Raw genomic sequence first — 144,179 nt, forward strand, 5'->3', positions numbered from 1 at the left:
GATTTAAAATGTAATTTGACAAACAGTACATTCTTTCTTCCAGTTCTATACGTCAATGAAGCATTATTGATTCGAAGTAAAGCGTTGTATTCATAGTTTGTGTCTTTTGTAAATACGCCATCAAAACGTTTCGACAGTGGGGTGGGCAGTGCTTGCAGGAGGATGATTCTGGGATAGTGAGAGTCGGTGACGGCAAGACGAAAACACGGGAAGAGAGGAAAAAGTGGTTGGAAAATAACATTTAAAATTAAAAAAGTTATTGTGAGCACAAACCAAACATAAGAGTGGATAGGAATATGGAGGAGGGAAATGGAGACAAGAAAAAGAATCAGTTAAAAAGATGTAGAGAAAACAGGAGAGGTAGTTTGAAAGTGAGATTGAAGATGAAATCCAGGGGAGTAGGGGGAGTGATGGGAATAATGGTAAAGAATATGTGGTTATCATGAAAGCAGTAGATAAAGAAAATCCGATAGGAGAATTAAATCTGATTAAAATTGTAAAATGGATTAAAAATGGGATTGGAAACACTGAAAAGGCAAAGAAGATGCAGGGAGGGGACCTGTTGGTAGTGTGTGAAATGGAAGCTCAAATGAAAAATGATTGGATTTAAAAACGTTAGACAAAATAAAAATAAGATGCCAGTTACCTAAAAGTAAACGAACAGCTAAAGGGGTGATTTATGGAGCGCCACAAGACATTTCAGAGCAAGAAATCTAAAATGAAATGAAAAAGGAAAAAGTAAGTGAAGTGAACAGATTTAAATTAAAAGGGATGGTGGTATGATAAGTACAGGTACTATCTTGTTAACTTTTGAGGGAGAAAACATCCCTAGCAGGATGTTCATGGTATTTCAATCATTTATGGTAAAACAGTATATTCCAGCACCGTTAAGATGTTTTAAGTGTGTAAAAGTCAGTTGAGATACCCAAATTGCAATTAAGATAGTGTCTAAAATCATTGAGGTAGGGAGAAAACAGGAAAAGAAATGGAAGTACGGGTGACTGAAGAAGTAAAGGGAGAAATAATTGTTCGGGTGAAAGAGGAATTAAAAATGGAAAGTATTGTAGTTATGGACAGGGCAGATTCTCTTGCATTCATGGTAGAAGTTGTAAACTGTTCATCTCAAACTACAAAAAGGACAGAGAAAATTAGAATAGTAGTGAAGGCAGCTGAAAGACATTTGAAATTTAGTGAAATCAGACCAGATTTGTTAAATGGGAAAAAGAATGATTAGATTGGTGTTTTTAATTGTACAATGGAATGCACATAGTTTAATTGCGCATGGTCAGGAGTTTAAAAAATACATCTACTCCTTTCCGGAGAAACCAGATATAATTTGTGTGCAAGAAATATGGTTAAAAAAACAATTGGATTTTGGAATTCCTGGCTATGTGAGTACTAGGAAGGACAGGGAAGAAGGAAATGGGGGTGGAGTCTGTATATTTATAAAGGAAGGTATTAGGTATTGCAAGGGGTAATACAATGTATGCAATTGGAAGGTATTATAGTAGATATGGCAGTAAATAACGGTAAAATGAGGGGAGTAAACATATATAATCCATGCAAGATCAATGATTTAGAAGAATTAAAGATGTTTGTGAAAATGGAGCATAAATTACCGATTGTAGTATGCGACGATCTAAATGTACATAATGACGTGGGGTAGTGATAAAAGAGAATTATAGAATAATGTATTGATGTGAGTTGTTTAGTGATACTTACTAATGGGGAAGCAACAAGGATGGATGCGTATACAGGTAAGATGAGCAATGTTGATATTTCGTTATGTTCTCCAAGTATAGCAGGAAAGTGTGAATGGGAAGTGAATGAGTATTCATATGGGAGTGATCATTTTCCAATGGGAATTAGCATAGAAGGAATGCATATTGAGGATAGAAGAGAAAGCAGTGATAGATGGAATTTTAAAAAAGCAAACTGGGAGCTGTACACATTTTAATGTGAGGTTATTTATGAGTTGCTTGTTTCAAGTGATGTGAATGAGTTCTGTGAAAAGGTGACTGAAACAATTATTAAAGTGGCAAATGAGACAATCCAAATTAGGAAACCTAGGAATGGAGTCGGAATCCTGTGCCATGGTGGAGCAAGGATGCAGTAAAGGATAGGAATAGGGCTCTGGGTAAAGTTAAAAATAGTAGAAACTTTGAAGACTTGATGGAGTATAAAAAGAAGGCCATGGCGCAAAGAATCATAAAAAGGGGGAAAAAATAAGTTGGAGAAAGTGGTGTAGTAAAATAAATGATAAAACTTCAGTGGGGGATTGTGGCAAAGTGCCCGCCACTATGTGTATTTTGTGTTCTCTGTTGTGTGTTTAATTTTGGTGTATAGTCATTGGTACACGGGATATAAACGGGTCTGTGTAACACGAGTGTGTAAAATGTATATTTTTATTTAGGCATGAGGATTGCACAGCACTTCACGCGCAAGTAAAAAGTAGTAATATGTGAGCACGAGGAATTGCACTTTATTAATTCACGTGCAGCTGTACTGTGACTCCAATTGAATGATTGACTAGCAGTCGAGTCTCGGTACAGCTGCATAAAAGCAACATGTTTTTACATACTCTGGGTTGTGTGTTCGGTGAGTGGAGAACGGGATTTGAGACAGAGGTAATAACGTAAAGTAAAGAAGTAAAATATCTGCTCACCTTGGTTGTCTGTGTAATTCGTTTTGTTTGTCTTTTTGTTTTGGCGACGAGTGCCGTGTCCTGTATTTTTGTTTGTACAACCTTTTTATTTACTGTTCTGTTCACTCATTAAATGCTGAGCGAGACCTTTCGTCCAGCTCCACCAAACTGCACCTCTCTTGTGTTTATTTCCTGGCTCTGGTCTGACGCCACCCACTCCGGCCATCTTTGTGACACGGATATGTGGAGATAAGTTCAATGTATGAATGGTTTAAAAAATTGTAATAAATAGATCCCAACATTGAAAGGGGATAAAGAATATATAGAGGATGATGAAAAGGCACAGGTATTGGTGGAGGCGTTTGCAAAGGTTAGTAGTAGAGAAAATTGGGATGAGGATTTTAAAGGGAGAAGGATAGAATTTCTAAGGGAAAAAAGACGGAAGAAAAAAAGGAAGGAAGAATACTGCACCAGGGAAGGATCGAATTTTTTATGTGATAGCAAAAATGTCAGACAAATGTTTGATGATATTATTAGAATTATTTAACTTAATATGGAAGATAGATAGTATCCCTAATAGTTGGAAGCATGCAGTAGTGATTCCTATAGGTAAATCAGGAAAGGATAGATCAAATCCTAACCCATATAGGCCAATTTCTTTGACATCTAATTTTGGGAAGATAATGGAAAGAATGATAAATTATAGGGCATTATATTTTTCAGAAAAAGAAAAATTGTTGGCAAAAATGCAAGGGGGTTTTAGAAGTAATAGATGGACCAGATCTTAAAATTGGTGACGGAAATTCAAAAGGGATTTGTTAATAACGAGTATACGACAGCAGTGTTTCTAGACATCGAGAAGGCATATGATATGATATGGAGCAAGGAGTCTTGGTTAAAATGTATAATTTAGGGATAGTAGGGAAAATGTTTAGATGGTTTAAATTTTTTTTGGAAAATACAGGTTAGAATTAGAAAATGTTTATCAGAAGCAGTGGAAATTGAAAATGGAGTTCCTCAAGGAAGTGTTGTGAGTCTGCTTATTTTTAATAGTATGATAAATGACTTGCCAAAATCTGTTCAAGAGAAGGATATTTGAATGCTTGCAGATGACTGTGTGGTTTGGAGTAGACATAGGAATTTAAAAAGTGGCATTAATGTGTTAAATGGGAAATTGGAGGAAATACATCTATAGGCAAAGAAATGGGGAGTTAACTTCTCAAAATCAAAAACAGAAGGGGTTATTTTTGCTCATAAGAAGAAAACTGAAGACATTAGTATTGAGTTTGATGGGATGAGGTTAAAGGTACTACTGTGTTTAAATTCTTAGGGGTGTTGCTGGATGAAAAGTTAAAATGGACTCAGCAGACAGATAAAATAAAAAGGATGAACCTGTTGAGAAGTATGAAAACTCTGTTAATGATCTATAGAGCTCTGATCAGGCCTATACTGGATTATGGATGTATGGTGTATGAGGAAGCAGCTGGTAAGGAGCGGGGGAAATTGGATGTGGTACAAGCCAGAACTCTGAGAATATGCAGTGGAGCGCTGTGTTCATCAACAGTTGCTGCATTGCAAGTAGTTACTGTGGAAATGCCACTCTTTCTAAGAAGGAAGATGCTGAGAATTAGGTACTGGGCCAAGATAATGAATGGAGGAGAGGGACATCCTGTTAATAGGATTTTTGAGCCCTGCTGGGAGTATGAGGGATTGATGAGGAAAAAAAGAATTTAAGAAGATGTTGAGGAGCAGGTAACATTGAGGAGCAGGTAACATTGATAGATTGTATAGGAAAGGTGAGATTAGGTGAGATTAAAAAATATAATTAGTGTAATTAGTCCATGGTGTCTTGAAAAGCCAGTGATTGATCTGTACCTAGATAAAGAAAAGGAGGAAAGAAGGGTTTTCTGTGAAATGGCAGGGAAATGGGTGAACTGTGTGCATGGGAAAATTATTGTAAGATTTTTACAGATCTATCTAAAACTACAGATAATGGTAGGGTTGGAGCAGCGTATTATATACCAGAATTTGAGATGGGGAACTGTGCATCAGAATTTGAGATGGGGAACTGTGCATCAGTATTAGGTCCTCTGCTATTCCTAATCTACATTAATGATTTAGATTCTGGTATAGTAAGCAAACTTGTTAAATTTGCAGACGACACTAAAGTAGGAGGAGTGGCAAACACTGTTGCAGCAGCAAAGGTCATTCAAAATGATCTAGACAAGATTCAGAACTGGGCAGACACATGGCAAATGACATTTAATAGAGAAAAGTGTAAGGTACTGCACGCAGGAAATAAAAATGTACATTATAAATATCATATGGGAGATATTGAAATTGGAGAAGGAATCTATGAAAAAGACCTAGGAGTTTTTGTTGACTCAGAAATGTCTTCATCTAGACAATGTGGGGAAGCTATAAAAAAGGCTAACAAGATGCTCGGATACATTGTGAAAAGTGTTGAATTTAAATCAAGGGAAGTAATGTTAAAACTGTACAATGCACTAGTAAGACCTCATCTTGAATATTGTGTTCAGTTCTGGTCACCTCGCTATAAAAAAGATATTGCTGCTCTAGAAAGAGTGCAAAGAAGAGCGACCAGAATTATTCCGGGCTTAAAAGGCATGTCATATGCAGACAGGCTAAAAGAATTGAATCTGTTCAGTCTTGAACAAAGAAGACTACGTGGCGACCTAATTCAAGCATTCAAAATTCTAAAAGGTATTGACAGTGTCGACCCAAGGGACTTTTTCAGCCTGAAAAAAGAAACAAGGACCAGGGGTCACAAATGGAGTTTAGAAAAAGGGGCATTCAGAACAGAAAATAGGAGACACTTTTTTACACAGAGAATTGTGAGGGTCTGGAATCAACTCCCCAGTAATGTTGTTGAAGCTGACACCCTGGGATCCTTCAAGAAGCTGCTTGATGAGATTTTGGGATCAATAAGCTACTAACAACCAAACGAGCAAGATGGGCCGAATGGCCTCCTCTCATTTGTAAACTTTCTTATGTTCTTATGCATTACAGATAATGTGTCAATTATGGCGGCTGAATTAATAAGGATTATTTTGGCATGACACTGGATTATAGAGGTTAGGGTAGAGAGGGCAGTCATTTTTTTAGATTCGTTATCAGGGCTTCAGGCAATTAAGAACGAAGGGAAAGTGGATAGAAGGGGTTTAGTACAGGAAGTAATTTATCTAGTGTCAGATTGTGTGTTTTTAGGATTGTATGTGGTTTTTGTGTGGATTCCAGCACATATAGGAATAGAGGGTAATGAGAGAACGGATAAGTTAGCACAAATGGCAGTGAAGAAAGTGTGTATGGGTATGGATGTGCATTATGCCTTAAGGGAGTTTTATCAAATAATAAAAACAATAATTGTTAAATGAATGGCAGAATATGTGGGATAGGAAAAGAAAAGGGCGAAAATTATATAATCACAAAGTCAGTACGAGGGAAGGATGGTATGGATGGAATAGACGGGAAGAAGTACATTTAATAAGGCTGTTTATAGGACATTCAACTTTAAATGAACATTTATATAGAATTGGAGCGCATGAGAATTGGTTATGTATGCAGTGTGGGGGTATTAAAACTGTGGAACATATGATGGTTGAATGTGAGATTAGTGTTAGGGGAAGAGTTTAGGGCTTTAAAGGTGCAATAAATGTGTACCTACGACACGATCCGCAAGATTTTACTCCTTGAGCGCCTGGAACTCAGAGGATCCGTAGAACTGCTGGCGTTTGTGTCACGTGATGTATTGCTTCATGCGAACCAACTGAACCTTTGATTCACAACACTGTTTGCTTCGAGTGGTTTGATACGTCGAAGCGGGTGAGGCTTTGTACCCATCATTATTTCAGACTCGTATTGGTTGACCAGCGGCATAATCCAAACGTCCTCTCTGCTTTTGAGTTCGCTGCCCTGAGGCACTGCGCTAACCTCTGACCTGGGAGACGTCTGTGTTTGTGCAAGCTGCCTTCGTGTCGCTTTGGTGCTTTGATGTCGGGGGCCGGTTCGGTTCGGGTTCTGGTCGATATGGATGGGGTCCTGGCAGATTTCGAGGGCGCACTGTTGCGAAAATACCGTGAACGCTACCCAGGAGAACCTTTCATTGAGCTGAGCGAAAGAAGAGGCTTCCTGGCCCGGGATCAATACAGACAGATCAGTCCGGAGCTGGAGGTAAGGAAACTAAACTAAAACGTACCCTACTTTTTACTTTCAATATTGTAGTACTATAACTGTGTGTCGCGATCTATAGTAGGTCGCATTTGTAATAAAAAATATAATTCCCTTTGCTGTTTATCCAATAAACAGGCTGTAGCAGGGCGTTAGAAAGAAAGCCCTGCTGTTTTAAATATATTGTTTTTTTAATTTTTAGAACGGGGTTCCCCCCCTCTGCCTGTGTCTCGTGGTGTTTTGTATTTTTGTATTCTGATTTGTGTACTTGTAAATATGACAGCGAGAGTCGTGTTGTTTTGTTATTGTTTTGTACTGTTGGGTAGTAGGAGACTGGTGGAGAATGTGACCGAGGGATTAATAAATAATTGGTAGTACTTAACCCCTCGGGCACTAATATAAAATATTGCAGCTCTCGGCACTCGGGGTCAATTGCAACGAACTTTCAGAGTTAGTACGGAGGTGCGTACAATCTCAGGATCATCCCTAACTGCGTACTAACTTAATACCAGTTGCAACGAAAAAAAGAAGCAGAACAAAGTTGGGGACTAGCTGATCTTTAATACGGTACTAAAGATTATGGTTTGTTTTGGTGTGTTTCCAAACGAACTGAAGAGGGCCGGGTGAGAGTGTCTCAGTCACTTCAAGTCATACAAAGAGCATTTCAAGTGGAGCGAAGCGATCAAAAAAAAAAAAAAAGTGCCAAGTTAGAAGTAAGAATTGTGTGAATGTTGGGCCCCAGCACCTTTCCAATTGTGCCTATTTGCTTGATGCTTGACAAGGTTGGCCTAATTGCTTCTAATTTGGGGTTTTGTGTTTTTGATATCACCACTTTAAACGGCTGTTACGTTTTTCTAACTTGTTTTGTTACATTGTTTTTGTTATAGATATCCCTTCTGTTTTTTACTTGATCAAATAATGAATAAAGTGAGTGAATGATATTCAAGAATGTGCAGGGTAAATAGACGAGAGTAATAAGAGAAAAGAAAATATTTGAAAGTAAAATAATGGTAGAAGAGACTTTGACAATATTGAAAGTGTAAATCTTGTATTGTTTCCAAGTTTTGTAAAATCCCCGCTTTGTTAAAAAAAAAACATGAATACAGCGAGCAAAATAACAATTTCACAAGTGCTGTATTTACATATATTAAAGTATAAATCCATACTGCAATACGCTAGACATGAAACAGAGTATGATAGTAGAGGGTAATGTGAAGTACTGTCAATTTCAAAATGGCTTTTTGGTCACGTGGTTTGGTGGCCACATTGATAATTAAAAAACAACTTTTATGACCCATAACATAAGAACATAAGAAAGTTTTTGTAAGAAAGTTTTTTCTTTTTAAAAACTAACACTATTGACTATTTTCGCTGAAATACTAATATATTAAAAAGCGGGACAAAGGATATCCCACATATTCTGCCATTCATTTAACAATTATTGTTTTTATTATTTGATAAAACTCCCTTAAGGCATAATGCACATCCATACCCATACACACTTTCTTCACTGCCATTTGTGCTAACTTATCCGTTCTCTCATTACCCTCTATTCCTATATGTGCTGGAATCCACACAAAAACCACATACAATCCTAAAAACACACAATCTGACACTAGATAAATTACTTCCTGTACTAAACCCCTTCTATCCACTTTCCCTTCGTTCTTAATTGCCTGAAGCCCTGATAACGAATCTAAAAAAATGACTGCCCTCTCTACCCTAACCTCTATAATCCAGTGTCATGCCAAAATAATCCTTATTAATTCAGCCGCCATAATTGACACATTATCTGTAATGCATAAGAACATAAGAACATAAGAAAGTTTACAAATGAGAGGAGGCCATTCGGCCCATCTTGCTCGTTTGGTTGTTAGTAGCTTATTGATCCCAAAATCTCATCAAGCAGCTTCTTGAAGGATCCCAGGGTGTCAGCTTCAACAACATTACTGGGGAGTTGATTCCAGACCCTCACAATTCTCTGTGTAAAAAAGTGTCTCCTATTTTCTGTTCTGAATGCCCCTTTTTCTAAACTCCATTTGTGACCCCTGGTCCTTGTTTCTTTTTTCAGGCTGAAAAAGTCCCTTGGGTCGACACTGTCAATACCTTTTAGAATTTTGAATGCTTGAATTAGGTCGCCACGTAGTCTTCTTTGTTCAAGACTGAACAGATTCAATTCTTTTAGCCTGTCTGCATATGACATGCCTTTTAAGCCCGGAATAATTCTGGTCGCTCTTCTTTGCACTCTTTCTAGAGCAGCAATATCTTTTTTATAGCGAGGTGACCAGAACTGCACACAATATTCAAGATGAGGTCTTACAAGTGCATTGTACAGTTTTAACATTACTTCCCTTGATTTAAATTCAACACTTTTCACAATGTATCCGAGCATCTTGTTAGCCTTTTTTATAGCTTCCCCACATTGTCTAGATGAAGACATTTCTGAGTCAACAAAAACTCCTAGGTCTTTTTCATAGATTCCTTCTCCAATTTCAATATCTCCCATATGATATTTATAATGTACATTTTTATTTCCTGCGTGCAGTACCTTACACTTTTCTCTATTAAATGTCATTTGCCATGTGTCTGCCCAGTTCTGAATCTTGTCTAGATCATTTTGAATGACCTTTGCTGCTGCAACAGTGTTTGCCACTCCTCCTACTTTTGTGTCGTCTGCAAATTTAACAAGTTTGCTTACTATACCAGAATCTAAATCATTAATGTAGATTAGGAATAGCAGAGGACCTAATACTGATCCCTGTGGTACACCGCTGGTTACCACACTCCATTCTGAGGTTTTTCCTCTAATCAGTACTTTCTGTTTTCTACATGTTAACCACTCCCTAATCCATGTACATGTGTTTCCTTGAATCCCAACTGCGTTCAGTTTGAGAATTAATCTTTTGTGCGGGACTTTGTCAAAAGCTTTCTGGAAATCTAAATAAACCATGTCATATGCTTTGCAATTATCCATTATCGATGTTGCATCCTCAAAAAAATCAAGCAAGTTAGTTAGGCACGATCTCCCTTTCCTAAAACCAGTTGACTGTCTCCCAGTACCCTGTTACCATATAGGTAATTTTCCATTTTGGATCTTATTATAGTTTCCATAAGTTCGCATATAATAGAAGTCAGGCTTACTGGTCTGTAGTTACCTGGTTCAGTTTTGTTTCCCTTTTTGTGGATCGGTATTACGTTTGCAATTTTCCAGTCTGTCGGTACCACCCCTGTGTCAAGAGACTGCTGCATGATCTTGGTTAGCGGTTTGTAAATTACTTCTTTCATTTCTTTGAGTACTACTGGGAGGATCTCGTCCGGCCCAGGGGATTTGTTTATTTTAAGAGCTCCTAGTCCCTTTAACACTTCTGCCCCTAACAGAACAGTGCTATTCAAAGATCTTGTCTGGAACAGCAATGTTGATCGGCACCAAAAATTGTAACGTTTGTTCAGGACAAGGTCCTTTCTAAGTTTTGTAAAATCCCTGTGCGACAGGCTGGCGAGTGGATAGAGTCTCAGAGACAGACTGCAGTTCAAAAAAATAATGTTTTTATTATAAATTAAACACAAAAAATAAAAGGGCACAAGGGCCAAAACAAAGGGATTTAAACAAAAAGCAAAACTTACAAAAACTAAGGTTTCCAGGCTGGGCGATGCCTTCACTGGATTCAAAAAAATCTGCGGCGACGGCGGCCCGGCTCCCTCTAGTGGCGGAGGCCCAGCTCCCTCTAGTGGCGGGGGAGGCGACGGCGGCAGCGGAACCTCGGGAGGCCTAGGAAACAAAAAGGAGACACCAGCAGCCCCAGGCTATCCAAATGTGGCATCCTTGGGCCATAGCTCCTCCCCACTGGGCTCTGGGAGCGGCAGCTCCTCCCCACTGGGCTCTGGGAGCGGCAGCTCCTCCCCACTGGGCTCTGGGAGCGGCAGCTCCTCCCCACTGGGCTCTGGGAGCGGCACCTACTGCCAGGTAAGTAACCACCATGAGGGCAACCTCTGGGAAGGACACCTGGTGGTGTTGTTCCTCCCACTTTTCCCACCTCTCCCCATCTCGACGCCACAGCGTGTTGATAACTGTGGGGAGATCATGGACAAGGTCTGCCTCAGGGTGCATCAACCAGTCCCAGATCTCCTGGGACGGTGGTGAAGGTGGTCGTGCTGGAGGTAGTGGGGTGGCTCCTGATGCCCGGGATAAACACTGCACCTCTTCCTGGGCCTGATTGTAGGAGCATCCTGCCCAGTTGTGGCTGTCCTCCTCACAACGGCCACACCAGTTTGCCGGTGGCACGTCTGGGCAGGACCGCCAGTGGTGGTCCTCCTTCCCGCACCAGGAACACCAGGGGAAGAGGCTGGCCAGGTCCTCCAGCAGTGGCTGCAGCAGCTTACATTTCTTCAGCTGCTGCCTTTCCTGCCTTTGCCGCTGTCTGCTCTTCTTTCCCATTTAAAAAAAAAAAAAAAAAAAACACTGCAGTACTGCTCTGAGCCTCATGGAGGCGCTATGTCCCACCTCTGACACCAAATGTGACAGGCTGGTGAGTGGATAGAGGCCCAGAGACAGACTGCAGTTCAAAAAAATAATGTTTTTATTATAAATTAACACAAAAAATAAAAAGGCACAAGGGCCAAAACAAAAAGAAAGACTAAAAGCAAAACTTAAAAAATTAAGGTTTCCAGGCTGGGCGATGCCTTCACTGGATTTAAAAAAAAAAAACCCACCAACCTGCTTCCTCCTCCTAATGGGAAGCAGAGGCCTCCTTTTATGTCAGGTGGCTGGGCGCTGATTGATCATTAATTAAGCTAATCATATAATCAACCCCAGCCACCTGAACACAGTGAACCCAGGCAGGTAGGGGAATTTAACCCCATCCCTGCCAATTTCTAAAGGGCAGAGCTGTGCTCTGCCACACCCTGCTTTTTTTGTTAAAAAACATGGATGCAGCAAGCAAAATAACAATTTAATGAGGGCTATATTTACATATATTAAAGTATAAATCCATACTACAATACACTAGAGGCATGAAACTGCGTAAGATAGTAGAGGGTAATGTGAAGTACTGTCGATTTCAAAATGGTGTGTTTTGGTCACGTGGTTTGGTGGCCATATTGATAATTGAAAAATGACTTATGACCCATAACAAGAACAGTGTTGCACGTATGCTTTTCAATGTTGGTACAGTTGTGTGGCCCATAATAAAGTAGTAGCCGCTAAAATCGAAAGCAGATTGGTCACCTGGTTTGGCAGACATATTGGAATTAACGTTTAAATTTTATCTCTTAAGGAGTGCCGATATGGTCAAAGTTATAATGGAACACATATAGGAAGTAATATGTGCTTTATAAAAAAAAGTCGTTACTCATGACTTTTGACCTCTGCCAAGGGTCAAAAATGAACATTTCTGGCAAAAAAGACTAAGGAGTGCAGATATGGGAATCATTTTATATTGATAACGTATGGGAAGTCATACGTGCGCTATAAAAAAACTATAACCCATAACCTTTGACCTCTTCTAAGGTTCAAAATCCACAAATTGGCCTGTAGCTCCTCAGCTGTATCTAACACAAATCAGTGCACCTAGTCTTCAGCGTAAGATTATGGTCTGTATACGATACAACTTAAGTAGCCCATTAACTAATTATAGGAAACGTAGCGAGCTGTATTAGCGATTATTTGTGATGATTGAACCATGTTTTCTTGGAAGCCTTTATAGTTGCTAGCAGCTCTATATTAGCCAAAGGCTGGGAAGCATATTATTGTTAATTATTTTTTTTTCTTCCCAAAACTTTAAACTGCTGCTGCTTCGAGGCTGTGTGACTGATCAGGTTCTGACTTGGCAGGTAACAAGCTGGATAAATTGGCTGTCAGATGCTGAAAAATTTTTGCTGCTGCATCCTTGCAATTGGCGCCATAACGCATTTTTTGATAAAAACTTTCAAAATCTTCTTCTTGGGAACTGGTGAAGCAATTGATCTGAAACTTGGCATATATCATCAGCATCCAAACCCGCATCAAGTTTGCGAAGCAAAAGTTGCTGTGATAAATTTTAATGTCAGAATGGCTGCCACAAATCTTATCGAAATGCACCCCTAACAACAAACTGCTGCTGTTTGAAAACCGTTTGACCTACAAACTCCAAACTTGGTAGTTATCGTCCCAGTAACAATGGAACACACATACGTGAAAATGGTGATGTTTTATCAAACAAGATGTCCGCCACTTATATGTTTACATTTGAAATTTAAACCTGCGTCAGTTGACAAACGATATACTTGACTAACTCCAAACTTCACAAGCATCTTCCCTGATACTGTATCAGTACAACTGACTTTTAAAAAATTGTGTTGACCAGAAACGAAAATGGCCGTTTCACGCATTTTTTTTTTTTAGAAACCTTTCGAAATCTTCTTCTTGGGAACCGGTGAAGCGATTGATCTGACACTTGGCATATATCATCAGCATCCAAACCCGCATCAAGTTTGCGAAGCAGAAGTTTCTGCGATAAATTTTAATTAAAAAATGGCTGCCACAAATCTTATCGAAATGCGCCCTTAACAGCAAACTGCTGCTGTTTGAAAACCGTTTAACCAACTAACTCCAAACGTGGTAGTTATTGTCCCAGTAACAATGGAACACACATATGTCAAAATGGTTATGTCATAATGCCTCAGTTGACAAACGGTTTACTTGACTAACTCGAAACTTCACAAGCATCATCCTTGACGCTGTAGCAATACAACTCACTTTTAAGAAACTTGCATTAAACAAGATGGCTGCCTGATGCATTTTTGAAAAAAAAAAAAAAAAAAACTTTCAAAATCTTCTTCTGTGGAACAGTTGAAGTTGCTGATTTTAAACTTGGCACATTGAGAACTAAACACGCTTAGATGGGTACTGATACTGGGGCTTGGAAGCCGTAAAAACTGCCTGGCAGTTCTAGTCCTCCTTGTTATAAGGGTGTGTGACAAGGTCTTGCTCGTGTCACACGTGTGGTCGCCGCTGTTCCAAGCATACAGAGAGACAGACGTGGTGTTGTAGAAAACGCCGGCACAGGCGCGCAGGTTTTATTCACAAAACAAACAGAAAACGAAAGTAAAATAAAGGTGGTTATGTGACATTACCAGCTATGGTAACGCACAGAGGACTAGTACATCACGCTGTACAAAAAGTGCAAAATAAAACACAGTACAACAAACTATAAATCAAAATGTGCCGTGAAAACGGCAGGCCTTGCAGCAGCCCCGATCGCAGCGATCACCATGCTTTTATACTGACTGTAAAGCATTCAATCTCTTGATAAAAGACCATGTCCATGTCCTTTGCATTTCTTGGCCATGGTTTGACTTCAATGAGTACATAATTTGCATGCCCCCATTTTCCAGTAGCACCCACAGCAAGAAAATACACACAGTGTCCTGAAGTAACACCCTGTCCTTGGTGTACGATAATGGAAGATAACTGGTCATTCCTGTTGTCCACAGTAATTTTCAGCAAAAACTACTCAAGCCTCTGAATGGATGTGTAACTGCAAGTGTTCTCTTAGAAGATTGAGGCTTTTGCTGTTCCTGAACATTGGTGATGGCTCGGTGAATGAAATGCACTCGATCTTTTACCTGTGTCCCTTGTGCATGTTGGTCTCCTTCAGGCTTATCAACTTGGGGCAATAAATCTCTCTCAGCCTATTGTACTCTTCAACTGCAGTTTGAGGTGCCTAAATGCAGATGTGGTCAAAAAGTTGATAAGGTGGACACCGCTTAAGGATGTAACTCTGGAAAGTGCAATGAAACTTTGGCCATAGGAGGAAATGGAGTTACCAAGATCCATCATAACTGTTTTTAGAGTCTTTACCCTGGCATTTGTGAATGGTGATTGCATGAGCACCAATGACTGGTAAGTGCTCTCAAATAATGTAGACTCTGTCCATGATTTCAATCTTTGTGCGTAAACATTCAAAGGTATGGGTGACTCCATAATTAAATGAGATGGTTAAGGTTTTGACCATACTTATGTTTTCCAGATAGTAGGAAACAGCTTGAAGCTTCCCTATTGCCCCATTGATGAGACTAGTGGCAATGTCAATGTTCTTGCGAAGCACCAGTATGTAGCCTATTTTGACTCGTATGGTAGTTTCCAGTCCAGCTGTATGACTGCAGTCACCCTTGTAGGCGTTGCATTTTTGTCTGCACATTTCTCTGGAAGTTACAAAGGCAGCCCACAGTCCATAAGATGAATGTTATCTTCATGCATATGATCAAGCACGGCAGTCTGGATCTGTTATAGGCATTTACAGCAGTTTACAGGTTGAGCCTTCGGGATGAAATAGCTAGGTGGCTGTTTTTTTTTTTTTTTTTTTTTTTTTTTTTTTAATTAGCAGTGGGAGAAAACCACTTCAGCAAGTACAGTAGAAACTGCCAGAACTGACGGAGGCCGTATCTGCTATAGATACTAATGAGAGCAAAACAAATACAAAAGAAAAACAAGGGAAACACAGATCTTTTCTAGAAAGCTGGGAGTCTTTGTATAAATGGATTTTATATTTTTAAACTCTGCAATAACCGTTCTGCTTGCAAAGCTTCCACACGGTCATTCCTCAGAACAGGTGATTTATTTGCACTGTGCAGAGTCTTATTTTCTCCCATTGGTGCTTGAGCCCCACAGCATTAACGGAATCTCTGCCTGTGCACCTATTATCAATGATTAAAGCCTGGTTTTCAAACAAACTGATTATCGCTTACCAGTATTGTATTGGTATAAGAAAAGTAATTTCAGCTTTCAATCTCTTAAAATATGCTGAAAATAATGTAAACACCACCAAGCAACAGACAGCGAGTCCCAAGCTTTAAACATGTTACTGTTTATAAATAAGAACTCAACTTTATTATGAATATTGTGTTATTATGTTTTAAGCAACATACTATGATAGTATTCATTATGGTAATTTTGGTTTATTAGTTTTAAAATGTTTAGAAAAACGTGACCTATTGTTTGACTTTGTTAGTACAACCGGCCCCCCATTGCTAACTACATCTTCAGTCGGGGTCATAACGAAGTATAAATCTCCACATTTTTGTAAAATGATTTTACACTTATTTCTAAAGATGCAACGCATTTCAGTAAATTCAAATGATAAACTTCACATCCCACGCAGAGGGAGAACATAAACGGAAAACACCATTAAGTGGGGTTGGCATTGCAAGGGAGATGACGGGAGGTTTCACAGTTCCGATCAAGTGAGTTTTCTAACCATTATTTGTGAATGCTTATTCACCATTGCTACACCCTGTTAGAAAATTGACTTCCCTGCATTTGTTTTATTGTTCATCGTTGAATCATAAAATCACAATTTACAAGATTAAATACGCTGCTATACTCCCTTTGGGCTCGCCATAATAAGGTCACATGACTGTGATACTGCACGCCGATTGGCTCAGTGGATATGTCGGATTTTGATAAATTAGAAGCCTGGCGTATAGCGAGTTATGGAAGGAAACGATCATTTGAGTTGTATTTAACGTGATGTATATAATGTTTTGAGGACAAATGACACTGAACATCAGAAAGTAGGTTCTGTGAGATGAATGATCCTACGTTTAGCACAGTTTTGGCGCAAATAGCGTGTAGGGGTGTCAGGATATGAGCATTTTCTCATACGGTTATTTTGTGTTATTATCATGATAATTGCGATTTAACTCAAATTATGTTTTAAAATTATGAACGGTCGTAAACCCCCTCGCTATGTAAAAACTACTGCTATAACCAGCAAATACTGCTCAGGAGGACATCGTTTTCCTGGCTTATCATTTTAAAAGTACTGTGCAGAGCAGCTAAACACAATTGGCAGCAAAATAAAAAGCAGGAGACCCATTTTGTTCAACAGTACAGAGCTAATTAAAAATAGTTAATATGGTCAAGGTTTATCAGTGCTTGTGTTTGAGTTATTTATTTTTAAAAAGGAAGTCCAAAATGCAAACTGTTCATGACGTTACTAATTTGTGACTGTATTTAATCAAATACGTCTTGAACTAAAATGTTTGAAAACACTAATATTTAGTTGAAACAAAAAAAAAACGGATTCAAGGATATACAGCGAATAACATATTAATTTAAATATCCGATAGTCAAAGTTATGTTCAAGTACACTGCACAGAAAGATAACGTTGAAAAGAATTATAACCGCTAAAACATAAAATAATTAAACACATTTCAACTGTTATTAATACTTCCTTTACTTTTAAACTGTTCATACTTTGTTCCTTACCGATGCTGCTTCTTATAAAGCGATCGGTGGTGATCTCTTAAATGCACATATTTTTTGTGTTGCTGCTCTTGCAGAGAACAATAACTCTGCATATTTTACAAATTGGACCCGCCTCTTCAACATTTTAATTGTCGTCATTTTTTAAAAAAAAATTTTTTAAACCAAAATAATCCCATATTACTGATTTCAGTCGTTTTTAGAGGGTACAGCTGGTTTGTTTCTAAACTGTCTGTCATCTTGTAGTGCAGTGCGCACCGTAAACGCACACGTGATTCAAACACAACCGATCTTACACAGAGTGCTGGGTCACGTAACGCCACCAATCACAGCATTAGAAAAGTAGATAAAAGTTTCTACACCGGAAAAGAGTATGCAGGACTAAGTATACAGTATGGTACTGCCAGATCACTTAAAAAAATTCAATCACTACAATTTGAACTTATTTGTATAAACAATTTAGTGTTACAAATTATGAGTTGAGGTTGACAAATCATAACTATAAATAATTATCGCGATATTGAAAAATACTGACGATACAATAATTGCCAGAATTTTTATCACGATTATCTTTGTATCATCATATTGCAACACCTCTAATAACGTATATCGCGTTTTGCATCTAAACTCTTCATAGATGGATAGATGGATGGAGCTGCATTTGTGCCATATAAAAATGTGAGAAATGTCATGTGTGTGCCGTTATACAGTTCTACGGTTATGCAGCATACAGCGCTGTGAACACAGTTTATATTTTCTGCACTCTGAAATTAAGGATAGTTCATACACTAGTACAGCAAGGGTGGTGCGTTAGCCCCATCGACTCACTCATGTGTTCGTGGGTTGCTTTGAGCTCCCTATGAGATATACGGATACAAATAAGCCCCGTATGAAGCTAATTTGTTACGAATCATATGCAAGTTTGAAATGTATATGTTCTCAGTACCAAACAATGAGAAAGTGTCTTCGAATTCAATTAGATAACTTTGTAACACCTCCCTGTCTGTGCCAATATTCTCTTTACTGTTAAACTTGTATGACATCAAGTGTGTTATTCTATTTATTATTTATTAAACTTAACCCCATTATTTTGATTATTAAGTGGCTTACTTAATATAAAAGTCGAGGAGTTAACAACCAGTAAACAATTTATTTGTCTGTGTGTGTTTTGGTTCACTTGGTTACATTCAATGAGACATAAACCCATAAAATCCCACTAACCTATTCAGTGCACTGATATCCACAGTAAGCCTTATACGTATATACGTGTCAATTGCTGTGGATGAACGCATCAGCCAAATCAATTAATATGGCGTGTATTTTTCTAGCTTGATATTTCTTAATTTATTTATACATTTATAATACTATAGCGAGCATGAGAATTATTGGAGACACACACAAAGGATCTCAAATTTTAATGCAGTTTATTTTGCGTCTAACAACAAATCAGCACCATCCACGTAGGTACAGACAGCCCTTCCCCACCATAGAGCACTACTCTGCATCTCAAGGTGACATCCACACATTACACAAATAACACCGGAAGGGAAATAACAGTTACAGGGTAATGCATTTAACAATATTGGAACTTGACAATAACTAATAATAAAACACAATGATAATAATTCATCTTCCCCCTACCATATTTCTCACTCATAGTATCTTCTGCTACAGATTAATCTATGTAGAAAGCAGGCTCTGAATACGGCACCCCATTCGCCAACAGATGGCAACATAGTGTCAGTCCAGCAGTCCCGTCAGTACTCTACGTGTGTTGAAGATCAGCGGTTGTTTGTTCTTGACTTTTCCTAAATAAATATATTAAATATCCTGATGGCGTTTGAAAATCAGAATCGGAAAAAATATAAAAAAAAAGTTATAAGAACTTATACATAGAACCGCCAAAAGTAGTCATTATGACGGCGTGTTACAATACATGCATCTGTCAATATAACCTACAATACGCTATGTTGTATATGTATACAAGCCCGTTTGTTATCTCTACCTCTGCTGAGTTTACAGCAGTATGTATTTGAATAAAATATTGCTCTTGAAGTTTAGATATGTGTTATCCAAATCTCTATTATAATCCTATCAATTCCTTGGAGAGTTGCCGTCTGTCTGTCTACGTGAGCATATAGTCTGCTGTCTTATAATATTACTATTACAATCATTTTTTGAGAAATCTTGATATTTTTGCATTTTGATTTGAGAGCAACTACAAATATATTTGCATTGGCAGCAGAAATTTGTAACAACTTCACTGAAAACAGCATTGCCAGTTTCAAGCTAAATGTAAACCAATATGTTCGAAAACATGAATCAAGAATTGATTAGCAGTTTACTACGCATGTGGACTGGCAGAGCTATACTGGTGTTCTTTTCTGAAAGGAGACTAATATTGCAGATAGCAGACTGTTTGGTTCAAATTGCATGTACTGCTAACAATTGATAGAGACGTTGCGTCTACAAGCTTCTTGCCCAACATTGACTGCAAGCTAACGAGATAACAATGCTGTGGACCAGAAGGGGCAAGGCTCAAAGACTTCAGAGAGATCAAAAGAGATAATGCCACTGGGATCAAAGGGTCTCAAGAAGATAATAAAAGCCAGATGTGTGGACCTTTTGGTCACCAGGGAGCTGAAGAATGGGTCTTCAGAGGTCGTCACACTAGACTACACACACAGACACACACACACACAATAAATTAACAGAATAATGTGTTGTACCTTGGCCATTGGTTAAGTGTCAGAGAAAGGGGAGGTGGACCATCTATACAGAAGGGTATTTAATGTCATGCAAACGTTGTAATGATGAGTATTCTGTTTGTCCTGTACCTGGGACCAGACTCCCTGCATATTTCAATAAACCTAACAACTGATTGAAGAAAAGGACTCTCTGCATTTTCTTGAATCTACTTAATCACCATCATTATTTCACAATACATGGGCAAGTAGCTGTTTCCGACAAAAGCACGGTGTCAGTGGACACAATACGCTTCAAACAAGCCTGACAAATTTGGGATCAAGTTTTGGCTGGCAGCTGACCATACCCCTTACCTGTGCAAAGATGAAACTCGTCCAGCTGGTCAGAGATGGGGTGGCAATGTGATACTTAGGCTGATGTTACCAATGACAATTTTTATTTCACTGTAATTAGAAAAACAGTTGGAACAGTAAAGAAAGCGAGAAGGGGGGGGGAGCACTACATTCTACCAAACAGGAAACCAGACATTTTCAAACAGGAAATACAGCATTTCTAGAATCCTGCAAAAAACATTGTTTTCAGCAAAAGCTGATCAGGCATGAATGTAAGCTTAAAATTAATGCATTTCAACAACTGCCAAGTGGCGCAGCAGGCTAAGGCCATGTGCTCTTCAGGCATGTCATGTTGCACATTCAAGCCACAGTGATTTTTTAAATTAATTAATTAATTAATTTGTTTTCTGCACTATGTGCTGTTTTAAAACACAAGTACATAGTTTAACATAAATAGTGTGGATATCAAACTGATTGCGTTCCCTGGTTTTATTTTGACGTTGACCGACATGTGGAATCACATGATTGGTAGTTGTCCAGTTATTTAGCTTTTCTGTTTGAATAGTTGCTACACACTCTTAAAGTAAACGGAAGAAGGAGAATAACAGTTTTACCTTAATTTGACGACTTATATCTTATTGTGTAAAACAGGTATTTACGTTTTTTTTTTTTCTCCACATTTGATGTAAGAAAGTTTCAGACTTTTGGTAGTGGTACAGATGGTAATTATAAGTGATTTAGTTTTACCACTGCAACATGGTGAAAACAACTAAACTCTTGGAGCTGTATAAAGACTCACGTTAGTTTCAAGCAAGTTTTTCTAACTTGTATGAGGATCTACCGTTCCTCTCAATATGCATTTGTTAAATATGTATGAAAGCAAATTATATCATACGCAATAAAATACAAATGTTTCTTCCATAACTTCAAACACTCAAAAGTACAAATTTGGAACTACACATTGTCCCTGACTTTAGTGTGTGTAATTCAGGCTCTTAACTAATTAAGCATACAGGATGTCAGATTTGTGTAAATGCTTGAGTAGAAGTCAATCTAGATCTGAGCCTTAGTGCTGGTGAACCCTTAACAGAGCACTGCATGGTGAGCAGAAACCTGGACTCAGTCATTTTAGTGAGTTGTGTATCAGGTGTAAAAAATTCAGAACCAGAAAGACATTCACAAAAAAGGCACAACATGTTAAAAAATGTAACAGACTTTATTTTCTGTATTCTTCACAATAAAACAAGTTCATGATCAGATTGCATATTTCCATTGTAAAGTGCTGTCCAGGACTTAATGAGTAAGCAGTAGTGAAAAAAAAAAAAAAAGCTATGCTGTATGTCAGCTTTGGTAAAAAGCCCACTCACCATGTCAAGGTCCTGACCTATGGAGTGGGGTGTTAGTAACAGGTTCAACAGAACTTTAAAATGCCTTCTCACATAACCCACAAAAAATGACAATACCAATTTATAGTGACATATGTTATCAGTAAATCATATGGACTGTTTTTTATAGTATGTCATTGTCTAATATCAGTTAATAGGAATAGAAATCAAATTTCAAATTGAAGCATTGCATGTACTGTCTGAAACCATGTAGAATGTTAAGTTGTTTAATACTTTAGAATTACATCTACTGTACTTTATCATGTTACACACCTTATTTGGGACAATTTAACTCAAATACAGTGAATCAGCACCTCCCCAGCTGGTTCACAATAACTACATTAAACTATGTGGGTGTTATAACTGATATCCAATTTACTTTTGATATCCCTGCCCCGGAAATACTCAAGTCAGGCAATAATTCAGTAGCTCAGAAACTAAGACTACCGTACCAATTAATGAAAGATTAGAAATAATCAAATTTAAGTGCTGAAGCAGCTACAATATTTCTCCAAATCAACAGGTCTCAATGCAGAATCAGGGTCTGCTGGGAAAACAAAAAATATTGAAAATAAGTTTGTGCGCTCATCAAAAAAATACTGACGGTATTGACTGAGCCATATTACCAATAGCTCTAAATTATGGCAGTGTTGCTTGATAGGCATTACCAGATTTTAGTAATAGTATAATATACCAAGCTAGAATGCTTAGTCTACAATAAAAAAAAACATATACTGTAAAAAAACAAAATAATAAATCTGTTACACCTGTACTTACCATACTTACCCATGTGTGTAACTCTGCAACTGGAGCACATATACTCCTCCATACTTATGAGGTCACCTGGCCGTAGATCTTTGCACTGGCCATGGAACCATTCACCACACCTCCTGCATTCCACCATCAGCTCCAGTGCAATAGTATCGCTTAGAAGTATCGCTTTCCGTATTGTTTTAATGTCACGAAACTCATTCCAGCGCTACGTGAATATAACCACAGGATTAGTACTGGGTTAGTACACTGCTTTCAGTTCGTTGCGGTTGACCATCTGGGTGGGAGTTCAGAGGAGGAACAAGAGCGAGCGGAAAAAGGGAACAAAATTAAACTAAAATAAAAAAATAAAAAAAACTAAGGACAGTGAAGGCACTTTTTTTTAGTACTGTACATATACAAACCACAAGCTTTCGAGATCAGGTCACCTGCTGCAACACAACAGTTGGTCATGTGTACCTGGGGGTTTGGAATTGACTTCAGAGTGTCTGGTAGACTGCCCTGATGGGGCTGCATGCTGTGTTAATGGAGAGCTCACTGAGAACAGTCTCCAGTTTGTTGAGGCTTCAGTTGTTGCGGGACAAGAAATAAAGTGTAAACAAAAAGCAGAACATTTAAGGGACTTGTTTTTATTATTCTTAATGTGTTTGTTACAAGAGCTTCATGTGTTCCTGTGGTTAGTGTGATTAGTGTGCATGTTGAGGTGTTCCCGTGGTTAGTGTGCATGTTGAGGTGTTCCCGTGGTTAGTGTGCATGTTGAGGTGTTCCCGTGGTTAGTGTGCATGTTGAGGTGTTCCCGTGGTTAGTGTGCATGTTGAGGTGTTCCCCTGGTTAGTGTGCATGTTGAGGTGTTCCCCTGGTTAGTGTGCATGTTGAGGTGTTCCCGTGGTTAGTGTGCATGTTGAGGTGTTCCCCTGGTTAGTGTGCATGTTGAGGTGTTCCCGTGGTTAGTGTGCATGTTCAGGTGTTCCCGTGGTTAGTGTGCATGTTCAGGTGTTGTGTGGTGGCCTTGGTTTGTGTACAGTACATCATGTAGTTGTCACTGTCCTGAATTGCTAAAGTCCTTTTGTTGTTTTCCAGCCCAAGCTGTTGAGTGTCTATGAGTCTCCGGGCTTCTTCCTGGAGCTTAAGCCAATCCCAGGAGCCATTGAAGCCATGAAGGAGATGAGCAACTTGAGAAAGTGAGAGAGAGATCAACACAGACAGCATAACTAGCAGATCTGAGACAGTGAGGAAACATGCAGATATTCTATGTACACTGTGGTAACATGACAGACAGCACTCGCCCAGAGGCAGACCTGTAGTTTTAAAGCTTTTCTGCTCACTTTTATTAACACAAATAAAACAAAACAAAAACCTAACTCCTTAGTGCTAACTAAACTTTTAACCATCAACTGGACGGCTAAAGCATTTATCAGTTACAAAAACAAGTTCCACACAGTGCACATCATATTCACCGTGTCTTTCTCTAGGTCTCTTCACAAGTATTACCCAGGCTTCGCACACACCATTTGGTCTGGTTTTATACCTGCCTGCTTAATTACAGGCAGGTGTTCCTCATTCCATTAGAGGCAGGTGTTTCCCACCCTGACTCTAATTCTAAGGTTGAGTGACTTGCTCAGGGTCACACACACAGCGAGTCAGTGGCTGAGCTGGGATTGAACCCAGAACCTCCTGGTAACAAGCCCATTTCTTTAACCACTGGACTATTAAGGAGGCAGTTCAGGAGGAGCTGCATGTCGGTAGTTCAAACAATACTGCCACCTATACATGTTTTCTATTTCCTATTTCCAAGTTTAATCAAGAAATGGCAGTTACTATCTGATTGTGTCTGACTTATCTGAGCAGCCTGTATCCCTGTCACTAACACCGGTAAAGGTAGGAAACAATAGAGAGAATGACAACTGACAGACTGAGCTCAAGGTTCTGTCTAGAGATTGCTGCGAAGAGGCCATAAACGGGGTTTGAAATTAATTAGCGTCGAAGCAGTCTGTTGACAATGAAAGTAAAGATCAGCCAGGTAAAAAAAATCCCTGAATTCATAGATTTAATATAAAAAAATCTACACATTTTATTGCTATATATTTGGTATAAAATTGGGGAAATGAGTGATTGTCTGATTTAATTGATGACTTTTGTATGCCACACTTGCAATTAATTAAAAATAGTAAGAAAGAGGAAAACAGCGCCACACATTGTAAAATGTATGAGATTTTTTAGAAGTTGTTTTAAGATGTCTAATTAAAGCACAAAGTGGTCTAACATTTTCACATGAGCGTCTATTGTTTCTGTATCACTGTATCAATTTACAGACCAAAATTTAAATTCTGGGATGCTTGGCAAGGACATTCATTCGAGAAAGCTATTGAGAGTATCATAGTGTTGTATATAGGGAGGAGCCTGTCCTTCTGTGTGTACTTAAATATGTCACATTGGCATTTTTACAAGACTGAATACACCATGGTCATCCACACGTTCAGCTGTATTGTTTGCTGTGTACGCTGCTGTAGTGCTGTGTATTGAAAGCGCAGTTGTATTGTTTGCTGTGTACGCTGCTGTAGTGCTGTGTATTGAAAGCGCAGTTGTATTGTTTGCTATATACGCTGCTGTGTATTGAAAGCTCAGTTGCAGTGTTTGCTGTAGTGCTGTGTATTGAAAGCTAGGTTGCATTGTCTGCTGTAGTGCTGTGTATTGAATGTGTGCTACTCTGATTGTAAATCCATCTGTCATTCTCTCTTCCTGTCCAGCACAGAGGTGTTTCTCTGCACCAGCCCGATCCAGCAATATGAACACTGTGTCCGGGAGAAGGTAATACAGAGGGTCTGCTTTTCTTTGTGTCTTAAAATGAGTACTAACAAGACATTTCAATGCATCTCGCCCTCTGCTGGGGGGGGTTTGGTGCCTGTGTGTAGGTTAGTAATTGTTAAACTTGGTGAGGACATTCTTCAGCATAAGTATCTAAATCTGGGGATCTGCCAGCCTGGCTGTGTCACATTTTCTTACACACACACATCTTATAATGTAGCGCCTTTCCTGTTGGCTACTATGATGCTGTGTGGGGCTACCAGAGACTAAGCAAGGGATGTATTTTAACGCTGTAGCGTCTGTTTTTTTAATATATACAGGAGCCAAACTTTCTGACCCTTTAAAATCAAACAAGCAATCGGCGAGACTAGGTAAACTCTTAATGGGCTTCAGGTTGCCAATATAAACGTCCTCTAACTAATCACGGGCGGCTCTACCGTTGCCCTGTAAATTTGAAAAATGTTCAGACCTTTTCAGAGTTTAGACCTGTTCTACGACAGTTGTTTGTTTCCATGCTGCTGGACCCATGCACCTTTGTCCCAGTTGCAAAGAGAAACAGACTGCCTGTGAGGGCTGAGTGTTTATTAGCTCCAGCTCAAGCGCTTCTCCAATCAGGCTAGTCCTGATTGCATTCTGCTGGTCTACAAACCATTACCAAAATGTCAAGAGAGCTGTGTTGCATAGAACCACCAAGTTGCAGACCAGCTGCCCCCAGAGGTCAAGTGGTACTGCATCTAACTACCACCATGCCTGCGGGAATAAGGCCCTATCCAGCCATAGGCTGAAATATCTACCCTCAGCCACCCTGTTGCGCTATATATATATATATATATATATATATATATATATATATATATATATATATATATATATACACATACATACAGTTGGTTTTATGTTGGGAAATATTTAAGAAAAATAAAAAACTGAAATATCTTTCTTGCATAAGTATTCAACCCCCACACATTAATATTTGGTAGAGCCACCTTTCGCTGCAATAACAGCTTTAAGTCTTTTGGGGTAAGTATGTACCAGCTTTGTAGGTAGGACACTGTAGGACATTCACCTTTTTGTTCTTGAGCCACTCCAGTGTTGCTTTGGCCTTGTGCTTGGGATCATTGTCCTGCTGAAAGGTGAATTTCCTCCCAGGCTTCAGTTTTTTTAGCAGACTGAAGCAGATTTTCTTGCAGTATTTTCCTGTATTTTGCTCCATCCATTCTTCTTTCAATTTTAACAAGATGCCCAGTCCCTGATGATGAGAAGCGTCCTCACAGCATGATGTTGCCACCACCGTACTTCACTGTAGGGATGGTGTGTCTTGAAGCATGGGCAGTGTTAGGTTTGCGCCACACATAGCGCTTTGAGTTTTGGCCAAAAAACTCTATCTTGGTCTCATCTGACCACAAAACCTTTTCCAACATCGCAGCTGGGTCACTCTCGTGCTCGTGTGTGTGTGTGTGTGTGTGTGTGTGTGTGTGTGTGTGTGTGTGTGTGTGTGTGTGTGTATGTATATATATATATATATATATATATATATATATATATATATATATATATATATATATATATATATATATATGTGTGTGTGTATGTAATTATATATATATATAAAATGCCTCCAATTGTGATGAAACATAAGTCCAGCTGCATCCACAATAACCCCATGAAGTGATCATCATGTTTGAAAGTCATGGTTAGTACTCTTCACCAGGGACACTGATCATACCTTTGAGTTGCATGTTAGGAAGAACAAAATACAGTAAAATCTCTACGGCAACCAAATGATTTGTCTAGAGTCTGATGTGTTGTAAAATGTCATTTTTATTTTTACAACCAGTTTTTGTGGGTGGAAAAGCACCTTGGTGCAAAGTTTGTGCAGCAGCTGATTTTAACGCGGGACAAGACCATCGTGTGCGCTGATCTGCTGATTGACGACAAGGATAGTATCAAGGGTGAGTCTGCAGTGGGGATTCAGAATTTTTGCTCCGGTCACAAGATCTCAATGATGAACTGAAGCAGGTACAGCACACTGTCCTTGGTGCTCTTGAAGTGTGAGAGACAAGGGCATGTACAGTGTGCTATGATGAGAGCTTCCCCTTCCTGTGTTTAGTCTGCTTACTAAACGTGGAGCAGTTTTTGATTAAGCAGCTTATTTATTTGCCTCAGTATTAGATATAATGTGGAGTACAGTTTAGCATTGCTTGAGTTTGTTCCTTTGTTGTATTTTCTTGTGTAATTTTTAAAAGTATATACATTTCTACCTTTTGAATTGTACAGTGTAGTTTACTGTGCGATTAAAGAGTAACGTATGTGTATAGTTATTTAAAGCTTAAAAAAAGTATGTTGATAAGTAATGCAAGTTAAAATAAAGTAGGTGGTAAAATAAAGAAACTTAAAGTCCTTTGATTCGGTCATCGTTTGTATTACATTATGCAGGCGACACTTCTCACAAGCACATGAGTGTTCTAAGATCCGAAACTTATACAGTTTGCACATAGCAATCAGACCCCCCTTCATACTCTCCTGGCTGCAGACTGTAACTCGTCTAGCCTTTGCAGATTATGTTACTTTTTATAGTTGTGAGTTAAGGGGTTTTGTCTATTTTCCTTTGAAGATTTAAATATGGGATCGTAATGTCTAGCCAAAGATGTCGCTTCCCTAAGAACATGGAATACAGTGCAATCACCTTTCAAGTTGTCATAAAATAGAGTAGACTAAAGCTTTCCTGCCATCTGACTGTTTCACTTAATATTGAAGCCAAATTGCCTTCATACTAGTTGTCTATATAACCTAGCTAATTTTTTAACTATCCAGTTTATCTAGAGTATATGTTTATCTAACAATGCGTATTTTATGTAACGCACTGCAAGATACATACTGCCCCCCCATTTGAAAGACTTCTAGCTAAGTTTCTTTTAGTATTTCTATATCCCCCAGCCAGTGTAGCAGTAGTCTGGTTTTGTGGATATATTGTGATTAAATGTTAATTCTGGTAACGCAAGTATTCTATAAAACGATCACTGGCAGCGGTAGATTTTCACGCTTATTTGGAGTTGCTGTGACAGTCCACACTGATGGCCTGTCTTGTGTTGATCCTGCAGGGGTGCAGGCCTCACCCAGTTGGGAGCACATCCTGTTCACCTGCTGTCACAACCAGCACCTGCATCTCCAGCCCCCCCAGCGCAGACTGCAGTCCTGGGCCGATGACTGGAGAGCCATCCTAGACAGCAAGAGGAGGCCAAATTAAGAGTAAAGCCACTGAGAGGAGCCACTGGAAACATCAGCACCCAGCACTGAGGAGAGAGACAGAGAGGAGCCACTGGAAACATCAGCACCCAGCACTGAGGAGAGAGACAGAGAGGAGCCACTGGAAACATCAGCACCCAGCACTCAGGAGAGAGACAGAGAGGAGCCACTGGTTAGGTATATGCTACAGGCAGGACAGAGAGGGGTCTCACAAAAGGAAATAACTTTACACTCAGGGAAAAGGGGGGGTGGGACTTGTATTTATCACATCTTTCCTCCACACAGAGCTGAAGCATAGAGTAAAAGACAGGTACAGCAAATTGTCACTTTGGAAATAAGATGCGATTACGTCCTCAAGAAACTAGAGATTCTCAGAGTAACCATCTCAGTGTCATTGGCATACTGGTTTTCTTACTATTTTTTTGTGTTTGCAATCATGGGTTCTGTTGCTGCAATATTGCATTTGAATATTTTTCTTTAAAAGCAGACTTTGAGCTTCCAGCTAAGAGTGAACGCAAGCTATGGATCCCATAAGCACTCAGTGATTGCAAGCACCATACACTAGTAAAGGAGATGTGACACTGACACTAACTAAAACACTAACTGAAACACACACAGACACTGGAACACATACAGCGAAATGCAGACACACACACACACTGAAACTCTGACAAAAACACAGACAGTGACACTTATTCTTTGATTCTTTTTTTAGATTAGCGCTCCAGGGTCCTCTCTTAATTGTGCGACATGTTTGCATAAAACTGTGTAACACAAAATGAAATGGTCTCTATTGACACTTGAGTGGAGTATATTTAAACAACACAGCAAATGTCTTTTTTTCATGTGAAGTCACTCACTGTTTGTTTTAAAATGCATTCAGATTGGTTGATCCAGGATTTATTAATGCACTATTTAAGCTTCTTCATCAATACAGATAGAGGTACAGCGCTGTTAAATGGCCATTATACATTATTCATATTTAATGTTTATTAATGCATGGGTTTTTATGTTCAAATGCTCTGTAAAAATGTAACCAATACATTGAATATTCTTTCATTTTGAATTTGCTGGAAAACGAGAGTTTAATTTGTACCATATTACATTTGCTAGGAATTTAAATCTGCCAAAAAGGGTCCCCATATTATACACAGCTTCATAGAGATTTATTATCGTGGCACACAAGTGAATTACGCAAAAAACAGAACATTTTATTGATCATTTAAATTGACATGACAGGTAAGATTATCGTACTTACAAAGGCCAGTTTGTACAGTCAGGTAACATGGCTCATGAAAACAATACCTTGAGTACACAAACCAACTATAGACCTTTACTCAACATCCTGGTTATACTGCTGCAAGCAGGAAAATGTGTCTCTGATCCTTCCACTGCAATCAGGAGACTGGCAGTAAAGTCTGCACTGCAATGGGGAGACTGGCAGTAAAGTCTTACACTCCAAGGCAGATTTTGTTTGTTACCCGACACAACCCCTTTACTAACCAGTCCTCTAAGCTTGCAGAACTGGGGTCCCCGTGTCTCTGTCTCTCTGCTCTAGTCACTGGGCAGAGGGATCCCCAGTGCACTGTGCTCCTGCAGGCTCCGGGCTCTCTCCAGCTGCTCAGGGCTGCAGTAATCCTGCAGGAAGACTTCAGCCAGGTTGCTGAGACGCTTGTTTTCGGAGAGGGAGAAGCGCAGCATACACTCCACCACCGGGGGTGCTGTGATCTGGGAGCGGGCAGCGGGTGTGACCAGGTACATGAGTGCAGTGATGGCAGACAGGACTGTCTCCTCACGAGGGCTCGACAGGCAGCCAGTCACCAACTCTACCCCTCGGTTCTGGAGGATGTAGGCCTTGTTCACTTTGTCCAGGCACAGGTTGCACAGTCCCCCTGCAAAACAGAAGAGTATAAGGAACAAGAATGGTAATAACATACATCCCCAGCTACCACTGGAAATACAAAGTTAGAGGTTTCAGTGTCTTTAAAAAAAAAAAAAAAAAAAGACAGTAGTTTACAACTTCTTGTTCTCCAGGAAACAGAAATTAATGATTATGTTAAAGACTAATGTGCATCCAGAGCAACTGCTGCAAGGACAGAGCTAGCAGTGCCAAGTTTACTCCCGGCACAGACTATAAAATCTTAATATATTGTTACCGCCTGCCTGTCTAGCACGATCGGCTTACCCTGCACGAGTCTCACAGATCGTCTGAGGGTAGCTGGAGACCAAAGGCCTACTTTATTCAGCAGCAGGAAATTATGCACCGACTCAACCAGTTTAAATGGAATGAATAGTGTGGTTTATTAGCAGAATAAAATACAAATACAGAGGCTGTAGTTAGCATGGCTAATCAGTGTTTGAAACCAGCTTATACTGGTTTTTGCCCCTGGTGTACTGTGCATGCTGTGACGGGTATGTCTGATTGAGGCTGGCTGAACTCTGTGTTGCGACTGGTCTCTCCAGGTGAGGCTGGCTGTACTCAGTGTTGTGATGTGGTCTGTCCGGATGAGGCTGGCTGAACTCAGTGCTGTGATTGGTCTGTCCAGGCGAGGCTGGCTGCACTCACCCATGCCGTACTCCACCAGGCTCTCCTGGTCCTCAGTCAGCATGTCAAGGAAGAGGTCTGGGACCTGCAGCCGTCGCAGGTGCTCATAGTTGGCCGGGTCGTACGAGAAGTTCGCCAGATTCGCCAGCACCTGCTCCTTCGCCTCTGAGGAAACAAAGAAACAGACTGGCAGCCAATACTATAACAACAAAACAAGGAACCGACCAAAACACGTTACCTGCTCCTCTCTGCAAGTCATTAACAAAATGTGCTTTATCACCTTTATTACCTAGAGCATATGCTTTGCCCTTCCATTAGTGCTATACAGGGCCCAATAATTTACATTAAACACAATTGGGAATAACTTATGGGCAGTTCATTGTGGATGTTTAAAATGAGTTAGTATTCACAGACCCCGATTACCACTAACTGTTACCTAAATTAACAAGACTAGTGCCAACGGGGTCTGTGAAAGTGGAGTGAATCTTTAGTGAGCTACCCAACAGATTCTGTAGATATCATATCTTTATACAACTGGCCCTTTTATTCTAAACCTCTGTGATGTACAATACATATTATGTGGCAAGTACTTTTAGGAGTAAATGTGAATCCTGGTCGTAATTGCAGAGAGGAGAAAGATCATGCTACCTTTGCAGAGAGAGGAGAGAGGTCATGCTACTTTGGCAGAGAGAGGAGAAAGGTCATGCTACCTTGGCAGTCAGTGTCCTGGAACTCCGTGACGAGGGCCTGCAGATACTCAAACCTGTCCGACCCCTGGGAACCACTGCCACCTCTCCTCGGAAACATCGACGCGGCTACGTCACCAAGCAAAAACGACAGTGTGCATGTCCTTTCAGTGTGAATGGCCTGTTTCTCTAGCAACACAAACACGTATATTGCTTTGCTATTTGTAAACAATGTGATTTTCTTTTAAATTATCTTTTACAAAATTCAACAACATGGCAAATGAGAAGGAATTTATATACTTTTTTTTTTCCTATGCACCTGTGCTTTTTCTTGACTCGTTGCTTTGCACAAATTGAGAAGGAGTGTAGCATTCTGTGGTCTGTGGTCCGGAGCACTTCAGCTGTCACTTATGTTCCGATTTCACAGTTTCCTTTTCATTTTCTGTATTTGCAATTATGTTATTTTACAAATGTGTATGTTACAGTAATACATGCCAGTGTTAAGGTTTATAATAATAAGTACCGGGGTGTGACAGGATGAGGAGTGGTGACCTCAGGCCAGATGCAGTAACTAAAAACACACAGGCAAGTACTGCAGTCCAAAAGACGGGTGGTGCATCATTTATACACAACCAAAAATAAATAAAATATCTGAACAAAAACAAAACACTTTGCTCATAGAGCACAAAAGAAAAGGTTTGAACCAAAACAAATCATGAACACAAAATAATAATAAGATCCTAGGTCAGGCTGGGCAGTTGCAGTCACTGTTCCATGAATCTGTTATTTTAACTTGCTCTCCTTCACAGGCACAGGCACTCTCCTCTGTACACCCACCCGGAGTGCAGAGCTGCAGGTTTAAATGCAGGTGACCATCTCCTGATTTAACAACAAATTAATCACTTCATTAACTTGGCAGATGGCCACGAGGTTTTTTAAATTATTCCTGGCAGAGGACAAGCGGCTGCCTTGCCTCTGCCGGAACACACGCAAACAAAAACAATAACAAAACAGCGCGGCGCTTCGCCGTCCTATATAAATACACACGGCTTTCAGCGTCATTAATAAATAATATGAATATATCATAATAGACAAATACAAAATAACCTGAGGGCGGAGGGGGAGACCCCGTTCTAAAAATAAACAAACAATACTGTACAGGTCTCCTCGCCCTATTACAAAGGTACTACGTCGCCGTTCATTGCGCTTAGTGGTCCGGACCACTGCCGATGTACTGATTTCAGACAAAAACACTTTAAAAACATTTACAAATCTATTTTAAAAAAAGGTAAATAACAAAATAACAATCCGCGTATATATTATTCCCCAAATACTTATAGTAATAAAAAATGCCAGTGTAGGCTGTAAATGTATAATAATCTACTGAGGGGCTTTTGCTGCCCTTTGCTGCTGAGTGGTCCAGACCAGATCACTGCCACTCGTCATCCTGTCACACCCCTGTACTTGTTATTATAAACCTGAACACTGGCATGTATAACTGTAACATACCGTAGCGTGCACGGGGAACAGCAGCAGGGCTGGTAGGTGACGTAATCACTTACAAAGACAGCCCGATATACGCTCCTTGCAAAGCGGTATCGGTGCTGTTCTTGCCTTTAGTGCGAGAGACAGGTCCCGGGTTTGCGCTCGCCCTCCGTCTGTGTGTCGATTGCCTTTCCATGTGTGAACTGTGATCACTACAATACGTATTTGTAAAATAACAAAATTGCAACAAAAAAATGAAAAGGAAACTGAACTCGGCACATAACAGTGACAGCTGGAGTGGTCCTGACTGAAAACAGTACAGCGGCAGTGGTTCGGACCACTCCAACGAAAAGCAACGTAGCCCCCTGTACTTATTATTATAAACCTTAACACGGGCCTGTATTACTGTAATATACGTATTTGTAAAATAACATAATTGCAAATAAAGAAAATGAAAAGGAAACTGTGAAATCGGAACATAACAGTGACAGCTGGAGTGTCCGAGTGGTCACAGGCCACAGAATGCTACCCCTTCTGCACAAATTGTTTAGAAAGTGACCATTTGAGCACCAGTAATCAGATTTGATGGACTCCTCGGTTTTTCTATAAACTAGACTTACCGTGAGGTAACCACCAGCAACTGATTTACTATTCCGTCTTTAAGCCCTCCATTCGCTGTATGAGTGCCTGTTTCTGTATAGCGATGATTACAGACTGCAGCCTTTGTGAATACGTTTTCAATTCCGTTCCATTGCTTAAGTGCTCCGTCAGGAAGTGATAAAACAACACAAATAATCATTCCAGGCGATAGACATTATTACTCAATTAGAAAGAAAGATTCTTATATCACTGTAACTGAAGATGGTCCGATATTGTTCTGACAGTAATTAATCTTGGTTGGTATAATATGTGAAAGGCGCGTGATAATTGTAATCACATCTGCAAATGAACCGCTGTTTCAGTGGGGTTAATTTAAAGTGAGGGCCAGGAAGCTGTGGGATGGGAGTAATTGGAGGTCAGAGAGAAAGTTTTGCATGCCCTGCTAGAGCTTTGCACCGAGTCCACGGAGCCTGTCTTCGGAAGCGCTACTGCTCGGGTCTGCCCTGTCATGAAACAGAGTCGGCTATCTGCCGCCAAGCGGTTCGGAAAGCCAGTGCTTTTCGGTACGATCCTCGTTGGACTGGCGTCAGCTTTCTTAAACAGGTGGGCAGTGGGGATTTGGGACTGGACAGCGGTAATCATTAAATATGCAAGGTCTCGCTATTTACCGCAGAAAAAAATCAAACAAAAGAACCCGCAAACAGAATAAACCAAAATACAGTAAAATACAACTAATATATAATTATACCAGAAAGAAGAACAACATGTACTGGCAAAACAACCAAAGGAGGTGTTTTTGTGATGTTTTGGTAGGTCTCTTGCCGGTCCAGTATATCTGTCCGACATTGTCAACTTAGAGTTACTTGTATGATGTTTCCACACACACACACACACACACACACACACACACACACACACACACACACACACACACACACACACACACACACACACACACACACACACACACACACACACACACACACACACACACACACACACACACACACACACACACACACACACACACACACACACACACACACACACACACAAAAAAAAACAGTGCATTAACATTACAGTTTTGTATTTCATTGAAAGCAAATGTTAGATGTACATGTTTAGCCTGTGATGAAATAAAATATGTTGGAGAGACTGGAGCAACTTTATATAAAATAATTCAGAGCCACCTTTAATTAATTAGAAATAAAGAAATGAATGAACCAGTAGTACAGCACTTCAGCAGTCAAGGACATGACATAAATTATGTAAAGTTTGTTGTATTACAACAGCTAAAATTAGAAATGCAACTGACTCAACAGAAAAGAATGAACCATTAATTCCAATAAATATATAACATTTAAATAAACAAAATACATTCAAAAGTTGTAAATACTGATGCGCTGGGGAGGCCAAATCAAGGCTGATCCTCAGAACCAGCATTGCATGATAATATAAATATAAGTTTATATAAACTAATGTTAATTTGGAATTAATACAGATTGAAAGATAGAAGAAAAAATGATGTCACAATATGTAGAACACCATTACATCATGTAAGAATAAATCATGGATTTGAATATAAACAATAACAAATCATTATCATGCCATCAAAAACCTATAAATACCTCCAGTGTTTTGATTCAAACACATTCTCCCTTAAGATATGTACAATGTATCGAAACGTTGGGCAGCTGGCTCTTTGAGCTAATATATATATGTGTGTGTAATTAGAGACAACATTTAAAAAAATGAGTGAATAGGCAATATTTTTTATTCAATGAAAAATACAAACCAATTGATATAACTTAACCACATCACAATGAGCTATAGAACACAATAACCAAACAATAAATGTAATAATAAAGCAGCATTGCATAATGAAACATGCTCCATTGAATTTAGGGGATTAAGATATGAGTGGTCGGAAGACGTGCTCGCTGCATTATGTACATCCTAATGGTGAAGTCGCCATAATTCCTTTCACCCGTAATTTGGATGTGTATGTGTGCTTTTTGTCTGCGTCCGCTGGTCTGGTTTTCTGGCAACCTGTACCGTCTTCGGGATCTCTAACTTGCCCTCCAAAGATATAACAGTTTTTTGCAACGTGATATTCTTGCTTTCATAAAGTTCTGAAAAGCTTGGTCGTGCTGCTCTGCCGTCTTTGTAACCCAGACAGCCTCAGACACGTGTTTACCAAAGTATTTGAAAGCAACATAATTTCCGTGCCATGAAGTGCCCGACGCACATCCATATACTGAAGTTTCACAATAGTGTAGAGTTTGTCGATAAGGTTGGGTAATTTCTGCTGTTTCCAGCCACAATGTGCTTCATAGACTCTCAAATATTATTCGTCCATTTGTCTGGGAGCCATGCTTTTGTCTGTCATGGGTTATAATGTTCTTTTGCATACTGATTGGTGAAGAATGACAGAGTATCTCTCCCGTACATCAGTTTTAGATCCAGTTTCTTCTTTTCAAAATCATAGGAGTCTTTGGATTTCACTAGTGCATCCATATTCTTCCTAGCCTTTACATATTACACACAATGAGGACTACTCCACATGTTTATAACAGTTTGTATGTCGTCAGCATTGTTCCTGTTGCTTCCCTGTGGTCTGCTTTTCTTCTGTACTTTGAGCTTTTATTATGGATTTCGTGTTCCTGGGTGCATTGAATTAATCATCCAAACACAAAGTCTGTGTAAAGTTGCTGTGGTTGTGTGGAATGGACCCCTTCTGCTACGGCGAGTAGAACTTCAGGATCAGTTCGAACATATTCAGCTGTAGTCCTCGTGGCATTACCATGTTGTGCTGCATGATCTGGAAATGTCCCAAGATATTCCTAAACAGCTGTGTCTCCACTTTCGATCCAACTCGCATGCTTTTGATAGCATTGTACTCGCTTGAGCTTGCTGTAAAATCAGCACAAAGTCACAATTTCTGTAGGCAGATGTTGTGGTTCCAGTGGTAACCACTCTTTGTTTTTCAGTTTACAATACTTCCCATTATGTGTGTTTACAGTGAACAGGAACCTATCCAGTAACACATAGTAAGTCTTCGTTGTTATTGAACTATTACTATCCCATACACCACAGTCATCAGGGAACCCACTCCGTTTGCATTTTGTCTTCTCATGTTGTCTCGGTTGTCCACCAAAAAGTAATAGTCTTCTTTACGTCCTTTCGGCACAGCCTTCAAGGTAGTTTCCAGAGAAGGCACAGAAAGAAATTCATAGATTTTTTTTCACAGGCAAGAAACGATCATTCAGACTGTTGTCACTGGCAAGTGCTGGCTGGGGAGTTGCATCACTAGCGCCTCTTACTGGTGTACTGGTGTTTGGCAATTCAGATACACTCATTTGTGTGGGCGTACTAAGGCTTAAGTATGTGATGTCATAAAGAGAGTCTGTAATAAGAACAAAATGTGTTTACATAAGTGTAAAATAATATTAGATAATACATATTAACAGAGATGTTATTCAGTTAAAATATTGATTAAATAATTTACATATATAAACCACAAAAGTGGTTTAAAGGGTTATCCTGATAACTTCCAGGTTTAATTGTGAAAGTCAGGCGCTATAATTAAAAGAAGGGCTTTTCGTGGGGAGAGGGTGTTATGATATGCAGAGCTATAAGGAAAGTGTACCTTGCATTTAGGAAGTTGCTGCCAGACATGGTCCAGTGAAGCAGAACAAGGAGGCATATTTAATGTTTTGTCCATATAAATAAGGCAAAAACATTTATATACTACATATTTTAAATTTTTCATTATTATTTTTGCATTATTATAATTTGTCATGTTTTCATTATTAATACATTTTTGACTTTTATATAGGGTTTCCCAACATGATTGATGCGGTGGATTGAAGTAAAAATAGTACTGTCTATATATTCTTTAGGATATTATGTCTGTAAACTATAACCATACATAATTACCTATTAATCAAAATACAGCGGGATATAAATAAAAAAAAAAAAATAGTGTAAGTAATTCAATCTGGTGAGTTGTGCTTGAGTGCTCAGGATATGACTGTATACTTATCCATTAACGGCAACAGCTACAGTTTGCCAGGCTGCCACCCTGGCTTTATTGGCAGTAGCTGTGTTTTTTTTGTTTTTTTTTAATGTTATCATACGTTTAACATTATCATACGTTGAAACTAAAATTTGTTGCTCGGAAGCAGTAAAAAAAAAAAAAAAAAAAAAAAAACCTTGCCCTTTCATTCTTCTCCGTTTTTTCAGATGACGGTTAATAAAGGACAATACCACGACAGCACAATTGGTTCCACGCACATAGATAGAAACATTAACCTGGCTTGAGTTATCTAGATTAATTTAAACTCAGTCTATGTTCTTGCAACAGAGATAGCCTGCTAATATGCCCCTGTTGTAGGCAATAGGCCCCCGTTGTAGAATTTGACCTTGGTACATTATTTCCAGTCAGTAATGTAGGCAGGGCAGAAGGGGTAATTATGATGTAATCCCCAAAGAGTGACTCTGTATATGTATCAACCCCAAAATATGCAACTCTGTGTATGTATCAAGCCCAAAGAGCGACTCTGTGTGTGTGTGTCTAGGTTTTTTCATAATTGACAATGTTTTACGTCGTATACTTTTCTGTAAATACTGAAAACTTGTTACAATATACAAAACTAATGTTCAAGAAAGGCAATGTTCAAGAAAATTGAAAATTGTCTCTCAATTTTGGATTCCTCAGAATAACCACCCTTTGCCTTAATAACAGCCTCACAAACACGAGGCATTCGGTTAACAAGTTTCAGTAGGAAATCACCTGACATGTCTTCCCAGCTCTTCTGCAGCAATTGCCAGAGATGTAGGGCACTTGTGGGTAGCTTTGCTTTGACTCTTCTGTCCAGTTCATCCCATACAAGTTCTATGGGATTGAGGTCTGGAGACTGGGCAGGCCACGTCATTAGATTGAGTTGTCCTTCACTTTCCTTCTTCTCCAGATAGTTCTTGCACAACTTTGAGGTGTGTTTCAGGTCATTATCTTGCTGAAGAATGAAGGACTGCCCAACTAGCCGTAATCCTGATGGAATGGCATGCCTCTGAAGTATGCTATGATAGCCATGCTGGTTGAGCTTGTCATGGACTTGGTAAAGATCACCAACTGTGGGAACCACACATGCAGAACTCATGCACTCACCCTCTCTGCGTCTTACAGATACTCATCGGTTGGACCCATATATTTCAAATTTTGACTCATCTGTCCATAAGACCGGTACCGCTCCTCAAACGTCCAGTTTCTGTGTTTTTTGGCCCATGCAAGTCTTACTCTTATTCTGCACTCTTAACAATGGTTTCTTTGCAGCAATTCTTCCAGTTAGGCCAGCTTCACACAATCTCCACTGAACAGTTGATGTTGAAACATCTGTACTTCAAGTAGCATTTAGCTGAGCTTGTATTTGAGGGGCAGTTAATCGCTGGTTTCGCAGACTTGTGACTCAAATGAACTTGTCCAGTTTCTTCAAATCGTTTGATGGTCTTGGCCACAGCAGTTACAGACACTTGCAAAGTTCTTGTGATTTGTCTTAAAGATTGACCTTCATTTCTTAAAGTAATTACAGACTGTCTTTTTTCATTGCTTAACTGAGCATATTTTGCCATTTTCTGCTCCCTTACATTCAGGAATGACAAACTTGTGCCTATGCTACCTATATTTATAGTAATCATGGACCCTCACCTGTTAACAATAATTGGTGACAAAAGGTTAATTAGGTAACCTGTTAGTTAACAGACACTTTTATACTTAGGCCAGTGTTCTAATACAGTGTTATACACATTTCAGACTTTTAACTGACTTGGGCTTCAGACTGAAATCCCCTTGCTTTGGGTGACCATATCATTGAAATTGACAAGATTTACATTTTCATTTAAAAATTACATTTTTGAATGCAATTCACTTATGATTGTCGGCTTATATAAGTACACGCATCATATAATGAAATAAGTGTTTATAGACAAATTTATACAGTTAAAAGCAGAGATAATCATGAAAAACCTAGTTTTAAGCAGGTGTACTCAAACTTTTGACTGGTACTGTGTGTGTGTGTGTGTATATATATGTGTGTATGTATATATATATATATATATATATATATATATATATATATATATAATTTTACAACAAATGTAAAAGGTTTGCCTAGATTTGTTTGGTAAGTTCTGAAGCGGAGGACGCATGCTTTGGAGTTGATACACAGACTCAGAGTCGCTCTCTGGGGTTGATACACAGACACAGTCGCTCTTTAGGCTCATGGATTCGACTGGGCTTCCTGGCAGCACAACCTTTTTGAAATGTGAAAAATAGCTTTTTGTATTTCTATAGTGTGGTACAGTGTATATAAATGATATAAATCTACAAAAATCCTAATGTGTCATAGTTAGGAAAATATAAGAAATGAATGTAGTAATCAGTGATTGAAACATGGTGAAAATATAAATATAATTACATTTTCAGCTACTGGTTTCCTCCTTGCTCTTCTTTTTCTTGGAGGAGATTAAATGACTTCTCCACAGTGTTGATAGTTCCATATGGATGTATAGTATTTTTTTGTAGCTAATATAAGCCCTATTATTATTATTATTATTATTATTTTGGCTGAAGCCTTTATGCAGGGTGACTTAGTTTTTCAAGCATTTAAATACAATGTTCTGTGCAGCATTGCAGTGAGTATCAATCGATGCATCACCAGAACGAATTGCCTGAAAAGTATAGAAAATGGCTATTATTCCCCACAAACTTTGCTTTTGTGACCAGGATAGTGATATTTCAAAATATCACTATTTCCAATGGGAAAATGGGCAAATGTGTGTCTTTTCGTTCACATAAAGTCAGAAAAAAACAACATATGAATCCAAATTAACATGTATTTATACTAAAGTAATACAAAAATGACTACAAAAGATTTAGAAGTGAGTAGTTTTAAGATTTACGATTATACTGTATTTACAGTAAATAGTGATATTTTGAAATATCACTGTCCTGATCACAAAAGCAAAGTTTGTGGGGAATAATAGCCATTTTCTATACTTTTCAGGCATAAGCAATTAGGAAATAACACTTACTACCCAGGAACAAAAATTGTGTTACACAGTGTAATTCAAGGCAGAGAATAAGCTCTGTAGTATTATACTAATAACATAAACAATTGTGTACATAATCTGCTAGAATGGCATTCATCTATGATATTGTAACAAAGAGGTAGCAGAGACAGTGGGAGTTGAACCGTGGCCATCTTGGAAATCAGCAATCTTACTTCTATGACTACCAGAATTTTACAGCTGTCAATATCACTATACCAGTAGCAGTCAGTGTCAGAACTAGTGTTCACTACTTCTACATTAAAGTAGTCCTCTTTTGGGGCTTGTTGAATATTATCTGGATTTTTGCACTGACCGTCTTGGTCTGTCAATAAAAAAAAAAAAAAAAAAAGTTGTCAGTACATGCATGACCAGTTTGTTACTTAAATGCATATGTCGGTAATTAGTTAATCATTCTTACCTAACCATAACTTATTACCTTGTATATGAACGTTTGTAAAATGCATTGTATTTGAATATGGTAAACCTTGTAAGTCGCCTTGGATAACAGCATCAGCCAAATTATTATTAATAATAATAATAATAATAATAATAATAATAATAATAATAATAATAATAATAATAATAATAATAATAATAAATAACATTAAATTTTAGTTTTGGAAGGTGACAGTGTCTTAGGACTGACTGCCTGCACTGATCTTTAGTGTTAGTGTTGCAAAGAGGCTGGTGGTCAGTCATAAACTTCATTGCATCCTGTTGTCTTTGAGAAGGAGAGTCACAAAGTGGTTTGGGATCCATGTCTTTCTGACAGAATGAAGGGTCGTACTGGTCCACATGATGTATAGTGGAGGACTAGGCTGCGTGGATCTTTGTGGGTAGAATGAGGCATAACAAATGCATACATCTGTCTAGCATGTCATTTACAGATGGGTACACAGATACATTCTTGTGTGTGATAACTGTAGATGCAAATTGCATAGTCCAGGCTGATGAATAGCATCCACAGCGCACTCCAAGCAGGCATCATCATAATCTGGAGAGACCAATCCCGGTCCTCTGTAATTGATTTGCATATTCTGAGCCATGGTCAACCATCTGCAGGCAGGTCCTGACTAGTTCAGAGGACAAGGATTATTTTCCTATTAGTTCAATGGAAAGAGCATTAAACAAGCAGTTTCCATCACCTTTCACGCACACTGGTCTTCTCTCACCTGCTCCTCATAGTTGTTGCAGAAGCAATGGGAAACCTCATTGGTTGGAATGAGGTCTGCAAATACCTCTTCTGTTGGTGGCAGGATGAGTTTGTGATTCCTCAGGAAGAAAGCTTCAACTGGATGGCTTCTTGCAACACTGACAGTCCATCTTTGGTCGCTGCCCCAAGAAGTTGGAGTGAAGCAGAGAAATCAAAACTCCTGCCCGTCCTGGTACAGGATGAGCATGCATACTCTGGCTCCAGGGACCCTAGCACTGTGAACTGCGTACTAGCCAGGGTCTTGCATCGGCTGGCTGCAAAATGCAGACCAGTCCTCGGTTTCTGTGGCAAACCCTACAAGGATTAGTGACATGCATTTGACGCATTATTACACTAGACATACGCGATTTGCAGGCCAAGGCAAGTGAGGCGAGTTCTGGAACCATGGTAACCCACCGTCTAGCAGTTCCTGTGAAGGGCGTTGTCATGCTAATCATTGCACTGCAGAAATGCTGCTTGATTCAGTAAATGCCGACAAGAAGAACCTCGTATATGCCATCTATATCCCCCCAAGTTAAAATACGATGCTCTCAGTTGATCATTTTTTGTGTGGCATGGAGAGAGCATATTTACATGTTTAAGGCTTCTATTCTACAAAATGCTATTGTATGTATCTTAATTTATCTGAAGCACTTTCAGATAGCTACTTTGGCCATGAAAAGCGATATTCAAAATAAATATTTAGCAATATGTAAATTAATGTTTGTAGTTGCTTTCCATACACACACACACACACATACATATATATATATATTTTTGAGTTTTTTTTTTTTTTTTTTTTTTTTTTTTTTATATATATATATAAAAAAAGTTAGTTTTTTGCGGTAGTGATAAACTTTTTTTTGTGGGACCACATACACACTCCCTGCACAACACATTAACAATTTTACTGCTTTGAACCGAACTCAGCGTGCCCGTCTTTGATGTGTGTATAACTATACGTTTTTGTGTTTTTTACTGGTGCATGTTAGGATTTTCAGTGTATATAGCATTCGGGAATATGGTAACTGTAATAAATGTAATTAGATATGGGAATCAAATCATACACAGCCCTGCTGGAAATGACAGAAGCTGATGATCTAGTGTCCAGCAAGTACTGGGCATTGAAACATACTGATGAATGCCACTGCTGACTATCCAGCAGGCACTGTCTGGATAAAACCCATCACATGTTTAGCAATTAGATGAATGTAGAATATACATGTGTGTTTTATGATTGTTTTATGAAGCTGGTTCTAATTGATATTACTTGAATATTGTTGTATTATATACACACGCACACTGATACACGCTGACACTGACGCACACTGACACACACACCCACACACACAGCTACACTGACATACACACACGCACACTGATACACGCTGACACTGACACACACACCCACACACACAGCTACACTGACATACACATACACACACTGACGCACAAGAAGTCTGTGTTAATATATCTTCACCTGGTTTCAGAAGCTAATCTTCAGTTCAAGATGCATGCCACAGACATATTTATGTATCACTGGCTAGATTGGCCGCAGTCTTTTATATTAATAAATGTCAGCCACATCTAGTGCACAGTGGTCTATTGCTAGAATTACAGCAGGACACTTATATCTAACTTAGCTGTTCACTAGATGGTGCTGGCTCTTACTCCTGTAAGCAATGCTAATATCGCCAAATCAGCACAAGGATCTGGTCACTTGTCAGAAGCACCAGCACTGTGTAGTGACTCCAGTCCTGTCTATTTCTGCAGACACAAATTCTTTCCAGATGTAGATGAGGTGCGTGCTCGAGAACGTGCCGAGTACAACGAGAAGCTTCTGGATGTTGTGGAGCGGCGGCAGAGGCAGATGGATCAGCTGGCACAGAAGAAGCCTCCTTCAGGGTGACCAGGCAGTGCAGCTGGCAGACGAGGCCCCAGTTTACTTTCCTTGGAAGTTGCCTTCTGTTTAAGACCGTGGCAGCATTGTGTTTTTTTTTTTTTTTTAATATATTTTTTGTTTATATATAAAAGGACACTGTGTGTGTGTGTGCTAATAAAATTGACTAATTCCAAGTACAAGCTTAGCACTTGACAAGCTTAGCATTTAATGAGACTAAAAAGAGAAAGGAAATGGGTATTGTTCCAAAACAGAAGTTGTATTCTTTAAAGAAATGTCTGTTCAGTTAAGGTGAGGAACACTACAAACTGGAATCATGAAGAAGCCTGGCTCATAACAGTAGGGTTTTAATCTTGGCATTTTGTTCGAGTCTGAGCATGTAATGGAGTGGACATGCAGGGCAAACCCATGTCGGTAAATGCTTGTAATTAGTATTGATTTGGGACACTAAACTAGGACTGCCGTGGACTGCTAGGTTAGGATCTCCACATTATTACTCAAAATAGCTTTGTTGTGCATGTTGGAATGTGCTGAATAAGCAAACGGCACTAGTTTTATTACACATTCTGGGGAAGTTTAAAGATTGTCAGCCTATGGCGTTTAGAAAAAAAAAAAGTTTTCATTGTATATTTACACCAGCAGGTGGCACCTTTGTTTTTTTTCCCAGCCTGTTGTGGGATCACGCTGTCGGAACAGCAACAGCAAGCCTGCTCTGCAATTCCAATAAAGGAAGAGTGCTGGGACAGATATTTGGATATTCATTACAAACATGTTTTGAAATCGATTTAGTGGTACATGTGCTGTCCTTATTGGTTCATATAACAGCATTTATAAATGAATGTATTGGAAAGTGTCATGAAAAGAAACCAAATGCATAAATGAAGTCTGAAATAAACCACACATTCTACAGTACAGCAGAATTTCTGCCCTTTCTTTGATGGGCCATTTTATGGGGCACCAGGTTCATTTTACTGAAATATGGTACGATTCTATAATTTTGAGTTTCAGCTAATGCATCAGCTGTATAATTTAGTGCCACACTATATACAGTATGATTCTCATAAAAAAAATAACACTCGTCAAATACCGAGGCGGCTTGAATACAGTGGGTGAAATTGAATGTTGATTCCTCTGTTGATTCCTGTGTGCCTTTCCTCCGTGTGCTGCCACTACAGTCCAGCACTATGACTAAGAGGCTACTGATATAAAAGAAACACCTGAGAGGCTGGACAAAATAAAAGAAACACTTGCCACAACAGTGTCTACATTTTAATTTAATTAAACAGGTCATGTGGAAACTATTAAAATACTTTCTATAGTATATATATTAAAAATACTAAAACATGAATATATTTAAAAACAATTGTTTCTTTAAATCACAAAACTGTCTAAATAAACAAAGCAACTTTGACATTCATGTATAGGAGATCTGTAGTAAAATCACGATGTGAAGCAGAGTTTTCAATAAAACCTAATCACAAGATGATCAGTTAAAACTGAGTTTTATACTTGTCAAATAAATATTTTTTATTATTAGTTGGTAATTTAGCAGATGATTTTATCCAAACTGACTTCCAGAGACCAGGGGGCGACCTGTGCATCACAACTGCTATGCAGAGTCACTTATGAAGCTCAGGGTCACACACAGTGAGTCAGTGGCTGAGCCAGGGAATTCACTGGCTTATTTTTTGGGGTTATCCAAAGGTGATGCAATCTAGAGTGATACTTGAGTACTGTAAAATGTTCTTATAATATCCAGGGGCTGTCACTCCAACCGTGCTGAGAAGTAGTTATTTTAAAAAGCCAATGAAACACATACAGTACATCAAACTGAATAATAACACAGTGCTGCTGAACAGGACTTGCATGCTATAACCCTATTGACTCAAAAATACAGACTCGTATTCTAACAGGAATGTGAAGCCTCTGACACCATCCCAGCCAATCGGACAGCAGAACAATCCATACAGACATACAGTACTGAAGACAGTAAATCCCTTCACGTGCTTGGGACAGCAGAACAATCCATACAGACAGACAGTACTGAAGACAGTAAATCGATTCACGTGCTTGGGACAGTTGGTTGTTGTTGTGGGTGATAGTCGAACGGGAACACCCTCCGATTTGGGCGCTATTGTCTGGAGAGTAACTTTCCCAGGAGTGCTACAAGCTTTAAAATCATGTGCAATTTAACACTCCACAAGCAAAACGATCTCTGACCTCATTTATTGGCATCAGAAGCTACAGTTTGTAAACAGATTTATAAAAGCCTGAAGCAATAAGAGCTCCACAGTGTGGTTAACCACTGAGGGTTGAGTTTTTGATTGACAGCAGAGATTTGTATTGAAACACGTGTACATGTGGAAGTCAATAGGAAAGCTTTGGCCCCAGTGTCAGAGATATTACCTGTAGAATTCTCCAGAGTGAATAATAGAGATTTTTTATGTTCAAACTGCAGTCATGAGACTAAAGTGATGCATCAGGGTAAAGGGATCCCAGATACACACCTCCATGGAACAACTACATTTCATCAACATATTGCTTACATTGTTATTCATCCCTCAACCTCCCAACCCAGGCTTTGTAACTGCTGCCTGTCAAATGCATTAGAGCCCAAGCTGGCTTGCAACATGGAGCCCCTGCGATCTATACTCTGTATTTACCTCCATTGCAGAGCAGTTTGAGTCACTCCAGGTTGTACTAAGAACATGAAGTCCCACGAGGCAAAGGCAAAGCCTCTGGTTTAGGTAATGAAGCCCACAGTGAAAATGGAACAGCTGAGACAGCTCTACAGGGTTACAACCTGTCGAATTCTGCACCCAATCTTGGATTTTAGAAATCCTTTTCTTTGGTATTACTGAAATGACAAGATGTCAGGAATTTCAGCAATTGTTTTGAACTGATCATAATGCAATGTACAAACGAGGGGAGACCATTCAGCCCATCAATGCTCGTCTGAACCCTAGTACAGTGAAACCTGTCTAATCCTGTCCCTCTGCACACCAGCATTCTGTAGAATTCACACCAAATCCCTATTGAAATGAATGGGTCTTGTCTGTCTAAAACCAATGTTAATCTGACATGTGATTTCTTTTTTCAAAGTTTAAAACTAGCATTTAAAAAATCCAAACAAAAGCAAGATGTTGTGTATGTACTCACGTGTCCCGCTAGCTCCATTCTGAATTATGCAGTTACTGAACCACAAATATAATGTCTACACTTCATCACAACAGCTAGCTCTGGATAGAAAAATTGCACTTATCAAAAGGGCTGACTGTTTACCAAAACCAACACAAAAAGTTCCACCATTGCAAGGGAAACCATTTCAGACATTCTGAAAATTATGCCAAATGAAAAGAAACAGAGACCCTGAGTGCCAGCTGGATCACGCATGCAGGTATGAACACACCTGTTTAAACAGGCTCTTAACAGGTACACAATTTATTGAGGCATTGTTGTGTTTAAAGTTTACAATAACTCTGTCATCCAGAACTGTCCAGGCACAATATGCTTCTTTCAACTTCTTTCAATCTTTCTTCAAGGCTCATTCCTGTAAGCCTTGCTGGGATTAGTCTGGTTGCGCTTTGTTCGACTCTCTCCAGGGTCACAATGTCCCTTTGGTGCTGAGGTGGCCAGAACTGGCCAGAGTACTCCAGTTGTGTCTCACCAGTGCATTATACAGTCTCTTCGTAGCAACTCTGGATTTGTACTTCTCATCACAGCATGAATACGTGAGTTTACTATTAGAAGCTGTTCCTGCAGCTGTATTTACAGTTTTCTGGTTGCTCTTGAGTTTCGGTAATACATCTAAATGAGTGAGTTACTGAACCTGGCTCTGCAATGGGAGTTGTACTTATAAGAACAATTAAGGCATGGTATGGAAGCTACCATGGGAGGGAGGAATATAATATTTAAAAAAGTTCTAGGCACTGAAGAAAGCTAAAAGAAGCTGTGACACGGATACAGAAAATCTGGAAGAATCCCACCAGTGATGTAATTCACATAAGTGCGCAACAAGCAAAAGATTCTCACAGATGCAGGAGATTTCTCAGGAATGCTCAATCATAAATTCTCATAGAAAATGTTTAAGGAACTATACTAAGTAGACAAGCCCTGCTCAGCAGTCGATGAAACAGGGTCTCTGTACTCGGTGCTGGTATTGCACATTCCCTGCAATGAGACACTGTGAAGCAATCCCTGGATGGAGCATGGGCTGGACTGTGAAACTCTAAACTGTACTGTGAAAGACGTCAGTGATCCTGATGATCTACAGTACAATGAAAATGATCCTGTCAAATTAGGCACGACTAAAACTCTGTGGACTGAGCGGCAGGGAGGGGTGAGCCCCTGAGAATGGGGTGTGGGAGTTGCAGCCTATCAGACGGTGGTGATGTACTCTGAGATGCTCCTCTGCCCTGCTCTGCTCCCCGGTGTGATCCCAGTGTACTGGCAGTCCAGGGAGAGGGGGGCAGCGTGTTTTGGGGGATCCCTGGTCTTTCCTTCGTCCCGTTCCAGCAGGTTGAAGGCTACACCCATGAAGAGCGCAGAGGAAACCACGGCGCAGCAGCACGCATAGAAAACATACTTGTATTCCTGAGTGGTGTCCACAAGGAGGCCTGAAACAGAGAAACAGGAGACAGCATGAGTGAGGGACTGTTTCAAGAACATATACTCACTACTCTACTGCATATGAATTTTTAACTTTTTAATATTTAAAAAAGAAAAAAACAAAATCAACACTACAGAAAACAAAAAAAGACAGAAAGAAAAGAAAAATGAGTGAGGTCTATTTTAATGATCTAGCAAATGGTGGAAAATCAAACAGTAAGTAGGGGAAGGAGTTCTGCCTGTCCTGTCCCAGTCCTGCTTAACAGAGCTGTTGTAACTGCTTGAGTAACTAAACTCATCAGAACTGTGCAGCAACCATCTCAGTTAATACTGCTTTAAACTGACAGCCTGTTGTGAATCTCAAGTCTGAACGTCTTGGGAATGACAGGAAAAGATAGTGGTTACAGGCATTTCCTTAATGCTTCTCAGAAAGGTATCTGCGCTCACCAGGGCGGATGCTCCAGTACAATCCCTTTCACCTGCTTAGACGTGGTTTCCATGAGAACAGAATAAGCCTGTGATGAGTCAAAGGGGTTTTCGGTCTGTGATTCAGCCTCCCGACAGTAGATGGCATCAAACCAACTCGGGACTTCCCTTACCAAGATCTCGTGACCATGGCAAAAGTCATCTTTTGAGGGGCGGCACCTTGGTGAGGGGCGGAAGTACGAGTATGTAAATTCCAGCCACTGGAGTCAAGTGAAGGATAAGGACACGTGTCGGTTGGGGATTGGTGTTCCACTGACTACAGAGGCGGGACATTACATACTAAAGGGAACGTACTACTGTGTTCGGGGTTGGTCCGAAAGTAAAGTAGGAGGAGTAACGGGTGGAGGGAGAGTCTGGTTTTGTGCAGCGGGATTTTTGAAACACTAACATTTCTTTTGTCTTTTTTTTGTTTATGTATGGTCACCACGAAGACAAATTAAAGACGAGTCATCACAGTTTGTTTTGGATTCCACCCCTGCACTCCTTCCCTCACACCATTTTGTTTTTCGTTTGTTATTTAATCCTTTTGTTGTGTATAGAAAATAAAAATAAATTATTTTATTTCTGTACACATAAATTACTGTCTGGACATTCCATTTAATACACTCTCGCCTCACACGTGGTGTCAGAAGTGAAAATGGATCCAGCTACAGTTTTGACAATGTTTAGGGAGCAGGAGGAGAAGCGAGAGGAGAGAGAGACACGGCACCTGGAACAGCTCGCCCAGTTCTTGGGACAGCTGGTAGAAAAACTATCAATATCAACATCAGAGAGAGCGGTTGCCCGGATGTTTGCAGCTCAGCCTAATCTTCAGAAGATGACCTCGGAAGATGATCCCGAGGCTTTCTTGATTACTTTTGAGAGAGTGGCAGAGGCTGCAGAGTGGCCTAGGGAACACTGGGCCATGAAATTGGCACCCTGCCTGACAGGGGAAGCTCAGGCAGCATATCGAGCCCTGACGGCCACGAATGCAGGGGACTATGTCAAAGTTAAAGAAGCCATTCTCTCACGCCTCGGGATCACGGAGGAAACATACCGGCGCCGTTTTCGGGAATACCAGCTGTCCAAGGGGATGCGGCCCCGGGTTGCGGGACAATATCTTTTAGATCAGTGCACCCGGTGGCTGCGGCCAGAAGAACATACACCCCAAGAACTGGTGCAGAAAATAGTTATAGAACAGTTTGCGTCTATACTACCGCCAGGGAATCGAGAGTGGATTAAGAGGAATAGACCTACCACTCTCGAGGATGCCCTCCTCCTGGCGGAGGCCTACGAAGACGCAAACGAAGGTGCCGGGTCAGACCCCACTCCTGCCCCTAAACTAACTCGGACCAACCAACCAATGAAGCCCAGAGGGGGTAACCGGACCTTCAGACCATGGAGGTCGAGGTTAGCCCCATCCTGGGCGAGAGAGAATCCCCCTAACCTGCCGGTCGCGGACTCGCAGGACAGATTAACTCCGTTGATGCCTCCTAACCAAGTGTGCTACCAATGTAATGAGCCTGGACACATTGCCAGGAATTGTCCAGTAATAAAGGTGGACCTGGCGACAAGATCCTGGTCAGCAGTAACAGGTAGGAACACTGGGGAATGTCGGGAGGGCCCTTATCAGTTAAGAGTACAGGTCGGGGGAAAGAGTACTTACGCATTTGCGGACTCTGGGTGTGCACAAACATTGATTCGGCAAGCTCTCTTGGATGGGGTAGCCTGGGAGCCACAGGGTAAAGTGGCTATCTCCTGTATTCATGGAGAAACTCGGGTTTATCCCACCACTAAAGTTAGACTTATTGTAGGTGATTATTCAGCTTGCGTTAAAGTGGCTGTAGCGCAATGTTTACCATACCCTGTTCTCCTGGGAAGAGACTGGCCGTTTTTTGATCGTATTTTAGGTCGGGAAATGGTCTTAGTTTCTACCAGGGGACAATTAAAGCAACAGGAGAAAACAATTGGCGAGATTTTTCCGTTGCAATCCGACCTGTTTAACCCTAAAATCCGCCCAAGAAAAACAAAAAGAGAGCGTCGGGTGGAAAAATATGAGGGAACTCTGAGACGACAAGGGGAGGGGTCTGACACAAAAGTAAACCAATCGCTGAAACGGCAAGGAAAGGGAGTAGGTATTCAGTGTAACCGGGGCTGCGAGGTTACTGAGGTGGAAGGTCATGTAATAAAAGACACTCCTCTCTGTGTACCTAACCATTGGGACCGAGATATTGACTTGGGATATGAACAACAAAATGATCCCACGTTACAGTATGCTTGGAAACGGGTTAGATATATCGAGGGGAAGGATATGCAGGAAGGACAACCGGTGGTATTTCCGCATTTTTCTGTATCTGGGCACTTATTATATAGAATAACCCGGGCTCCCGGGACGGGACAGCTCGTAAAACAGTTATTGGTTCCTAGGCCTTTTCAGTCAGAAATCATGAGATTGGCGCATGACATTCCATTTTCAGGTCATTTGGGAACTGAAAAGACTCAGGAACGAATTCTGGCCCGGTTTTTTTGGCCTGGGGTTTATGGTCTTGTGCGGAAGTATGTATCGGAGTGTCCTGAATGTCAATTAGCTGCCCCTAAGTCAGTTCGCCCCGCACCTCTGGTTCCACTTCCAATTATTGGGGTACCGTTTGAAAGGATTGGTGTAGATTTAGTAGGCCCTCTGGAGGGAACAGAGTCAGGATATCGGTATATTTTAGTAGTAGTGGACTACGCAACGAGATATCCAGAAGCTGTTCCCTTACGCTCTATGAATGCAATAGCTGTAGCGAATGAATTGGTAAAAATATTCTCTAGGGTGGGAATCCCGAAAGAAATTCTCACTGATCAGGGCACTAATTTTATGTCAGACTGTATTCAGCAACTATATAAATTATTGAAAATTCGTTCAATTAGAACCTCAGTTTTTCATCCACAAACGGATGGGCTTGTTGAACGATTTAATCAGACTTTGAAAAATATGTTGCGCCGCTTTGTAGATCAAGAAAAACGCAATTGGGCTAAACTGCTTCCCTACTTGCTCTTTGCAGTTCGCGAGGTACCACAATCCTCAACGGGGTTTTCCCCGTTTGAGCTCTTGTACGGTCGGCAGCCGCGGGGTATCTTGGATCTCATAAGAGAAGGCTGGGAAGAACAGTCAAAGGAGTCTAAAAATGTAGTAAAATACGTGTTGCAGTTACGCGATCGCTTAGAATTAGTCGGTCGATTGGCACATGACAATCTCAAAGCGGCACAGCAGAAGCAGCAACAAAGCTACAATAAAAATGCAAGAATTCGGAACTTTCGACCTGGAGATAAAGTGTTGTTATTGTTGCCCTCATCGGAATCTAAGTTGTTTGCTAAATGGCAGGGTCCCTTTCAGGTTATTCGAGCAATTGGTAAAGTCAATTATGAGATCCGACAGCCTGGGCGTCGGAAAGAAAGTCAAATTTATCATGTTAATCTCCTGAAACCGTGGAAAGAACGGGAAGTCCATTTTATATCTCCTGTACAGGAGGGAGAGGATTTTGGACCCTCAATTGAGTCAGAGTCAGCAATTGAGGTCCCGATGGGGGAACAATTAACTCCTGATCAGCGTGAAGAGGTAAGCAATCTAATTAAAATGTTCAGTGATGTGTTTTCTAACGTGCCTGGAAGAACGCATTTGATCGAACATGCTATTATCACTCCGCCAGGTCTAAGAGTTAGACAGAGACCGTATCGCATTCCAGAGAGTCGGAGAGATTCTGTTCGAAGGGAGGTGGAGTGTATGTTGAAACTTGGGGTAATTGAACCTTCCCGAAGTGAGTGGTGTAGCCCAATAGTACCAATAGACAAGCCAGATGGGTCACTACGATTATGTATCGATTTTAGGAGGGTGAATGCTATCTCCAAGTTTGATGCATATCCCATGCCTCGAGTAGATGAACTCTTAGACAAACTGGGGCAAGCTCGGTTTATTTCAACTCTGGATCTGACGAAAGGATATTGGCAAATTCCATTAACGAAAGCCTCTCGTGAGAAAACGGCATTTTCAACCCCAGAGGGTCTTTTTCAATTTTGTACTATGCCGTTCGGACTTCATGGAGCGCCTGCTACTTTTCAGAGACTAATGGACAGGGTTTTACAACCTCATCGAGAGTATGCAGCTGCGTATATCGATGATGTAGTCATTTATAGTTCTTCCTGGAGAGAACATTTGACTAGATTAGAAGCCGTCTTACAGTCTCTGAGGAGGGCGGGGCTCACAGCGAACATGGCAAAGTGCGCTATTGGAAAAGAAGAAACTAAATATTTAGGTTTCATAATGGGTAAGGGTAGAGTGAAACCGTTGGTTTCAAAAGTCCAGGCTTTGTTGGATTCACCGGTACCTACCACGAAAACCCAGGTGAGATCACTGTTAGGGTTGGCTGGTTATTACCGCCGCTTTATTCCACACTTTTCCACTATAGCCGCCCCTCTCACTGATCTCACTAAAAAGAACGCTCCAAATAAAATTAAGTGGAGTGCAGAGTGTCAGACAGCCTTTGAATCTATTAAAACTAATTTGAGTCAGGCCCCAGCATTAATAAGCCCGGATTTCAGCCGAGAGTTCGTCCTGCAGACAGATGCATCGCAGACTGGTCTGGGGGCGGTTCTGTCCCAGGAGAGAGATGGTATAGAACACCCGATACTATACATCAGTCGGAAGTTACTGCCCAGAGAACAGAGGTATTCGGTAGTGGAGAAAGAATGCCTGGCAGTGAAATGGGCAGTGGAATCTTTAAAATACTATCTTCTGGGACGACCCTTTGTACTCATCACAGATCACGCTTCTTTAAAGTGGTTAGACACGATGAAGGATTCAAACGCTAGGATTACGCGGTGGTACCTGGCGCTCCAACCCTTCGCCTTTCAAATAAGGTATCGTGCGGGTAAGTTACATCAAAATGCTGATTTTTTTTCCCGGGAGGGAGGTAAAAGGGAAGGGTTAGAGGTTTCCGAGTGTTCCTTCGGCTCCACTCTGAGGGGTGGGATATGTGATGAGTCAAAGGGGTTTCGGTCTGTGATTCAGCCTCCCGACAGTAGATGGCATCAAACCAACTCGGGACTTCCCTTACCAAGATCTCGTGACCATGGCAAAAGTCATCTTTTGAGGGGCGGCACCTTGGTGAGGGGCGGAAGTACGAGTATGTAACTTCCAGCCACTGGAGTCAAGTGAAGGATAAGGACACGTGTCGGTTGGGGATTGGTGTTCCACTGACTACAGAGGCGGGACATTACATACTAAAGGGAACGTACTACTGTGTTCGGGGTTGGTCCGAAAGTAAAGTAGGAGGAGTAACGGGTGGAGGGAGAGTCTGGTTTTGTGCAGCGGGATTTTTTGAAACACTAACATTTCTTTTGTCTTTTTTTTGTTTATGTATGGTCACCACGAAGACAAATTAAAGACGAGTCATCACAGTTTGTTTTGGATTCCACCCCTGCACTCCTTCCCTCACACCATTTTGTTTTTCGTTTGTTATTTAATCCTTTTGTTGTGTATAGAAAATAAAAATAAATTATTTTATTTCTGTACACATAAATTACTAACAATTATTTAAATAATATAACAAAATTTATAAATAAACTAAATATTAAAAATTTATAAATATAAATATAAATAATATAATAAAAATTAAATTAATAATTAATATATACAATTTAAAAAAATTATTATATAAGAAAATAATAAATAATTAAAATAATAAATAAAAATATAAAATTTATATAAATAACTAAAAAAAATATTGATTCCATTTAATACACTCTCGCCTCACAAGCCTGCAAGACAGGAAGTTCTGGAGGGGAATAGAGCTGGGACGCACAATACAGAAAGGGAGATCATGCTCTGTATGATTTCAGTGGATCTCGTAAGTGTGACTTTGTCGTTACCTTTCCCAGTTTGAGGAAATGTGTATTTTAAACAAACCTGTTTGATCTTTTATCATATCACGTTTCTGTTTATTGATGTTAATAGCCTGCACTTTGTACTGCCTTTACCTCCTGCATGTGCCTGTAATGAGTTATGTTCTCAGTTTTGGTTTGTTTCTCCTTGAAACGCTTACATTGTCAAAAATCCTGTTTCAATTTAAAAAACAAGATTTTTGTAATTATAAGAGACACCCTACCCTGCGTGAAAATGTATTATAAATAACAAAAACAAAGATTGTACTTGTTAACTATTAAACATTCCTGATTTATTATAAAACATGTAATACATTGGCATCTCAGCCCATTGAATTGAATAGAAAGGCAAGGGCTGGACGTGATCCGCAAAGCTTACTGGTCAAAGATGAATGTCTTACCATTTAACTAAAGAGCAAGCTCTGCAGTGGAAAGGGGGATATGCTGTCTGCTGTTGATGCCTGTATTATTAACCCTTTCAGTAGTTAGTTCTAAAATGCCCTGTGGGCCCTACTGGAGATTTTTTTTTCCTGTCTTCTGCATGTGCTTGATTATTACGAGTACAGAGTACAAACAAGCTATTTTTGTTTGTATGAATGTAATGAATACTGACGAAATACAGACAAATCATTTTTACCATAAATAAATAAAAACATATATATATATATATATATATATATATATATATATATATATATATATATATATATATATATATATATATATATGTTTTTCCTGTGCTAAAAAATAACATTTAGGCAATAAACAATGGGGTGGAACAACCACAAGAACATGTCCTAATAAAAAAAAAAGGACGAGCGAGAGAGAGAGAGACGAATAAATCACATCCGGGTAAACAGGTTGTGGGGGCGGAGGGAGTGAGAGTGTCTAATGCTTCAGCGTATGAGATACTCCATGAAGCATGGAGTATGAGATACTCCATGAAGCATGGAAAGTATGAGATACTCCATGAAGCATGGAGTAATGCACAGAGCTTGGCACCGCCTCTTCACTGTCACTTGATGTTGATAGTAAATATTCTTCGTTTATGTCTTCACTGACACACTCGGTGACATACGATTCAGTGGAAGAACTGTGTGTATTTGAATTTAAAATCGGAAGCTGAATTCACTATTATTAAAAGAACAAGAAAAGGTGTTAAAGAAACCTAGTGTTACAATATTATGCGATCAGGGATTTTTTAGGCTCAGTATCTCAAGTTTAAAGTTGCAGAACGTCCCGGTACGTTCGTCCTACTCAAAGGGTTAACTCATCAGCGCGGGTAGCCTTCGGCTTAGTCTTGTAGCATTCCAGTCTTTCTGCAATAATCCCTTGCGACAGCATTGGTACTCCCACCCATACAGTTATGGTTATATTTCGTACTTGATAGGGAATATTAAGTTATTATCTCTAAAACAGAAATGTAACCATTAACCTTCAAGGTTGCTGCATCCATGACTGCAGCAGTGATGCTGGTATCTGTGCACGGTCTTATGCCCTCGGGGGCAAGCAGGAGTGTGTCAAAGGCACTGGCTTGCAGCTTTGACATATCTATTCGAGTTTGGGGTCTTTAGGAGGCAATAGTTACATTTCTATTTTAGGGAACCAGGGTTATGATAATAACCTCGCTGCTTCACTTCCAGTGATTGCACTATCGAATTTTGAGGATTAAATCCTGCTGTTTATAACGGATCTCCTGCCCGCACCAATATGGTAAAATGGAAACATTTCATACTTGATAGAGAACCAAACGTTACAGCTATCAGTGTTGTCGTCCCTGTCCTTACTGTTATTGACAGCATGGACTCTGCGGCTAAGGAGCCAGGCGCTTCAGAGTAATGTCAAGGAGTCTTCAACTGCAGGTCTATAATTAGTCTGGTCACTGACTGTGCCTTTCTGAGTACCAGCAGGAGAGGAGAACATTAGCGATGGAAACGCAGCGTACTGTATTGTGTGTAATGAAGTATTCAGACTAAGAAGAAATTCTGCACGCTCGGCTGCCGTGCTCTAATCCTTATTTCAATGAGAGTCCCTCCCTGCTTAACAAACTTGTTAAGAAGAAAGGCTTCCACTGTTCAAACATAATGATCTGCACTAAAACACAAATGCACTTCTTAAGACTGGAGAAACTGGTTATTAATTGATTGATTTCACCTTTTGAGAAGAGTTCATGAGAACACTACTTTCACATAACTAAGTATGAAACAAATGTACTGGTACCAACAAAAATGTAGTACTAGAAGCGCAAAACAATTACATCCCAAAAGTAGACAAATCAAAATCTAAAACAAAAATGGCCAAAATGGTTTAATAGATCAATTAAAAAAAAAATATTCAGAGTAAAAAGGCACTTTATAGAGCGTTTAAAAGGGACCAAGAACAAAGTACACAGAAAGAATACACAGAACTGCAAAGGCAAGTCAAAAAGGAAGTTAGAAAAGCCAAGAGAGAGACAGAAAAGAACATTGCTAAGGGGGTTAAAACCAATTCCAAAAAGTTTTTAAATTTTTTTTTAAGTTTCCAATACTATAACAGCAAAAGAACATTCAAGGAGGAAGTAAAATGTCTTCAAATAAATAAATCCCCTGGACCGGATGAGATCTTCCAATAGTACTCAAAGAAATGAAAGAAGTTATTTACAAACCGCTAACCAAAATCATGCAACAGTCTCTGGAGATGGAGGTTGTACCGGCTGACTGGAGAATTGCAAACGTAATACCGATCCACAGAAAGGGAGACAAAAGCAAACCAAGTAACTACAGACCAATAAACCTGACTTCTATTATATGTAAACTTATGGAAACTATAATAAGATCTAAAATGGAAACTAACCTATATAGTAACAGTAATTGCAAAGCATATGACATGGTTTATTTAGATTTCCAGAAAGCTTTTGACAAAATCCTGCATGAAAGATTACTTCTCAAACTGAATACAGCAGTGATTCAAGGAAATGCATGCACATGGATTAGGGAGTGGTTAACATGAAGAAAAAAGAAAGTACTTCGAGGAGAAACCTCAAAATGGGGCGAGGTAATCAGTGGAGTACCACATGGGATTAGTATTAGGTCCTCTACTCTTCCTGATCTACATTAATGACTTAGACTCTGGTATAGTAAGCAAACATGTTCAATTTGCAGATGATACAAAAATAGGAGGCGTGGCAAACACCTGCAGCAGCAAAGGTCATTCAAAATGATCTAGACATCTGTTCACAACTGGGCAGACACATGTCAACTCATTAATGTCTTTATCTAGACAATGTGGGGAAGCTATAAAAAAGGCCAACAAAATGCTCAGATATAGAGTGAAAAGTGTTGAATTTAAAGTAAGGGAAGTGCAATGCATTAGTAAGACCTCATCTAGAATACTGTGTCAGTGCTGGTCACCTCGCTACAAAAAGGATATTGCTTCTCTAGAAAGAGTGTAAAGAAGAGTGACCAGAATTATTCTAGGTTTAAAAGACATGGCATATGCAGACAGGATTGAATCTAGTCAGACTTGAACAAAGAAGACTACGCAGCTATCTGCTTCAAGCATTTAAAATTCTAAAAGGTATTGATAATGTCGACCCTGGGGACTTTTTCGACCTGAAAAAAGAAACAAGGACCAGGGGTCACAAATGGAGATTCAGAACAGAAAATAGAAGGCACTTTTTTACACAGAGATTGTGAGGTTCTGGAATCAACTCCCCAGTAATGTTGTTGATTTTTTGACACCCTGGGATCCTTCAAGAAGCTGCTTGATGAGATTCTGGGATCAATAAGCTACTAACAACCAAACAAGCAAGATAGAGCTTATGTTCTTATGACTGAACAGCATTTAAACCACCTCCACGTCATCCATATTCAGAAACATCTGATTGTATATATCTTAAATGTTTTACATAAAGTCATTGTTGCCAGTAACACACGGCGTAGGTTTCTGGAACGATCTGAAACGTCAGTCAATGTTAAATTGCATATAAAGGCTTTAACAAGCAGCTGTGTCTGTGACTAAACAGCAGAGTATCTCTTCAAGGTGAACATGCGGTCCTATGTTGGACCAGGTCCGACATTACAATTTTGCCTTTCCAGTCTGATGTCGGACCCTGTCCGACATCATCAAAAAGACATCAAGCACAGGTCTCTAGTCGTTTTTTCTCAGGAAAAAGCTGAGAAAACCTTTCAATGGCCGAGTGAGAACAATTGGAGCCGAATAAAGCTGGAAAAAAAAAAGGGCGTATCTCACAGCCCCATGCGCTAGAGTTAAAACGGACAAAACAAAGGAGATAGCTGTTTCTGCATCCAGCGCTCAAAGAATACCACAGACACTTGCAGAGCTTTTTGAGATGTTATACTAATAAAATAATGGCTTGGATTGCATTATTGAGGAGTTTGGTGATAAAAGGAGCGATCAGGAGAGGATTTACAGTGAACAAGGGGTGGGGCTTGGCTGGAGATGCAGTACTGAGTGTCCTTTTGCAATTCAATGCCTTTTAAACCTGTTTTACTCTGAAAAAAAATATTTTAAACAGTGCATGTAAAATAAACAGCGCCTGTGAAAATAAACTGGACAAGATGTGCCTGACAAGCGCTGAATAAATGGACTGCAAATGGTTACATTTTCTCAAAACATTTCAATTCTGTGTTTTTTTTTATATACAGATACTGGGGAAATACTAATTATGGTTGATGGCTCTTATCTGGGAAAACCCTTTACCTCCTCAATGCTGTTTAGAATTACAGTGCCAATAAAAGTACGTGTAAGTTTGCAGTTTTGTGGAGTGGGTTTGGAGACAAATAATGTCTAATATTATGTTATGGCTTCATTTGTAATCTGGTTATATACTTTACAGTTTTACAGTTTTACATGAGATGTTATGTCTAAAGTGCATTCTCAAAATAATACTTTCATTTATTTCTGAAAATCTTTGCTACCATCACCCCCTCACCTTGGCCACCCCACTTTTAGAAAGGCTCTGGCGCCGTTGACCCTACCGTACATGTGATACTAAACTGCTTAATATGGGCACACACTGGGTGTCATTGGTAGAGGGTATAGAGCAGGCAAGATGCAAAAACAACGAATGAATGAATGACTGCAGCTTATTTTCATTAACAGTATTTCTTAATCACACAACCCCCATCTCCCCCCTCCTCCTCCCTTTCCTCACCGCACAGGGGGGGACCAATGAGCAGGGTGACACTCTCCATGATGGTGAGCAGGCCGAGTGCGCTGGGGAATCGAGGCATCTCCACAATCTCCATGAGCACGTGGAAGAGCAGCGAGCCGACGAAGCTCATGGATAGGGCGTAGACCACCACGAAGGCCAGCAGCACGGTGAAGCTGGCCCCGATGCCACAGATACAGTTGCTGAGGCCGTTCACCAGCACGGCGCCACTGAACAGGTAGATGTGTTTCCCTGAGAGGCAGTGCAGCTCGGAGATGATGCCAGCCAGTGGGCGCATGAAGATGTTGATGAGGCCCAGGATGGCGAGCAGGAGGGCGGCCCTGTCGTGTTCCATGCCATGGCTGGTCGCATAGGGCACCAGGTACACCAGCGGCACCACAAAGCCCAGCATCATCCAGGTCACCCCGATGCTGTAGATCTGGTAGCGCTTATTGCTGCAGAACAGATCGAAGGCCATGTGCTTCTGCAGTGCGGCCCGGAAGGCTGCTAGATTCCCGTTGGCTCTGTAATGTCCGTTACAGGATGGCTCGTTCTCTACTTTGTCCGTCTGGCCCCTGGTCCGGTTTGGCTTCTTGCTCCCCTGGTGCACCGGCCGCATCACAGCTCCACAAACACAGCAGTTCAGCAGCACCGCCCCCAGGATCAGGAAGCTGCCCCGCCAGCCCATGTGGCTCAGCAGGAAATGGGCGAAGAGCGGGAGGGTGGACAGGCCAATGGCGGTGCCCGTGGACGCCAGGGAGTTGGCGAAGGCTCTCCGACGTACAAAGTAGTGCCCCAGGATGGCGATGGCAGGCTGAAAGCTCAGACAGAATCCCAAACCTGAAATAAGAGGGAGAGGAGTTAGCAAAGTTAATGAATATTCATTGTGTACCAAGAATTATCCAACAAAGGCCAATAACCCTTAAAACAGTATACTACTGTAAATGTATACATTCATTTAGCCATTTTCCCATGGTTATACTATGCATTTACCGCAGTTCACCAGGTTTTTAAATTTGCTTTACCATACCATGCTTTCTTACATTCTATATAATCACTGCATCTTGAGTGGATCTTTTTGGTAAATAATGAAAATGTAAAACTGAACTGTGTTAAATGTGGTATTTATAAGATTAGTTCGGTGGATGGAGTATGTAAATACAGAACCCACAGGATTCCCTTTGTAAAGGACCGCTGTGCACTTCATTACCGGGGCCTCTACATTCTCACAGATCTGTGGCTGTGTTGCAATGCTGGTTTCCCCTTTTCCAGAGCTGTAGTTTGGGATTGTAATGCTGAGGTTTAGAATTAGACACCTGCCATAATCAGCTTGCAACAAGGACATGCAGCTTTTATACATTTACACCACAGGGAACTATGCACAGAAAAAAACTCATACTGGATATCAAAATAGTAGCATATGTAAAAAAAAAAAAAAATTAAACATAGTCTTTCTAAATTCCAAGATTGAAATGAAACACCAGTTCTTTCAGTTTGTCTTCCAAAAGAGAATTCCTCCAAGGCACGACAAGATTACACAGCGAGTTGCTGTTCTCTGCATCAGCTGTATTTGCTACTGCACTTATGTATCTGAAAGCTAATGTTTTCAAATTAGGAAGACAGTCAATGCCAATTTCCCCTGGTGGCAGGGCGCTCTGGATTGCATCAGGTGCCACCTTCACAGTGTACAAAGCAAAGAACATCTTTAACTCTCTTTGGTGATATATCTGCAACATGGCACCTTTGTTTTGGCATTTTCTGGCAAAATCAATCAATGTTCCCTTTATCCTCTGTGTGATCCAATATAATATTTGTGGGTATAAACTGTACAGGAAAGACAGGCAGGACAGAAGAGGTCCAGCCAGGAGTAAAACCTGACCAACGAAAATAAAGCTGAATCAATATGGGTCAGAATAACGAAAAAAAATTCAAAGGGCATAATAACAGGAGCATGCTATAGACCGCCAGATTCAGACGGTGAGCAAAATAATTTGTTATATAATGACATTAGAAATGCGTGTAGCAAAGGAGAAGCCATACTAATGGGGGATTTTAACATCCCCCATATAAAATGGGAAAACCCGGTGGGTAGCACAATGGACGAAATTGAAATGGTGGAAATTACTGCTTCCTAACACAATTTGTCAAGGCACCGACTAGAGGGGAGGGATGCCTTGATTTAGTCTTTTCAAATAACGAAGACAGAATAACTAAAACAGAGGTGAGAGAACCACTGGCAAACTCAGACCACAACATGGTCTCATTTGAAGTGCTTTTTAAAATCCCAAAAGTAATGACTAAAGCTAAGGTTTACAATTTTAGAAAAGCAAACTATGAAGGTATGAAACAGAGACTAATAGAAGTAGATTGGAGTAAAATAGAGAAAACATCCCCAGAAAAAGGATGGCTGTTCTTCAAAAATGTAGTATTAGAGGCGCAAAATAATTACATCCTTAAAGTGGACAAATCTAAATGTAAAACTAAATTGCCAAAATGGTTTAATAGATCAATTAAAAAAAATATTCAGAGAAAAAAGGCACCAAAAACAAAGCACACAGAAAGAGTACACGGAACTGCAAATGCAAGTCAAAAAGGAATTTAGAAAGACCAAGAGAGAAATACAAATGAACATTGCTAAGGGAGCTAAAACCAATTCCAAAATGTTTTTTCAATATTATAACAGCAATAGAACATTCAAAGAGGAGGTTAAATGTCTAAGAGATGGCAAAATCATAGACAAAGGAAAAAAAAATAGCAAATATATTAAATGATTACTTTTCACAAAGGAGGATACGGACAACATGCCCCACATGTTAACCTGTTCCTATCCAGTTTTAAATAACTTTAGCACAACCGAGTCAGAAGAGTTAAATGGACTAGGAGCTCTTAAAATAAACAAATCCCCTGGGCCAGATGAGATCCTTCCAATAGTACTCAAAGAAATGAAAGAAGTTATTTACAAACCACTAACCAAAATCATGCAACAGTCTCTTGACACAGGGGTTGTACCGACAGACTGGAAAATTGCAAATGTAATGCCGATCCACAAAAAGGGAAACAAAACTGAACCAGGTAACTACAGACCAATAAGCCTGACTTCTATTATATGTAAACTTATGGAAGCCATAATAAGATCCAAAATGGAAACTGACCTATATTGTAACAGTAACTGCAAAGCATATGACATGGTTTATTTAGATTTCCAGAAAGCTTTTGACAAAATCCTGCATAAAAGATTAATTCTCAAACTGAACGCAGTTGGGATTCAAGGAAACACATGCACATGGATTAGGGAGTGGTTAACATGTAGAAAGCAGAAAGTACGCATTACAGGAGAAACCTCAGAATGGAGCAAGGTAACCAGTGGAGTACCACAGGGATCAGTATTAGATCATCTGCTATTCCTAATCTATATTAATGATTTAGATTCTGGTATAGTAAGCAAACTTGTTAAATTTTGTGGGAGGGTAGTGGGTGGAGCTTTTGGGAAGGACCAGAAATGACAGCACACAGGAGCCAGAAATGGGGTTTAGTCCTTAGAGCCCTGTACCATCAATGGTATCAGGGCAGGGTTTTATTTTACAAAAAAACAATAAAAATAGAACAGTCCAGTATTGCAAAAAATAAACAAGAAAACCACCTGGAATACCAGCAATGGTAAACTCAGGTTTGAAATAAAAAGAGTAAACAAAATGTCACGGTTACAAAATAAATAACAACAAAGGAAGCACTGGGTTTCGTTGTGGTACTGCGGTGGGTTTCCTCTCACCGCTTCTTAGCTCCCTTTCACAGATTAATGGCCAGTCCTCGGTTCCTCACTCCGGTAATCCAACAGTGTCCAAGGTTTTCAAGCTTCTGTGAATAACAGCAGTGAATGAAAGCAACACAACAAGCACAGCATGTGTTTTCAGTTCAGCCCAGGGAGAGCAAATGGCAAAACCATACTGCTTAAATACTGCTAATTTTCCTGCTAATGTATAGCACAGGGTGCTCTACCCCATCGATCTCCTGGGACAAGACTGCCCCCAGACCGACATCTGAGGCATCTGTCTGGAGGATGAATTCCCTATCGAAATCTGGTGACACTAGTGCAGGGGCTTGGCAAAGTATCCGCTTTATCATGTCAAATGCTTCCTGACACTCATCTGACCATTTTACAGTGTTTGGGGCGCTCTTCTTAGTTAGGTCAATTAAGGGGCTAACAATGGTGGAAAACTCGGGGATAAAACGGCGATAATAGCCTGCCAGCCCCAAAAGTGACCTCACTTGAGCCTTGATTCGTGGAACCGGAGTGTCCACCAAGGCCTGGACCTTGGAAGCCACTGGTTTTACCCGACCATTACCCATGCTAAATCCAAGATATTGGGTCTCTTGTTTGCCAAACGCGCATTTACCTAGGTTGACTGTTAGCCCCGCCTCCCTCAGAGACTACAGGACAGCTGCCAATCTATCAAGGCGTTCCTTCCAGGTAGAGCTAAAAATAACCACGTCATCAATATACGCTGCCGCATACTGATGATGGGGACATAACACCTTGTCCAACAGTCTCTGGAAGGTAGCCGGGGCCCCATGCAACCTAAAGGGCATGGTCTTGAAATGAAACAAGCCATCCGGGGTAGCAAATGCTGTTTTCTCCTTGGAGCTGGGTGTTAATGGGATCTGCCAATATCCCTTCGTCAGGTCCAGAGTGGACAAGAACCTCGCCTTACCCAGTCTGTCAAGGAGCTCATCCACTCGGGGCATGGGGTACGCATCGAACTTGGAGATAGCGTTCACCTTTCTAAAGTCCACACAGAAACGAGTGGAGCCATCCTTCTTAGGTACCATTACCACAGGACTACACCACTCGCTCTAGGAAGGTTGCACTACTCCCAGCTCGAGCATACTGGCCACTTCCCGGCGCATTACACCCCGCCGACTTTCCGGGATCCGGTAAGGCCTCTGACGCACTCGAACACCTGGCGGAGTAATAATGGCATGTTCAATAATGTCAGTTCTACCGGACAACTCAGAAAAAACATCACTGAATTCCTCAATTAATTGGCCCAGCTCCTGTTTCTGACAGGGAAGTAACTGTTTCCCCATTGAAATCTTAGTTGTTTGACCAAGTGGCCCCACCTCAGGACCCAAATCCTCCTCAGGGATATCATTAGCAATAAACAGGGCCTCTCTGTCTCTCCAAGGTTTTAACAAATTTACATGATAAATTTGAAGTGGTTTTCGATGGTCCGGCTGCCTGATTTCATAATTGACTACCTATAGCTCGAACCACCTCATAAGGCCCTTGCCACTTGGCAAACAACTTAGACTCAGCTGTAGGAAGAAGCAGCAGTACCTTATCCCCAGTTCGAAAAGTCTGAATTCGTGCTTTTTGATTGTACTGCTCCTGCTGCTGATGCTGAGCATTGCGCAGGTTCTCTTGAGCCAAACGACCGACTAATTCCAAGCGATCTCGTAGCAGTAGCACATATGTGACTACATTTTTAGACGTAGAGGTTTGGTCCTACCACCCTTCTCGCACGAGTCCGAGAATGCCTCGGGGTTGTCTCCCATACAGCAGCTCAAACGGGGAGAACCCAGTTGAGCTCTGTGGCACCTCTCTAACTGCGAACATCAGGAAGGGAAGGAGTTTTGCCCAATGTTTTTGTTCCTGGTTCACAAATAGCCTCAACATCTGCTTCAGGGTCTGATTAAACCTTTCCACCAGGCCATCTGTCTGCGGATGGTACACAGAGGTCCTGATGGGATGGATTTTCAAAATTTTGTAAACTTCTTTGAGGGTATCGGACATGAAGTTAGTTCCTTGATCTGTCAGAATCTCTTTGGGCACCCCTACTCTAGCAATAATCTTAACTAATTCTTTAGCAATGGCGACAGCACTAGTGGAGCGCAGTGGCACCGCCTCTGGATATCGAGTAGCATAATCCACCATTACTAAAATGTGCGTATATCCAGAGTCGGCGGGCTGCACTGGGCCCACTATGCCCATTGCTATGCGATCGAAGGGAGTACAAACCAGGGGCAGTGGGACCAGCGGGGCTGGGCGAACCCGTCCCGGCGCTACTCTCTGACAATCGGGACACTCTGCTACATATTTCCTCACATCCATGTGGAGTCCCATCCAATAAAACCGGGCCAGTATTCGTTCCAAGGTCTTTTCCCGCCCCAGGTGGCCAGAAAAGGGAATATCATGTGCCAACCTCATGACCTCCTGGCGGAAAGACCCCAGAACCAATAACTGGGTTACAGGCTGTCCTGTGCCCGGGGCTTGGGATACCCTATACAGCAAATGCCCCATCACGATGAAGTGAGGAAATGTGAGCGGCCCGCAGCCTTCAACTTCCTTCCCCTCGACAGACCGAACCTGCCCCCGGATGTGCACCAGAGTGGGGTCGTTACTTTTCTCCCACTCTGGGTCCACACCCCGGTCCCAGAATTGCGGTATGCCGAGCGGGGCCTCAGTAGCTTCTGCTCTAGGGATCTTAGTAACCCGCTCCTGCTGGTCACACTGGACACCCACACCCATCTGTGTTCATTTGACAGGCAAAGCAGATTCCCCCACCAATCCCCAGCCTTGTCTCATTAATGCCCCCTCAAGTTTCTCAGCCCTCCGCTCTCTTTTAGTTTTACGGGGCCGGAACCTGGAAGTAAATATGTCAGCCTGCAAGGGAAAGATCCGGCCAATTGGATCCCCCATTGCGACCACCCCTTCTACAATGGGTGGCCGAGCCGCATTGACCTTAACTTCTGAATAGTAAGGCCAATCTCAACCCAAAATCACTGGGTATGGCACCTTTTTAGCGACGGCCACGACTACAGGGCACGTCCGACTTTCCACAGTCATTCTAACTTTAGTGGTAGGATACGCCTTAGTTTCTCCATGAATACACGAGATGGTCACAGACCCCTGTGGCCGCCAAGGCGTACCCTCCAAGACAGCAGACCGAATTATAGTGTGACTACACCCTGAGTCCACTAATGCGTGGGTACTCATATTACCAACATCTACATTAATAATGCAAGGCCCCTCCCGACCCCTTCCCCTGTACTCACCACCCTCTGCAGCCGGACATTGCAAGGCCACGTCACACTCCATCGTGATAGGACAGAATCTCGCGATGTGCCCCACGGCTGTTTGTCCCTTGGTCCACTAGGGGGGGGGGGTCCAAGGATTCTCTCTAGCCCAGCTGGGAGCTAACCTCGGTCTCCACTTTGGAGGAGAGGCGCTCAAAGGGACGGGGAAAACTGAAGGCCTCGCTGCAGTCTTCGGGTGCGCTGGCGAAGGCAGATGCCTCACTGGAATCACTGGAGCTGGAATGGGGTCCACCCGAAGCAGTGCGTCCTCGAAGGCCTCTGCCAGCTCGACGGCCTTGTCCATTGTCTCTGGACTGTGGCGAGCGACCCAGGCTCGAGTCTCTGGTTCCAACACCTCCAGGAACTGGTCGACCGCCACAGACTCCATGCTTTGTTGGATGGTCCGTTCAGTGGGACGCAGCCAGTGGGTCAGATGGTCCCAGAGTTGCTGGGCCATGATGCGAGGCCGGGTTCCCTCCAGCCGCTTGTAGCTCCGGAAACGCCGGCAATGCGTCTCCGGGGTGATATTAAGGCGCCGGAGGATAGCTGTCTTCACCTAGGAGTAATCTTCCGCCGCCACATTGCTCAGGGCCTGGTATGCTGCTTGTGCTTCACCAGTTAGACAGGGGGCTAGTTGGGCTGCCCAACATCCGGCTGGCCACCCTGACACTGTAGCCACCCGCTCAAATGTGGTCAGGAAGGCCTCCGGGTCATCTTCTGGGGTCATCTTTTGCAGACGGATTTTGGGCATTGGCAGCACTGGTCCAGCTGCTGCGACCGGGACCTGAGCTTGGGCTTGGGCCACTACCAGGTTCTGAATGGCCAGACACATGGCCGCCATCTTGTCAGCCATCGCAGTCATGTGGGCTGTACGCTCAGCATCCCTCTGAGCATCCCGTTCTTCCCGACGCCGCTCTATACCATCACGGTGTCTCTCCTGATCCTCCAGAACGGCTTGCAGGGTGTGCCGGTCCATGCTCATCCTACTTCTGACACCACCTGTGGGAGGGTAGTGGGTGGAGCTTTTGGGAAGGACCAGAAATGACAGCACACAGGAGCCGGAAATGGAGATTAGTCCTTAGAGCCCTGTACCATCAATGGTATCAGGGCAGGGTTTTATTTTACAAAAAAACAATAAAAACAGAACAGTCCAGTATTGCAAAAAATAAACAAGAAAACCACCTGGAATACCAGCAATGGTAAACTCAGGTTTGAAATAAAAAGAGTAAACAAAAATGTCACGGTTACAAAATAAATAACAACAAAGGAAGCACTGGGTTTCGTTGTGGTACTGCGGTGGGTTTCCTCTCACTGCTTCTTAGCTCCCTTTCACAGATTAATGGCCAGTCCTCGGTTCCTCACTCCGGTAATCCAAGTGTCCAAGGTTTTCAAGCTTCTGTGAATAACAGCAGTGAATAAAAGCAACACAACAAGCACAGCATGTGTTTTCAGTTCAGCCCAGGGAGAGCAAATGGCAAAACCATACTGCTTAAATACTGCCAAGTCCCACCCCTGCAATCAGCACGCTGCCCCACGTCAGCCAATCAACGAGAACAGCACAGCTGATTGCAATGATGGGACCCGACGGCCGCATGGTTCTACCCTGGGCCAAGATGGCTGCCTGACCCGGAACTTCCTGCATGGTCAGAGTTCAGCCTCCTGATCCAATCACGGTCAACCCTACACAGCGCTGCCGGTGGTCGGGAGGGCAAATTACAACAGGGACTCCTTCCAGTCCTGTCACAATTTGCAGATGACACAAAAGTAGGAGGAGTGGCAAACACTGTTGCAGCAGCAAAGGTCATTCAAAATGATCTAGACAAGATTCAGAACTGGACAGACACATGGCAAATGAAACTGAATAGAGAAAAGTGTAAGGTACTGCATTCAGGAAATAAAAATGTACATTATAAATATCATATGGGAGATACTGAAATTGAAGAAGGAATCTATGAAAAAAACCTCATCTTAAATAGTGTTCAGTTCTGGTCACTTCACTACAAAAAGGATATTGCTGCTCTAGAAAAAGTGCAAAGAAGAGCGACCAGAATTATTCCAGGTTTAAAAGGTATGTCATAGGCAGACAGGCTAAAAGAATTGAGTCTATTCAGTCTTGAACAAAGAAGACTATGCGGCGACCTAATTCAAGATCATTCACACAGCAGTATCCACCCTGTGTACACTAAACCCTGCCACCGGGTTCTTTCATATATTTACTCTTTCACAGCTCCGCCTGTTACTCGTTTGCACGGTATTGATAATGAGCATACAGAACAGTGCAACTCTCACCTTTGCACAGGTAAGCTTTTCCTGGAGGTTTCGTAAGTTTGAGATAAAGAACTAAAGATTGCTGAGTCATTTGGTTGAATGTATGTTCCCATAATTCATTTCTAAACACAGGATTAATGTGTCATATACAATAACAGTCATCATTCTTAGTCCAATAAGGAAGAGTATTCTAGTCACTTATGGTCTTTCATTTCAAAGTACAGTAAGTGACCGACAAACAGCCAACATAATACTATGACTTTGCAATGTGGCAGACGTGTTTGAATTAAAGGCACTGCAGAGGTGAGCAGCTACAGTCCTATTAGAACTCTGTGAGCGGTTACAATTAAAACTGACCAGAGACCCATAACCACGGCTACATTAAAACTGCCCTTTCTAGTTTTACATGTATGAACACTCAATCAGGAACAAGATTGTTCCGCATTGTGAATAAATGAAGGTTTGTGCACTTAAAACAAAGCAAAACAAAGGTGCTTTCTGATAAATAATTACAGAGCATTCATGGAGAGCGCAGAGTGTTGTTGTCAGACTATTCTCTGCTAACAAAGCAACAAAAAACACAGGGCTCTTCAGCAGCTGCACCTGGCTGATCAACAGGCAGCCCTAGCTCTAGCTCTGAATCATTTTTAATGGAAAGCAGCCTCCGATCAGCTCTTCTCTTCAGTTAGCGGGCCGCTGCCTGTGGAATATGGGATCATTGTTTCTACACTACACAGGATTATTAATGCAAGGATTCTCAAACCTGCCTTTCTGGATACCATGATAAGACAGGAGGTCAGGCTGAGCTCCAGGGCTACTGTACCGGCACTGCAGTGTCAACAGCCAGCCCATTAGTAAGTGTGACTACCTGCTTCCAAATACAATGTCCTATCAGAGATATGCATTTCCAATGCAAAGACAGACCACTAGAGCTGGGATGTGACTGACTGCTCCATGTATAGCAGGGGAAATGAGGTAAGCAGCATTCCAAGCAATGGCAACACCATAGACTGAAAGCAGCACAGGTCCTGTCTAGCAGTGGTTTAGGTGGTTTAGAACACCAGCGGCAGCCTCATCCTCCTGTAGCTGCCATTCTGCTACCCTTTGATTCAGCACCATTGGAGTTCCACTGCCTGCATCACCGCTGAAGATGAATTGTTAAGTAGATCCAATAGCGACTACAGTAAACTCCCTCCAGCGAGCGCCTTAATATGTCTCCCCATTAAATGCGCTCTCTGTCAACCTCTTTGAAGATCTCTGTAACTGGGCTGGATCTTTATTAAGCCCATTTTACACAGTCCCTTTAGTGGCCAACAGGGTGAAGCCTGGTCCATGAAACAAGCCCTTGGATGGGGCAGTTCTAAGGTTACATACCTCAGAAATGTCTTCATCTAGGCAATGTGGGGAAGCTATAAAAAAGGCTAACAAGATACTCGGATACATTGTGAAAAGTGTTGAATTTAAATCAAGGGAAGTAATGTTAAAACTTTACAATGCATTAGTAAGACCTCATCTAGAATTTTGTGTTCAGTTCTGGTCACCTCGCTACAAAAAGGGAATTGCTGCTCTAGAAAGAGTGCAAAGAAGAGCGACCAGAATTATTCCGGGCTTAAAAGGCATGTCATATGCAGACAGGCTAAAAGAATTGAATCTGTTCAGTCTTGAACAAAGAAGACTACGTGGCGACCTAATTCAAGCATTCAAAATTCTAAAAGGTATTGACAGTGTCGACCCAAGGGACTTTTTCTGCCTGAAAAAAGAAACAAGGACCAGGGGCCACAAATGGAGTTTAGAAAAAGGGGCATTCAGAACAGAAAATAGGAGACACTTTTTTACACAGAGAATTGTGAGGGTCTGGAATCAACTCCCCAGTAATGTTGTTGAAGCTGACACCCTGGGATCCTTCAAGAAGCTGCTTGATGAGATTTTGGGATCAATAAGCTACTAACAACCAAACGAGCAAGATGGGCCGAATGGCCTCCTCTCGTTTGTAAACTTTCTTATGTTCTTATGTTCTTACAGGTCCAGGTTAAAGTTTGCTGGTTTGAAAACAATGTTTTCTGCTTTCAGCTAAAGAAAAGCCCCATTATGGCTTGGCTTGTGCAGTGAATAGAAGAACTTTATATAATTGTACCGAAAAGGTTGATTTATTTTGCTACATGTGCTGTGTTTAATATGATTGGTCACATATTTGGTTTTGCATGACTTATGCTACATTTTTTATTTCATTCCAGGTTGTTTTAATATTTGTTACTCTGTAGGGTTAGGAATTGTAGACGACACTGAAAACGTTAGACGGGAGGTGTAAAACAAATCAACCAAAATACACTCTGAGGCAGTTAATAAAGGGTTAACTGACCTGTGATTATGCCAGCGGTGATGTAGAGCTGGCCAATGGACTGAGTGAAGGAGCTGGTTGCCATGCCGATGCCACTCAGCAGCCCGCCCAACATGACGGTCACACGACAGCCATAGTGCTCCACCAGCACACTGCACAACGGACCTGTGGGTGAGAGAGGCACTCAGCAAACACACAGCGTCACTCCACCAGCACACTGCACAGTGGACCTGCAGGCAAGAGAGGCACTCAGCAAGCAAGCACACAGCATTACTCCAATAGCACACTGCACAGCAGACCTGCGGGCAAGAAAGGCACTCAGCAAACAAACAGCATCACTCCACCAACACACTGCATAGCAGGATCAGAGAGGCACTCAGCAAACACACAGCATCACTGCACCAGTAGATTGCACAGCGGGATCAGAGAGGCACTCAGCAAACACACAGCATCACTGCACCAGTAGATTGCACAGCGGACCTGCGGAAGGGAGAGGCACTCAGCAAACACACAGCATCACTGCACCAGCACACTGCACAGCGGACCTGCGGGCAAGAGAGGCACTCAGCAAACAGACAGCATCACCCAAGATTACAAACAGCCATCAGAAAGTCAAGCAGACACACTGATTCACCAGAAACCTACACAGTCAACTTCCCTTTTCTCTCTATGTATAATTCTCTATTTCCTTACTCTTGTAAAACCCTCACAACACGGAATGTGTAATGAATGGTGTTTATTTGAAGATCATGGAGAGTGGAACAACATGAAACACTTTGGCCTCAACCCCACCTGGATAGTCCCCCACCCTGTGGTTGACCAAGGGGAAACTGAAGAAAGGTGGTGACTGGGGGAGGGAGGGATGCAAACCGAATGATCAGTAAGAGCAGGATGGGACGGGCCAATGTATATACAGTGCAAAATAGGAATTATCCAACCCCCTTGGATGTTTTCACAGTTTGTTGTGTTACAATCTGAAATCTTAATGCATTTAAATTGGATTTTTTTTCCTTTGCATTACACAACCTACTCAAGACTTTAATTGTGTGAAAAAATGGGGGGGGGGGGGGGGGGGGGGGATAAATCAATTAAAAATAAAAACCTGAAAAGTCTTCATTAGATAAGTATTCACCCCCTTTGCTATGACAATCCTAAATAAGCTCAGGTGCAACCAATTGCCTTCAGAATTCACACAATAAGTTAAATGGAGTCCATCTGTGTGCAATAAAAGTGGTTCACATGATTTCAGATTAAATACATCTGTCTGTGTAAGGTCCCACAGTTGGTTAGTGCATTCAAAGGAAAGATCAGGGGAGGGGTATAAAAAGATTTCAAAGGCATTGAACATCCCTTGGAGCACAATCAAGTTGATCATTAAGAAGTGGAAGGAATACGGCACCGCCCAGAATCTGCTTAGAGCAGGTCGTCCTCCCAAACTGAGCAGCCGGGTAAGAAGGGCATTGGTCAGAGAAGCCACCAAGAGGCCAATGACAACTCTGAAAGACCTACAGCATTCCATGGCTGAGATGGGAGAAACTGTCCACATGTCAACAATAGCTGAGGTACTCCTCAAATATGGCCTGTATAGAAGAGTAGCAAGAAGGAAGCTATTTCTGAAAATAGCATGTGGGAGACTCTGAAAAGATGTGGCAAAAGATTCTGTGGTCCAATGAAACATAAATTGAACTATTTGGCCTAAATGCAAAGTTATATCTGGTGCAAACCCAACATAGCACATTACCCAGGTAACACCATCCCTACTGTGAAGCACGGTAGTGGCAGCATCATGCTATGGGGATGCTTTTCATCGGCAGGGACTGGGAAGCTTGTCAGGGTACAGGGCAAAATGGACGGTGCTAAATTCAGGCAAATCCTTGAGGAAAACCTGCTTCAGTCTGCAAAAGACCTAAGACTTGGAAAGAAATTCACCCTTCAGCTGGACAATGATCCTAAGCACACAGCTAAAAGCGACACTGGAGTGGCTTAAAAACAAGAAAGTGAATGTCCTAGAGTGGCGCAGTCAAAGCCTAGACTTGAATCTGATTGAGAATCTGTGGTAAGACTTGAAGACTGCTGTCCACCAACGATCCCCATCTAACTTGACAGAGCTTGAACAATTTTGCCAAGAAGAATGGGCAAATATTGCACGATCCAGATGTGCAAACCTGGTAGAGACTTATCTCAAAAGACTCACAGCTGTAATTGCTGCCAAAGGTGGTTCTACCAAGTATTGACTCAGAGGGGGTGAATACTTATCTAACCAAGACATTTCAGTTTTTTTATTTTTATTAACTGTTGTTTCACAATAAAAATTGTTTTGCCTCTTCAAAGTGGAGTAGGTTGTGTAAATCAAAAGGAAAAAAAAAATCCCATTTAAATGCACCAAGACTTCAGGTTGTAACACAACAAACTGTGAAAAAATTCAAGGGGGGGTGAATACTTACTATGGGCACTGTATATATTTTTATGACCCACTAAAAGGTTCCCAAAATAAATGTATAAATGCATGTTATCTGGTCCAAATCCTTTCCCTTGTGCACAGTGCAGTTTGACTAGTTAGTCGTCTGTGCAATCTTGATCCAGCAATTAAGTGAGGCTAAGGTTAGCACAGCACACACACGTCATTTACTGCAAATTGTTTTTTACATTTCTTCTCTATTTTATAATGTTTGTATTGAGAGTGGTTTTGGGTTCTGTCACGCCAATGTTGAGTGATTTGAATTGTTTTCTTACCTGGACTGAAGTTTGTATTGAGCTGTCTGGACAATCTGTCAGATAGAGAAGAGAGGGCAGTGCAAAGCTGCCGGCTGCTCACAGTAAAAGCATTCCAGGTCCAGGGGGGGGGGTCCCCCCAGGTCCCCCCAGGGTCCCCCCCGACCCCGAGCTTGAGGCTGGCCATTCTCGAGGATGCTGAGTTAGTAACGGGGTTATGCTGGAAGCAGGGGATGTAATGGCAGAGTACAGTATTATTTTATTTTCAATCTGTTTATGATCTGGAGTCAGTTCCATATTCAAGTTTACTTTTATTTGATTAAGTTTTGAAATGTGCATGTCACTCTGCTAGTTAACCAGCAAACAAACATATCTCCAATGCCAACCCTGTCTCTACCTTCTTTATCTCCCAACCTGAACTCAACTGAAGCTAATGTTGTAACAGTGAAACTCAGTGAGGACAGAACCAAGAGTATTATTAACTGTTTAGCGTGTCCATGATTTGTTGTACACAGGGCTTAATTTACACAAACAAAAAGGTATGGGCTCTTATAATGAGGAAGTGTAGCACCTGTACTTATAGACTTTGATTTACAGGCTTCAATACAGTAGAGCACGTCATATCACATTTAGTTGGTTCCGGGGTACACTGTATCTCAATGGGAGTGGTTATACTACATTGTAGCGAGCATTGTACATTAACACTATAGAAAGAACATCAGTCAACATTGTTATGCAATAAAACACTACGTATTTGGCAATTTACAAATGTGCATGCCAAAAACAGTTCTTGCTGTGCTTTCCCTGTCTACGGTATGCTAAAGTAATCTTTTTGCTGCAACCTTTGCCAAGCCATGCTTTACTAAAGTCTTCAGGTTTAAACAAATACCAGTGGTGGGACGACCCGGTTGTTGTTAAAAGCGCTAGTCTTTTGGCTTTTCAATATTTGGGATGTAAAAAAAAAAGTAATTCTTACTTAGACATTGTACCCTAATATATATCGTTGTACCAAACTACAGAAGCTTCGAATTGCATTTGGCTAAAATCCACTGAACAATAAATTTTATACAATCATTTCTAACCTTTCAGGTCGTGTGCAATTACAAAGCGATTATGATGCCCTTCAGTATGTGCATGCACAGGTTAACAGTCCCTCTAACATTGAGCCAGACAATCACCCACAGTACTTGCAGAGAACCTACCCCCAGCGTGCAGCACGGCCGTCATTATGGAAGGCACCCAGGAGGTCTCACTGTTGCTGGCGTGGAATTGGCTCTGCAGTTCCGTGTAGAAGATGCCAATGCAGGAGGGGAAGGCCAGGGTCAGCGCCAGCACCAGAATAGTGGCCAGGAGAACAACCCAGCCCCATCCCCCGTCCGGAGCAGCAGGTTGCCTGTCTGCGGGCGAGGGGGCATGGGCACCAGCCCCCCCACTCCCACCCTCTGAGGAGCAGGAGGAGGTGCTGCGGAGACGGGCCGGCCAGGGGGGTCCCTCGCAGGCTCGGCTCTCTGCCTCTTTCTCACACATTTCTAGATCTCCTCCGTCCACCATTCCCCCGCTGGTCACTGCTCTGCCTCTGTTAACAGGAAAGATAATAATGCACAGTGTGAACGAACGTCTTCCACCACTACACTCCACTGCTGCCAACAGGAAAGATAATAATGTACAATGTGAATGTACACTGATGCTAAATTACTGAAAATGAAAAGTTTCAGAATTAAACACGTCACACCTTTGCAAGCCGATCACACTCCATCTCCACGCGTTCAGGATTATGTAAACCCTTCTGAATACAGGTCAGGGTGCCCCTTCTGTAGCAAATTAATCTGTCATGAGAGGGGCACTTCGTTTGAACACAACTGTATACTACATATGTCACATGTTGCGATGTTTTGCAGAGCCTCATTATGTAATAGTGAGCTGAATGCCAGTGTCTGCAGGGACGAACCCAACTTAAGAAAAAAAAGTCAGTATGTCAATACAGGTATCGATATAAAAGCAGATTTTATACCGTCCTTTAGAACCGCACATTCAAAATCATAACACGTTTTATTTAAAAGAGCATCGTAACTACTAATGTTAGATGTTTACATTCACGTATTCTACATCATATACAAAGTAGTAGTACGTGCAGAGAAATTAATTAAAGGCAACCGCAGGACAAATAATAAATACAAAAAAAAAGCCTGTATACATATTTTGTTATGGTTTTGCATTTAAATGGCTTAAAAAACAAACAAATTAAAAAAAAGACATTGAGAGGAATCTAGAAGGACAACATTGATTAAAAAATAAATACGTACCCCAACATTAACATTGGTTTGACCCACGGTCTGCACTATTATCAGCGATGTGTATGCAACAGAAATCGCTGGTAGAGTACAAAAACGATTAATTAAACTTAGGCTAGGTTGTTGTTATCTTAGTATGTTTTTATTCTCTATTAATTAAATTATACTCGGATTGAAAATGGCAAGAGAAAGAACGTAAAGTTTTTTAAACGTAAAGTAAATTTAAAGTAGGCTATAAACGTGGAAGCGGACTGTCTCTCTCTGCGATGAGAATTTAAAAATAAATCATTTTAAGAGATTTTTAACTAGCGGTACCGGGAATATGACTGCATTCCAAGAATTAAGCACTACTTCCAGTTAGACCCGCTAAGTACGAAACCAAACACATCTCTGCTCCTTCGCGTGTTCGTATATACAGCGTTCAAAAAATAAAAGTTCCAGCTAAAAAATCTAACTCAAAGTGAGTCTATAAAGAACGACATATTCAGTAATTCACAACGCAATCGGTAGTGCTGTAGGTCTACAGTCCTTCTATAATTCAGCCCTGGAGTTATTGCGACAGAAACTGGCAATGACATTTGTGAAAGACTGAGTTTAACAGATTACTTTAGCCTGCTACCTACATGGACCGCACGAACAATAATACATAATCTGTAATTATATATGTAAATACGACCATCACACATCAAGGGCTTAACATTCAAACGTGTATCAATAACTTCGGCAACAGCTTCAATGAATATCCTAATTCCACAAGGCGTAATAAACAGCAGATAAGTAATATTGTACCTAACTGCTTAACGTAATGTTTAAATTATTTAAACTTAACTGAGATAGACGGCACACGCGACTACTTCAAAAAAACGGATTTTAAAAACTTGAAAACGATGTCTCTCCCAGGTATGCTACATATACGCAGCTTCTGAGTCTCACGCCTTCTCCGGTCCTGCGCGCTTCCATGTACAGCCGGGCTCCTTAATGAGCTCAGTGCTGCTGCAACTAGACCCTGCTTTCTGGAGCGCTGGTCTCTGCAAGGTTGCGTCACTCACTGCAGCTGCTGTGGGTATCTCGCTGACACATATCGTGACATTTCGAAGCCAAGTCACTCTCATGCATTCTCACAGCCTATACTCTGAATTTGACATTTTAAATGTTCAACAGTGCTGTCAGCTATTGCGTTATTATTTATTTTTTTCCACGGTACTACTAGCCAGTTTGAATTGCCCACAGGAACCTAATAATATAGTCACGACCAGTCCGGAACTGAACATTCATCGACATATCCGTGAACTGTTCGAGCGACGATTGACGCACCAGTGTTTAATAGTCTGTTTTCAAGACATTTTCATAAAAGGGCCCTAACTGCTTAATGTTCACAGTTTACACGATTCCCACGTGACTGCTTACTACCTCATTGTTTGTCCAGTTTGTTTACATAACTGTACAGAAATTATATTGTGTCCAGTAAAGGCGGAATTTCGCGAGGCGAACACTCTCAGACGCGTTCAGTTTGTTCACTGTGGAATAGGTACAGGTATTAGTCTTTTTCTTGAAATTAGTTTGTTCTGTTTTTTCTGTTTTAGCATCATGGCTGACAGCGATCTGCTGATACTGTTTGTGCTTTGTAATTTTTTTTTCGGTCAGAAGTATTTATATAATATGTTATAAACTGCCATTAATACTATTATTATATTTACCAGTATTTCAAGTACGTTGTCGTTTACAGAGAATCAGCAGTACATTTCAATTCTAAGTTAAATTAGTGAGAAATGAATGGACATCTAATGTTCCTATCTCATTGTCTAAAATTGATACTCCGATCGCACTGTTTGTTTTCGGAAAATGAAAGCACGTCCATTATTGATCGCTTTAATGTTACACAAGCATCTTAAAAGCCTGATTAAACACGTAACTATATGTAACAGCGTGTTCTAAGTCCAATGTGTTTAAATGCAAATAAAAGGTTTATATCTTAAATGCATGACGTGACAGTAAACAGAAGGAAAATACACGTAGTGTAAATTTAACGTTTAAAAAAATTTTAAAACCCAAATAAAATCTATTTTACACGTTCGTTTTTTCCAGCTAATTTACTGCTCTTGAATAGTTTTTCTTATTTTCTCGGCTCTCTCTCTCTCTCTCTCTCTCTCTCTCTCTCTCTCTCTCTCTCTCTCTCTCTCTCTATTGACACTGAATCCTCTCACCTCACAAATGTGCAAGTTAAAAGAAAACGCGTAATCGTGTTTCTCTACTTAACCACACCAGGGACCTTAGGATAGATAAAGTTAAAGCACAGGAGTAATTATTTTGAGAAGTTAAATAGTAAAATAGTCTTCACTATTGGGTGCATACAGTGTGAATATAAACTAAAGTGTATTGAATGAGGCTAGCTTGCAAACAGAGGAAGTTGTAAACCAGGAAAATTGATCAAGTGCAGCGATTGTCAACTGACTATTGGCTTACAATAACAGCATCATGTACCTCTGAGCTGTATACCAGTACATGGCAGCATTAACACAAATCAACCCTATATCTTACACCTCCCCTTTTACTTAATAAACTATAACTGTAAACTTAACTCAAAGTAATTATTTGGTTTATTATCAGACTGTATGAGAGGTTTTGTTTACTTTGTTATTTCTTCTTTTTTTTAGTCTATTTTTTCTTTTAGTCTTTGTGCTTTTACAGAGGAGTTATGACAGTTCAGAGCCGCCACTGAAGCGGCTTATAGGTGTGTATGAAATGCTATACCGCCACTGAAGCGGATTGTAGGTCAGTGAAAGGCTATACCGCCACTGAAGCGGATTGTAGGTCAGTGAAAGGCTATACCGCCACTGAAGCGGATTGTAGGTCAGTGAAAGGCTATACCGCCACTGAAGCGGATTGTAGGTCAGTGAAAGGCTATACCGCCACTGAAGCGCTGTAGTGAGTATGGTTTCAAAGGCAACATGCACGTCACTACAACGTATTATGTAAGGGGCGGGCAAGCACTGCTGAGGCACAGCCACGGAACCTCGGCGTGCACTACGGTGTCCATTTTAGGACATCCTCAGAACTAACCCCTCTTCGACTCAATCTTCAGACATCATACCGCACCCCTCTTCGACTCAGTCCTCAGACCGCTTCAAGCCATACTAGCCTTCCCTACCCTTTTTTACGGTTATACTGGAATAGTTGGACAGAAATTTAAAAAAAGTACATCGTAAATTGTAAAGAAGTACGTGGGCTCTGTAAAGTACAGTCGCGCTTGGAGGTGAAGGGGCTATGTTTCGTATCGGCCCAGCAGCCTATGGGCGACGGGCACGAACCGCAGGAACTGCTGGGGATTGGTCGTGGAGTTGGATGAGGCGGAACTGGCTGTTGCTGCGCACTAGTGATAGGGGAAGTGATTGTTGTTGGAAGCAGAGAGAGAAACGAGGAAACAGAATAGTTTCACCCTGAGATTTCTTTTTAGTTCCAGCCTGAGATTAATTTTTGTTATTGTTTTGTTTTAGGGGTGTAGGTCGTGGCCCACAGCGACCTGTTAAATTGTTAGTTAACCTTGTTAAAGTGTCTTTGATCATTTATTATTGTAATAAATAAAGATCGAGTTTAGGACCTGAAATCGACTGAAGGGTCATTGTTATTTTTGTTACAATATGTTTTCACATTTTTGAAATTACTTTTAATATAGGTTGCTTGTGTTTTGCAATGTTGAAATAATTAGTAATTCTATATTACGTTTCAGGATTAGTTGATCTTAAGTACGGTAATAGTGAAATATTTCCGTAATTTAAACAAATCGAATATACTTTATTTTTTAATGAGGTCAATGTAAATTTAATTACATAATTACAAGTTGTAATTTACAATCAAATCTAATGTTTTTATTGTATTTTATTATATTACTTTATAGGTAGCTAGCTATTATCAATTTTGTAATTTGTTGCTTCTGACCTTCAATTATCTTTAACCTACTTATTAAGACATTATTTTCACGAATATTTACATTAACTCATAAACAACTTTTAAAATTAAAATAAAGCAATACATAAAATGGGAAGTGTGCATGTTACTTAGAAAAAAAAGTTAGGAGTTATTGGTGTATGTTTTCATTTGAAGGATACGGTTGTGGTTTTCCATCGTCTGATTTTCAGCTTTGCAAAACACAAGCAACCTATATTAAAAGTTATAAAAAAAAAAAAAAAAAAAAAAAAGTGAAAACATATATTACGTAGTTTCTTTAACATACTTTCAAATTAATGCATAACACATTAATATAGGCCTATTTCATTTATGTATTTTTATTTTTAAAATCATAGTACTTATCGGTCTCTTAGCAAGTAAAACTACCGTTAAATTTCGCTATTAAAATCGCTATTCCAGTATAACCGTAAAAAAAGAAAGTGGATAGTATGGCTTGAAACGGTAGTAGTAGGATTGACTCAAGGAGGGGTGAGGTCTGATGTCTGACGATTGAGTCGAGGAGGGGTGAGGATTGACGCGAGGAGAGGTGAGGTCTAAGGATCTCCTAAAATGGACACCGTAGTTCAGAGTCATAGCGCCGGTACCTCTACTTTTTAAAATCTCAACACAGTTGTATTAAGTCTGCATATTCTTGCGCGCACTAAAGAAAGACTGTCTGCTGCCACGTTTGAAGCCTACTTTAAATTACTTTACGATTTCAGCTTGAGTGCCTTTAAGTAAGATGACACAGGCTGCAACTCTATTGTCGTTTTTTTATACACAAATAAACATACTTGATTTGAAAAACGTCATGAACGATACAAGCAGCTTCTTACACTACTTGGTTTGATTAAACGAGTAGTACACAACAAATTATGAAAGCTGAACATTAATTTAAACAAAGAACAACTGCAACTTTTTATTTATTATATATATATATATATATATATATATATATATATATATATATATATATATATATATATATATATATATATATATATATAGGAACATTAGTCTGCTATATTATATTAAACCAATACAATAAAAATAATAATGATCTGGTTCTCTTGCCCTTTTCAATTAATATAATTTAATTAATAGAGAATAAAAACATACCAAGTTAACAATTACCTAGCCTAAGTTTAATTAATCGTTTTTGTAATCTACCTGCGGCTTCTGTTGCATACACATCACTGATAATATAGACCATTATTACTGCTGATAATATAGACCGTGGGTCAAACCAATGTTGTTGGGGTGTGTTTTTTTTTTTTTTTTTTTTTTTTAAATCATTTAAATGCAAATCCATAACAAAACATGTATACAGGCTTTTTTAAAAAAAAAATATTATTTGTCCTGCGGTTACCTTTAATTTCTTGCACTCACTACTACTTTGTATATGATGTAGAAATGTGATTGTAAACATCTAACACAAGTACGTACAATACTCTTTCAAATACATGTGTTATGGTTTTGAATATGCACTTCTTAGGGTCGGTATTATTGTCATTGCTCCAGGCTGTAGCTCAGACAGAGGTCTTGCTGAATGCCTTCTGTCATAAAACTTTCTATATGACATTTTAGCACATTTATCTGCCTGCTTTACTCTTTGGAAACTTGCCATCGTGGTTTGAGAACCTTTGGAAGTGTTGGAACAGTTTAACGAATCTGTTGTCCCATTAACAACTGAGCAGCAGGAGTTGCTCTGTAGCTCAGAGCCAGGAACGGGTTTCAAAATCTTCTTAGCAGTCTGGACTGCTCTCTCTGCAGCCCCATTAGCTTGGGAGTAGTATGGGCTTGATATTTTGTTTACAAACTCATAAGCACTGCTGAATGTTTTGAACTCTACAGAATTAAATTGAGGTCCATTATCAGAAATCAATTGTTGTGGAATTCCATAGCGTTCAAATAAACACTTGACCTTATTAATCACCATCTTGCAGGTTACTGTAGGTATGTGTAATATTTCCAAAAATCTGGAAAAATAATCCACTACTACTAAGTACTTCTGACCTTTCAACACACAAATCCACAGCAATCATCATCCAGGGTCCCTGTGACAAAGCAGTTGGCATCAGCGGCTCTCTGCGCTGAGCTGGTCTTGCAATCTGGCACTGTGGACAAGAAGTGACCTTGTTTTGAATTGATGAACTTATCCGCGGCCACCATACTGATTGGGCAGCACACTCCCGGCACTTGGTCAGTCCAAGGTGTCCATCATGAATTCGATCCAACATCTCTGCTCTCAGATCTTGTGGAATAACAATACGTGAACCATAGGTCAAAAGTCCTTTAGTGGAACTCAACTGGTTTCAGAAGTCAAAAAAACTGTTTAGCCTCCAGTTTAAACACTGATATTTTGGCCAACCTTTTTCAACATATCGCATTACTGTTGTTAACTGTACATCAGAAGCAGCAGCATCCCTTATTTGTTGCACATTGAAGTCAGATGTTGGCCACTGCTTTCCCAAAAGCATCCATGTAAGCTTGTGCTTCTTTATCCAAGTCAGTTTCTTTGATATTCTGTAGTGGGTGTCTTGACAAAGTGTTGGCAACGAGAAGACTGCCTCCTGGTGCATGCACAGCCTTTGGATTGAACCTCATAAGCATTATCAGTAATTGCTGGCATCTCAAAAGAACTTGGTCCAAATCTTTATTAATGATTAGGGGAACCAATGGTTTATGGTCTGTTACTAGCTGGAAAGATTCAAGTCCACATAGAAAATGTGAGAAGTTTTCACAAGCCCATACACTCACCAGGCACTCCTTCTCTATCTGTGAATATTTAAATTCTGCAGAGGTTAGTGTCCGTGAGTGTTATGTATTAGGTGTGTTCTATGTGGCTTGCTGTACTTGTTATTATGGGATTGCAGAGGAATTTCTGTTTTGTTCCTGTTATGTTCCAGTTAATCAAAATAAAGAGATGCTGTCATACCTTTACCTCTGTCTGCTAATTAAAATACTGTAGTTAAATATAACAACCTGGCGACAAGGACGATGGACTTATGCCTGCATGGACAGTCAGAGAAAGAAGAAAAATAATTTTTTTAAAAGTAAGGACATTTTTGTTTTTTTATTGTGTGGCTGGACTTTTGAAAGTGAAAGTAAAATGGTACACAGGAGTGCAGTGTGTGCTAGTAAAAAAAAAAAAAAGATTGCACAAGGATTATTACTGAGTAAGTAAAAATGGCTACAGTAACAGGGCCAATGGGACGTTTTGATGAAAATGTGGAGCAGTGGAGCTCTTACACTGAGCGTTTTGAGTACTTTGTTGTTGCACATTAAATTGCAGCTGATAAGATGGTTGCAACTTTAAGTTTGATGGGAGGAAAAACCTTCAATTTATTACGAAGTTTAGTGCAACCTGACAAACCAGGCACCAAAGTTTATGCTAAAATAGTGCAAGTCCTTCAGGCACACTTTTCACCAAAGCCATTAGTGATAGTAGAGAGATTCAGATTCCACAAAAGGAGAAACAAACAAACAATCTCCCAGTTCACAGCAGTTCTAAAAAAGCTTGCTGAACACTGTGAATTCAATGATATGTTGAATGACACTCTTCAGGACCGGCTGGTCTGTGGTCTTTGTAGTGAGGCAATACAGAAGTGCTTATTAGTCAAAGCTCACCCTGCAAAAGGTCATAGAAATTGCAGTTTCTATGGAACTGGCAGCGAAGGAAGCTCAACAGCTACGCACATTGACCAGAGTATACAAGGTAGCAACAGAGTTCACAAACAAGACTGCAGGGAGTCGAGAATGTTACAGCTGTGGGAAGACTGGTCACCATGCATCAGAGTGCTGGTGTAAAGACCTGGTGCGTTGGCAGTGTGGCAAAAAGGGTCATATTGAGCGGGCCTGTAAAAGTAACAAAGAAGCAGCAAACAAAACTGGCAAATAAGAGAAAAAGAAAACAGCATTTTGGAACAGCAAAAGAAGAAATCTCCATTTTGCAGATGTACAGAGCGACACCCATTCTGAAGAGGCACCACTGCATATTTTGACCATCACGGGGGCATCACATGGCTACTGGGTAATACCGCTGTTGGAAGGACAGCCACTGCATTTGGAACTAGATACCAGAGCAGCAGTATCACTGGTGTTAGATACTGTATACCGGGAGAAACTTCAGCATCTTGCCCTACGGCCAATGAGAACTGTGCTGAAGACATATACGGGAGAAGCTGTACCAATGATGGGCACCACCAAAGTTAAAAGTAGAGCTTAATGGTCAGACTGCTAAATTACCGCTATTTGTGGTGAAAGGAAACTATCCAGCTTTACTTGGCTGCTTATGGCTGGAGAGGATCCGAATGAACTGACCAGGAGTGCACAAGACAGCAAAAGCAGAAACAAGTTTGACACATGTATTAAAGAAACAAGCTGCCGTTTTGGAAGGTGCATTGGGAAGTATGAAAGGAATGTCTGTGAAACTGAACATCAAGCCTGACAGTAAACCAAAATATCTGAAGTCCAGACCTGTACCATACGCCATCAGACCGAAAGTTGAAGCGGACCTGGAACGTCTGATTAAAAACGGAGTTCTAGTACCTGTTACCCATAGTGATTGGGCAACACCTATCGTCCAAGTACCAAAGAAAGATGGCTCCGTTAGGATTTGTTGGGATTTTAAGGTCACTATTAACCCGGTGTTGTGTGCAGAACAGTACCCACTTCCACATATTGATTACCTTTTTGCGGTCCTGGCTGGTGGGCAGAAATTCAGCAAGATTGATCTGTGTCAAGCATACTTGCAGATGCATGTTGATGAGAAGTTACAAGAGTTACTGACCATTGTGACACACAATGGACTATACCGGTATTGTCACTTACCCTTTGGAATAACGTCTGCTCCTGCCTTGTTCCAGTGGGCCATGGACCAGATCTTGAGTGGATTACCAGGGGTCCAGTGCTACTTGGATGACATCGTGGTAACTGGCAAGAATTAAGAAGAACATCTCAATAATCTAGATTTCACCCTACAAAGACTGGAAGAGTATGGCCTATGAATCTGCAAAGACAAGCGCATTCTTTCAGCCTTCAGTTGAATATCTGGGGCATGTAATTGACTCCACTGATCTCCATAAGGCTCTGTAGCAGGGGGAGATCTGTGCTGACTCTGCTGGCATGTTCACAGTACTGCAGGAAGAGGGCGGCAGTCGTCCAACAACCGCCTCTGAGTCATGGCAGTGACACGGGGAGGTGGGAAAGTGGGTGTGTGGACTTTCCCCCCTCTCTGAATGGTTGAGAGGCGAGTCTTGGGAGATTGCTAGCCCTATAAAAAAATGCTCTGCTGTTTCCTCAGCCCTTTAAACGCGCCGAGAGTGCGGAAGCGCTGGTCCACGACCGAGAACCAGTCGGAGAGAACGGAACGGAGGTTCAGAGCGAGACAGTGAGGGCGGAGAACCCTTGGGCAGACCCCTTAAAAGTATAGCTGAGCAGGCTAGTTAGCCCAAAGAAATAAGGCACCCTTCAAAATAAAACTGGGCACCTGTGTGGTGTTTTCAAGTACACCTGTCTGTCTCCTGGTCAGTGAATTACGTGGTTGTAGAGGTGGGATTCACTGGCATTGCCCCAAGCAGTGCATCCACTGACCAGGAGACAGACAGGTGTACTTGAAAACACCACACAGGTGCCCAGTTTTATTTTGAAGGGTGCCTTATTTCTTTTTAGCCCGCAGATGGCGCTGTGGGTCCGTGGTCTGATTTACCAACGATGGTAAACAGAACCACGGGCATACCAAGCGAGGGTACACAATACCGGCGCCCTTGCAGGTGCTTCGAAACAATAATTCAAAACAGAAGGCACAAAGAAACAGGGAAAATAAAACAGTAACAAAACTACAAAGAAAACGTGCTGCACTCTGCAGCAATATCCCGGTCGCCGCTGCCCATGTGACCCGGATCACCGTCCTACGCTGCCTGCTAACTAGCCTGCTCAGCTATACTTTTAAGGGGTCTGCCCAAGGGTTCCCCGCCCTCACTGTCTCGCTCTGAACCTCCGTTCCGTTCTCTCCGACTGGTTCTCGGTCGTGGACCAGCGCTTCCGCACTCTCGGCGAGCTTAAAAGGACAGAGCTGAGGAAACAGCAAAGCATTTTTTTTATAGGGCTAGCAATCTCCCAAGACTCGCCTCTCAGCCATTCAGAGAGGGGGAAAGTCCACACACCCACTTTCCCACCTCCCCGTGTCACTGCCATGACTCACAGGCGGTTGTTGGACGACTGCTGCCCTCTTCCTGCAGCACTGTGAACACACCAGCAGAGTCAGCACAGATCTCCCCCTGCTACAGGCTCCTTCAGAGGTTAAGGCAATCGTTGAAGCCCCAGCTCCCCAGGATTTGGGCCAGCTATGCTCTTTCTTAGGGCTACTGAACTACTATGGGAAATGTATTTCTCATTTAGCAGCCATTCTGAAACCCTTACATGAGCTTCTATGCCAAAACAAGTCCTGGAAATGGTCACAAAACTGTTTTTAATAAGACTAAAGAAGCATTACTAAATTCAGAGGTCCTCATAAATTTTGATCCTGCGTTACCACAGCATCTGGCTTGTGGAAGCAGTTGTGTCTCATATATTGCCATCAGGACAAGAGAGACCAATTGCTTTTGCATCACGGACCTTAAGCAAGGCAGAAAACAATTACGCCCAAATTGAACGTGAAGCACTGGGAATTATCTTTGGCATTTGAAAATTTCACCAATACCTATTTGGACGGAGGTTCACGCGTCTGACAGATCATCGCCCTCTCACTTCAATTTTTGGGCCGCACACAGGTGTCTCATCTTTGGCTGCAAGTAGGATGCAACGTTGTGCATTGCTGCTAGCAGCTCATACATATGATATCAAATATCGAAGCTCCACCTTACATGACAACGCAGACTAGACTCCCCTTATCAGTCAACCATGCAAACATCATTCCAAGGGACATTTTCTACTTTGGAGAAGTAGTGAATACACCTACAACGTTAACCCACCACAGAGAGGCGACCTCCACAACATCTGAGTTTATAGTAGTGGCAAACCCACATGAGGCAGAATAATCCCCAGGGTTATGCAGGGAAATGAGGCAGTCTACCCTCATTCCCTAGTTTAGAATTTGTTATCTTTAATGATCACTACTAATAAGGCGGGTGGAATTGGTTATGTATTAGGTGTGTTCTATGTGGCTTGCTGTACCTGGCAAGCTCAGGTTATTATGGGATTGCAGAGGCATCTGTTTTGTTGCTGTTATGTTCCAGTTAATCAAAATAAAGAGATGCTGTCTGATCGTACCTTTGCCTCTGCCTGCTAATTAAAATACTGTAGATAAATATAAAAGTGAGCAAACAGCAACAGGCTTGAAAACAGATTCCTGTTTTTGCAGTAATACTGTTCCTAAACCAGGCATCAGCTGACACCATGGTTGATTTAGAAATATCAAAAAATGCCAGTACTGGAGCATCAGACACCAAAGCTTTCATGGCAGTAAAAGCTTCCTCTTTTCTTGGACCCCACAACCAAGCTATGCTTGAGCTTAGCAATTCATTAAGTGGCTTTGCAGTGACAGAGAGGTCTTGCAGGTATCTCCCCAGGTACTTTATCATTCCCATGATTCTTATGAGTTCCGTTATATTAGTGTGTGTTTGCAACTCCTGGATAGCTTTCACTTTTTCTGGATCAGGACTCAATCCATTTTTGCTGACTCGATGTCCCAAAAACTGCTTTGACATAGTCTGCATGTTTCTTTATCCAGCTTTAACCCCAATACACTAATTATTAAAAAACCTTGTCCATCATGTTCTGCCATGGAAGCTCCAAAGACCAGAATGTCATCCATATAGACTGCCCCCCCCCCCCCCCCCCCCCCCTCCCCCCCTCAGGCCCTCTAACAGCTATGCCATCTTGTTCTGGAAATTTTCAGGAGCACTTGTTATGCTAAAAGTAGAAGTTATAAAGATGGTCAGTTTTGTACTTGAATCGTCCAAAGGGATTTGCCAAAACCCACTTGAGATGTCTAATCTTAAAAAGACTGTAGCCCCAGCTAGTTTTAGAGTAATTTCTTCCAGAGTAGGCAAGAAATACTTTTCTAGAGAACTGCAGAATTTAGGTACTTGAGATGCAACACAGATGCATATTTTTCCATTTTCCATCAACAAAACTAAAGTTGACAGCTTGCATGGTCACAGTGCAGCACATAGTATGTGACCGATTAAACGTATCAGTGAGGTTAACAGCGAGGTTTTCAGACATTGGTATTCTGAAAGGAGAATTTCTGCTCTGCTGTTACCAAAAGTGGAAACTGAGTTAAAACGTATGGAGATTAATGGTGTAATTGAAAGAGTCCAAGACCCAACTGAGTGGTGTGCCCCAGTTGTTCAGTTGTCGTGGTACCTTTGTAAGCACAGCCTTCACTCGCATCATACTCGCGGGCCGGATTGGACACTGCTCCTGGGGACCGCGTCACGTGGTGCGCAAGGCGCTGTCGATATATAACGCTCCAGAAAAAAAAAATTATATTGAGAACAGAGTGGTGTCTGGCTGCGCTTGTCTGTGCTGGTTTGTTTAGCTATGTTTAATACAACAAACTTCAGAGGTCTACGTGACTCTTATCTAGTGTGTCTTGACGAAAAATACAACCCGTGGTAATGATGACATGGCGTAATCTATACGAAAAATGCACTTTTCTGAGCACAGTACCGGAGATTGTGCATCCGCAGAAAATCGAGCTGCAAGTTTCACACAGTACAGAGCACACGGGTGCAATTATATAATTTAGATGCATCGATATTGATGTAAGCCGTCAGTTTTTATATGTTTGAATTGTTAACCATTGTTACCCGTTAACCTTTAACCCCTGTTAAATTTCACTTCGATCATTTACGACTGTAACCTATCTGTATATAAACGTATCCGGGCACCACTACCTCAACAAGAGCACTCTGACCTCACGTTCCAGTTTGAGGTTTAAATTTAAATCCAGCTTCATCTGTGCGGTATACCTAAATACTTGAGGGTCAGCACAGAGCCGACAGTCTCGGAACTACAACAGCACAATCATCACCACGGCCCTCTGCACCAGCTGCATGAAATATTAAAGACTACATGGATTGACATCCCTCAAGACTCCTCCCAACACCCTGTGAAGTCTATGACACGTTATTGCAAGAATGTGATGAGAGCAAACGAAATAGCGACGTGACATTATTAAAAAAATATATATTATTTTCAGTAAGAACCTCGCAGAATCACAGCAAATATAAATAGCTTCGGGGACAACAAAACTAATTAAAAAATGTAGACTTTAACACGTGTATTATGTATATATATATATATATATATATATATATATATATATATATATATATATATATATATATATATATACACACACACACACACACACACACACACACACATTAATAAAACACGCATGGCAGAAGTGGTACCTCCTCAGAATACGGTAAGCGTACCGGTTTAAAATGGTACGCTGTCATGTTGTGCTTGAATGCTGGATGACACTACGACCAAGATAAACTGTAGTGTACCCATAGCATCGCATATTTTTACAATTGTAGATAACCCAATTCGCTGCTCATCCCTTAAAATCATACATTTGTTGACTTATGAAAAAAAAAAAAAAAAAATCAAAAATAACTTTAAGGGCCAAACTCTGTACGTCCTACCCCTTTCACATGGGCGTGTATTTGTTTTTTTCTGAGCTAAAATTACACCGTGTAACAATTTTTTATTTTTTTTATTCCTGGGTAGTAAGTGTTATTTCCTAATTGCTTATGCCTCAAAAGTATAGAAAATGGCTGTTATTCCCCACAAACTTTGCTTTTGTGACCAGGACAGTGATATTTCAAAATATCATGATTTCCAATGGGAAAATTGGCAAATTTGTGTCTTTTCGTTCACATAAAGTTAGAAAAAAACAACACACGGATCCAAATTAACATGTATTTATACTAAAGTAATACAAAAATGACTACAAAAGATTTAGAAGTGAGTAGTTTTTCGAGATTTACGATTATACTGTATTTACAAAAAAACATATGAATCCAAATTAACACGTATTTATACTAAAGTAATACAAAAATGACTACAAAAGATTTAGAAGTGAGTAGTTTTTCGAGATTTACGATTATACTGTTTAATAGTATAATCGTAAATCTCGAAAAACTACTCACTGTATTTACTAAATCTTTTCTAAATCATCATTTTTGTATTACTTTAGTATAAATACATGTTAATTTGGATTCATATGTTTTTTTTCTGACTTTATGTGAACGAAAAGACACACAATTGCCCATTTTCCCATTGGAAATCACGATATTTTGAAATATCACTGTCCTGGTCACAAAAGCAAAGTTTGTGGGGAATAATAGCAATGTTCTATACTTTTGAGGCATAAGCCATTAGGAAATAACACTTACTACCCAGGAACAAAAATTGTGTTACACAGTGTTATTTGCGCTTGCCCGGGCATTCGGTGTACCACCTTTTAACACCTACCACAAAATAACACCGCCCCGGTATACAAATGCAAGTATGAACAGGGCTTAAAAACACACAAGGAAAGACAGTTATATGAGATCTAATGTCATGCATAAACAAACATAAAATACCAGGTTAATACTAATAGGCTGAACAATCCTGGACTGATTCTGTACAATTCTAGAATGGGTCGGGTATACCAGAACTAGAAATTGTCGGAACAAAATCTAAAGAATCTCAGAATCTCAAATCATGCGCAACAGGCCAACATTTAATAAATAAATATCAATACATTATTGAAACGACTGCATATTATTATTCTCAGTTCCTGCACCTTTGTCACCGGTCTCCAAGGAAACGCCTCAAAGCAGTGTTTATCAATATATGCTTACAGCTCACTGCCTTTTGTTGAAATTATGTAGAAACCTAGATACAATTTCTCCGCGTTATTTAAAAAAAAGTACCTCTTTGTGCATGTGTCAGAGCCGTCGTTATCACGCGTTTTTTTTTGTGTTTATTTCTGGCTCCTACCTGTTCCAATCAGCCCCTTCCTGAAACAGCGAGGCGGATGAGACAACTATTCCTGAATCCTGTCAACGGCACATGTTTGTAAACTGACAGCCACGCCCAGGACCTGCCTTTTAAAGGCGCCGTGCAGCTTCTTGAAAATTATTGCAGTAATGCAATTGTCTTACAATGAAAAACACACACACACACGATAACCCAATCATTTGTAATCAGTGTCCTGTACAATTCTAAGATAAAGTGACTGCGGTCATTATACTTTATGGTTGTAAATTCAGTGTTGTTTCTCCCGTGTGATTTACTCTAGGTAATATTTCTGAAGGCGATGCTCATGAGCGTACCATAGATTTAGAATGGTTAGATCGGACACGCCCATAGAGACTTCAAGCAGCAGTACAGAACCGAGCGGGCATATTGCCTAGACAACCTACTTCATTCCTTGTAAGGCAACAGGTAGGAGCGGAGATACAGAATACGTGTTTTGTTGTTGTTTAAACTTTGACTTGATCCGGTAATACATTAAAATCACAAACATTACGTGAAAATATTGATATACAAAACGGGTGTTTTTTGATCGTTAAATAAAAACTTAGAATGAAGGGTGGTATATATAGAGATCACACAGCTAATGAACAGCTTAGGAGTTATATATATATATATATCTTATATATATATTATATATATAATATATTATATATTATATATATATTTAAGGGGGGAAATGTATTCAAACGTGTTACTTGAGTAAAAATTCTGTTACTTTGAAAAAAAGTAAGTCAGAGTATGCTTCTAGAAAACGACTTGAGTAAAAGTACAGCAGCGTGCACGGGGAAGGCAGCAGCAGGGCTAGTAGGCGACGTAATGAAAGGAGGCGGCTCTTTGTATAGCGGTATCCGCGCTATGCTTCGGTGCGAGAGGTCCAGGGTTCGCCCACGGCCAGTGTGTGGATTGATGCGCCTACCTGCGAGAACAGAGGTTCGCTACAGTATCATATGTTAAAAGTACTCAAGTATCAGAAGTAAAGAGTAGCCGCGCTTAAATGTGTACCCCTGGAAATCCACCTGAAAAAAAACAGTCCTGCAGCCCTCAGTATGTATTCACTTCTGATATTATTTGCATTTTCCTGCTTGATGGAATTACATTTCCGTTCTTATTGTGCACACACACTGAACGCAGTCTGTCTACTTCCTAGCTGTCCTGTATCTATTTAAATTTAGAATAGCAAATCAAGTTTTTTTTTTTTTTTTTTTTTTTTTTTTTTTAACTCGAACTTAGTTTTAATCAGCGGCTATGGCAACTATGGCTTTATTCACAACTTGTAAAACAAATGGATGCAGACTGACATTCAATAACTTTACTTCAAGGGATCACAGCAATACAGACACGGTACCTGTTCTGACTGCAATTTGAATTAACTTTATGAACACAACAGCACGATTACAAACAACACATTAAAAAATAAGTAGCCTAACAGTAATTACTGATATTTAGCTGGCTGTACAAATATTAACTCAAATCGTATTAAAAAACAAAACAAAACAAAAACAACGTATGGATAACACGGATCGCACAACAGGGTACGAACAGCTGCATGTAAGCAGACTATTTTAATTAAATACGGTACTGTATTAAACTGTTATTTACGAAGCAATTGGAAGTAGCCTTCAGGGTCCACCGCTTGGATTAAACCAAAGCGCCTGAAGAGACCTCGGATGTTTTTTGAGAAAACCGCATTACTCATGGAATACTGAGGTAAACGCTTAGCAACATAAACGAGTTCTTCATAAAATCGGGATAAACTATTAGACTAGCGTAATGTTTTATTCTGTTTAACGTATCCATATTCTAATAGCATTTGAGCCCTTAGGAGCCTTCTCGTCTTCGGCTCGGGGATTTAACTGCACGAAGCGGGCATTACCACACGATTCAGCCTGCTCTTTCGGGCTCAGATGCTTCATTTAAATCTCAAATCAGGAATTAAAATTTTAGTCACAACCTTTATCCATAAATAAAACACAATTAATGAAACAATTCTAGGAACAAATGTGAAATCCTGTTTTGAAGCTGCTTGTAGATTCCTGTTGGCTACTGATGCAGCTAAACGGTGAGTTTGTTGATTGGTTATTTTAAAAATCAAAACGGTCTCTGGTTGGGCATCAACAAACGTCAATATTAAAGTAAACAGACACTGCGCATGCGGCTCCTTGCTTTACCCAATCAGAATCTTGGCCAGCGCAAGAGTCGGTGTTTTTAAAGAACGAGTAATGGGATGCTTCTGGGAATTGCAGTGGAGTAAAAAGTATAATATTTTCTAAACAAATTTTCTTGAGTAAAAGTACAAGTATCCCAAAAATAAAACACAATAAGTACAGATTGCGAAAACAAATACTTAGGTAGAGTAACGAAGTATTTCTACTTCGTTACTTTCCAGCCGTGTATTTAATATATAGAGAAAAATGAAAGGGCACAAGGGCCAAAATAAAGGGATTTAAACACAAATAAAACAAGACAAAAAGCAAAAATAACAAAAATAACAATTTCCAGGCTGGGCAATGCCTTCACTGGATTCAAACTTTCAACATACAAACAAAACACCAACCTGCTTCCTCAGTTCCCTCTTCCTAAATGAGAAGCAGAGGCCTCCTTTTATGTCAGGTGGCTGGGCGCTGATTGATCGTTAATTAACCTAATCAACTAATCAACCCCAGCCACCTGAACATAATAAACCCAGGCAGGTAGGGGAAATTAACCCCATCCCTGCCAATTTAAAAAGGGCAGAGCTTTGCTCTGCCACACACCTCCCCCATGTACAACGTACACCGGCCGCAATCGTGTCCCTTGGGTGGGCTGTTATGGTGGGTGGTGGTGGGCAGGGTTGATGTCGGAGCCCCCAAGCAACTTTAGTTGAGGGTGCCCTGGATCTCCAAGGTAGTACGGCGACGGCAGCCCGGCTCCCTCTGATGGCGGAGGCAGCGACGGCGGCCCGGCTCCCTCTGGTGGGAGAGGCGGCGATGGCGGCAGACCCTCAGCAACCCTAGCAAATCCTTGGAGCAGCAGGCAACCAGGCGATGCTCCCAGAGCGGCGGCTCCTCCCTCTCTGGCTCTGGGAGCGGCGGCTCCTCCCCTCTGGCTCTGCGGCAACTCCTCCCTCTCTGGCTCTGGCGGCTCCTCCTCTCTCTCTGGCTCTGGGAGCGACGCAGCTCCTCCTCCCTCTCTGGCTCTGGGAGCGGCAGAGGCTCTGGGAGCGACGGCGGCTCCTCCTCCCTCTCTGGCTCTGGGAGCGACGGCGGCTCCTCCTCCCTCTCTGGCTCTGGGAGCGACGGCGGCTCCTCCTCCCTCTCTGGCTCTGGGAGCGACGGCAGCTCCTCCCCCTCTCTGGCTCTGGGAGCGACGGCGGCTCCTCCTCCCTCTCTGGCTCTGGGAGCGACGGCGGCTCCTCCTCCCTCTCTGGCTCTGGGAGCGACGGCGGCTCCTCCTCCCTCTCTGGCTCTGGGAGCGACGGCGGCTCCTCCCCCTCTCTGGCTCTCGGGAAGGCGGCTCACCCCTCTCTGGCTCTCGGGAAGGCGGCTCACCCCTCTCTGGCTCTCCAGACAGCATCTCACCTCTGGGAAGGACACCGGGTGGTGTTGTTCCTCCCACTGTTCCCACCTCTCCCCATCTCGACGCCACAGCGTGTTGATAACTATGGGGAGATCGTGGACGAGGTCTGCCTCAGGGTGCATCAACCAGTCCCAGATCTCCTGGGGCCCCTGATGCCCGGGGTGAACACTGCACCTCTTCCTGGGCCTGGTTGTAGGGGCATCCTGCCCAGTTGTGGCCGTCCTCCTCACACCGGCCACACCAGTTTGCCGGTGGCACATCTGGGCAGGACCGCAACGATGGTCCTCCTTCCCGCACCAGGAACACCAGGGGAAGAGGCTGGCCGGGTCCTCCAGCGGTGGCTGCAGCAGCTTACATTTCTTCAGCTGTTGCTTGTCCTGCCTTTGCTGCTGTCTGCTCTTCTTTCCCATGTTTTTAAAAAAAAAATGATCCCAAAAATTCCAAAAAATTCCAAAAAATAAAAATAAAATATAAAATACTGCTCTGAGCCTCTAGGTGGCGCTATCCCACTTCTGACACCAAATGTGGCAGGCTGGCGAGTGGATAGAGGTCCAGAGACAGTCCGTAGTTCAAAAAAATAACTATTTTATTATAAACACAAAAATGAAAGGGCACAAGGGCCAAAATAAAGGGATTGAAACACAAATAAAACAAGACAAAAAGCAAAAATAACAATTTCCAGGCTGGGCAATGCCTTCACTGGATTCAAACTTTCAAATATACAAACAAAACACCAACCTGCTTCCTCAGCTCCCTCTTCCTAAATGAGAAGCAGAAGCCTCCTTTTATGTCAGGTGGCTGGGCGCTGATTGATCGTTAATTAACCTAATCAACTAATCAACCCCAGCCACCTGAACATAATAAATCCAGGCAGGTAGGGGAAATTAACCCCATCCCTGCCAATTTAAAAAGGGCAGAGCTTTGCTCTGCCACACCCATATATATGCTTTACCCCAGCAGAATACACTAGTTACTGATGAAGTTTATTCTCCGGAGCGCCCTGTATTTTGATGACCTCTGCAATAAACCTTTGATGCAACAATCGGTGTGATTGATTGTCTCTGATCATCGTTGCACTTCATTTTGCGACCCTACAAATTTGAGATATCTCAGTGTTTTACAGATATCTCTAAATATTTCAAGATATCTTAAAATGCAATTTGAGATATCTCTAAATTGTAATTTGGTTTACCATAGGAAATACACTGATCATTCCACTGGCCATCATCATTAAAATCCTCCTCCTCATCAGCCTCATGTTAGGCTATGTTACAAATAGAGATTTTATGTAAGGGAATAGAGAAAGAAATGTAATCATGTATCATTTTAAATGATAGTAGATTTTAATAGAAATGTAATAGTAAAATACATAGGAAATTGAACATATTATTATTATTATTATTATTATTATTATTATTATTATTATTATTATTATTATTTAGATTAAGAGCCAGGCTGCTTATATTCTGAGTTACATTAACGTCAATGTTGATAGGTGTAAAGATCATTTGTTTTGTGCACGTTTCACCTTTTCTCGGATGTAATGTTTTGTCTCTTGCCGATTCAACATTAAAATTATTTAAACCCAGGCCAGTACCATATGCAATGAAGGGCAAGGTTGAGGAAACGCTGGACAGGTTGCAGCATGATCATTGAACCTGTACAGTTTTCACGCTGGGCAGCTACAATTGTGCTAGTCCTCAAAAGTGATGGGACTGTTTGCATTTGTGGAGATTATAAATTGATCACAAACCAGGCATCAAAGCTGGACGCTTATCCTTTGCCACTCGTGGAGGACCTTTTTACCACACTAGCTGGAGGGAAATCTTTTACGAAGCTTGACATGAGCCATGCCTACCAGCAGTTGTTGTTGGATGTTGAAGTCAAAGCAGTATGTCACCGTCAACACACACCGGGGTCTGTTCAAGTACAATCGCTTACCGTTTGGAGTGGCGTCTGCACCAGCGATTTTTCAGAGGACAATTGACAACCTCTTACAAGGCATTCCCCACGTTGTTGTCTATCTAGACGGTGTATTGATAACTGGAACCAGTGAAACAGAGCACTTGGACAATCTGGAGCAAGTGTTAAAAAGACTATCTCAAGCAGGACTGAGATTAAAACTCAACAAGTGCACTTTCCAAGCACAGAGTGTGACTTACTTAGGGCACCAGATCACAAAGCCTTCAGTGAAGTCAAAGAACTGCTACAGTCAGCACGCTTACTTGTCCATTTTGACCCAAAGAAGGAGCTTAGTCTATGCTGTGATGCCTCTCCATATGGCATGGGAGCCGTACTGTCTATTCTGATGGAAGATGGATCAGAAAAACCTGTGGGTTTTGCATCACGTACACTTACCGTGGCAGAGAAACGCTACTCCCAGCTCGATAAGGAAGGGATAGCAATTGTGTTTGGTGTGAAGAAATTTCACCAGTACTTGTATGGTAGGCCGTTTACCATTTGCGCAGACCATAAGCCTCTAATGAGCTTATTTAATGAGACAAAAGCCATCTCATCCATGGCTTCAGCACGAATACAACGCTGGGCGCTTACTTTATCAGCCTACCAGTATACAATTGTATATAAGGCTGGCAAGGACAATGCTAACGCTGATGCCCTGAGCCGCTTGCCCCTGCCAGACAAACCTGCCTGCACGCCGTTACCTGGGGATACCATATTCTTGATGGAACGACTGTCAGGGTCACCGGTGAATGCAAAACAAATCAAGCTGTGGACAGAGCGGGATCCAGTGACATCCCGAGTGAAGAAATTTCTTCTACATGGTTGCTGGACCTTTCATGGGTTACATGTTCCTAGTCATTGTAGACTCTTAATCGAAATGGATAGATGTACATCCAATGAACTGCATTACTGCTGAAACCACCATTGAAAAGTTGCATCAGGTTTACCTGACGTGGTTGTCACAGACAATGGCACAACATTTACAGGGACAATGTTTCACGAGTTTATGCAGAAAAATGGAATCCGACATGTACAGACCGCACCATACCATCCATCTTCAAATGATCTGGCGGAGAGAGCTGTACAGACCATCAAGGACAGATTGAAGAGGATATCTAGTGGGACTGTTGAAACTAAATTGGCACGTTTACTGTTTAAATACAGGATAACCCCCCAAACAACTACAGGACTTTCACCTGCTGAATTACTGGGGAGGAAGCTGAGATCACATTTAGATTTGCTACAGCCAGACATCAGAGCTAGAGTGGAGTCGAAACAAGCGAAGCAGAAAGATTTGCATGACCAGCATGCCAAGTCCAGAGACTTCAATTCTAGTGACTGTGTCTATGTCCGCAATTTCAGCAAGGGTCCGCTCTGGGTCCCTGGAGTGATTCTGAATAAGAGTGGACCAGTTTCTTTTATTGTGAAGCTGTCAGATGGACTTGTCATTCGAAGACATCAGGACCACATCCGTATTCGCTTTGGTTCTGACCCTACGATCATTGCAACAGCTACGGAGTCAAGCGCTGTGGACACTACTAAATCGGCAGACCAGGACGAAATATCTGAGGGCCCAGATATCTTGGATACAGAGGTTGCAGAAACAGCACCAGGAATGGAGTTGTCCAGGAGTTCACCACCCACACCGCTGCCTCCTCCGGTGACCCCGGCCTCAGTTCCTGCAGAGGTTACCATCCCAGTCTCCAAGGACACAAGAGTTGGTGTACGATGTTCAGAGCGCGGTGGCAAACCTCCAATAAGACTGGACTTGTAATTTTGTCCTTAGGACTAGACTTCTAAGAGAGCACAGTTATTCTTTAGTTTAAAAAAAAAAGAAAGAAAGAAAAACACTACAGCCCATACAATGGATAAGTTTATTTAAATGGCATTAAGCTTAAAGGGGGAGGAGTGTTGTAACTGTTTATTTGGTCCCTGTAAATGATCTGTACTTTTAGTATCACCACCCCTAGCCTTTGTTATAATACCTCATCAGCATAGACCGTGGCTGATTAGAAAATGGCGCTGATACACGGTGACTGTACTAACGTCATTGAGAGTTGTTTGTTCTAATAAAATACTTGAAAAATTCACCCCTTGCTTCCTTCTCAAGTTACCATATATATATATATATATATATATATATATATATATATATATATATATATATATATATATATATATATATATAGCTCTGGAAAAAATTAAGAGACCACTGCAATTTTTTCTTAAATCAGCATCTCTAACTGTATGGCAGCCATTCCATTCCAGTGTCTGTTGAATTCTAAAACAGGCACACCACATTCTACTGAATGAGGTACTGATTAGGGGATCACCTGAACCAAATCTTATTTAACGAGGAAAAGTATAAAAACCACTCCTGTGGTCATCACTATCCTCTTGCAGTAGGACCAGCTGGATGGCAAAACAGTGCTAGTAGTACCTCAAAAGTAATTGGAATCAAAAAATAACTATTGACCATGCCCAAAGAGTTGAAAAGGAAAGTTTTGAGTGAGGAAAGGAAGGGTTCAATTCTGGCTTTACTGGCAGAGGGATACAGTGAGCATCGGGTTGCTTCCATCCTTAAAATCTACAAAGCTACAGACCGGCAGAGGGCGAAAACGACTCTCCACTGACCGGGATGACCGCCAACTCATTCAAATGTCACTCAGCAACCGTAGGATGACATCAAATGACCTACAAAAAGAATGGCAAATGGCAGCTGGGGTGAAGTGCACGGTGAGGACGGTTTGAAACAGGCTCATAGGGGCAGGGCTGAAGTCGTGCAAAGCTAGAAAAAAGCCCTTCATCAGAGAAGCAAAGAAGAGCCAGTCTGAGGTTTGCAAAAGACCATAAGGATTGTACCGTAGAGGACTGGAGTAAAGTCGTCTTCTCTGATGAGTCCAATTTTCAGCTTTGCCCAACACCTCGTCATCTAATGGTTAGACGGAGACCTGGAGAGGCCTACAAGCCACAATGTCTCGCACCCACTGTGAAATGTGGTGGAGGATGGGTGATGATCTGGGGGTGCTTCAGCAAGGCTGGAATTGGGCAGATTTGTCTTTGTGAAGGATGCATGAATCAAGCCAAGTACAAGGTTGTCCTGGAAGAAAACTTGATTCCTTCTTCTCTGACAATGTTCCCCAACTCTGATGATTGTTTTTTCCAGCAGGACAATGCTCCATGCCACAGCCAGGTCAATCAAGGTGTGGATGGAGGACCACCAGATCAAGACCCTGTCATGGGCAGCCCAATCTCCAGACCTGAACCCCATTAAAAACCTCTAGAATGTGATCAAGAGGAAGATGGATGGTCACAAGCCATCAAACAAAGCTGAACTGCTTGAATTTTTGCACCAGGAGTGGCATAAAGTCACCCATCAATGTGAAAGACTGGTGGAGAGCATGCCAAGATGCATGAAAGCTGTGATTGAAAGTCAAGTCCTAAGTTAAAACGTTAGCATTGTGTTGTTTAAAAATGAATATGAACTTATTTTCTTTGCATTATTCGAGGTCTGGCAACACTGCTTCTTTTTTGTTATTTTGACCAGTTGTCATTCTCTGCAAATAAATGCTCTAAATGACAATATTTTTATTTGGAATTTGGGAGAAATGTTGTTAGTAGTTTATAGAATAAAACACAAATGCTCATTTTACCCAAACACATACCTATAAATAGCAAAACCAGAGAAACTGATAATTTTGCAGTGGTCTCTTAATTTTTTCCAGAGCTGTATGTATGTGTATGTGTATGTATATATATATATATATATATATATATATATATATATATATATATATATATATATATATATATATATATATATGGGACAATGCTGGTGAGGCAGTTAAGTACAAGATTGTTAAGTAGATGTTTTTCTGCACCAATGTCAACTTGATTTCTGTAATATATCCTACTCGGTTATTTTTTTTTCTCACTGTAACTTGCATGTTTGTAATTTCTCTGCAAGAGAAACCGAAACTAAATCATCTCATAGATAGTAAGCACATTTATTTTTATTTGTACAGGATTGAGTACGGGAATTACATGAACTAAAACAAAACAACAAAACCACCTATAAGAACTTCAGTAGGACTTCAGTTCTGTGCATAGTTTATCTTGGATTTTCTATCAGAACTGTACTACCATAAAATAAAATGTGCTTTTTATTTGTGTATATTATTTTGCAATTTACAGGCTAGATTGAGGCTGCCGCCTGGGGACGTTATATGTACATAGTCAGTGTTGCGCGTTTATTTGTTTACTGTGTGTTTTTTTAGTAGGGGCAGAAAAAAAGAAAAAAAAACTTAATGTTTCTTTATTGATAGCGGCCTCTATTGTAAAGCTGATATATGATTGCGGCGTCAATACGGGGTGTCTTTAATTCTAGGGTGGCGCCAACTTGAAGTAATACGGTCTCCCTTTCAATTCGAATGACAACCATTACTGAATGGGAAGAGCCTCTCTGACCGTCAATCACTATATAAAAAAGCTGCCCTATCAAGGCCCTGCTGTGAGGGGGAAGTCCCTCCCACCTCCTGTTGAAAAGGAACGTCCTCACAGTAGCACATCGTCATTTTCTCTCTCACTCCACCGAGACAGGTCACAGATCGCGACTGCTTTCTTATACCGAATTTGGCTGATTTGTTTGTTTTTTTCCGACAAATTTATTGGATCCAAGGTAAAATCACGCTCTCGAGCGTGGTTAAAAGTGCTCTCGCCTAATTCTCGCGTCAGTTTCTGTCTCGGCACCGGTGACTATCTTTGGAGCCATCTACAGCCCAGAACCAACCGTGCTACCCATCGGCACTGACCTTGGCATCGATTGACTCGGCACCGACCTTTCGGCAACAACCGCGTGCTTCTCAACGCTGAACTTGGCACGAACAGCGCTCACCTCGACGCCAATCCAAGCACCGACTGATTCGGCACCAGTGAATTCCTTGGAAGCGTCTACAGCTGACACCGACCGCTCTCCTATTGACACCAAGTGCAGCAGCTTCACCTGCAAAGCCATGTCGGTCCAGTCGACTGGGTCCTCCGCTGGGTTCCACCAGTGTGACCACTGCACCGCGAAGCTGCCCAGGTAGGATGAGCAAGGGCCAGAACATGCGGCCAAAGCACTGGCAGGTGAGCTGGACTGCTCTACCTGTAGGAAGTTCTCAAGGAGAACTAAGCAATGTAGAGCATCCCTATCCCCAGGAGAGTTCCTCTCCTCGAGCCATGGGAGAATGAGGTGAGTGGTCCAAGAGCCTCTGAAGAAGTCATCCAGGACCCCCCCTGCTACAGTGACCAGGGAGCTCTCATGCACACCTGGGTCACCCTCCCCTTCCCCACCACAGGTACAGAGGCGCAGACACCTCTCAGGGGAGGCGAGATGGTCACTGCCAATGCAGCACCGCTTGAGGGGACGCTCACCAGGGGACTCATATAAATGGAAAGTTTTCCAAGACTGGTGCTTTGCCGAAGGTTACGATCCTGTGACTTGCCCTGTTGATACGATATTAACCTTCTTACAACACTTGTTTGAAACAGGAAAATCAGTGTCCACTTTGAAGGTATACCTGGCAGCTATATCACTGTGCCATGACAAAATTGACTCTGTTTCCCCTGGGGCACATTTCCTGGCAGTGCAGTTTCTTAAAGGGGCTCGGAGGCTTCGTCCTCCGATGAAAAGTATGGTCCCCAAGTGGGATCTAGAATTGGTACTGCGAGCCCTTATGGATCCCCCATTTGAGCCCATGGCGTCAGCAGATCTGCGCCCTATTTCATTGAAGGTGGCATTTTTAATAGCCGTTACGTCTGCCAGAGGAGTAAGTGAGCTTCATGCATTGTCCATTGATGACGTATGGCTTTTACAGGAAATGACTCTTGGGTAACATTAAGAACAAATCCATCCTTTTTGCCAAAGGTGGTATCCTCATTCCATATTAACCAATCAATGGTTTTGGAAGCTTTCAGACCTCCCCCGCACGAGTCAGAGGAGGACTGTAGACAACACAGATGTGATACACTTCGCGTATGAACAGATGGACTCCCCATTACCGGGGGACATTACGTCCCATTCTACCAGGGGCCAGTCAACTTCGTGGGCTTTCCTTCATGGTGCCTCCTTAGATGAGTTATGCAATGCTGCTACATGGACAGGTAGTCAGATATTAGTCAGCCATTACCCTTTGAGGTCGTATCCCCAGCTGACCTCTGTTTTCGAAAGAAAATGGCGATGTGCTACTGTGAGTTCGTCCCTCTTCAACAGGAGGTGGGAGGGAATAATAAAGAAATGGGGAGAAGAAGTGGGAGAGAAAAGCAGCAGCAATGACTGCAGGAGAAGGAGGACACAGAGGAGTTCTGCCTGAATACTAGGAACCCAGGGCGATACAACCAGCCGTTGCCGGTGTGCCCCCTCTGCGAACAGGGGCATCATTTTTCAAGCTGTCCCTTCCTCAGTTATGAAGCGGAGGAACTAGCACCCACGTGAGCGTCCAATGCCCAGTCGGGGGGACCGTGAGCATCCAGCGCCCAGACAGGGGGTCTGCAAGTGTCAGGAGCCAAGAGGGAGCTATTCCCACCTCCACCAGCAGAGGGAGAATGCCTGCTGGTTTCACCTCGCCGAACCCGGCAGCCATGGTGATCAACTACTTGGCTGCCAATATGGGACTGCCCCAGCAGGTTGCATTTCAAGTGGGAGGAGCTTACGCCTACCTGCATCCTCATTGGGCTGAAGGGAGACTACTTGCAGCTCTCATCTCCACCAGAATAGGAAGATTGCCTGCTGGTTTCGCCTCCAGAGCCAGAGGGAGAGGAGCCGTCTCCAGCGCTAGAGGGAGAGGTCCCACCGCTGTCTCCAGAGCAGGAGGGAGAGCCGCACCAGTCCCCTGCAAGTGAGGGAGAGCCGCACCAGTCCCCTGCAAGTGAGGGAGAGCCGCACCAGTCCCCTGTAACAAGGGTAGACTAGACGTCGCTCCCACCTCCGTCGCCAGGAGATCATATGCCTCCACCACCTCCACCACCAGGAGCAGAGCAGCAGAAGCTGCCTCTGCTACCGCCACCTCCATCTCCATCTCCACCGCCAGGAGCAGAGCAGCAGGAGCTGCCTCTGCCTCTGCCACCTTCACCAGCAGAGGGTGAATGCCTGCTAGGTCCCCATCCACCAGCAGAGGGTGAATGACTGCTGGGTTCCTTTCCACCAGCAGAGGATGAATGACTGCTTGTATCACTGCCGCCACCATCACGAGGAGGGGAGCTGGAGCTGCCTCTGCCTCCATCACCAACAGGGGGAGATGAGCACGAGCTGCCTATCCCTTCACTAGAAAGAACAGGACTAGATGCTGGCAGTCCTCAGCAGCCCTTGCATAGGATGTTGAGGGAAGCACGGGGAAGAACTGCTCGGCCACAGTGGCTGAGAAGAGGGCCAAAACCCACACACCAGCTTGTCCTGACTCCCCACACATCATCGCCCAAGGATGCCGGCCTCGCTTTGCATCGCCCGGGGTTACCTGCTGCTCCGCATCGCCTGGGGTTGCTTGCCATTCTGCATCGCCTGGAGTTGCCTGCGGCTCATCATCACCTGGGGCTGCCGGCTGTGCTTCACCTGGGGGCGCCGTCAGCTCTGCTTGGCCGCAGGGGTCATTGTGGCCGGAGCCCCACCAGAAGGAGCTGCAGGCTATGAAGAAGTGGGGAGAGGTCACCTTCCTCAGCAGCCTTTCCGCTGTCAGGACTTCCCCAGCTGAATGAGTCAGCCTAGAAGTTGTCAGCAAGTGCAACGGGACAGAGCAACATGATGGACCACCATGCTGTCAGCCATGCCACTACCGGTAGGGGAGTTGACAGCATTTTCAGCCATGGGCCCAGTGAAGCCTCCCTTCCCGGCCCAAGTCTTTGACCCGGACTGCTGGGTTTTTAAGGGGGAAAAGGTGTGCTTTTCACAAGGGGGGTATATGTGGCAAAGTTTCCCGCCCATGGGCTATTTATTTGTGTTGTGTATTACGTGTAGTGTGTTAATGTTGGTGTATAGTCATTGGTGTACGGGATATAAACGGGTCTGTGTAACACAAGTGTTTAAAATGTATATTTGTATTTAGGCACGAGGATCACACAGCACTTCACGTGCAGGTAAAATGTTATAATATGTGAGCATGGGGAACTGCACTTTATTAATTCACGTGCAGTTGTACCACGACTCCAATTGAATGATTGATTAGCAATTGAGTGTTGGTACAGCTGCATAAAAGCTACATATTTTCACCCACTCGGGGTTGTGTGTTCAGTGAGTGGAGAACGGGTGTGGAGAGGAGAGAAAACTAAACAAAGTAAATATATGACCATTGTTTTGACTCACCGTGTTTGTCTGTTTATTTTGGCCTCACTTGCCGTGTGCTGTTTTTGTTACAACCTTTTTATTTACTGTCTGTTCATTTATTAAATGCCAAGTGCAAGAAAGTGTTCCGCTTCCCCAAAACTCCACCTCTCTGTTTATTTTGTGTTGGTTCCTTTGTTCACTTGTGTTGACACGGTCCTTTGTGACACGTGCTTAAATGCAGTCATCTCAGAGCGCTTCACAATTAGAACATAAGAACATAAGAAAGTTTACAAACGAGAGGAGGCCATTCGGCCCATCTTGCTCGTTTGGTTGTTAGTAGCTTATTGATCCCAAAATCTCATCAAGCAGCTTCTTGAAGGATCCCAGGGTGTCAGCTTCAACAACATTACTGGGGAGTTGATTCCAGACCCTCACAATTCTCTGTGTAAAAAAGTGTCTCCTATTTTCTGTTCTGAATGCCCCTTTTTCTAAACTCCATTTGTGACCCCTGGTCCTTGTTTCTTTTTTCAGGCTGAAAAAGTCCCTTGGGTCGACACTGTCAATACCTTTTAGAATTTTGAATGCTTGAATTAGGTCGCCACGTAGTCTTCTTTGTTCAAGACTGAACAGATTCAATTCTTTTAGCCTGTCTGCATATGACATGCCTTTTAAGCCCGGAATAATTCTGGTCGCTCTTCTTTGCACTCTTTCTAGAGCAGCAATATCTTTTTTATAGCGAGGTGACCAGAACTGCACACAATATTCAAGATGAGGTCTTACTAGTGCATTGTACAGTTTTAACATTACTTCCCTTGATTTAAATTCAACACTTTTCACAATGTATCCGAGCATCTTGTTAGCCTTTTTTATAGCTTCCCCACATTGTCTAGATGAAGACATTTCTGAGTCAACAAAAACTCCTAGGTCTTTTTCATAGATTCCTTCTCCAATTTCAATATCTCCCATATGATATTTATAATGTACATTTTTATTTCCTGCGTGCAGTACCTTACACTTTTCTCTATTAAATGTCATTTGCCATGTGTCTGCCCAGTTCTGAATCTTGTCTAGATCATTTTGAATGACCTTTGCTGCTGCAACAGTGTTTGCCACTCCTCCTACTTTTGTGTCGTCTGCAAATTTAACAAGTTTGCTTACTATACCAGAATCTAAATCATTAATGTAGATTAGGAATAGCAGAGGACCTAATACTGATCCCTGTGGTACACCGCTGGTTACCACACTCCATTCTGAGGTTTTTCCTCTAATCAGTACTTTCTGTTTTCTACATGTTAACCACTCCCTAATCCATGTACATGTGTTTCCTTGAATCCCAACTGCGTTCAGTTTGAGAATTAATCTTTTGTGCGGGACTTTGTCAAAAGCTTTCTGGAAATCTAAATAAACCATGTCATATGCTTTGCAATTATCCATTATGGATGTTGCATCCTCAAAAAAATCAAGCAAGTTAGTTAGGCACGATCTCCCTTTCCTAAAACCATGTTGACTGTCTCCCAGTACCCTGTTACCATATAGGTAATTTTCCATTTTGGATCTTATTATAGTTTCCATAAGTTTGCATATAATAGAAGTCAGGCTTACTGGTCTGTAGTTACCTGGTTCAGTTTTGTTTCCCTGCTCCTGTGTTTCCCCAATGTCCTCTGTTTTCTGATTAAAGCAATTCAAGATGCAATTTCTCCTTTCTGCTTCGAAACTGCTCTGTACTTTTCCACGCCTGTACTTCTCCCACTCGCTGTCGCTTCCACTCGCTGTCGCTGGGAAGACTGCCTCGTTTAACTGCGTTGTTCTGCTGTGCTGTCGGCTCCTCCCCTCGCCCGTGTCTCAAAACGGCGCTGAATTTGAATCAGCTGCTCCGAGTTTCAGCTTGTTTGTTATCAGAAAAACACACGCGGCTGTTTGACTTTGAGCTGCTCCTGTGTTTCCCCAATGTCCTCTGTTTTCTGATTAAAGCAATTCAAGATGCAATTTCTCCTTTCTGCTTCGAAACTGCTCTGTACATTTCCACGCCTGTACTTCTCCCACTCGCTGTCGCTTCCACCAATAGTACCAAATAGTATTTATTGCAGTAATAGTACTGCAATAAGTAAACAGATTATGCATAAAAGAAACACAAGGAGATAAAAACAATCATAAAAATCATAAAAATGGCTTTCTAAAAAAGTTAATCTTTAAATTAACTTTAAAAACACTCAAAGAAGCTGAGTCCCTGATCTCTAGTAGAAGAGTTCCATAATTTGGGGGCATAGCAACAGAAGGCCCTGTCACCCATAGAGCACAGGCGAGCAGGCGGGACACACAGCAGTCTGAGATCAGCAGAGCGGAGGTTGCAAGTGGGAGTGTAAAAAGATAAAAGATCTGACAGCAATAAAATCTGTCAATATGTCAGCAATAAAATCAATCAATCGATTATTAATCGATTATTTACTAATCGATCCTGGAGAAAAGAAAAGCATGAACCAGTTTTTCAGCTGCAGGCAGAGAAAGCATGGGACGCAATCTGGCAATATTTCTAAGCTGAAAAAAAGAAACCTTGACAGTATTCAGCTCATGCGATTCAAAAGTTAACCCAGGATCGAAAATCACACCCACATTTTTCATCTTAGATCTGAACTCAAGCATGGTTCCATCAACAGACAGATTTAAGATGCTCAACTTGATTCGCATTTTCTGACCGTATAGTAGTTCAAAAGGAGATGTAGCAGTCGTTGTGTGCAATGTAGCTCTGTAATTGTGTAGAAATTCAGTCACAACTGGTTTCCAAGATTTACGTTCTCTCTCTGCATTCAGTATACATTCCTTAAGAACCCTATTAAATCTCTCTACAGCTCTGTTCGATTGTGGGTAGTAAACACTTGAGTGAATGTGTTGAATCTCTCTTTCAGAAAAACAGAGAAGTCAATAGAAGTGAATTGCAGACCGTTATCAGTAACAATATGGTGAGGGTTTCCTTTATGGCTAAAAACTGAAGTCATGAACAAAATAATAACATCAGTGGTAATGTGTGAAGTAAATGCTACCTCGGGTCATTTAGTGTAATAATCCACTAAGGTTATTGCATAGTGGCAATCCCAGGTTCCACATTCAAAAGGTCCCACTATATCGATAGCAGCTTTATGCCAAGGTCGGTCTGGTAGCTGGACTGTCTGAACCGGAGCAGCAGATGTTTTTGTTGTTTTGACGTTTAGCTGGCAGGATAGGCAAGATGATATACTGACTGAACAAGCATGTGTATCTTTGGCCACCTGTACAAATCGCGGAGGCATTGTTTAGTGCGCACCATGCCCTGGTGACTTTCACAAAGTAAATGAACGTGCCTAGTTCTCAGTGCTATAGACATGATCAGACAATCACTATGTGAGGCGTGTGAGTACAAATGGTTTTTCCAGACAGTGATTTACGTGTAACAATTAAAATTTTATTTAATATTACACGAGAAAAAAAAGAAAAATAATAAAAAAGGATGTGAGGGAGGGAGTGCGGGAGTAATCAAAAACAAAGGAACGGAAGCCTCTCAGTCCTCTTCGCGTTCTGCTTTAATCCAAAAATAAAACAAAAGGAATAAAAACAGAAAAGAACCAGTTAGTAAGGCTCCCGTTCGTGACACAGTCAAAAACAACCAAGTACTCCTCCAGCCTTTTTTTCCCCGCCTCTATTCCTTAGGACCAACCCCGAACACAGTAGCACGTTCCCTTTAGTATGCAAACCCCGCCCCGGTAGTCAGTGGATCACCAATCCCAAACTGACAGGTATCCTTAATTTCACTTGACTCCAGTGGCTGGAATTTACATACTCGTACTTCCGCCCCTCACCAAGGTGCCGCCCCTTAAAAAGATGACTTTTGTCATGGTCACAAGACCTTGGTAAGGGAAATCCCGAGTTGGTTTGATGCCTTCTACTGTTGGGAGGCTGAATTGCAGACCGAAACCCCTTTGACTCATCACACACTACCTCAGGATATAAGCATCTTGTACAGCCAACTAGTGAAAAGAGAGGGAAGTAAGTTACGAGTCCAGGTGGAACTTGTTTAGCTGAATAAGGCCAATCTATTTGTCCGTGCAGTTTTGAGAGTTCGGGGCAAGCTTCACAAGCAGCAGTAAAATCCGATATGGGCAAAGCAGCAAGTGCAGTCGAAACAGCAGCAATCAGTTCAGGTTCAGTATTTTGCACAGCCATTGGAATTAGGAAGAGGCAGTCTGGACAAACAATTTGCAGTACAATTTTGTGATCCAGGTCGGTATGTGACATCATAAGTGAAACAAAGCAAACGAGCTGACCATCTAGCAATCTGCATTCCAGCACAACCAATACGTTTATTTGCCAGCAGTGGGATCAGTGCTTGGTGGTCAGTCCTCAGTATAAAGTGAAGTCCACATAAATAAGTTCTCCACTTTTCTATCACCTAGACACAAGCAAGAGCTTCCCTCTCAACCATTGAATATTTTCTTTCGGCAGGAGATAGTGTATGGGATGCAAAGGCGACAGTGCATTCAGTGTTGTCAGGGTGCAGCTGGGTGAGCACTCCCTCTATGCCAGTGTTCTTCATTGCAAGGCCCGCAGGCCACTGGCGGCCCGTGGTGGACTTTAGTGCAGCCCCTGACAATACACAAATGTGAAAAAGGCAGTGTGGCGGCCCTCACACTGATGTCTTATCGGCAAAAATGTGGCTCCCCTCTGAAAATTGGTGAAGAACACTGCCCTATGCTATAGTCAGATGCATCAGTCAACACAAATGTTGTTAGAGTCGGGTTAAAGATAGCAAGTGCAGGACTTTCAACAATCAGCCTTTTAAGTGAAAGCAGCAATTTTGTACACCTGGTAAGTCATGCAAGATTGTTGCCATAATTTTTTGAAATGCGGCAGGCGCCGATGCTAATCCATACGATACTCTGCAGTATCGAAACAGTCCATCATGTGTTATGAATGCTGTTAAATCCCAGCTGTCTTCATGCAGAACAACCTGCTGGTAAGCTCTGGCAAGATCTATTGTAGAGAAGACCGTATAGGCTCTAAACTCAGTAAAGAGTTCTTCCATGTGTGGTAAGGGATAACTATCAACTGCTATAGCTTTATTAGGTTCTCAAGTCCACGCACATGCGAATTCCCCGTTTTCTTCTGAATGACCACAATCGGAGAAACCCATGGTGATGCATCAATTTTTTCAATTATGCCTGTCTCTAGTAGCCTTTTTAATACATCTGAGACAGCATTTCTAACTGAGAACGGCAACTGCCATAATTTTTGTTGTAAAGGAGCAATGCGGTCTTGACTTTTAATTACGAATCCCAGCAGACGTTTCTAGCACAGGTAAGTTTTGTTCCAAGGTCAAAACTGTGTTGTCTACTATGTGGCACCATAAAGCTTTGATCAAGTCCATGCCCAGTAAAGGCGAACCAGATCTAATGATGTAAAAGGTAGCAAGAGCAGTCATACCATCATACAGGACTTGAGCAGATAAACATCCAATTACAGGTAAATCCTATTTGAGGTATGTTACCAATCTCACTTTGGGTTCATTTAAAGGACAGTCGGCAAGGTATTGCTGATATAAGTCCTGAGTCAGTATAGAGACTGACGAACCTGTATCCACAATGAGGTCAATATTGTAGCTATGAGTATTTGCACAGTACAGACAAGTTTGTTTTTGTATGAGACAGCATCATTTCACGTATCACATGTTTGTTGGCAGAGCAACACACTTTCGTGAAATGTCCCATTTTGCGCAGTTGTTGCATTAAACTTTTGATGCAGGGCAGGTGGAAGCATAGGAGGAACCGCACCGATAGTAGGAAAGGTGTTTTTTCTTAGCCGGAAAATCTGCACCTTTAGGTTTAGTTGTGGCTGTAGTGCTTCTCTCGCTGACGTGTTGGTTTATTTGAATGTCTGGCATGGAGCGTTTGCCCTGGAACCGAGTCCTCTTTTTTTTTTAAGCAAACTGGTGTTTTGAATAGCTAACTCGATTTGTCAGGCCATCTCCACAGCTTTCTCTAAGGTAAGTTTTGGCTCCAACAGCAGCCTTTCCCTTATTCTGTAATATCCCCAAAGTCACAGGGTGCACTTAACTCCCGCAAGGCCGCAGTGTACTGGGTTATGGTTTTGTCAGGCCTTTGAGCACGCTGGTGAAATTTATGGCGTTCAGCAACAACGTTAATTTTCGGACTAAAATGCTTCTCTAAAGCAGTCACAGCAGAATCGTAAGTTATACCTGTATTGGGTAGTGTGTAGAAAGTCAGTTGTCCTTCAGTTCCAAGACAGTGAAGTAAAACAGCACGCCGTTGTACTTCAGGCCATGCGGCTGCGATTGCATCCATCACTAGCAAGTACTTTTCAAATTCAGACATTTTCTTCCATATTTTAAACTGAATTGTAAGTTCCCCCAGGCAAGGCAGAAAGGGAGCAAGTAAGGGAACAGAAGCAGTGGCCATCCTCGTCACCAGTCTGTGGTGTTTAGTAGTAGAATTAAAGTAGGAAGCAAGCAGTATAATTTTAACGTCTTTATTGCTACTCCATCTTATTAAACGCCTCACAGTATTTTCTAAGCATGCCTACACACACACAGCCACACACACACACACACACACACAACAACATATATATATAGGACACAACAAAGTCATTTTTCCATATATACTGTGTAATTTTAAGGCAATTATTATCGAGATTATTAGCCAGATATGCAAGGAGATTTTATTTTTTGTTGTATTAGATTGTAGTGTTTTTTGTTCCTCACATATGCTTAAAAAAGTAATTCAATTTATTGTAAACTACATTGTGATCTGCAGCTATATGAAGCCTACACCTCATTCTATAAAAATATGTTCTAGTATAAGCCATATGCTACATATAACCATAGTCTATAGAGATGGAGTAATCATGTGGTATAGTCAGCACTTGGATATCCATTACCCAGATACATGTCAGTCATTTCTTACTTCCCTTGTATTAAGAATAAAATCAATCCCCATTATACAGGTAACAAATGAATGCACTTACCCATCACACAAAACTTCCAACTCCGGTACCAGTTTTCTGATACAAAGCCCATCTCTTCAATGTTACAATTTATCTGAATAGCCGTCATAACCTGCATTCTTTTATTCCGTCTAAAGCCAAATCAGTCTGCTTTATATTGCCCAGTTACACAGCGCTTCCTCTAGTTTCCCCTGACAAAAATGCAGCCAAAATAAAGCGAACGAGGCAAGCTAGGGTAATGTAACAGTGTGACACAGTGGCTGAGTGGAAAGAGGTGCACAAGTGATGCAGTGAGGTAATGAACAAACAGAGGCTAATAATCTGGTTTGTAAATGTTTCTTTTTATTTTTGTATCCAGGTCTGGTGATCAGGAACAATAATAATAAACAATAACAGGTTTGCAGACCCAAACAATTATAATAAACTACATGATGATACCTACACGGTCACCGGTCCTGGGTGAGTGCATTAGCGCTCGTGGTGGGTGATACAGTTTGTGGTTTGTGACAGTAGTGCAATGCTGTTCCAGCTTTAGTGCTGGCCCTTGGCGACAGCTCTGAAATCGTATTAGCCATCTAGTGTGGTGTTACAAACCAGATGATTACACACACAGACAAGCAAACAAAAAACACTCACGATACTGTTTCACAGTTTTTACGGTCTCTCACAGTCCTTCTTGGTTCTAGCCGAACAAACCAATGTGAAGGAACATATTACAATTCACTGGCCTCTTTTATGCTATCACACATGACCCCTTGGTAAACAAGTGTAACCACCTCTCCAATCTGCAGCTGCCACGTCGTTTTCCCCTTGGGGTCAATGCGTTATTGCAACGGAGTCTCGCCGCCTTCCAGGCTGGCCGACTTCCCTTGAAGCCTGGGAAAGAACTGTCAGACCAGCCCGTTCATTGCCAGTACCGCAGTCAAAAAGCAGCATTATAGTTACCACTAGCAGTTCAAATTGTCCTTTCTGTTGTTAGGAATAACTGTTCTTACTGTAACATAGACTAATATATCAACATTGAGAACATTGTATAATGGCAACTTACTGTACAAGCAGACAATAGTAGAAACATGTTCTTTTCTTGAAAGCAGTAATTCCCCTGGGCCCCTGCAGTCGTGTCCTACAACTTCTTGACATATTCATTTTAAACAGAATGACATTAATTTAAAGCTATGTGCATTGTTTTAATGACAGGACTGGATGAGAATAAAATCTGCACAGATTTCTGGTTGTTTGGAATCCGTTAGCAACAAAAGTGCAGGAAATAGGGCTGCCACCTACCCGGGTTTGACCCGGACAGTCTATAATTGGCATATGTGTCCGGGTGGCAGGAATTAACAAATCCGGACTCCCTAATGTCCAGTTTTAAGTGAAACACATAAGAAACCCCAATATTTTCTTTGACAAACCATATAAGGGGACATTTTGGATTGGAATTTATTTTGGCTTTATTGGCAGTTTAAATTGGATTGCCAATAATACTTCCAACAATCAGAGTGGCATTCAGTGTGCGATCCTGACGTATGATAAGGGAAATAGTGTGTCAGATGTGAAAGGGAATATGAGAATGGTAGTGAGTGATAAAGCCAATTTGCTCGAGAAGACTACCCCCCTCGAGAAGAAATCGGCATTGCCGTGCCGCTTACCAGGCCGATGCTCAATTAAATAGGAGTAGGGTTGCATAGAGAGGTACCAGCAAGTCACTCGGGTGTTGGTGTCCTTCATTGTGTTTAATCACCTAAGCTGGATGTGGTCTGTCACCAGGGTGAAGGTTCGTCCCAGGAGATAGTAGCGAAGAGCATCCACTGCCCACTTAAATCGCCAGGCACTCCTTCTCTATTACCGAATATTTATTTTCTCTTGTCCAGCAATTTCTTGGTGATATACAGTAGATGATTGGATGCCATCCCTTCTATCTCCTGGGACAACACCACATTTTTTTAAACTATCAAAGGCCTGTTGGCAGTCAGTGGTCCATTTTACTTTCTCTGGGGCATTTTTCTTTGTCAGATCAGTGAAGGGAACTGCTATAGAGGCAAAATCAGGAATAAACCGTCTAAAATAATTGGCTCATCCCAACACAGACCTCAGCTGGTGTTTTGTCCTGGGCACTGGTGCTTCCAATAGTGCCTGGACCTTAGTTTTATTTTCCTATTACCCAATACTTACCCCAAATATTTCACCTTTTCTTTTCCATATGTGCACTTACCTAGGTTTCACGGTTAACCCCGCCCTTCTAATCGACCTCAGGACTGTAGCCAGCCTCTGCTAGTTTTCGTTCCAATGCAGTGCTCAGTTCCTTAATTGAACCCTTCATTGAACTAGTAAAGTGATTAACTGGGCATTTTCCTGTTATTTTCAAGCTCTTTGCTTGTTTGCAATTGAACGCTGCATTCGAATGAAAACCAGCAGACACAGTGTGCCGCCAGGAACAGGGTGGGGAAACACTGGCATAGGGTATGCGTCAAACACGGAATTGGTGTTCACCTTCCTGAAGTCAACACAAAAACGAGTAGTTCCACCCGGCTTAGTGACCAACACCACCGGACTGCACCACTCGCTGTTCGACGGTTCGATCACTCCAAGTTCTAACCTCTGGTTTCGTGATTATGGCATGTTTTGTTAAATTTGTGCTACCTGGTTTGGGTGAAAAAGGTCAATAAAATGTATTACAATTGTTAGATCCTTTTTCCGTTCCATATTTAACTTCTCCCCCATTGGAATGTCCACTGTTTGCTGAGTGGACACACAGGGACACTAGCCTTCTTCCAATGGTAGAGTGGAGGTGAACATAGTCTCTCTGTCTCTCCACGGTTTTAACAAATTTATATTATAAATTTGGAGTTCATATCACCTTCCTGGCTGTCAAATTTCATCATTTACATTCCCAATTTTTTGGACAACTTCAAATGGCCCCTGCCATTTCGCAAACAGTTTACACTCCAACAAGGGGAGTAGTAATATCGCTCAGTCCCTAGGTTGGAAAGTCTTGAAAGTCCTATGCATGCTGTGCTGCCTCTAGGTTTTTCTTCATAAAATGACTGACCAACTCCATGCGGTCTCTAAATTCGAGCACTTACTTTATTATATTCTGTGCTCAGCTTTGTTTTGCTTCCCAACCTTCCTTTGCTAAATCGAGAATACCCCAGGGTTGTCTCCCATACAGAAGCTCTGAGGTACTTCTAAAATAGCAAAGAGAATATATGGAAGCATTTTGTCCCAATTCTTTGTTTTCTTTTCAGTGAATCAGCGCAGCATTTGTTTTAGAGTCTTTTTAAACAGTTCCACAAGCCCATGGCATTGTGGAAGATGAACCAATATTCTGATGGAGCGTATTTTGAGGGACTGTGACAGAAATATAATGAAATCTATGGTTTTAAATCTCTCTCCTGACCTGTGAGGGTGCTAAGCAAGGGCAGAGTTCTTTAGACGGGCTGGCTTGACAGTTCTTTCCCTGGGTCGGGAAGTCGGTCAGTCTGGAAAAAGACGAGACTCCGTTGCAAGAACGTATTGACCTGGAAGGGAAACAATGCAGCAGCCGCAGATTGTAAAGGCAGCTGCATTGTTTACCAAGGGGTCATGCATGACAGCGTATAAGGGGGACAGAGAATCGTAATCTGTTCCTTCACTTAATTTGTGAACTAGTCGCATAGTCCACAATTACTAAAATGAACCAATACCCTGAGTCTGTGCCACCCAACGGGCCCACGATATCTGCCCTGATCCGATCAAATGGAGCAGAAACAAGTGGTAGTGGAACAAGGGGGCACCCCTAATCCATTTTTCTGCCATGAATTGGCATTTCGAACATGATACCACATATTTCCGTATATTGCTGTAGATACTTGGCCAATAAAATCTGGCCAGGATTCACTCCAGTCCAGTTTTTTTATCCCCATTCTGTGTATAGCCTTTTTGGCCAGCTTGTAATCTTCGACTTCTTCTCCCTCCAGGTCCCGGTACGTCACTTGGGCTTCCCTTGTCAGGCACAGGTCTTTGGCCATTGTTCTGCCTCTGTCACCATTTCAAAAGTGACCAAAAACTCCTCTGGGTTGTCCTCCGGAGTAATTCTGGTTAATTTGGGGGTTGCCTTTATAGCCCGAGCAACCACCGCTTCTGGACTGGACCCTGGGGCGGTGGCCATCTTCTTAGCCAACTGACTACAGCTGCCTTTGGTTCTTTTGCGCATTTTGACCTTTTGAATTATACTGCAGAGCTATAAAATATCAAGGTGGATCTGGCTGCAACTCATTCTGAGGGGCAGTCTAAGCCTAATGCTGAGGACTTCCTCACTAGATCACTCCCACAGTGGGTGTAACAGGGGAAATCTGTGCTGACTGTTTGGCGCATGTGTGGTACTGCAGGAAGGGGGCAGCGGCCTCATAGATCTGCCTGTCAATCATGGCAGTGACATGGAGAGGTGGGGAAGAGGATGCGTTGGCTTTCCCTCTCTCTGAGTGGCTGAGAGGCGACCGTATAAGATAATGCTTTGTTGTTCCCTCAGCCTGCCCGTCTAAAGTGAAACGAGCCAGCTGGCGGAAGCTCAGCGGCCGGACCGAGCACTACGACAAATTAAATAAAAAAAAAAAAAAAAAAAAATTTTTAGTAGTGGTGAAAAACTTGGGCAGAACCGTGAGCAGTATTAGCAGGTTGAGGGAATGGGTATGCGTAGGACGGAGGCCAGGGCCGTGCGGATAGCGTCGGGGTAACGCTGATGAGTGCAGCATCTTTATTTTGTAGTTTTATTACTGTGTTTTATTTTCCCTTTCACCTTTTGTCATTCATTATTATTTCAGAGCACCTGTGAGTGCACCAGCAGTTGACAGTTTACCTGTGTTGGTATGACTGTGGATCTGATTACCGTTGTTGGTATTTAGGCCACGGACAACAACGCTCTCTGCGGGCTAAAATAAATCCAAAAAGAAAATAATAAAACTGGGCACCAGTTCAGTGTTTCAAATAAACCTCCTGTCTCCCGTGTGTGTCAGTGAATTGCACACCACCCTTCCACATGTGGTGTCAGAGTGGGATTCACTGGCACTGCCTAAACCAGAGAGCAGAATGGATCCCCAGCAATTCACCACCATAATGGATCTCCTGCTTGAAACCCTTACTGTGGTGGTGCAGGGGAGTGCAAAAGCTGTGGGGTCAGACCCACGGCTACAGCAGCCAACGAAAATGACAGCAGAGGATCGGCTGGAAGTATACCTGGAGGTATTTGAGGTTATGACAATCTCTGCTGGTTGGGCCCGAGAGCAGTGGGCTAGCTACCTCCTGCCACAGCTGAAGGGGGAGGCGCAGGTGGCCACGAGGACCCTGGATTTGATGGCAATGATGGACTACCCTGCCCTGAAGGTGGCAATCCTCAACCGCATGGAGGCAACTCTGGAGGGTTCCTGCTGCAAATTCTGGGAGGAGAGCTTTTCCAAGGAGGAACACCCTAGGGCCATCGTGCACAGCTTACAGGATTACGCCCAGGGATGGTTGAACCCGGGAGCAACCACCACTGCCAGGCCACTGCCGTAAACTAAATACTGGACAAGTGGTTTATCTTCACCATCGCTGAATAAATCCAGTGGCACTGGGTTGTCTCAGAACGAGAACAGCCAATGGGAAAACACACAGACTTGGGGACAGCCCAAAATAAACAAACTATCCAATCACCTGGGTGAAAAGAGAATTATAAAAGGATGAGATCAACTTTCAATCGCGGCTCTCTAACACGCAAAACAAGGCTCTGAACTTTGACAATTTGAAGACACACAGCCTGCGATCGGCTTGAACAGAGATACAATTTTTGGAAACTCTGATAAGGGATAACAATCCCAGTGTTCCCAGTGTGGGAGTCTGCGTAAAATCCGACTAAAATCCTAAAAATACTTGGAATCAAATCTCTAACTTAGCTCCAATTGATCACCTGAGGAAGATAGTTGGACATATCATTTGAAGTCGACAGAGATTTAAATATATTCTGTCTGTTATTAAGCTAGCAGTGCCTGAGACGTAAGCTGAGACATCGGTCAGGGGATTGTGCACAATACTCATTAAGTGTTTTCCTCTTGTGCCCCATTTTCAAATCAAACTACTAACTATCACCATATACCTAGCAGAAGCCTACTTGCACCTTAACCTGCTAATTTCAAAAGTAGGCACTTTGAACAGACCACTGAGATAATTGCCATTTAGAGTGGAATGGAGATGGGACAATGTGACAGAGATCGAATGATTCTTGGTCTTAAATCTCCTCCTGACCTGTGAGGGTGCTGTGTAAAGGAAACAGGGTACCTTGGACTAGTTGGTCCGACAATTTATTCTCAGTTCGGCGGAAGTCGGCCATCTAGAAAGAGGGCGGAGCTATGGTATACTAAACCATTAACCCGGAAGGTTAATGGTGTGGCATCCGCGGATTGGAGGAGCAGATGTGCTAGTTAACCAAGGGGTCATGGTTGTGCTATTTAACTGAAAGGACCCGAGTGAGAAACTAACCGTGAGTGTTTTGTTTTGTTAATCTGTCTAAAGTTTACTGTTTGTGTTGTTTGTTAGACTAGATGGCTAACATGATCCGGAGATGTTGCCCACGGCCAGCACAAAACCCGAACAACAGAGCACTAACTGTTTCACGAATAGTTGTACTTTAACCACCCGCAATGCAGCACTAACTGGGAGAGGAGACCGTGTTTGGACATTGCTATTATTTACAGGACTGCAACCCTTCATATCCCTGTGCAATACACATCACTGTGTATTGCCAGTTCACTGTGTATTGCCAGTTCACTGGTATTGCCAGTCCTCCTATTTGTTTTCTGTTTGGTCATCAGACCCCTGGATTTAAAATAAACAAAACTCATTTTCACCCATACTTTGTTGTCTCTTCATTATTCGATTACCACACTGCACCTGCACTTCTCACTTTGCCACAGACAGACAGTAAGTACAAAAACTAAACAAACTAGAGATGATTTCTAAATTGTTATTTTTGGTATGAAAATAAAAAAAAAAATAGTGAGTGGTTTTACTGACGTTTATCCTGTATACAGTACATTGATCAGTACTTCTTCCGAAATCAGTCAAGTCAGTCGAATGAAATCCAGTGACAGGAGGCAAGCCACGGTTCACATGATATCAGCAACTCTGTGATAGAGGACTCACAGCTAGTGATGAACCTAATGATCCTTGTCACACAAACCAGCATAAGAGAAAAGAACCTCATCGGGTACAAAGCTGGATTTAAATGGCCAAGAGCTTGTGAGAAAACTGTGTGGGACACAGTAAACACGGATCTCTGTTTTGCGTTGGAAAGCTTAAGTGGTACAGTTGAAAAAAAGCTGGATAAATTTGGGGACATCATCTACGCATATGGAAGTGAGAGGTTTGGAGTTGAAAAAAGGAAGGAAAAAGTAAAAAGTATTACTAGAAAGTCTAGATGGAAGCAGGAGATTGAACGCTTATTAGAGAAAAGAGACAGCTGAGAAAGCAATGGAGAAGATCAGAACAAAGTCAGAAGGAGGGACTCAATCTGTTACAAAGGGTCATAAAAGATAAGCTTGCAACATTGCGCAGAGCTGAACGCCTACAGAAACGCTACAAAAAGCATGCAAGAACTAACTTTTATAAAGACCCATTCAAATTTGTAAGGAAGTTATTTGCCAGTAAGAACAATGGCTCACTAAAACATCTAAGTTTGAGCTGGAGGGATATTTGGAGGAAACACATACAGATTAAAAAAGACAGGAGCCTATGTCCTTCAAACATCCCACCTATCAATCCACCAGAATACCAAATGGAGGACTGTGCACCTAAGTAGAAAGAAGTAGAGCAAGCTGTGAAAAAAGCAAGGGCATCATCATCTCCAGGGTCTAATGTAATTCCTTACAGAGTGTACAAGAATGCTTCAGGAGTTCTACAAATCCTGTGGAAATTGATGAAAGTGATATGGGAAAAACAAGTTGAACCAAGAGCATGGCGCCGAGCAGGTGGAGTCTTTATACCAAAAGAAAAATATTCTACAAGCATCAGTCAGTTTTGCCCTATTTCCCTATTAAACGTAGAAGGCAAGATTTTCTTCAGCATTTGTTCAACTTTGTCCACTATTCTCGAAAAGAATATTCCTTGTTCCCCTATAGTCCTTTTGTTGAATGAGGACTCATCACTTGATCTGTCTCTACAGCAGAAGTGGATTTGGCTGGCTGGTCTTACTGCTGCTAAAAGGATGATAGCGCTGCGCTGGCAGCTGTATATATATACAGCTCTGGAAAAAATTAAGAGACCACTGCAAAATTATCAGTTTCTCTGGTTTTACTATTTATAGGTATGTGTTTGGGTAAAATGAACATTTTTGTTTTATTCTATAAACTGACAACATTTCTCCCAAATTCCAAATAAAAATATTGTCATTTAGACCATTTATTTGCAGAAAATGACAACTGGTCAAAATAACAAAAAAGATGCAGTGTTGTCAGACCTCAAATAATGCAAAGAAAATAAGTTCAGATTCATCCGTCTTGGCATGCTCTCTACCAGTCTTTCACACTGATGTTGGGTGACTTTATGCCACTCCTGGCGCAAAAATTCAAGCAGCTCGGCTTTGTTTGATGGCTTGTGACCATCCGTCTTCCTCTTGATCACATTGCAGAGGTTTTCAATGAGGTTCAGGTCTGGAGATTGGGCTGCCCATGACAGGGTCTTGATCTGGTGGTCCTCCATCCACACCTTGATTGACCTCGCTTGTGGCATGGAGCATTGTCCTGCTGGAAAAACCAATCCTCAGAGTTGGGGAACATTGTCAGAGCAGAAGGAATCAAGTTTTCTTCCAGGACAACCTTGTACTTGGCTTGATTCTTGCCAAAGCTGCCCGATTCCAGCCTTGCTGAAGCACCCCCAGATCATTACTGATCCTCCACCACATTTCACAGTGGGTGCGAGACACTGTGGCTTGTAGACCTCTCCAGTTCTCCTTCTAACCATTAGACGACGTGTTGGGCAAAGCTGAAAATTGGACTCATCTGGGGGTGCTTCAGCAAGGCTGGAATCGGGCAGATTTGTCTTTGTGAAGGGCGCATGAGTCAAGCCAAGTACAAGGTTGTCCTGGAAGAAAACTTGCTTCCTTCTGCTCTGTCATTTTTTGTTATTTTTGTTATTTTGACCAGTTGTCATTTTCTGCAAATAAATGCTCTAAATGACAATATTTTTATTTGGAATTTGGGAGAAATGTTGTCAGCAGTTTATAGAATAAAACAAAAATGTTCATTTTACCCAAACACATACCTATATATAGTAAAACCAGAGAAACTGATAATTTTGCAGTGGTCTCTTCATTTTTTCCAGAGCTGTATATATATATATATATATATATATATATATATATATATATATATATATATATATATACAGTGCCTTGCAAAAGTATTCAGACCCCTGACAAATTCTCTCATATTACTGAATTACAAATGGTACATTGAAATTTCGTTCTGTTCGATATTTTATTTTAAAACACTTAAACTCAAAATCAATAATTATAAGGTGACATTGGTTTTATGTTGGGAAATATTTTTAAGAAAAATAAAAAACTGAAATATCTTGCTTGCATAAGTATTCAACCCCTGTGCTGTGGAAGCTCCCAGTTTGCACCGATGAAAGAAATTGCCCTAACAAGGACACAATTACCTTACCATTCAACCCCCACACTGTAGGACATTCACCGTTTTGTTCTTGTGCCACTCCAGTGTTGCTTTGGAATTGTGCTTGGGATCATTGTCCTGCTGAAAGGTAAATTTCCTCCCAAGCTTCAGTTTTTTAGCGGACTGAAGCAGATTCTCTTGCAGTATTTTCCTGTATTTTGCTCCATCCATTCTTCCTTCCTTTTTGTAACAAGATGCCCAGTTCCTGCTGATGAGAAGCATCCCCACAGCATGATGCTGCCACCACCATACTTCACTGTAGGGATGGTGTGTCTTGAGGCTTGGGAGTGTTAGGTTTGCGCCACACATAGCGCTTTGAGTTTTGGCCAAAAAGCTCTGTCTTGGTCTCATCTGACCACAAAACCTTTTCCCACATCGCAGCTGGGTCACTCTCATGCTTTCTGTCAAACTCCAGACGTGCTTTCAGATGGTACTTTTTGAGTAATGGCTTCTTTCTTGCCACCCTCCCATACAGGCCGGTGTTATGCAGAGCTCTTGATATGGTTGACTGGTGCACCATTACTCCACTCCCAGCCACCGAACTCTGTAGCTCCTTCAAAGTGATTGTTGGCCTCTCTGTGGCTTCTCTCACAAGTCTCCTTCTTGTTTGAGCTCTGAGTTTTGAGGGACGGCCTTTTCTTGGCAGTGCCTGGGTGGTGTGATGCAGCTTCCACTTCCTGAATTGATCCAACTGTGCTCCCTGGGATATCCAAACACTTGGGTATTATTTTGTACCCTTTCCCTCATCTATGCATTTGTGTTACTTTATCTCTAACTTCTGTAGAATGCTCTTTGGTCTTCATTTTCCTTCAGATGCACAGCCTTACCAATGATCCTTCAACAGTGGTGTTTTCATCCAGAAAATGTGACAGCAGCTTTAATGGTTCACAGGTGGAGGCCAATGGTAAGGTAATTGTGTCCTCGTTAGGGCAATTTCTTTCATCGGTGCAAACTGGGAGCTTCCACAGCACAGGGGTTGAATACTTATGCAAGCAAGATATTTCAGTTTTTTATTTTTCTTAAAAATATTTCTCAACATAAAACCAATGTCACCTTACAATAATTGATTTTGAGTTTAAGTGTTTTAAAATAAAATATCGAACAGAACGAAATTTCAATGTACCATTTGTAATTCGGTAATATGAGAGAATTGGTCAGGGGTCTGAATACTTTTGCAAGCCACTGTATGTATATATATATATATATATATATATATATATATATATATATATATATATATATATATATATATATATATATATATATATATATATATATATATATATATATATATATATGGGACTATCCATGCTCGGGTCCACGGGGCCAGGGAGAGCACTGTACAGGTCCGGACAGTGGCGGCCGTCTATGGTATTAAACTATTCGGGATAAGCCCGTAGTGACTAACAGCTATCCTAAAGATTGATATGGGATTTCAGAGTCCTTTTCACCCCAACCCCCAAGGGTGAACCCTTCCCCCCCAAGGGGGGGGTGGGACACCCTACCCCTCCCTCCTGGGAGGAGGATACATGACGATTGACAAAATGATCCAGGCGGGGGCCCATGCAAAACTTAATTAAAGAATTATTACGTCGTTGTGTGACAGAAATACCTTAACCTTAACCTTGGTTGTAAATCTCCCTCCCGACCTGTGAGGGCGCTAAGCGAGGACAGAGTTCTTTGGACAGGCTGGCCTGTCAGTTCTTTCCCCAGTCGAGAAGTCGGTCAGTCTGGAAGAAGGTGAGACTACGTTGCAAGAATGTATTGACCTGGACGGGAAACAATGTAGCAGCCTCAGATTGGAAAGGCAGCTGCATTAATTTATCAAAAAGTCATGCATGACAGCATATAAGGGTGACGGAGAATCATAATCTGTTCCTTCGTATTTGATCTGTAGTGAGTAAAAGCCAGAAGGATAGTAAAAGTGTATTGTTGCCAGACATTGTGAGTGTTTTTGTTTGTTTGTAATTGTCTCGTCTTGTCTTGTACATTACCAGACAGTTAACACAGTTCAGGAGCTGTCGACAGGGGCCAGCACAAAAACAGACAACGCTGCACCTGTATCACAAATATAAAGTGTATCACCCACCACGAGCACTACTGCACGCACCCAGGACTGGTGACCATGTTTGTATTATTGTGGGATGGATATTTGTTTATTATTTGGGATGGTATATTCTTGTTGTTTACCCCGTGCTGTACACATTTGTGTGCTGCCGGGGAAATATTGTTTGGTCACCAGACCTGGAAATACAATAAAACATTTCTAAACTGGATTATAATTATCTCTGTCTGATTCTTTCACATGCTGCATCACCCCTGCACCTGTCTACAATTAACCATTTTGCCACAATGCGCCATCTAGTTGAGGTCATGTCGTCTGGTCCATCTAGGTCTTCTGTCGGGAGGCTCTCTTTTCCACCTTCCATCTTCCTTCACCCTGTTACATGGTTGATTAAGTAGCAGCCAACATTGCTTATGCCAGACTTGTTAGAAAGTCTGTAACAATGGTGCAGATTTGCTTTGGATTGTTATTGTCGATACATCGTAGATACGTGTACTACTATTAAGATATCCATTGTGCAGGGATCGCAAAGTCCTAGACAATATGTTAAATAAATCTGTTCTGCACCATATAAAAAAGCTGATTTTGCCAGTGCTTGCTAGTCTATTAACCAGTTTTAAATTTAAAGCATTTTAGTTTCGGCTTTATTGTTTAAGTTTTCACACATGGCAATACTGTCCTTCAATTACAAAATGCTACTGTGATCATTCCACTGTGTTATGTTAGTGAACCAAGTTTTAAAACTCAGAGTTGGTAAATGCCTACCGCTAAAGTGTACTGCAGTTAGTAATCCTTCCCAGTTAATGGTATCTTAAAATTGAAGGGTCATATAAGAACGACAAATATTGTAACTCATTTTTAGAAGGCCGCCTTTGTTGTTCTCCAAGTGACTGCAGTAACAACATTTTTAGATGATATAACTAGTTACTGTAAATTGATACGTTTTTAGTAGACACATTTCATTAAGTAAACATGTATTGAATGTTTTTTAAATTAAAAGTAGAAATACAAAACTGCGTGGCATTTTTCTTTGTAAACGTGCTAAGTGATAAATGCCAATTGAAAAACTGTCAAAATCTACCAAGGCAACAAATCCGTGAATTTAATACCAGTCAAAATTTCTTGTTCTATGGTACATTAGTTACTTAAAGGATTTCCACTATCTTATTAGAAATGTACTGTTTAGCTCTGATCTGTACATTCTACTGTGCCACCAGCATTTGAATACTACTTTTCATTACATTGATTTGCATGTGATTAAATACATAACCTTTACAGTAAAATATGGGTCAAACAATCGGATATATATATATATATATATATATATATATATATATATATATATATATATATATATATATATATATATGTATTAATTAAACCATAGATGTGTGTGTATGTATAATATGTATTGCATATTCAGCTGTAGCCATTAGTAACACTGAATGTTACTATTACACTATTAATAACGTGGGCTAATATTTATTATGGAGGGTGGGGGGGGGGGGGATTGGCCATAACATAATGGATTTAAAATAATTCTGACCATCACAAACAGGCTTTTTTTTGCATTGATTTACCAGGCGTTACTTATCATCACATTTACTTGTCTCAGGTATGTCTCAGGTAAGATTAGACTTTAATGCACCATGATATAGCTACAATTTTTCTGGCTTGTGAGTTCGATTGCTAGAAATTTCAAGAGCACAATACTATGTATACTGCATGATTATTGATTGTACCGAGATCTATTGTGTTAAACTTCATTACAGTATACTGCAGTTTTGATAAGAAGATTAGAAAGGTTACAAAAAAAAAGAGGCCATTCGGCCCATCTCACTTGTTTGGTTGTTAGTAGCTTATTGATCCCAGAATCTCATCAAGCAGCTTCTTGAAGGATCCCAGGGTGTCAGCTTCAACAACATTACCTAGTTTCTGTTCTGAATGCCCCTTTATCTAATCTCCATTTATAACCCAGGTCCTTGTTTCTTTTTTCAAGTCAAAAAAGTTCCCTGGGTCAACATTGTCAATAGAATTTTGAATGCTTGAATCAGATCGCTGCATAGTCTTATTTGGTCAAGACTGAATAGAATACATTTTTTTCGCCTGTCTGCATATGGTATGCCTTTTAAACTCTGAATAACTCTGGTCGCTCTAGAGAAGACATTTATTTTATTTATTTTTTTTATAAATTTGGAAACGCCAATTATTTTTTCTCATTTTCTTCCCAATTTGGAAAGCCCAATTATTATTATTTTTTATTTCAACCCAGCTCACCACTGCGCTGACTCGGGAGAGATGAAGAAGGACATACGTGTCCTCCGAAATGTGTGCTGTCAGCCGTCTGCTTCTGTTCACTCTGCAGGCCCGCCATGCAGCCACCTCAGAGCTTCAGCATCGGAGGACCACGCAGCTCTGGGAAACTTACAGGCAGGCCCACAGGTGCCCTTGCCAGTCTACAGGAGTCGTTGGTGTGCGGTGAGCCGAGGACACCCTGTCTGACCTAAGCCTTCCCCACTCGGGCTGGTTGGCATTGGAATAGCCTGCATCCTCAAAAAAATCAAGCAGGTTAGTTAGTTAGTTAGACACGATCTCCCATTGCTAAAACCATGCTGACTATCTCCTAGGATACTCTTAATATATACTCAATTTTCCATTTTAGATCGTATTATAGTTTCCATAAGTTTACATATAATATAAGTCAGGTTTATTGGTCTGTAGTTACCTGGTTCGATGTTGTCTCCCTTTTTGTGGATCATTATTACGTTTGCAATTCTCTACTCTATCGGTACAACCCCTGTCTCAACAGACTGCTGCATAATCTTAGTTAGTCCTTGTACTATTGGGAGGATCTCATCCAGCCAGGGGATTTGTTTATCTTAAGAGCTCCTAGTCCATTAACACTTCTGTCTGTTAGGTTAACATGTGGTGCATGTTGTCTGTATCTTCCTTTGTAAACTTGTGAAAAGTAATCATTTAACCCTTTGCGGTCCATTTATTCATCCCCACCTGTGCATGCACCATGTCAATGCGTTCCACTGGGTCCTCCGCTGGTTTTCACCAGTGCGACCAGTGCACGGCAAAGCTACCTAGACAGGACTATCACTTGTCCTGTGCCAGATGCTTGGGGCCAGATCACGCAGCCAGAGCACTGGCAGGTGATTTGGACTGCTCTCCATGCAGAAAGTTCTCCAATAGAAATAAGCGCAGGAGAGCAGCCCTATCCCCAACGGAGTCTCCTTCCCTGAGCCAGGGAAGAATGAGGTCTTTGGTCCAAGGTCCTCCACAGAGGTCCTCTAGGACCCCCTCGCCACAGTGACCAGGGAGCTTCCCCACACACCTGGGTCACCCTCCCCTTCTCCACCACCGGTGAAGAGGCGCAGGTGCCTCTCAGGGGAAGCAAGATGGTCTTTGCCGAGGTGGTACCACTTGAAGGGGCATTCACCAGGAGACAGGCGGTTACCGCACAGGTGCCGCTCTCCTTCCCTGTGCAGGCGCAGATGCTCACCGTCGGAGTCGCCTCAGAGACGCCCAAGCTCGGCTGAGTGGTGTTTTCGGGAGCTGGCAGAGTCTGTGAGGGAGCAGCAGACAATGCTGGAGATCCTGCTTAAAAGTCAGGGCAGATTGTCCCATTTCATCGGGCAGCCCCAACTTCCCCAGTGTCGCTCCCTCTAGCAGAAAGGGCACCCACAGCATTCCCTCCCCTTGTGCCAGGATTTCCTTGAGCTGGTTTGCTCGCCCTGGAGTAAACCAGCCTCCACCCTCAGCCTCTAGAACAGCAGAGGCCCTTGTACACACTGCAGGAGCCCAAGAAGCGGGCTTAGGCACATTCCCAACCATCGGGGACACGGTCACATTACTGGTGCAGGGGTCCACCTTCACCAATGGGGACAAAGACCCAGCCTGCCCATCCAAGCCATGCAGAACAAATGACGCCATGCTAAAAAAGGCGTATGTGTCAGCGGCACTATTAGCCAGGGCGGCCGATGCAATGGCTATACTGGTCCTGTACCAGACACAGCTGGCTAAGAGGCTGAAGGAGCAGGCAATGGAGGCAGACACAGGGGAGTTACTGGTGGTAACAAGAGCGATGACCGACCTAATGGGGGAGTTAGGTCAGCCAACAGGCAGGTCTCACTGGTAGCAGTGCACAGACACCTCGACACTGAGAAGGTAGCGCTACTAGATGCCCCCATTACACCGGGGCAGACATTCGGAGCGACCATTGATGTGAGCCTTGAAAGGTCCCACAAGACCACGGAGGATGCTTCGAAGTTCTCATGCCTTCCTGCCTACCGCCAGCGCCCAAGGTGGCATTCACAGCCTGCTGGGGCAACAGGGCCTGAAAGCCACCTGCCATCCCAAAACAGACAAGCAGGCAGAGGCAGAGCTGGCAGCAAGGGACCACCACCGGCCAGGGGTAAATGATTCTTTGGCTGGAGGCCGGGGCATAAGAAAGACCCTCCCCCTCCCAAGCCCAAGCGAGACCGCCCCTGAGGGGCGCTGCCACCGACCCCCCTCACAACCGGACTGACCAAAGGCAATGACCCATGGCAAGGCTGCAACCAGGACTCCTGGGTGCTATCGACAATGATACACGGATACACTCTACAATTCCGCTTAAATCCGCCACGCTTCAAGGGTGTGCTCCTCACCACGGTCGTACCAGAGAGCGTGATAATCTTCAACAGGAGATCACTAATCTTCAACAGAAGGCTTTTACTCCAGGTACTTCCTGGTGCCCAAGAGGTAGGTGGTTTCAGACCTATTCTGGACCTCAGTGTCCTCAATTTGTTCCTCAAACAGGGGAAGTTCAACATTTTGACAGCACAGTGTATCCTCCAGTCCATCCAACCAGGAGACTGGTTCACATAGATCGACCTGCAAGACGCCTACTTCTATGTCTCGATCCATCCCGCTCACAGAAAGTATCTGCGCTTCGCCTTTCAAAGCAACGCATACGAATTCTGCGTGCTTCCATTTGGCCTCTCGCTGGCGCCCTGCACATTTTCAAAGTGCATGGATGCAGCACTGTCTCCACTCAGGCTGCGGTGTATTCGGATCCTGAACTATCTGGAAGATTGGCTAGTTTGCGCGCATTCCAAAAGACATGCAGAGGCACACAAAACAGGTCACAGATCATGTGATGAAGTTAAGGCTCTCGATACATCAACAGAAGAGCAACTTCATATCGTCTCAGTCCACAGTGTTCCTTGGGATCAAACTGAACTCTGTGAGCATGCTGCCTCACTGTCAGGAGATAGGATTTAGTCGTCGAAAGCCACACTCTCCCAATTCAGAGAGGGTGCTCTCCTACAGGTCAAGGTGTATCAAAGGTTGTTGGGGCTGATGGCAGCCGCCTCAGGAATCCTTCCACTAGGGCTGCTGAGAATGCACCCGCTTCAAGCCTGGGTAAATACACTCAAGGTGAACCTGGTCCGAGATTGGTACCGGCTGGTGCGAATGTCTAGGCAATGCCGGAAGACACTGGAGTGGTGGCTTCGTCCTGGCAATATACGCCTCGGGTCTCCCCTCGGATCCCCTCACAGAAGGGAAGTGATCACTACAGATGCCTCCAGCCTGGGCTGGGGAGCTGTCTGGAATGGAAGAGGAATAAGAGATCAGTGGAAGGGACATTGGCAGCAAGCGCACATAAATGCCCAAGAGCTGCAAGCAGTGAACCTGGCATTATCTTATTTTCGCCAGCAGTTAGTGCACAAAATGTGCTGGTCCAGATGGACAATACTACAGTGGTAGCCTACATAAACCACCAAGGCGGCCTGCGCTCACCGAGCCTTCACCACTCAGTGCAGACTCTTGTCCTGGATGCAGAGAAACTTGCGTTCCATCAGGGTGGTTCACCTCCCCGGTGTGGACAACAAGGCAGCAGACCTGTCCAGAAAAGCTCCAGACAGCTCGGAATGGAGACTGCATCCTCAAGTGGTGAAACAGATTTGGGAGAGGTTTCGTACTGCATGACGAAAATGGCATCAGCAGCACTGTGCCCTGTTTCCTTGAAGGTGGCATTTTTAATAGCCATTACGTCTGCCAGACGAGTAAGTGAGCTTCATGCGCTGTCCATCGATGGCACATGCATGGCTTTCATGGGAAATGACTCGCGGGTAACATTAAGAACAAGCTTTCTGCCAAAGATGGTATCTCCATTCCATATTAACCAACCAGTGGTTTTGGAAACTTTTAGACCTCCCCCACAGCTCAACCATTTGTTTGTCTGCTATGGGTCCCGCTCTAGAGGTCAGGCCCTATCGAAGCAACGTCTGTTGCACTGGGTGACAGATGTGATACGCTTGGCGTACGAACAGATGGACTCCCCCTTGCCGGGGGACATTACGGCCCATTCTACCAGGGGCCAAGCGACTTCATGGGCTTTCCTTCATGGTGCCTCCTTAGATGAGTTACGCAATGCTGCTACATGGACAGGTAGTCAGACATTTGCGTGTTTCTACCGCCTTGATGTGGCAAATGAGCAAAACCCTCTCTGGGCTCTAGGATGTTGCAGGCGGCATGCCCTTAGGCATCATGTGGGCTCTGAGGCTAACAACTTGAGGCTGTACTGTCGGAAATCTGGAGCCACGACAGCTTTGGTACAGCTTTCCCATTCGGTTATGGTTGTCATTCCTTGAATGGGAATGTTAGGTTATTACCATAACCCTGGTTCCCCGAAAGAGAATGACAATCATTACCCTTCAAGGTCGTGTCCCCAGCTGACCTCTGTTTTCAAAAAGAAATGGTGCTGTGCTACTGTAAGGACGTCCCTCTTCAACAGGAGGTGGGAGGGACTTCCCCCTCACAGCTGGGCCCTGATAGGGCAGCTTTTTTATATATGCTCAGTGATTGGTGGTCAGAGAAAGCTCTTCCCAGTTGGTAATGGTTGTCATTCTCTTTCAGGGAAGCGGGGTTATGGTAATAACCTAATGTTTCAAATACTCTTTCTGTGTACTTTGTTTTTGGTCCATTTTAAACGCTCTTTTTTTCTCTGAATATGATCTGATGAATATGATCTATAAAACCATTTTGGCCATTTTGTTTTAGATTTTGATTTGTTTACTTTTTGTTTTGTGCCTCTACTACTACATTTAAAAAATAGCCATCCTTTCTCTGTTGATGTTTTCCCTGTTTTACTCAAATCTATTTCTGTTAGTCTCTGTTTCATTCCTTGATAGTTTGCCTTTTTAAAATTGTACACCTTAGCTTTAGTCGTTACTTTTTGGGTTTTAAAAACTACTTCAAATGAGAACATGTTGTGATTTGAGTTTGCCAATGGTTCTCTAATTTTGTTTAGTTATTCTGTCTTTGTTATTTAAATCAAGGCATTCCCCACACCTCTAGTTGGTGCCTTGACACATTAGGAAGCATTCATTTGTCATTTGAATTTCGGATGTCGTGCTCCTCATCGGGTTTTCCCATTTTATTTGGGGGAAGTTGAAATCTCGAACTTTAATGTGGCTTCTCCTTTGCTACATGCATTTCTAATGTCATTGCATAACAGATTATTTTGCTCTGTATTTAAATTTGGCAGTCTATAGCATGCCCCTATTATTATGCCCTTCGATGTGTGTCCACATATCTGACACATATTGATTCTGCATTGTTATTTTCTTCCAGATTTAACACCTGGGCCTCAAGATGTATAGCGCTAACCCTCCGCCTCTTCTGTCCTGCCTGTCTTTCCTATACAGTGTATACCCATTAATATTATATTCATCTCCATCCCTTTCGAATAACCAATAAAACATCACAGTTACTTGTTAGTGCAGTAGCTTCAAGTTCTAACATTATGTTTTTGAGATTTCTTGCATGTGGATAAATACATTTAATGTATCTTACCTGAGTTGTTGCCCTTGTTTTGATGTAGTCTTGTAGTATTGTGATCGTGTATGCTAAGGCAAGAATAGCTGGTGTAAAGGGTGCAGAAAACAGCAGGCAAATCAGCAGCAGGAATTCCAAAACATTGCAATCTTTTATTTCTCCAGTCACCAGGAACACAGGAAGCCAACACTTAACAAAAAACAAACAGAAACATAATAACAAAAAACATGAACTGAACCATCATCTTATAGGTCAGTATGCAAAGAGGGTTTTGCTGTTTTAACTAACACTGGCACACTACGCCCTCCTCTCACGGCTCTCAGCCACCCCACTAAGAGACAAAGCTGCCTTTTTATACCTGTCCCAGGTTCCTCCCCTTTAGGTTATACCATTATCCAGGTAAATGAACTATTAGACCAATACAGTGTTGCACTTTAAAAACAATACATTATTATTGAAAATATAACCATAAACATAAACATATTTCAATAAGTCACTGTGACAGGGTAGCCGAGTAGTGACGTCAGGCCAGATGCAGGAACGGCAGGGGCTCCTCCCCCTCTGGCTGTAGTGAGGGGACCAGCAGGCATACTCCCTCTGCTGGTGGAGATGAGCACAGCAGGTCCTCTGCGTGGGTGTTGGAGGCGGAACCAGCAGGCACTCTCCCTCTGCTGGTGGAGATGGGCACAGCAGGTCTTCTGCTGTGGGTGGTGGATGAGGAACCAGCAGGCACTTTCCCCCTGCTGGTGGAAGTGGGAACAGCAAGCAGTCCTGGTGACGTCAGGCAGAAACACAGGCAAGGCACTGAAGGTAAAGGACACGGCGACGCTGTTTATTCAACAAAAATAAATTAAATATTTAAACACACACACTTTGCTCACAGAGTGAAATAAAAAATGTAAACAAAACAAAATCACAAACACAAAATAATACGACCAGGCTGGGCAGTAGCCTTCACTAATCCTGCTTATTTTCAATTTCGTTTTCATCTCTCGCTCCTGTTCTCTCCTCTAGAACACCCACATGGAGTGCAGAGAGCTGCAGTTTTTATGCAGGTACTCACCTTCTGCACAAGGTTTTTAATTACCCCTAGCAGAGGACAAGGTGCCGACCTTGCCTCTGCCAGAACACACCCAAACAAAACAATAACAAAACATGGCTACACCATCATATTTAAATACAATAATTAATAAATAAATAAACAATAACCACGGCTTTCGCCATCATTTAAATACATAATAAATCATGCTCAAACAAATCAAATCAAACAAATACAAAACAATAAATTGCACCGGGGCGGAGATGTACCCTGTTCTAAAAATAAATAAACCAGCAGCGACCCCAGGCGAAGCAGATCCAGCATGCAACCCCAGGCGAAGCAGAGCCGGCAGCGACCCCAGGCGAAGCAGAGCAGGCAGCAACCCCAGGCGAAGCAGAGCAGCATGCAACCCCAGGCGAAGCAGAGCCGGCAGCGACCCCAGGCGAAGCAGAGCAGCATGCAACCCCAGGCGATGCGGACCAGCAGGCAACCCCAGGCGATCCAGACATGGCATCCCTGAGCGGTGTCGGAGTGGCATCCCTGAGCGGTGCAAAAGCAGGCATCCCTGGGCAGCGATGCACTAACGTCCCCGGGCAAAGCAGATCTGGTGACTCCAGGCGATGGTGGCAGCGGACCCTCAGGAGGTGGCGGCAGCAGGAGATCCACTTCTCCCTATGAGGGAGTGTGGCAAAGTGGTTAGTGAGTGCAGTGCAGAGCAGATTAATCATGCAGACAATTGCTTTCAGGTGCAAGGGTTTTTATTGAAATAATTACAATGTCCAGAGCCTTAAGGCAAAAGCCTGTAAATAATAAACGCTGGAGTGATACAGTGGCGTGTATCACTCGTAATTTGTCATCCCCGGAACCAAAAGTTCAGGTTTTACACACACCCACACTAAACACAAAACACAAACACAAACACAAGAGAGTGAGTGATATTATGTGCTAGTGGTGTAAATGCAGATCTCTGTGAAACTCAGGGGTGAAAGTGATGTCCGGGTTGATGCTGGCTTGCGCTACAGCTCCGGATCGTGTTACTGATAGTCTATTGAGACAAACAACAGTTACAGCCACCACTAACAAACACAACACAAACACTCACGGTTTTCAGCAATACGTTTACTCCTTCAAGGTCAAATCCAACCATTTACAAAGGAACAGATTACTTTGCTATGCCCCTATTTTATACCCTCCCTCATGACCCCTTGGTTAACAAGCGTATCCGCTTCTCCAATCCAGTCCCTTTTCTAGCCGGCTGACTTCCACCTTCCCACGCGATTGAAGGGTCATGCCTTTTAGTCCAGGGTATTCTGTTCCTTTTACCTAGTGCCCACACAGGTCGGTAGGGAGATCTAACAGCAAGCGTCATTCGATCTCTGTCACATATTCCACCGCTCAGTGTGGAGCCGAAGGAACACTCGGCTAAATCTACCTTTCCCATTACTCCCCCCTCCCGGGAAAAATAATCTGCATTCTGGTGGTCTTTCCCCTCACGGTGTACCATTTGGTACATGCAGGGCTGCAATGCCAGATACCACAGAGTTATCCGGGCATTGCTGTCCTTCATTGTACTTAACCACGTGAGTGGGGTGTGGTCAGTGACAAGATCAAATGAGTGCCCCAGCTAGTAGTATCTCAAAGAGTGAGGAACCCATTTGATGGCCAAACACTCCTTTTCGACGACGGAGTAGTTGCCCTCCTGAGGGAGCATTTTTTTACCAATGTACAGGATGGGATATTCAACTCCGTTTATCATTTTGAGACAAGACTGCACCTAAGCCGGCATCCGACGCATCGGTGTGGAGGATGAATCTCTTGGTGAAGTCAGGCAATGTCTCTGCCTAACAATATCAAGCGCCCCCTGATATCCTTCTGACCACTTAATGGAATTTGGTGTGCTCTTTCTGGTGAGATCAACCACTGTGGCATACTCGTGGATAAAGCAGCAATAATAACCAGCTAACCCAAGTAGAGACCTCACCTGAGCCTTGGCTTGGGGATTGTCTCATCCATCAAGGCCTGGACCTTGGTGACAATGGGTTTCACCCTGCCATTCCCCATTATAAATCCCAAATATTGTGTCTCTTTCTTGGCAAATGCACATTTTCGCAAGTTAGCTGTCAGCCGGAATGCCCTTAGAGACTGAAGGACGGCTGTGATCCTAGCCAAATGCTCTCGCCTGGTTGAGCTGTATATACCCACATTGTCGATATACGCTGCCTCACATTCATGATGTGGATGTAAAACCTGGTCCATCAGTCTCTGAAAGGCAGCGGGCGCACCATGTAGCCCAAACAGTATGGTTGTGAAATGAAACAGGAGTTGAAAATGCGGTTTTCTCTCTAGAAATATGAGTTAACGGGATCTGCCAGTATCCCTTTGTCATATCCAAAGTGGAAATAAACCTTACCACCCCCAGTCTATCAAGAAGCTTGTTGACTCGAGGCATGGGATATGCATCAAACTTGGCAATAGCGTTTACCTTGCGGAAATCAACACAGAAGCGGTTGGTGCCGTCCTTTTTGGCCACTGTCACAATTGGACTGCATCACTCGCTCCTGGAAGGCTCAATCACCCCAAGCTCGAGCATGTTGACTTTCTGGGATCTGATAAGGTCTCGCTGGCTGACAACTGGGGGAGAGAATGGCATATTCAACAAGGTTAGTTCTACTGGGCATGACAGAAAAAACTTTGTTGAATTGCTTAATCAACATATGCAGCTCATCTTCCTGATCAGGAAGTAAGTGTTCCTCCATCGAAATGTCCTTTGTGCTAGAGGTCTCTAGCTCGGGGCCCAAATATACCCTCTACATCTCCTGGGACAATAAATAAGGCCTCCCTTGCCTGCCAGGGATTTTGAAGAGGGAAGCAGCGGGATTACCTTGTCTCCAGGTTGAAAGGTTTGAATCAATGCATTTTTATTACAATGCTGCTGTTGTTGGTGCTGAGCTGATTTGAGTTTGCCCTGGGCCAAACAACTAACCAAATCCAGGTGATCTCTTAGTAGGAGCACATGCTTCACTACATTTTTGGACAAGCCTTTGTGCTCCTCCCACCCCTCTCTCAACAGATCGAGGATACCGCCAGGCTATCAGCCATACAAGATGTTTTGGACTCCTGTAAGTGATGTTTTTTTGTGCACTGGGCTTGCAACGTATCCAGATGACTTTTTAATAATCAAGAAAAACACACAGACTCATTTAATTAGAAGTTTTAACAAATAAGAGCAATGTCATTACTCTTTCAGTTTATTAAATGCTTTAAAAATTGGAATGGTTGATTGCGACCATTGTAAATCCCAAGTAAAAAGCAGTCAGGGTGATCCAGTGCTTTACAGGTTTGCAATACAAAACTGTGGACTACAAGTAAAAACTGCCAAAAAGAACCTTCTACATCTAGCACCGCTGTGCTTGCAAGCAGATAAGGGCAAGGCTATTTTTCTGTAGGTTTTCTGTATACTAAAATTATTGAATACACTTTATTTGTCTAATTTTCTGACCAAACAGCTGCTGTTTTTTATTGTAGTAAAATCTTTATGCAAACTAAACATTTATATTATTTAATTTAATGGATATTGTAATGTCTAAAATATTGGAGATATATGTCTATAAATATAGTTGGAGAAAGAAAATGAACTATTTCTTAAATTGATTAAATTAAATGCTCACTCCTGCTTTTACAGTCTATTGGTATTACATTAGAGCCTTAAACAAGCAAAAACACTTGCTAGTTTAAATATTATATTTCCTATTAGATCAATATACTTGAAACATATTAGTTCTCTTCAGAGAGTTTTGTCACTCTATTATTAGATCAGAATACTTTTTATTTCTATTTTAAACCTCTATGCTTAGTAACAACACAATCAAATAAATTCAAATAGGTCTTTTTAGTTTCAAATATCATTCTGTCTGCAAAAGGTTACACTTTTGTTTTTGCTATTTTGCAATCCCTGCTTCTTTCAAGGTTACAGGCTTACTCAATAGCCTGTCCGGCCTCCAAAAGTGTATGTGCATGAATAACAAAGCCACATAGACAAGTTTTTTTTCAAACATTAAGATTTGTTCAGTTTTCTTAGCTCAAATCATTGTAACCTGTTCATAATTTGCTGCAATATTATTTATGCTTATTTTATGTTCTTTAAAACACAGTACAATTATTATAGTATTCTGACAGTGCCAGTTAGTACTGAACTTCTTTCGTCTTTAACTGTAATATGTTCTTGCAGCAACTTTAACGCTAAATGATTTTATAACATGTATTTCTAATTCAGTTACTTCAGTATAACAGTTGCTAATATCATTTTACTAAATTAAGTCTGACCCCTTTCTCTGTTCATACAGAATCCAGTTGAAGCAGGTTTTAAGATATACGATACTGGCCTTTTGCCAGTTTGTTTGGTGCTGATTAATATGAGACACGGTCATAAGCATTTTCTAATACTCCTACCTTCTGTTATCAGAAAGCAATGAAAGTAAAGTAACTAAAGAAACGGGCAACTTTTTCTCATAAAACTGGAATATGCTAACAAGGCCTTATGATAAGAGCCTGCCAAGTCTGACCTCTTCCAGCAGGTGCTTTCATAGACTGCACACAACACCTATCCTTCGTTTTCTACTGAGAATACAGATCTTTTTGAAAGGAACATATACAGTATTATTGTAATTATTGACAAACAGTATATCATATTATTTCAATAAATACAGGCTAAATCATCCAATTCATGCCTAATAACTCAGCACGTTCCCTGCAGGATTCGAACTCTGCGCCAGGCTCAGCTTGGATTGGTTCTGCAAACACTAAGACAGGCCTGTGCAGATCTGCTAAAAAACATTTTCTAAAACACATTACAATCATAACAATATTTGTTGCAGTTTCACAATTGTTCAATGTGTATCCCAAAGATCAGCCTGCTTCCAGTAGCTGTGACAGTCTTGGGTCAGTTTCTGCTCTCAGTGGGTCAGTTTCTGCTCACAGGTGTGGGTGACAGTCTTTAAAAGACTGATACCTGCAAAAACTTAAATCTTGTTAGCTAGGCTCCTATCTCTACATTCTCATTCCCATCGTCAGTGGGCAAACACATTTTAACTGAATCTGGGTCTGTGATGGGGTGCCCACCCCTTGTGTTATTATTTATGTATGTAGGTATATATTAATTTGTTATTACTATTGTGTTTATGTGCGGGCGGTCGAGCACCATCTGTCTTTTATTATTTGGTGTTTGAGGCCGGCGAAAAAGCCAGTCTTATAATATGTAGTTGGCGGGTATGGGGTTAAAACCCCTTCCCTAGTACCTTCATGGGAATGTGGCTGGAGCCTTAATAAGGTAATTTATTGATGGGTAATTAATGTCCAGCCACGAATATAAAAAGACCCACTCTCGGCTTGGAGGGCGGAGAGTGTCAGAGGAGAGACGGAAGTCTGTAGAAAAAAGGAACTAAACAATTGCTACGTATGTTAGTTTTTCAACCAGTGTACTGTTTGTTTACTGTTTGTTTACTGTTTGTTTGTTTGGCCCTTGTGCCCGTTTTGTTTAGTATTTAGTATAAAGATTTTTTTTATTTATTACACTATGTAACACAATTTTTGTTCCTGGGTAGTAAGTGTTATTTCCTAATTGCTTATGCCTCAAAAGTATAGAAAATGGCTATTATTCCCCACAAACTTTGCTTTTGGGACCAGGATACTGTAAATTTACAGTATAATCGTAAATCTCGAAAAACTACTCACTTCTAAATCTTTTGTAGTCATTTTTGTATTACTTTAGTATAAATACATGTTGCCCGTGGCAAGGTTTACCCTATACGGTAATTTCCCCTTTATAATGAATAAAGGAAATACTAGTGCCTCAGCATCTTCAACATCCTTACCTTCAATAGACCGTACCTTTACCCAAGTGTGCACAAGTGAGGGGTTGTTATTTTGGCCCCACACTATGTCCGCACTTGAATGCAACAGGTCCGATATATTGAGAGGGGCAGGAGTAATATCTGCCCTTGATGGCCCAGTAGCCTCACCCTCTCGGTTACACTGCATTCCGACCCCCTTTGACTGGCGTTTGTTACCATTATAGCAGGCTCCCACCAGCCCCTAGGCTTGTTACATTAATGCTCCCTCCCATTTCCGAATCCTTCTCTCTTTATTTGTTTTTCTTGGGCAGAACAGAGGAGAAAACATTTCAGTTTGAAAGGGAAAAACATTACCAATAATTTCCTTTTCGTTTTTCCTCTGCCATGTTTATGTGTGTGGTCGGGACTGCCATTAATTTCACCAATTCTTTATAGTTTGTCCAGTCTCGATCCAGAATTACTGGGTGTGATAGCCTTTCCGCCACCCAAACTACCAGGTGATGTTTTATCGGACTGACCAATAAATACACTCTGACTGTGGGGTATGTTGCTGTGTTTCCATGGATACAGGAGATAGCCAGCTGACCTTGTGGCTGCCTCAACACAATGCCCGAGAGAGACGTTCTAATTAAGGTCTGACCACACCCTGTGTCCACTAATGCAGGGGTTTTTACATTTCTCAAAATCACATTAACAATACAAGACCATTTTCCCCTCGCTTACCCGCTTCTGATGCCAGATTGCATGTGGCCACGTCACACTCCATTGCAGATGGGCATGACTTGGCCTGATGACCCGGCTGGTGACCCCTAAAACAGGTAGCGGGAAGAGAAGGCACAGGGGTTAGATATTTGTCCCGCTGCTGGTAAGGCAACGGGGCAGGGGCAGCACCTCTACCCCAGCTGGAGAACAACATTGGTCTCCATGGAGGGGAGGCAAGGGGGCCCATTGGGGCCAGTGGTCTAGGAGGTTGTTGACCTGGTCCCGGTGGTGGGGGTGGCGGAACAGAGAGAGGAGGTGGTCCGCTGTGCTGGAGCAGTGAGTAGCCCAGACTGGGCTGATACCAGGGAGTCCTCAAAGTCCACAGTGAGTTTCACTGCCTGGTCCAGGGTGTTGGGGTTGTGGCGTCGTATCCACGCTTGAGGCTCGGTGTCGACCACATGGCAAAACTGCTCACTTACGATGGCTTCACCCATCTGCACACTTGTTTTTAGAGCAGGGTTGAGCCAGTCTACCATGTGGTTACGTGAGTTTTTCGTGCAACCACCTGCGGCGTTGTGAACGTGTGGGTTGCTGTGCATCATGAAAGAAGTGATGCAGGTGCTCCAAACAAGGACAAACAGAAAGTTCAAGGTTCAAGTTATTTCTTTTAATTTCCTTATGGTCTCCTTTACCGGGTTTAAATAATAAAGATGGGTTTACCCACCAATGGGTATTGACAGCGTCAAAACAAGGGGTTCCAGTTCTGAAATAATAGTTACAAAAAGTACAGACACAACACAAACACAGACACGCCTCCGGACAGTGCGTGCTCTTAGTGTGGTGCTAGAACAGTGGTGCTGGTTAAGTGCAGGTGCGGTGGTGTCCGGGTGAATCACTGGCCCAAGGCTGCAGCTCTCAGATCCGTGCTTAATTAGTCTGTCGAAGACCAAATACACACGGTTGCAAAACAAGACAAAACACTTAACTCTGCTTCCAAACAGTCCTTGTTTCCTACCATCAACCACAGAAAAAGGAACTAATGACAACGTCACATCCCTTAAGGTACCCATAGCCCCGCCCCCTCCAATAGCTAGTTCAATCAAGTCTCCTCCCATTCATGAATGAAACTTTGCTCACCGTACTAGAGCGATGACTCCTGGTACCGTGACGCCGTCCCTTTCCTGACTGGCTTCTGACTGCCCCCAGAATGAACTGCCCAACCATTCAGTAAGGGGCATGTAATTCCTGCTGTGCAGTGCTCTCACAGGTCGAGAGGAAGATTGTTGATTCAGATTCATTCACTCTTTGTTACAGGCGTGCATTCGGGAACCTCTTATACTCCCTGAGCCTCACATGGTGGGTTTCCTTCGTGATGTTCAGACAGCAGAGAATGGCCAGCTTGAGTTGTGTCAGCATCAGACATCGCCTGGTACGCTGCCTGTGCTTTTGTCCAATCAGACAAGGTCCTAATTGGCTTGCCCAGAACTCACAGCCAGCCGCTCAAATGCCACCAAGTATGCCTCTGGGTCATCCTCCACCATCATTTTGTGCGTCCTTGCTTTCGGGGCCACCATGATGATGGGGTTCGTTGACGCTGTAGGCGATATCGCCAGCCCGACCCTCTCAATCAGTGCCATTTACCTCTTCTCTCTCCATCTTTCCTCAGTCTGCTGTCCAGTTGCTCCAGCAGTGCCGACAATGCTGCGTAGTCCATCCCTCTTCTGACAACCACGTGTGGCAAAGTGGTGAGTGAATACAGGTGAGCGCAGTGCAGAGCAGATTAATCACACAGACAATTGCTTTCAGGTGCATGGGTGTTTATTGAAATAATTACAATGTCCAGAGGCTTTAATAATAAATGCTGGAGTGATATAGTGGCGTGTATCATTTGTAATTTGTAATCCCCGGGTTTGACCCACAACCAACAGTCCAGGTTTTACACACACCCACACTAAACACAAAACACAAACACAAGACAGTGACTGAAATTAGGTGCTAGTGGTGTAATTACAGTACTGAAAGTGGGTCATCGAGTTCGGGTACCATAGCTCAGTCCCTTTTCTAGCTGGCTCCACCTACCCACGGGAATAAGGTGTCATGCCTTTTAGTCCAGGGTATTCTGTTCCCTTTACCTAGGGCCCTGACAGGTTGGGAGGGAGATCTAACACCAAGCATCATTCGATCTCTGTCACAGGGAGCCAGGACTATTGGTGGTGCTGGGGTAAGCTCTCTTCGTAGCTGCTGCAGCCGGGCGGTTTCCTACCATGCTCCCAACAACCTATGCAGGGCCTGCTGAGGACCGCCAGCATCTTGTCCTGGTCACTGCAGTGATGAAGGGAGAGGGAGCTCCTGCTTCTCTCCCTCTAGAGATGGTGGAGGCAGAGGCAGCTCCTCCCCTTCTGGCTGCGAAGGCTGCAGCGGTTCCTCCCCTTCTGGCTGCAGTGGGGGGACCAGCAGGCATGCTCACTCTGCTGGCAGAGATGAGCACAGCAGGTCTTCTGCTGTGGGTGGTGGAGGCAGTACCAGCAGGCACTCTCCCTCTGTTGTTGGAGGTGGGAGCGGCAAGCAGTCCTCCCACAGCGGTGGAGGTGGAACCAGCAGATACTCACCTTTTGCACAAGGTTTTTAATTACCCCTGGCGGAGGACAAGCTGCCAACCTTGCCTCTGATAAACAATTACCACGCCTTTCGCCATCATTTAAATACATAAGAAATCATAAAAATAAACAAATACAAAACAATAAATTGCACCAGGGCGGAGGGGTACCCTGTTCTAAAAATAAATAAACAAATGTACAGGGCTCCTCGCCCTGTTACAGTCACATACAGGTATGTGAATAGGATGGCTGCAGGGGTGACGTCAGACCAGAAACACAGACTCAGGAAGTAGCGGGGCTGAACTGAGATGCTAAGGTGCTCAGTATTTTTATAAATAATAATCAAGCAAAAGAGTTAAACAAAACAAAATACACAAAACAAAAGGCGCGTTGGCCAAACAAATAAACAAATAACAAATAAGTATCGTGCTGGTGTATAAACCAGCAAGCTTAGCAATTGTTATATTTTCAGTTATTTGTCTACACCTCCTGTCTCCACTCTCGTTCTCTAGTCCGAACACTCTTCCCAATAATGAGCTTGGAGTGGGTCTTTTATATCTGTGGCTGAAGCTTTAATTACCTATTAAACAATGACCTTATTAAGGCACCAGCCACATTCCCACTGGCTTTACAGGGATGGGGATTCAATCCCATCCACACCAGCTACACTTTATGAGACCGGCCTTTTGGAGACTTTATTTCACGCTTCCAGGTTCCAAGGGGGTTGAACTGGAAGGTCACTTTCTGGTGAGCAAGCTACGGTTTAAGTGAAGGCTCCATGCATGCGATAGCCTCTTGTAGTTCAGTATCTTCGCCACGCAAGTTGGTGCCTCGATCAGAAAGGATTTCCAAGGGCTTGGCCCAGCGAGAGACGAAGCACCGGAATGCCACCAGGAAGGCATCGCTGTCAAGGTTCTCCAGGAGGTCGAGGTGGATGCAATGGCTCTTTAGACACTTGAATGTAAGGCCTCACTGTTTCTCTGTTCTCCGGCCAATTCTGATGGTGAATGGACCAAAACAATCTACTCCTGTAAACCAGAAAGGGGGCTTGTAAAGGCGTAAGCATGCAGGAGGCAGGTCTGCCATCTTCTGCACTTCAGGGTTGGCAAGGCATTTACAGCACTGTTGGCAGGTGTATTGGTGTTGGTGGATGGCCTCGTGTCTGCGCTGTATCCATATCTGATTTCAGCAAGAACTTGTTCTGGTCCGGGATGGAGGAGCATTTTATTTTAGTTTTGTATGAGGAGCTTGGTTATTGGATGGCTCGGGTCCAACACAATGGGACAGATCGAATCTAGGTCCAGGCTCTCAGCTTGGTGTAGCCTACCCCCTTACTTTAATTGAGTCTGAGGCACTGGTCATACTCAGGGGAAGAGTCTGTAGATGGCTATTTGCTGGTATGTCTTTGCTTGTCCCAAGGGCATTAACCTCCCTTGAAAAGCTATCCGACTGAACTTGCTGTAAAAGAAGTATCTCAATCTCAATTCATCGTTCAGCTGTCTTGTATCGCCTTTGGCCGCCTGTGGCAAAGTGATTGATAGTGTGCAGGTGCAGGTGCAGGTGCAGGTGCAGGTGCAGGTGCAGGTGATTAAAGAACAGACAGACAATTGTAATCCAGGTGAAATGGGTTGTTTTATTTATTTTTAAGTCCAGTGCCTGACTGGAAAATAAACAGTAAATAATAATGAAGATAAGTAATACAATGGCGTGTATTTGTGGGATTATTGGCCGTGTCCACGTAACGCCAATTCTGGACATCGTGAGATTCTGAATCTCAGACACTCGGGGGGCCTATGAATACCTTGTATCTGTAGGATTCGGATTTCAGCCAGGTGAGGACAGTTGTGGAATCGATCCATAAGATCACCTGTCTGGTAGGCAGTGTGAGCTCTGTACAAAGCATTTAGGTGAGCTGGGCACTGTTGAGGGCTGCGCAGAGTTCGAGACGTGGTAT

General features: G+C 42.1%; 3 protein-coding genes across 12 annotated transcripts; 1 reads left to right on the plus strand and 2 right to left on the minus strand.

The window, feature by feature from the left end:
- Positions 1 to 6,411: 6,411 nt before the first annotated feature.
- On the plus strand, positions 6,412 to 29,418 carry LOC121295425 (5'(3')-deoxyribonucleotidase, cytosolic type-like). Of its 2 annotated transcripts, XM_041220018.1 has the most exons (6): positions 6,412 to 6,835; positions 23,351 to 23,451; positions 25,018 to 25,078; positions 26,913 to 27,027; positions 28,177 to 28,340; positions 28,389 to 29,418. In XM_041220018.1, exons 1-5 carry the CDS (start codon positions 6,656 to 6,658, stop codon positions 28,320 to 28,322), a joined length of 603 nt encoding a protein of 200 aa, XP_041075952.1. In that variant the 5' UTR covers positions 6,412 to 6,655; the 3' UTR covers positions 28,323 to 28,340; positions 28,389 to 29,418. The 2 variants fall into 2 exon arrangements, with proteins under 2 accessions (XP_041075952.1, XP_041075950.1); XM_041220016.1 differs by having other exon boundaries at positions 6,414 to 6,835; positions 28,177 to 29,418.
- A 96-nt stretch (positions 29,419 to 29,514) lies between these two features.
- On the minus strand, positions 29,515 to 33,757 carry armc7 (armadillo repeat containing 7). Of its 2 annotated transcripts, none has more exons than XM_041220019.1 (4): positions 33,658 to 33,757; positions 31,577 to 31,741; positions 30,888 to 31,031; positions 29,515 to 30,213 (listed from the first exon to the last, which is right to left on the minus strand). In XM_041220019.1, exons 2-4 carry the CDS (start codon positions 31,671 to 31,673, stop codon positions 29,876 to 29,878), a joined length of 579 nt encoding a protein of 192 aa, XP_041075953.1. In that variant the 5' UTR covers positions 31,674 to 31,741; positions 33,658 to 33,757; the 3' UTR covers positions 29,515 to 29,875. The 2 variants fall into 2 exon arrangements, with proteins under 2 accessions (XP_041075953.1, XP_041075954.1); XM_041220020.1 differs by having other exon boundaries at positions 31,577 to 31,681; positions 33,658 to 33,750.
- Positions 33,758 to 46,050: 12,293 nt separating this feature from the next.
- Positions 46,051 to 91,688, minus strand: slc16a5a (solute carrier family 16 member 5a). Of its 8 annotated transcripts, none has more exons than XM_041220013.1 (6): positions 91,622 to 91,688; positions 85,448 to 85,549; positions 75,581 to 75,954; positions 71,688 to 71,831; positions 59,990 to 60,826; positions 46,051 to 48,455 (listed from the first exon to the last, which is right to left on the minus strand). In XM_041220013.1, exons 3-6 carry the CDS (start codon positions 75,927 to 75,929, stop codon positions 48,217 to 48,219), a joined length of 1,569 nt encoding a protein of 522 aa, XP_041075947.1. In that variant the 5' UTR covers positions 75,930 to 75,954; positions 85,448 to 85,549; positions 91,622 to 91,688; the 3' UTR covers positions 46,051 to 48,216. The 8 variants fall into 8 exon arrangements, with proteins under 8 accessions (XP_041075947.1, XP_041075948.1, XP_041075945.1 ...); XM_041220014.1 differs by having other exon boundaries at positions 91,555 to 91,635; XM_041220011.1 differs by lacking the exons at positions 85,448 to 85,549; positions 91,622 to 91,688 and adding exons at positions 76,111 to 76,189; positions 77,499 to 77,708.
- Between the last annotated feature and the right edge of the window lie 52,491 nt (positions 91,689 to 144,179).

This window comes from Polyodon spathula, chromosome 20 (genome assembly GCF_017654505.1).
Source record: "Polyodon spathula isolate WHYD16114869_AA chromosome 20, ASM1765450v1, whole genome shotgun sequence".
Lineage (NCBI taxonomy): Eukaryota > Metazoa > Chordata > Actinopteri > Acipenseriformes > Polyodontidae > Polyodon > Polyodon spathula.

What these genes read in the sequence shown, in the direction of transcription:
- LOC121295425 (XM_041220018.1), top strand. Translation starts at nt 6,656, where the DNA reads ATGTCGGGGGCCGGTTCGGTTCGGGTTCTGGTCGATATGGATGGGGTC. An exon ending in AGATCAGTCCGGAGCTGGAG is followed by an intron (nt 6,836 to 23,350) that starts GTAAGGAAACTA and finishes GTTGTTTTCCAG; the next exon opens with CCCAAGCTGTTGAGTGTCTA. An exon ending in CGACAAGGATAGTATCAAGG is followed by an intron (nt 27,028 to 28,176) that starts GTGAGTCTGCAG and finishes TTGATCCTGCAG; the next exon opens with GGGTGCAGGCCTCACCCAGT.
- armc7 (XM_041220019.1), bottom strand. Translation starts at nt 31,673, where the DNA reads ATGTTTCCGAGGAGAGGTGGCAGTGGTTCCCAGGGGTCGGACAGGTTT. An exon ending in CCAGGACACTGACTGCCAAG is followed by an intron (nt 31,032 to 31,576) that starts GTAGCATGACCT and finishes TTGTTTCCTCAG; the next exon opens with AGGCGAAGGAGCAGGTGCTG. An exon ending in CCTGGTGGAGTACGGCATGG is followed by an intron (nt 30,214 to 30,887) that starts GTGAGTGCAGCC and finishes TCTGTTTTGCAG; the next exon opens with GGGGACTGTGCAACCTGTGC.
- slc16a5a (XM_041220008.1), bottom strand. An exon ending in CACCGCTGGCATAATCACAG is followed by an intron (nt 60,827 to 71,687) that starts GTCAGTTAACCC and finishes CTCTTATTTCAG; the next exon opens with GTTTGGGATTCTGTCTGAGC. An exon ending in CATTGGTCCCCCCCTGTGCG is followed by an intron (nt 48,456 to 59,989) that starts GTGAGGAAAGGG and finishes TCTCTGTTTCAG; the next exon opens with GCCTCCTTGTGGACACCACT.